At 40.2% G+C, this 144,179-nt stretch overlaps 1 protein-coding gene across 2 annotated transcripts; it reads right to left on the reverse strand.

The window, feature by feature from the left end:
- Nucleotides 1–2,364: 2,364 nt before the first annotated feature.
- On the reverse strand, nt 2,365–110,416 carry LOC126483851 (F-box only protein 28). 2 transcript variants are annotated; one of them, XM_050107066.1, is made up of 5 exons: nt 110,213–110,416; nt 70,558–70,806; nt 8,419–8,614; nt 8,240–8,337; nt 2,365–2,852 (listed from the first exon to the last, which is right to left on the reverse strand). In XM_050107066.1, the coding sequence occupies exons 1-5, from the start codon at nt 110,330–110,332 to the stop codon at nt 2,523–2,525; spliced, it is 993 nt and encodes a 330-aa protein (XP_049963023.1). In that variant the 5' UTR covers nt 110,333–110,416; the 3' UTR covers nt 2,365–2,522. The 2 variants fall into 2 exon arrangements, with proteins under 2 accessions (XP_049963023.1, XP_049963024.1); XM_050107067.1 differs by lacking the exon at nt 110,213–110,416 and adding an exon at nt 70,188–70,390 and having other exon boundaries at nt 70,558–70,697.
- Between the last annotated feature and the right edge of the window lie 33,763 nt (nt 110,417–144,179).

The raw sequence follows: 144,179 nt of genomic DNA on the forward strand, positions 1-144,179 counted from the left end.
CGAAGTTTTGGAAGTGGCCTGCAGAAGGGTAAGAAGATGTAATTACCTATGATTTTTCAGATATAACCCAGACAAATTACGAGAGAATAGTATTCTGTTTTGGAACTGGCTAACTTCATTCTTTTCTGATCTCATCAACATACTTGTGGTGTTAGTGTTACACTCTGAAGTTGCCCTAACCCAATTAATTTTGCACTCTGTGTTAAAACATACTCCGAAACCATCACTTTTATCATAAGGGTCTTTTTTTGAGGGCGGAGGGGTCAGGCGAACACAATAAACTTCTATCTTGAAAAACTAGAAAAAGTGGGCTAAGGTTGTCCCAGCTTACGATTTCTTGGTGAACCGTAGCGTAGGATTTCCTCCTTCCTGTTTTGCCACAAAGCTCTCTTAGTTGATGTCCACCACAAAAGCAGTGTCAGTGCCATTGGATTCTCTAGAAAGTGTGATTCTATATCCTGTGATATATAAATGATGAAGTGGAAAGCTATATTACATGAAATAATGTTTGTGGATGCCCTTGACATGTGTTTATTTACAAAATCACCATAATCTTATAATAAATTAAACAATATATTACTTATTAAGTCGAAACTATCAATGTCTTGAGAGCATTATCTTATGATAGAACTAGATTGAAAGACAGTCTATTGACGCGACTATGCTGTATAGTCTAGATCTCATTCTTACAATTGTGGAACATATCAGTTCAAACAACTTTGTTATCTTAGATATGGTTCATTTGTTTATTGAAATGTCTACTTTCTTGTGTTGTAATGTTGTTGTAATAAAATGTTTATGACCAATAGGCTTCTCCTAATATCTGAAGTGGAACAAGTGGCTTTTATTAGTAAATATTTATTTGACAAAATCACTTGCTTCCCGACAGAATAGCTGTGGTTTCTCTATTGTGCATTGGTGTAACTGTCTTTCTCACAGATAGTCTCGGCTCCTCATCCCACCATCTACTGGCAAAACCAGATAGTCCAATGACCACAACAGCCAGTGTGAGAACCATAATCTTACTCCTGTTATGCATTCTGCATTGCTGCCTGATCTTACTGATACCTGCAGACGTGATATAAAATGTAAATCTGGAAAATGAGGAAATAAAATGTAGTTTGAAAATAAAGGATACCTTACAAGCTGACATATTTAAGGCTAGTATGGTTACAGCTTTCACAGAAAAAAAAACGATGTTTCCTTCAGGAGTTGAAACATTTTTGACACGAATGATGGTACACTGTGTGGTGATCCGATGGCAGGGTATGGGCATGGTGAATGCCCAGTGAACGTCATCTGCCAGTGTGTGTAGGCCAATAATAAAATTCAGAGGTGGTGGTGTTATAGTGTAGTCATGTTTTTCATGGAGGGGGCTTGCACCCCTTGTCGTTTTGCGTGGCACTATCATAGCACAGGCCTACATTGATGTTTTAAGCACCTTCTTGCTTCCCACTGTTTGAGAGCAATTCAGGGATGGCGATTGCATCTTTCAACACAGTGGAGCACCTGTTCATAATGCACGGCCTGTGGCAGATTGGTTACACGATAATAACATCCCTGTAATTGACTGGCCTGCACAGAGTCCTGACCTGAATCCTGTAGAACACCTTTGGGATGTTTCGGAATGCCGACTTTGTGCCAGGCCTCACCAACTGACATTGATACCTCTCCCCCCATTCCATGAAGAATGGGCTGCCATTCCCCAAGAAACCTTCCAGCACTTGATTGAACGTATGCATGCGAGAGTGGAAGCTGTCATCAAGGCTAAGGGTGGGCCAACACCATATTGAATTCCAGTATTAGTCATGGAGGGCGCCACAAACTTGTAAGTCATTTTCAGCCAGGTGTCCAGATCCTTTAGATCACATAGTGTATGTGCTATAGCCCAATAGTTTGACATCTGCTTTGTCTGCTAGTTTCCAGCCATTTTTCTTCTCAAATTTTTCTGTACATTTAACCAGTGCCATTTCCCTCCCACAATATTTTAGAATTTCTGCTGTTGAATTATCTTCTCCAGTGCTTGAAAAGCATTCGTGGAATTCAGAGTAGTTCTTTTTTCTTCACTCCAGTTTGCACTTTGGTTCCACACAATTTAGTGACTAAATTTTTTCAGTGTCTCGTTGTTGAATAAGTTCACTGGTATGCTTATTGTAGGCAGCATTACACATATTATTCATGCTGATAATATGATGAAGTTATCAAAGAAAACACACTCTTCCATGAAAGTGGAAGATAAATATTACTTTTGGATCAATGAAAAAATTGAGAGCAGAGCTGCAATTTTTGTCAGGGCCTCTAATTATGTTTATAAACAGGTTTCTGATTATTTTAGTCTTAAATAGCTGTAAATAAATACATCTATAAGTTTATCCACAAATTTTATTAATAAACAGAAAAGGTAATACAACACTGTCAGTATTATAAGAGGGTATTAATAATGTTATTACTGTAGGGTTTTAGGCTGATGGACAATAAGTCTTTCAGGTGAGTATTTTCTTTTTAAGCAGAATATTTGCTCATTATTCACCAACTTCTTCAACTGTGCTGACAACTTTCTGCTTTTTGACAGGCAAGTTGTCTTCATTAGAGTAACTACCACTACATACAGTCTCACATTTCCGTTTGCAGCCAGAATCATTTGAAACAACTGTCTCTTCCGAGTGTTCCAGCAACAATGCATTGTCATCATTTACCCTGTTCACCTTTGCTTCAAGTTCTCGTAACTTATGATCCCACTCCTCCAGATGTTGCTTTAGTTCATTAATCTGGGCATCTTGTGCAATGAGTTTAGCATTTTGCTCTTGTAACATTCTGGCCTGTTTGGCAATTCGAATATTGCTTTTTTTCAGCTGAAACAATCATGTAAACAATGAATTAATACACACAATCACAATATACTAACAACTGTTACAGAGAAGTGGAAAGGAGATGGAAAGAAAACCAGCAAATTTGAAAAATTGACACAGATTTAAGTCTTGCTCTTCCCTAATAAGTGTCTTAACAATTCCTCCAACATTTTGTTTAGTGATAAAAGATTCTCTACAAACTGGAACAAATACATAGTCAGACAGCGATTGATGACAATAAGCCGAACACTTAAATCACTACCAAATGGTACTTATGCACTTGCTACAAAGCATATTTTATATCAAGTGACGACGCACACACACACACACACACACACACACACACACACACACACACACACACACTCTACATAATGAGTTTCTTCACAAGTAGTATGGGGATTTGAAATTTTGCTGCTAAACATACATACAGTAGTTGGACAAAAATTTGAAAACGCAACAAGAAATACATGCTTGAACATACAGGGTGTTAGGATATCCCTGTTACAAACTTCTAGGACTTGTATGAGGACTCAGTAGACAATATTTTGAATTGTAACCCATGTTCAGAAATGTACCATTTGAAAACATGTTACCGGATAGTCGTGGTAGGCAGTGCTTACGTCCATCCTACCTCTCCGACCTGGTTCGAGCCTCATTCACATGTCTGTGAGTGTTGAAGCAACATGGTTGAGTACACATTTGCATTATACACAGACATGATCCTTCTCAGTAACAAAGTTCATGTTAATAGAAGAGCTGCTCATTGCCTGTATCAAGATCATTAGCCACGACATCTGACTCACAGCATATCCTTTTTTTCCACAATTATTAAATGGCTTTGAGAAAGGCACCATCAGTAGGCATCACTGTGGTGCTGCAAGATGATTAACTGTAAACAACTGTGTTTGTGAAAACTGATTAAGTTTCCTTTTTGTTTCTTTGATTATTAATGACTGAACTGTGAAACGAGTGATGTACTGGGTCATGCCCAATAAATTACTTGTAAAAGTACCAACATGTTTTCAAATGGTTGTAGCACAGAAACAATGTAGCTCCACGCATAGGTTCCTATTCAAAATATTATGTACTCACTGCTCTCCAAATCCTTGAAGTTTGTAATGGGAACTTCCAAACACTGTTTAAATGCAGATGCTACCCAAGTTTGCAGGCTGCACTATTGTATTTGACAACAAACAGCACCTGTGCAGTGTCCTCAAAATGTTGCAAATGTTAGTCGTGATTAAGACAGCGTTCTGTGTAGTTGTGATTGTATCAAATTTGAGCTAAGTAAATTTGAGCATGGGCAAATTGTTGGTGCTCATATGGTGGCTGCTTTCATAACCATGACAGCTGAAGTATTTGGTATTTCAAGAGGCACTATATTAAACATTTGTACTGAATACAGGGAAAGATGAAAAACATCATTCACCAAGTCACAGCGTGGACGACAGTGTTTGTTGAGTGATCATGACAAACAGTCATTTAAGAGGATTATACTGAAAAATAAGAGGAGGACAGCTGCAGAAGTCACTGCAGAACCGAATGTCGCATTTCTGAATGCTGTGAGCACCAAAATAACACAAAGGGAGCTGCAAAGGCAGGGAATTGCAGGGCGAGCTGGAGTTCTACAACCAATCGTCAATTATTCAAATTCCTGAAACAGAAAAACATGATATTATACACACATCAAAAACTTTGGCATCACCAAGGTTCTGAGAGTTCCAGAACCTGTACAGAAAATTGGAACAGAGATCAACATAAATATCATTTCCACCCATTTTCTTGCTCATGAAAACCACACACTGCATGCTGTACCACCATACAGCGAGACTTTCAGCGGTGGTGATCCATATTGCTGTACACATTGGTACCTCTAATATCCAGTAGCATGTCCTCTTGCATTGATGCATGCCTGTATTCATCGTGGCATACTACCCAGAAGTTCATCGAGGCACTGTTGGTCCAGATTGTCCCACTCCTCAATGGCATAAATCCCTCAGAGTTTTTGGGGGGTCCATAAACAGCCTTTTCAATCCATCACAGGCATGTTCGATAGGGTTCCTGAAGGAAGTCACTCACAAGATGTGCATGATGGCGGCATGAATTGTCGTCCATGAAAATGAATGCCTCTCTGATATGCTGCCAAAATGGTTGCACTATCGGTCGGAGGATGACATACAAATACCTTACAGCTGTTACGGTGCTTTCTATGACCACCAGCGGTGTGCGTCGGCCACACATAATGCCAACCCAAAACAGCAGGGAACCTCCAGGCCGCTGCAATCACTGGACAGTGTGTCTAAGGCGTTCAGCCTGACCGGGTTGCCTCCAAACATGTCTCCGATGATTGGTTTAAAGCATATGTGACACTCGTCGGTGAAGAGAACGTGATGCCAATCTCGAGCAGTCCATTCAGTATGTTGTTGGCCCCATCTGTACCATGCTGCATGGTGTTGTGGTTGCAAAGATGGACCTCGCCGTGGACATTGGGAGTGAAGTTGCGCATCATGCATGCTATTGCGCGCACTCTGAGTCGTAACACAATGTCCTGTGGCTGCACGAAAAGAATTATTCAACATGGTGGCGTTGCTGTCAGAGTTCCTCCGAGCCACAATCTATAGGTAGTGGTCATCCACTGCAGCGGCCCTTGCGCGGCCTGAGCGAGGCATTTCGTCGACAGTTCCTGTTTCCCTGTATCTCCTTCATGTCGGAACAACATCGCTTTGGTTCACTCCGAGACACCTGGACACTTTGCTTGTTGAGAGCCCTTCCTGGCACAAAGCAACAACGCGGACATGATCGAACCACGGTATTGACTGTCTAAGCATGGTTGAACTACAGACAACACGACCTGTGTACCTCCTTCCTGGTGGAATGACTGAAACTGACTGGCTCTTGGACCCCCTCCGTCTAATAGGTGCTGATCACGCATGGTTGTTTAGATTTTTGGGCGGATTTAGTGACATCTCTGAACAGTCAAAGGGACTGCATCTTTGATACAATATGCACAGTCAATGACTATATTCAGGAGTTCTGGAAACTGGGGTGCTGCAAAACTTTTTTTGATGTGTGTAGCTACTGTTACCAACTTCTGACCAAGGGTGCAACATGGCAGAGATTTGGTGACGATTTGGGTAGCTGTATCATGGTATTCCATGGGCCGCATGGTTACTCTACAAGGCTGCATTAGTGCCAAGGATTATGTGACTATTTTGGCTGATCAAGTTGATCCCATGGTTCAATGTTTGTTCACCAGATGTTTATGTTCCAGGACAACAGGGCACCTGTCCAGACAGCTCTCATCATCCAGGACCGGTTTTGTGAGTACGAGAATGAATTGCTGCATCCCCTATGACCACTAGTCACCAGATCTCAATATTATTCAGCTTTTGTGGTCCATTTGGAGAGAAGGGTGCGTGATTGCTATCCACCTCCATCATTGTTACCTGAACTTACTACCATTTTGCAGGAAGAATTTTTTAAGATTTGCTTGAAAACCACACAGGACCTGTATTTATCTATTTCAAGATGACTGGAAGCTATTTTGATTGACAGCAGTGTTCCTACATCATATTAGACATGCTAATGTGTTGTGTTTTTGGTGTTTTCACATTTTTGTCCACCTACTGCATATGCATCCTCAGTGTACACTGCAACTTTTTGTTTTCTACGTTGGTTTATTGCTGTTGATCTTGAAATGATCCTGAGCCAGTGTTAATTACAGTTTCTTCAGTTCTGAATTTCATTGATTCTTTGATAGAATCCTAGAAGACTGATGCCTGTATCACCACTTCAACACTATTGGAGTTGGAGGAAGTACAATGTTAGCAGAGGGCATTACAAAATGACAAATTTACCTGGGCCTCACAAATGCATTATTAATATTCAGTGCAGCATTTCTCCACTGTTTTTGATATCTGCTTCAAATATATCAGCCTTCACCTTAAAGACACCTGGAATGTACCTTGAGTTTCCATATTTCCCACCAGTTATCTATATTTGGTTTCATGTATGAAGAATCATCCTAAATTATCAGCATCATTTAAAAATGTTCTACAAGGTTCCTTCATACAAACCAATACCTTATTTGATCTTGTGTTGCCTTCTGTTTAAAATAGTAAGCAAGCAAGCAAGTAATGTAAGAAGTAATTTGTCTCCTTATTTGAATCTTCTTAGGTACTGATTTTCTGGCACATTATTTAAATCATGCCTGTCAGAAGCAGCCTTCCAATATTCCATAATCATCACTTATCATAATCACTATTTTATAATAAGCTCCATAGAGGTCTAACAATTTAGGCTCCTGAAATTTCAACCATACTGTCTTCACATTTATCGAATAATTTGCACTTGGGAAATATGATCATCATGGTAGTATTTGTATCTTATCTATGTAGATGGTAATGGACATCAAACAAAGTAAACTTCTTGTTCCTATCTCTCCACATATTGTAATTTACTGAATAATGTAGTCCACTTCATTTATGGTCATGTGTCTATAGCTGTTTTCTTTAAATTATTTCATATTTGCTTTGTACACATTTCACTTATGTGGCTTCAAACATAAGGCTGACTTTATTTCTCAGCAAATGGATCTACTGACTCCTTTCAACAAATATTGTTTGGCTTACAATCCCTATTTCATTTTATTTCTTTTAACACATTCATTTTATTTCTAAATTATGCTCTTAGCCAATTAATGCCCTTCAATATTCTCTGTGGTCTAAACTGTACTTTTATACAGCTCTAGTTATAAGGCAATACACTGATATATTTCTGCATCTCAGTTGAACAGTGTTTACCTCTCACACTTAATGAGGCATTTGCAGCAACTAAAGGGCATTTACACTCAATTTGTGAAAGCTACTTTGTTATTGTTCTCTAGGCCAATGCTAAGATTCTCATCCATTTCCTCAAAGTAAGAGTGTAAGATCCTCTATAGTGTTCATTTCAATTACAACCAACGGGCATATATAAAACTACACACAACAGCACTCTTAGCTTTCAGAATTACATTCTTTCTTCAAGAGGTAAGGAGGAACTACTTTGGGAAGGCCAGGTATGGGGGTTCGTGTCACCTAGCAACCAGGTTAAGACGGACAGACGTGTGTCTGTCAGCTATACTAAGAGATGCACCTCTTGAGAGTAAGTACCAGCCAGCTACCCTTCTCAGTGAATTTAGCACTTTCTGAATGCAATTTTTCTTTTTATACAGTTAACCTCTTTAATGTTGTCATCACATTTATAAAGGTTGCATGCAGGACATATAGAAGAGAGTATAAAGTTTATCTGGCTTTGAAAATGATCATTTCTCCCTCAATGACAGGGGAATGTCATGCATTCCTGTTATGACAGCAATAGTTCCCATTAGATGTTACTGTACCTACCCTTTCATCCATTTTTGCCAATATATCCATGTTATATTTTTCATGACTTCTAATGGTCATGAACTGTCGCTGGAAATTTTCTATCCTCCTTGATGGACCTGTTTGAAAAAATTATGTTTTTTTAAATAGTTATTCTTTGGAATACAATCAAAATGTCATCAATATATTAAAAGTCATACCAGCTAAGGGATAATTTGGATAATTTTGACACTCCAGCCTGCTTTTCAATATGGGCACAATTTTTTCTTCAAAATGCTCCATTGCCATAGATGAGATATCTCTTAACTCTTGAAGAGTTTCAAGTGTCCTTGGAGGAGGAGCATCAATACCATAACTTTCCATGTATCTGAGGATTCTAAATATTTCATCGATAACCTATAACATAAGGCGGCAGAGTAATAATACTAGTAGTAGCAGTAGTAGTAGTAGTAGTAGTAGAAGTACAGAGTACATATAATGAAGCTGTTTCACAAAGTAGTAGTAGTACTAGCAGTATGGACTGGTTCTTGAAATCTCAGATTTCGGTAATTTTTTTGTAAATTTATATGAATAGTTGCCTGCATGAAAAACTCCAAATTAAAATTTTTTTGGACCTTTAATTTCTCAGTTATTAATTTTTAAAACTTGCAAAATTATGTCATTTTTGTTACATTTTGAAACCTTAAGATTACCATATCAAAAAACCATTCGACCTAAAACCCTAAAATTTGTACCACTTTATTCAGTTTTCTTAAAGCTTTAAAGATATGTGATAACTGATGATATTCATAATAACGCAGACCTTTCCCAGATCAAATTATTATTTAATTTTGAAAATTTCAAAATAGGAACATTTTTTGCTTTGAAAAAAGAATTTGTGTTCATCGTACATTGTTTGTTAATGTTTGTGCCAATTTCATAATGATGTTCCAAAGGGAACATATTGAAACAAATTTTATTTTACCGGTAAGTGCAGCACCCAATGGATAGTCTGTAGGGCTCTGGGCTTGTTAAGTGGTAATATGTCAAAAAGAAAATAAGGCTATCAAATCACTATTTTTTATTTAGTGACAATCAATGATTTACAGTATTAGAACTATAGACTTAAATTTAAAATCACGTTTGGCTTTCCCATGTCAACTGTGAGGATATTATAACAACAACTGCCCGTGAAAGGGCATGAATAATTTACTTAATTATATCTTCATTTTCCAAATACTGTATAGTAATATTAATCAATATTATTAATTTAACAATGATAAAGCTGTTTTTGTTTTACCAATGTGTTATTTGTGTGCCTTGCAATGAGAAACCTGTAGACTTTGGTTGATGGTGGTATGCTGGGGAAGGGCACCTATCTACAGACGAGATTGCTTACAAATCATTCGCAACCAGTTCTAGAATATTGCTCAAGTGTGTGAGACCTGTACCAAATAAGACTAACAGGGTATACTGAATGTATACAGAGAAGGGAAGCACAAATGGTCACAGGTTTATTTGACGCATGGGAGAGTGTCAGAGAGATACCGCAGGAACTGAACTGGAAGATTCTTGAAGGTAAACATAAACTACCTTGAGAAGGTCTCTTAACAAAGTTTCGAGACCTGGCTTTAAATGATGACTCTAGGAATATACTAAAACCCCTTATGTGTCACTCACATAGGTTTCGTGAGAATAAGATTAGAATAATTACTGCATGCACAGAGGCATTCAAGTCATTCTATACGTGAATGGTATGGAAAGAAACCCTTATAACTGGAATGGAATGGAAAGTATCTCCTATGATGCACCTCATGATGGTTTGCAGAATGTAGGTGTAGATATAGGATAAAGAAATTTTTTACTCATTTTCATGCTGTGGTGATCCACTAACAATCTTATTACAGTTTAAGATTATGTATTGCTCTTTTCTTTCAAAAGACATAACCTAGTTCTCCTAAGCAATGACAAAAAATGGCTCTGAGCACTATGGGACTTAACATCTATGGTCATCAGTCACAATAATGACAGATTATTGATGGAACAATGAATTCTTTTCCAATATACTCAGAGGGTTTTCTCTGTTCTACATCTGGTAGTCTATATGTTTTTCCAATGGCAGTAGTGAGATTCAATTTACAAAGTATGAAAATGCAATCAATTTATCTGGTCTTCTTGGTCAATAAAAACAAAGAGCTGGTTAACAAGGATGTGTAAACAAAGAATTACCTCTCCTCTTGATAACACACAAGCCATTCACCACTTGTTGTCAGAGACACAAGCAAGAAGTCCTTAATCTGTTCAAAAGCAGCAGTCTCTGAACCCATTTGAATTTTTGGAACATCAAAATCCTTAAAATCAGCAACAATTTTAGCTTTAGCTTTGGGTTTGCTCATAGGAATAAATGCACATCACTTCTGTGCCCCCGTGACTACTAAGGCTTTATAAAATATTTTTGCCAAGCTCCTTTTTTATGCTGCATGCTCATCATTTGTCCCCCACAGTAGTGACTGATGGCATATATGCTTTGCTCCACTCAAATAATTGGAAGCAAGTTAATATTTGATCATGTTGTGCTTCCACAATGGATTAATATGAATGTTAAGAAAACCACTTTGACTTTTATTTTATTTTCACTTATTAAGCCACTGGTTTCATTCTGTATGAACATCCTCAGGTGTAAAGTGGCATAAATGACGACAAGCACATTATTCCACTTCATTGACCGTGCTTGGTATTTGTCATATTCCCACATGCGCCTTTCAACATTTCATTGGGCTACTAAGCATTTTAAATCATGAACTAGCACATTTTCTGTCACTTTATCCCCTGAGCACATGTGCTTAATGAGTTACACATTCACACAGCAATCTGTTCCTCTTTCCCTCATCAGTGCTTTCCTAATTTTGTCCCAACAGTTCATCTCTACTGAAGTGAATTACTGTCACTAGAAATGAATTTTTTATTTAATGAAGAGGTGAATGTTTTATTTAATGACTGACACACACACACACACACACACACACACACACACACACACACACACACACACACTAACGTGCTGTTCTGTAAATGTGAACTACAACTACTGTAAATAAAAAGTTACATAAAATGAAAAATGCATACTCTCTCTTACATTATCTATGTTAATTGTTGTATGGCATGTTCTAATACAGTTTTAAAATGATAAAGTGAAATGTGCTTAATCAGTACTCAACAATTTCATTTTAACAATAGTTTCATAAAACAGTTTGTAAACTAAATGCAGCTGAGAAACAGTTGGCAATGCGAATAGCAGTAAAATAAAATTTATTTCCATATGTTCCCCTTGGAACCCCAATCATGAAATTTAGCATACAGATTAACAAATAGTGTATAACAACATTGTTTTCAGAACAAAAATTCTTATTTTGAAATTTTCAGAATTTAAAAAAGTTTTGGTATGGACAATGAATGTGAGCAATCAGAACGTATTTTTAAAGCTTACAATAAACTGAATAAAATGACATAAATTTCAAGTCTCAATGACAAATACTTTTTGAGATGTGGCCATTTTAAGGTTTCAAAATATGACACAAATCTCACAGTATTAAAAACCTTAAAAATTAATTACTCAGAAACAAAAGTCCAAAAGGCTTTAATTTTGGATTTTATCTTATTTTGATAGGTAGAATAAAATGACAAAAAATTACAAAATTTTAAGCCAGCAAGTTTCAATTTTTTTTTACTGGATGATTTCACATGGAATGAACCAACAAGAAGCCAGCAACTTCAAAATACTGATGATGTCAAATGCTGAGTGTTAAGATTTTACAGTCACAGCCATTGTAAATGTAATACTAACCTGCAACAGGCTTCAAAACTCATCTTACTCAATTTACAGCAAAGTTTTATAAAATAATAACTTCAGTTTGGAATCTAAAACTGACATGATGCAAGAATTGGTTCCAAACTTTCAGGTGGACTGTAGAGTAACAATACTGCAGGGAATATGAACATTCTATAACTAATTCATTTCTGTACATATGCAAACTGTATTTTGCTACAGAGAAGGAAAGTAATACAAAACGATAATGCTTGAAACTCTGACAGAAAGAGAACACATAGGTGACATTTTTAGCTGATTCACTGGAGAAATTAGGGCATCTTAGACTGTTTCATTTGCAAAAATGGCCTTATCAAAAAAGAATGTTTACTGCTCAGTGAAGATAACTACATCATCTACATGGGCTGTATGTTCCAAGACCATCAGGTGAAAGACAGGATGTGTTATTTTGAATTTCAAACACAGCATCCTGTTTATTCCTTTTCACATTATTTATATTCATTTATTAGCTTTCTTTCCATTTTCATCTATCTCATTGTTCTCTCTCTGTCTGCAGTTATAAAGTATTCCTGCTCTTGATGGCTTTCCACAAATCTCTTACAGTGTGTTATCACCTCCCACATTCTTTAATTTCCTATGTACCATGTCACTGTTTTTTAATTACTGTTTTATTATTCCATCTGCATTTTAAATTCTATAATGTTTGACACATTATTTATTCACTTCGGTAACACTATAATATGTGCTGTCAGAAACACTTCCCCAAAATTTGTATCTTGAGTACATCCCAAGTGATAAGTAACAGAAAACTAACTTTTTTTATCCCATTAGTTCACATTTCAGATCTATAGGCAGTAGAGCAGACATCAAACATCATAGGCTTCATGTACCTGCACAGCCACCAAGAAAATTTAAGTTGTTGGAAATGTTTCAGAAATACTTTGCTACAATGGTCATTAGAGAATAAGTTATGTTAGTAATTAGTTAATAATATAGTTAATAATAGTTTTTGAGAAAAACAGAGTAACTTATGTAGCCTAACACCCCAAGTATTTACTGTTTATGCTATATACAAATGATATGGTGGATAACACTGTTTGTGCTGCTGTTTGTGAATGCTGCTGTCGCATACAGAGAAGTCACCCTGCTATAAAATTGTAGTTATGTGCAAAAAGACCAGCAACAGAACTAACACTCGTTGCGGGAGTTGGTTGTAGACTCTGAACTTAAACACTATATTGCCGATAAATAGGAGCTAAGCCCAATCATTGTTTGATTGTATGACTGGCAATTTATCACTAAAATAGTAAAGACAGTAAAATATCTACAAATATGTGCCCAGAGAGATTTATGATTGAATAAACACACCAAACTTGTCAAAGGAGAGGAAGATGCTGGAAATATTCATGGGAAGAAACCTATGAAAATGTAATTCACCCACAAATAGGTTCTCAACAAAACACTCGGCTGATCAACTTGTGACTATTGCTTCTCAATCTGGAGCTATTACATGGTACGATTAGTACAAGAAAGACAGAAAATCTACAGAAAAGTACCCAAAACATTTTGTCACAGGTTTGTTTTGCAAGCACAAAAGTGTCCCAGGGATGCATCTCATTCTGTTCCAGAGATGTTCAAACAACACCTGCTTCAGAAACTACAAAAGTGGTGTGCTTCACAGACAGGTTTTTTATCAAAATTGTTTGAGTGTAACATTCCAAGAAGTAGAGGAGCATTACTTCTTGGAATATTTACTTACATATTTACACATAAGAAACCATACTATTTGTGGTGTCACCGCCAGACACCACACTTGCTAGGTGGTAGCTTTAAATCGGCCGCGGTCCATTAGTACATGTCGGACCCGCGTGTCTCCACTGTTAGTGATTGCAGACCGAGCGCCACCACAAGGCAGGTCCCGAGAGACGGACTAGCACTCGCCCCAGTTGTACGGACGACTTTGCTAGCGACTACACTGACGAAGCCTCGCTCATTTGCAGAGCAGATAGTTAGAATAGCTTTCAGCTAAGTCCATGGCTACGACCTAGCAAGGTGCCATTAGCAGGCTTGTCTGTGGTTACAATAGCAGTACCATAATCTCTGCTTCCAACAACACCAATCGAAAATGTTTTATAACAGATAATGTCCCTGTCATAGTAAGCCTCCAATCCTTCTAAAGGCTTTTCTCTTCCTCTCACCAAAGCAAGTCTCATCAAAACTGAAAACAGTTTTATACACTGGCATTCTGCTCCTCCTAGTATATCTCCTACGACGGTACGGCATGGCTGTGTGCTGCGTGCTGCTGCCTGCAGTCGACTGATGCAGAAACAGGAAGCGCGCCGAAAGCTCCATTCAGCGCTGCCTTATCGCTTGCGCAACTTCCGCTGATAAACTTGATTTTAGTGCAATGCGGCCCTAGTAATACTAGGGGCCGCGTTCCCTGGCTGCCTCGCTAAACGGCTAAGTCCCGCTCAAGGTCACCCGCCTATAAGGCGACGCACACAGCCCGCCTTATAGGCGGGTGACCTTGAGCGGGACTTAGCCGTTTAGCGAGGCAGCCAGGGAACGCGGCCCCTAGTATTACTAGGGCCGCGTTGCACTAAAATCAAGTTTATCAGCGGAAGTTGCGCAAGCGATAAGGCAGCGCTGAATGGAGCTTTCGGCGCGCTTCCTGTTTCTGCATCAGTCGACTGCAGGCAGCAGCACGCAGCACACAGCCATGCCGTACCGTCGTAGGAGATATACTAGGAGGAGCAGAATGCTAGTGTATAAAACTGTTTTCAGTTTTGATGAGACTCCAAACCCTGTCTCTCAACAGGAGATACTGTCTGGTCCAATAACATTTGTTGGTTGTAAGATTACCTTTTCTTGTACCACATGGATAGAGTCTCACTTGTATCGTCAATAGCGATGTACCAAGGAAGGATTAAAGTTAAGTATTCCAGAAGCTACGTACTTTTCTTTATAGCATTCATTACGTATCCTGTTTCAGACCTCACGCCATCCTTCGTGTGTTTATAGCGTGCATTGCGGTCCCCTCAAATCACACTGTGTCGGCACTTCTGTCGACACATCATATGGTGACGAGTCAAAAAAGGGTCTTGTTCTTTCTACTTGCTTACATTTACTTGTGTCATGGCTTCTCCAGATGTACTGTCCAAATTTTATCGCTTGCAGAATCAGCAGACGCAGGCGTTATTGGATGCCCTTGGACAGCTCGTCAAGGGTCAACGTGCAATGCAAAACGATGCGGCGGCCGCCGCTTCACTGCTATCGCAGCCACAACATGCAGTTGCACCCCCATTTCGTCCCTATGATGCGGCTCTGGAGACATGGACGGAGTGGTCACGCCAGTTTGGATTTCATCTCGCCGCCTACGGAATTCAAGGTAACGAGCGGCAGCCTCACTTATTGTCTTGTGTCGGCGTGCACACGTACCGTGTGATAGTGAAATTGTTTCCTCGACGCGACGTAGCAACTCTGTCCTACGAAGAAATTTTGTCTGCTTTAGATGCCTATTTCAAGGAATCAGTTAATGTAGTTGCAAAAAGGTATACTTTCTTTCGTACAAAACGTACGGCCGGTCAAACTAATCGGGAGTGGGTTGCAACTTTGCAAGGCCTTACAAGGGATTGTGCTTTTGAGTGTGAATGTGGACTCCCTTATTCAGATACTATGGTCCGTGATGCAATTGCACAGAACATTTCTGATGTTCGTATACGGGAGCAAATTTTGAAACTCGTCAATCCCTCCCTTCAACAAGTGATAGACATATTGGATAGGCAAGACACACTTGACTTTGCTCAGGAATCATTTGCAACTTCGCCAGCTGTGTGTCACATTAACCGGCCCGCCGGGCGAGCTGCACGGAACTGTAAACAGCCCTCGCGCACGTCCGCGCAGCCACGTGTGCCGCGCAAGCACGCAAATGCAGTGAAATCATGCCCGCGGTGTGCTACTAGACATTCGCGTGAGAATTGCCCGTCACACCAAGCTATTTGCTTTTTCTGTCATAAAAAAGGACATGTTCAGAGTGTTTGCCAGAAAAAGCTCAGATCGGACACTAAAAACAACGATTCCAGGCCCTTTGCTTCGCGCCGGAATCGAACCACGAATACTAAGGCTCGTGAACCTTCGCCCAGGGACATTCATGTAGTTAATTCCACTCCGTCCAGTGCCACTTTCTCTAACAGTGACTGTGTGCGTCCCACAAAAAGTGTGCATCGACGTCGCCGGAAATCTCGTCAGGTCGCAAGTGCTCATGTACCTATATCAGTTCAACTTGCACGAGAAAGTCGCTCTTGTCATCGGCAGGACAATAAACTTTTTGTAGACTTGGACTTTGAAGGCAAAGTGATACCATTCCAGCTCGATACCGGAGCTGCAGTTTCATTGATCAATCACGACACCTACAAACAACTGGGCAAACCTCCGTTGCGTGCCGCAACTGTTAAGTTACATAGTTATTCAGGACAGCAGATCCCTGTGTTAGGACAGTGCACTCTTCTTGCAACATACAAGGGACAAACAAAACTTGTGTCATTTTACGTTCTTCGTTCTTCTACTGCAGTGAACTTGTTTGGTTTAGATTTATTTCAGTTGTTTAACTTGTCAATAGTCAATCAGGTCCTCTCAGTGAACCAGACTGTGCCTTCCACCAGTGTTTCTCGTCTATGTGAAGAATTTGCAGACATTTTTGCACTGGGCCTTGGTTGCGCTAAGAACTATAAAGCACATTTGGAACTGAAAGTAAACGCGCAACCGAAATTTTTCAGAGCACGCAATGTTCCCCACGCATTGCGTGATGAGGTCGCGAGAACCTTACATGATTTGGAATCACAAGGTGTGAGTGAATGTGCGCAATGCCTCTTCCATTTCAGCTCCGCTTCATCGCTTACGCCGTACAGGTGTTCTGTTCGTCTGGACGACGGAATGCGAACGCGCTTTTCGCCAGTTGAAATCAGCGTTGCTTTCAAATACTTGCCTTACGCCATTCGATCCCCAGAAACCCCTTTTGTTGATGGTAGATGCATCGGATTTCGGGATCGGTGCTGTGCTTGCGCACAAAGATGGATCGCATGATCGCCCTATTGCCTTTGCGTCCAAATTGCTCTCGTCTGCGCAAAGAAATTATTCACAAATCGAGAAAGAAGCTTTGGCTCTCGTCTTTGGTGTTACTAAGTTCCATGATTTCTTGTATTGTCGCCACTTTACCATCATCACAGACCACAAACCTTTGACGTCGCTTTTTCATCCGAACAAGCCTGTACCTCCGCGTACAGCGCAGAAATTCATTCGCTGGTCTATTTTCCTCTCGCAGTACCGCTACGATATCTTGTATCGTTCCACTGCTAAGCACGGAAACGCCGATGCGTTGTCCCGTTTGCCTGTTGCTGAGGATAGAGCATTCAATTCTTCCGAACTTGCTTGCATGTTCATTGATTCGGAAACCGATGACGTGGTCGAATCGTTTCCGATTGATTTTCGTCATGTAGCTACAGCCACAGCTGCGGACCCTGTCCTTGCTACTGTTTTGCGGTTTGCTGCTACTCAATGGCCCTTGTCGAAGTCGCGGATTGAGGATCCGCTGGTTCGCCGATTTTTTGCTCACAAGGAGAGACTTTTTGTACGACGTGGTGTTTTGTTGTTGCGTTCTGATAATGATCAGTCCAGAGTCGTGGTCCCACGTTCGTTACAGTCCTCTGTGTTACGGCTTCTTCACCAAGGACATTGGGGTATAGTGCGAACGAAACAACTTGCTCGTCAGCACTGTACTTGGTTCGGAATCGATGCTGCGATTACGGATATGTGCTCTTCTTGCATGGCTTGTGCCGAACAACAATCTGCACCGCCGCGGAAATTCTTTGCATGGCCAAAAGCCACTTCCCCTTGGCAACGCTTGCACATAGATTTTGCTGGTCCATTCTGGAATGCTAGATGGTTGGTTGTGATGGATTCTTTCAGTACTTTTCCTTTTGTTGTCCGGATGTCTTCCACGACGTCAACTGCCACCATCCAAGCGTTGTCTGCTATTTTTTGCATTGAAGGTCTTCCGCAGACTATTGTTTCCGACAATGGCCCACAATTCATGTCTGCAGAATTTCAGTCTTTCTGCAAGGCCAATGGTATTCAACATCTGACATCTGCGCCGTTTTCGCCTCAGTCAAACGGTGCTGCTGAACGATTGGTCCGGACTTTCAAGTCACAGATGTTGAAGTTGAAAGAGTCGCATTCTCGGGACGACGCGTTGTTGCTCTTTTTGTCATCGTATCGCTCTCAGCCCCGAGATGGTCGCTCGCCGGCTGGGTTGCTCCACGGTCGTCCTCATCGAACTTTGATGTCTTTGCTGCATCCGCCACATCAGGTTCCTGTGCAGCGGCAGACTCCTGCTTTTGCTCCAGGCGACGTTGTATTCTATCGCAACTATCGAGGTTCATGACGTTGGCTCACAGGGCGCATTCTTCGCTGCCTCGGCCACGCGATGTATTTGGTTTTGGGGGCCTCTGGTGAGGTGCGTCGGCATCTCAATCAGCTGCGCCTCTGTCGTCGCCTGGGTTCTGCTTTCAGCGACGGTGCCGTCCGGTCAGCGCCCTGGGGACCCATCTACTAGCTCGCCTCATCCCCAGGTGTTACCGACGCTGCCTTCTATTTTGCCCCATGGCGACGCGTCGTCGCCGCCGCTTGGTCTCCCGCCAGCGCCGCCCGCAGTGGACGCTTCGCTGCAACCGCCAAGCGCCTCCCTGGGTCACGCGCCGCCGATCGCTTCCCGTGACCAGCTGTCCTCCGCCATGGAACTCTTGCCCGCTCCGGACCACATGGCGTCTTCGAGCATCGGGTACCCCGACGCAATGGAGGTCGACCCTTCGGCGCCTCCTGTCTCTTTACGGGCGCATACACCGCATTTTGACGTGCACCCTGGACTAGGTTTTCAGGCGTTTCCTAGCTCCCCTCGGACCGAATGGCAGGGTGCGGGTGGCACAGCCTCGCCTGTTCTTAGGCTCCCCACCTCATCGCATACGTCAACATGGGGTCCTCCCCACGGCGGGCAGAAGCCTTATAACACGACCATTCGCCGATTTGCGGGGGAGGAATGTGGTGTCACCGCCAGACACCACACGTGCTAGGTGGTAGCTTTAAATCGGCCGCGGTCCATTAGTACATGTCGGACCCGCGTGTCGCCACTGTTAGTGATCGCAGACCGAGCGCCACCACACGGCAGGTCTTGAGAGACGGACTAGCACTCGCCCCAGTTGTACGGACGACTTTGCTAGCGACTACACTGACGAAGTCTCGCTCATTTGCAGAGCAGATAGTTAGAATAGCCTTCAGCTAAGTCCATGGCTACGACCTAGCAAGGCGCCATTAGCAGTATATTGTCTGAAACTATAGAGTCTCACTTGTATCGTCAATAGCGATGTACCAAGGATGGATTAAAGTTAAGTATTCCAGAAGCTATGTACTTTTCTTTATAGCATTCATTACGTATCCTGTTTCAGACCTCACGCCATCCTTCGTGTGTTTATGGCGTGCATTGCGGTCCCCTCAAATCACACTGTGTCGGCACTTCTGTCGACACATCACTATTTACGTAGACTATTTAGTTATTTTGCACAGAGTCACAGTAACAATTTACAATTTTTTAAATATAACATTATTTTTTCTTTATTATGTAATTGATGCATTTATACCACATACATATAAATTAACTGAAATCAAATTTCAATCAATATTAGTTAAGGAGCTAGAAACATTCAAAATTTTACGGGTGGGTGCATCATGCAGTACATAACTGGCTGTGTTCAGATGGCTCTACTGGTGGCAGAATGTTCATTTAAGTGAAGTGTTCAAATGAGTGCCTATTTTCCTGAATGTACTACTCAGTGCACCTTCCAAATGACCTGCAGATGAGTTGTAACATTGCTGGTGTCACTTCTCTTGAATCTGTGATGAAGCTTTCTTTGCTTTCATTCCAACTTTCTTGCACTGCTATTAAACAACAATGGGCCTTTCCTATCCCTTAAAACCTTGCTTGGCGGATACTTGTCTAAGGAATATTGAACAATGGTTTTAAATTTTATTCATTTGTGCTCCACATCTTCGTCCTTACCTCTTGGTGAAGTATTCAGATTTCTTGCAAATATATTCTAGATTCTCAATAAACTGACTATACATTATGCTTACAGATGTTCTAACCTACACAGTTTGGTGTTTATTTATCTGCCTTGGCTGTGGACTGGATATCAGACATTACTTCCACATTATGGACTTGTGCAATGCTGCCAATTGTCAGACAGTTCACTGTGTTCTTCTTGTGTTAACCTTGTGAGCAACTCATGCAGTACATAAAGAGAAGTGTAATGCCTACACAACAATGATGATGAACAAATTTTGAGCTCCATGAGTAAATTCAATGTGGATCCAGAAGGTCTGAATTTATGGAAATGGCAACAAAAAGCACATTACCAGCAATGGGAAGCACATAATCAGAAACTTGAGAGACGAGTACCTACTACAGCTACAACAACTGAGAACAGTTTGACCGACCCAGGCACTGCCCTGATCACCCACGGAATTGCTTCCAAGGTTCCCATCACTCTGTGTCAAAAATGAAGATTGGGGCTTATGTTTGAAGCAATTACAGCAGTAGCTCATAGCATTCAAGTTAATGGATGTGTGTAGCAAAAGGGCATTTTTTTTTCTTCTGTGGTCCGGCCAAAAAACTTTTCAGTTTTTAATGTAAACTGCCCTCACCTGCAAACTCTGACTCTTATTTACACAAACATGTTATTGACTAATAATGAAAAGGATAGTTACTACTCACCATGATGAACAAATTTTGAGCTCCATGAGTAAACTATTCTATTTCAATATGGATCCAGAAGGTCTGAATGTATGGAAACGGCAACAAAAAGGTGGTGAGTCTGGCTCCAGGCACCAGAGACTGTGGTCGTGTGTGTGTGTGTGCATGCGCGCGCACGTGTGTGTGTGTGTGTGTGTGTGTGTGTGTGTGTGTGTGTGTGTGTGTGTGTGTCTAATTCTCACAAAGGCCATGCTGGCCAAAAGCTGACTGTGTTATGGTCTTTTTTCTGTGCCTTCTGTGACTCATCAGTCCACTATATGGTGAGAAGTAACTAAACTTTTTATTGCTAGTAACTATCCTTTTCGTTATATTGTTACGTTCCAGCCTGGATTTTCCATTGATTTACTAATAGTCTATTTTCATAAATAAATACATGTTTTAACATCTACACACACAAAAGAAAACAGACCAATCATATAACACATGGATTGTTGAGATCCTTGTGGTTTAAGTTCAAAATACATAGTTGTTACGTAAGAAATAATGGTGATTAATATTCCCTTTGGACTCAGTAAATACTTGTGTCTCCCATATGAAGTAGCAAGGCTATAAAACATGGGACAAGAGCACTTCCACCTCAGCAGGGGATTCAGGTGTGGGGTGAAGGCAGATACTCACTACCTGCACCAAAGCCTCAGATTGCCAAAATAGAAATTGTGTCCATTGTCATCAAATTCATTTATTCAGATCACACTTAATGGGCAACTTTTGATCCTCTTTGCTGAATCCTGTAGGGAGGGATTTAATGTCTGGCAGACATATGGGCCTACAGATGTCAATGCACCTCAGGGTGGTAATTAGCCTGAGGGCAGCACAGTGAAAGGTGAGAATAGGCTGGCACACACTTAGACCACACTTCCCCTTGCAATCTAGTTGTGGATAAATAATGATTTGGAGAAACAGCACTTCAATTGTTAGTCAGTCTCCTCACTAAGCTGCTACCTTTGAATGTTTACTGGGTGGACCACCTTGCAAGTACTAGCACACTGCCTGGATTCTGCAACTGGAGATACTTTGGATTATTTGTGGATGTGCTATTTACCTTCCTTGGCTGTGGACTGGATTTTTGATGTTACTGCAATGGTATGAACTCACATTTGCTGCCAGGTATCAGCCTTGCATTGTGTTCTTTCTGTATTGATGTTTTGCACAATTTCAACCACTTCAATAAATCTCAACTTAGTGTCAACACAACACAGTACTACATACGAGTAGCTGCAGAACCTTATCTCGAACAATGAAGATAATGGCATATGTGTATGGGACACTTGCTTGGCAAATGAATACAGTTTTATAGAATAAGACATCTTCTCTGTCCCTTTCAAGAATATTTTAAACATTCAAAATAATTTATTGCAAGGGCCACAAAAAGTATGTCAAAAAACATCAACTTTGATCCAATCAAACAAGTCTTCAAAATTACAAATGTCCACAATACCATCCAATAAAATATAAGAGGCAATCAAAAAGTTTCTGGTCGAAGGCCTTACAGTCCAGAATCAGTATGCCAATCACACAAAATTGCCATGCACACTGTGGCAATCATCCTACCGATGCACCAGGTTGAAGATACCCAGCTGCTAAAACACCATGTTCTGCTGCACAACATTGTCCAACAGCAACCATCGACCATGCAACGTTGTTTTTTTTTTTGGAACCATCGACCAGAGTGGGTGCTTGAGTGTCTCAAAACTTGCATCTTGTGTCAAATCACAACCAGCATGGAACTTGGCACACCTTCCCACAATGGTACTTTTCGACAGACATGCTGCTGTCCCACTCACATTCTTCATTTTCCAATGGATGTGCGCTGGTGATGTCCTTCCGCAGCCAAGAAAAGAATAACAGCATACTGATCCCATTTGGACGCATTTGTTAACAACACTACCATAGTTCACGTTGCAGCATACATGTTGTAAAGACACGAATGCGACACTAATCTCTTGTCTGTGTGCTTATATACCTACTTTGGAGTCACACTACGCTCCACATATACTGCAAGAATTCCCCTGAAATGGAAACTTTTTGATCGTCCCTTATACATTGTTACAGGACACAGTCATCACTCTCTCAAAGTGCTAATTATAAAGATAATTCATAAATAATGATTAACAATAATAAAGAAAATGATATTGAATAAAATAAGAAACTAATGTGTGTATTCCATAAAACAAATGCAGCTTGGTACCACCATACCTGCTCACACAACTACATACCCCACACAAAAAGGATTTCACCAGCCACCTTCTATAGATATTTGTAAGCTACTTGTATAGAGAAGGATGTGTAACAAATCATATGTAACCCAATTTTTCAGTAAAAATTAAGAATTTTTGAGGAAAGCAGGCTTTAAAACTCAGTAAATACACAGTTTGATCAAAATTTTTCAATCATTTGACTCAGAACTGACACATGTGACCTTAGTGAGACTTCATTTAGTTTACGAGTATGAAATAGGAACTACCACAGGGTCTGGATTTTTATAAAATATGATGTCTAGAAAATTATCACTAAAATGACCTGAAAATATTGATAAAATTATATAAAGCATATGTAAAGTGGTTAAAAATTAACCAAACTAATGAAAAACTATAGAAGTTTGGAGCTGAAATCACAAAAAGGTTAATTATCATAAAACCTCCGTTTTTCTTTAATAAATCTCATGCTTTGAAGGTGAGCTGTACAAAGACTGTTGTGTAAGCATCTTAGAGCTATTGTAGTGTATGGCAGTACGCATGCAGAGGTTCTTGATAGTGAGGGAACAACACATGCTTGTAGTTAGAAAATATCTGAACATTTGCTAAAACAACTGGAGCATGTGCTTTGATATTTTCCTTTAGTTTCAGAAATGAATCTAAAAAATTGACATATGAATACTGATATTGAACAAATGGACATTATGTATGATACAATATTAATAAAAATATCAATATTTTTGTTTCATTACCTATATGAGCCATAACCGGTACAAGTTAACAACAGTAATTGATGTGACAATGACAGTAACCAGATGACCCATTAATTTATTTTCAACATGTGTGAATACATTCTAGCACAATATTGTAGAGGCATATACACTGTGTGTTCTTCCCAACGTGAAAAGAATGGACTGTTTTATAGTAAATGGACATTAAACACCAACCACGCAAAAAACTAAGTAAAATCTTAAATATGACAACGTTCTTGAGAAATTAAATGCCATATGGCTCTTATATGATGAAACCAAAAAATTAAACTTACATCTGTATCGCCAAAATATTCGGGATTTTAGTCCTTGCCAACAACATATAAGGAAACAAAGATTACATGTCAGGGCATTGCTACTAAGCTATAATAAATTGAAAGAAAGCTGCCGATTGATTGACTGATGAAACGGCTATATGTGTATGTGGTCCCATTAGAAATGATACCTATGGTGAGAGTTAATCACCCTTCCAGTTTCCATATCACTAGTTATGCACTTTATAAATCTTCAATGGTCACTGGTGTGAAAAAACAATTGCATGGCAAAGCACTCTCAACAAAAACTTACTCTTTCAAAATTCAGGTAATGGTTAACAACTGTCAGGTCTAATTTACAGAATCATATAGTGTTATGTTCCCTTTCATTTGCAGAAAGTGTGTTCACTTGTACTATAGGGCTGCTGCTCTATACTTGTCGGCAGAAGTAAGAAGACGGTGTCATTGTAATTATTGCCAACCTTTGTGATCTAACAAAGGGTGGCGTTCACTGGGTAAGTGGTGTACAACAGCCTTCATTTAATTAATTTCATAAGCACTGCTGCAAATAAGCACCACATTTGATAATAAAAGTCTCTATAATGCACTTTTCTGAAATCTGGCTGATTGATGCAGTGCGATAATGTTGCCAGTAGTGAATGAAATTATCTCTCAATTTTTTCTTAGCCAACAATGAGTCAGTAAGCAGCATGAATGTGGTTTGCTTCGAATTCTGTGCATTATGAGGTGTAATAGCATAGTGAAAAAAGTGGAAAAGGACCAATATTATAAGTTTTTTGTACATAATAAATGAATGGAAACCTAAAATGAAAGTGTGGAAATCGAAAAATATACTATCTGTGATTTACTAAATTAAGAAAAGGGTGAGTCAAACTGAAATATCTGTTTTAAAAATCCCAGTAATTATACTAGTGGAGACTGGATCACTAATCTGAAACAAACAGTACAGTTTTACAATTTAATCTCTGTAGCAGCATCGTTCACCAGTTGTGACTGGGTAGACCGTGTCAATGTTACAAGGTTAAGATTACACAGGTATTATAATACAACAACATATTAGTATGAGTATAGCTTATCACACCACTTCAAGTACCTAGGAAGTCTTTTTCGTAATAACAACAGAACAGATATAGAAATAGATGCCTGTTTAGCAACAGCAAACAAGACGCTTTTTAGTTTCATTAAAATTCTAAGAAAAAGATCATTTAGCAGTAACTTCAAAATCCACTTATATTAACCAACCATTATACTTGTGATGTTATATGGACGTGAAACATTAATATTTAGAAATAAAGATGAAGGAAAACTGTTAATATTCGAAAGACGAGTACTAAGGAAAATTTTTGGACCTGTATACTGTGAAAATAACATGGAATGGAGAATAAGAAAAAATGAAGAATTAACAGGGCTGTACAAACACCGTAACATCATCGAAGTGCTCAAGAGGAGAAGGTTGAATTGGGCAGGCCCTGTAGCAAGAATGACAGAGAATAGACTACCTAGACTGGCATTCAGCAGAACAACACATGGAATGAGATGTAAAGGAAGACCCAGAATCAGATGGCGGGGTAACATTCGGGAGGACACAACTAGGATGAACATCGACGGCAACTGGACATACAGTGCATTGGACAGTAGAAGTGGGAGAAGCTCATGGAGCAGGCGTATGGTCAATAAGGCCCTTGCCACATGTAAAGTAAAGCTTAACACTTGATGGCATACAGAGTGAGAATTTTTTTAAAAGTACATATTGTTCATTTGATTTAATGTAGTAGTAGTAGTAGTAGCAGTAGTACACTTTTTAGACTGTCCAATTTGCTGTTTCACTGTACAGGGCTTTTGGCACAGATTCCTCGAAATTTCACCAATTCCAAGGACTGCGTTTTGGTACACTTCTGGAAAACTCACACGTGTCATAGGGAGCTGACAACTTGGCTTGTCTATGTTTTCCATATTTGCACATGTTGTTGTTGTGGATTTCACTCCTATTGCTGAATGCTTCAGTTTCCCCCCAATGCGACAAATGTAGACATACTGACTGAAAACTGTCATCAGTCTTAGTATTTTATTTTATTTTAATTTACACTTCAAGTACCATAGGACCAAATTAAATTACAACGTAAAAGTAATAATAGATAAAAATAAAATGTTTATGAACCCAAAAAAAGTCAATCCATAAGTTTAAGTAAACGCAATCAACAATACAACACGAATCAGCTTAATTTTTCAAGGAACTCCTTGACAGAATAGGAGTGACCCATGAGGTAACTCTTCAGTTTCGATTTGGAAGCGTGTGAATTACTGTTAAGATTTTTGAATTCGAGTGGTAGCTTATTGAAAATAGATGCAGCAATATACTGCATACCTTTCTGCACAAGAGTTAAGGAAGTCCGATCCAAATGCAGGTTTAATTTCTGCCGAGTATTAACTGAGTGAAAGCTGCTTAAATATCAAAATACCTAGACTTGTGAACAGGGGTCGACAAAATGTTTGTGAACGTACACCACTTATTGCCCGAAATGCCCGTTTCTGAGTCAAAAGTATCCTTTTAGAATGGGAAGAGTTACCCCAAAATATAATGCCACATGACATAAGCGAATGAAAATAAGCAAAGTAGACTAATTTTCATGTTGAACAATCACATACTTCAGATACCATTTGAGTAGCAAAAATGGCAGCATTAAGTCTTTCAATAAGATCTTGAACATGGGCTTTCCAAGATAGTTTACTATCTATGTGAACACGTAGAAATTTGAACTGTTCAGTTCCACTAATCAGATGTCCATTCTGTGAAATTAAAATGTCAGGTTTAGTTGAATTGTGTGTTAGAAACTGTTAAAACTAAGTCTTACTGTGATTTAGCGTAGTTTATTTTCTACACGCCATGAACTTAGGTCATGAACTGCACTGTATGAAACTGAGCCAATGTTGCACACAACGTCCTTTGCTACCAAGCTAGTGTCATCAGCAAACAGAAATATTTTAGTTACTGGTAATACCAGAGGGCATATCATTTATATAAATAAGGAATAGGAGTGGTCCCAACACTGATCCCTGGGGCACCCCCCCCCCCCCCCCCCACTTGACAGTACCCCACTCAGACACCACATCACAGCCATTCTTAACATTGTGAATAATGACCTTTTGCTGTATGTTAAAGTAAGAGATGGGCTATTCCCTGTATTCCGTAATGGTCCAACTTTGGAGCAATATTTTGTGATCAAGACAATCAAACGACCTAGTTAAATCAAAAAATATTCCCAGCATTTGAAACCTTTTAGTTAACCCATCCAGTACCTCACAGAGAAAAGAGAATATAGCATTTTCAGATGTGAAAAGACTTCTAAAGTCATACTGTACATTTGATAGCAAATCGTGTGATATAAAATGATCAATTATCCTGACATAGTGTCTTTTCAATAACTTTAGCAAACACTGATGGCATAGAAATATGTCTAGATGTATGAAGGTGTGTGTTTATAGTGGTCCAGCTTTGTGTTTAATGTTATGATCATTACTGTGCAGGCATAAGCTGTCGCCAGCACACCAGGCGACAAAGAGGCTGCGAGAACATTGATACAGGCCAAAGGCAGACTCGCAAGAAACACACCGCCAATGTCCTCTCGGCTGCCATTATTTACATTGTTACTGCAGCCAGTCAGTTCCAATATGTCATCCAGCGAGTCACTGAGACATCAGTCAGAGCCCACTCGCTTGCAGTCACAGTAGCAGTTAGCTCAGAGTCAGACAGTACTTGGTGACCAAAATAGTGCACATAGTGGACATGTACTTCACCAGCAGTGAGGCTAATGTCGACTATTACAGAGAGCTTGTATCACAACACCTGGACTACTTTGAGTTAAGTAGGTTTCTTATTCTCATTAATAAAGAACCCAGTTAAAACTTGTGTGCATTTTGTGTTATAGAATGAGGCTACTGGTCACCAAACAACATCCTCTTCTTGCATCCCATGGTACAAGCCTAAAGTGACAACGAGAATACATAAAAAACTGGCAGGCAAGTATAATTCAGTGCATATTTTGCTTGCTTCTCATGTGTTTCAGATTGCAGGGGTGATTCCTAATTTTTTGTTGTGTTCTTGCATATATTTCAGGATGGGAGCCACAGAACTAATCAAATTTCTCTTTGCACAGGCTTTATTTGCTTTTTGCTATAACGTATTTGTGTAAACCATGGCTATCCCATCCCCTGGCCCCATGCCTCATCCACAGTTGGCCAATGTGATGGATCTAACAGCTTTTCAGTTTCAGAACCAACAAATTGCTGCCTTGCTGATGACGGTACAACAACTTCTGGCTGTACATGTAGTGTCGGCCGCACAATAATGACTGACCGACCGACTAGCCCAACAAGTGCCGTCGACCAGTATGCCATCATTCTAGCAATTTAATGGTACTGAAGAGGAATGGCTCGAATACCTGACACAGTTCCAACCACATTGTGAAGTTCATCATGTACAAGGTACTTTGAAGCTATAATACTTTCTTTCGATTGCAGGGTCCCCAGCGTTCAGGTTAAAACTATTCCCAACTGCATCTCCTGATGAGCTCAGTTATGATGAAGTAATCGCTGCATTGACCATGTATTATGACCAGGAAGTTCAAGTAGCTGCAGCCAGATATGATAACATTCAATGTCCCAGAGTGTAGAATACAGGAATGGATCCGAAAGTACTCTGAGCCATCACTTCCTCAGGTGTTGCAAATCTTAGAGCAATATGATTCGGGTGCCATAGTGGCTGATAAGTTCGACTGGGACCCGATTTGTCAGGTTGAGTCACCCCTTGCTTGCAACCGCCCCAAGCAGCAACAAGCGCGTACACAGCTGTGCGGACAGCCATGTAGACTGGTAAACAGGCCTATGAATTTAGTGAAGTCTTGCCCTAGATGTTTTGCTCACCATAAAAGACTGGATTGCCCATCATGTAACGCAACATGTTACACATGTGGGGAAAGAAAGGTCATGTCCAAGCAGTTTGTTTGCAACGGCACATAAATGCCAATTTTGGCCACTTGCAGAAAAAATAGGCTCGTGCACATCCAGTGAACATTGTGTTTCCCAAACCTACAACAGCTTCTGACAAAAGTAAGATTAAGGTTATGGCTCCTTCTCACCCTAGTGCTGTGCAATGACATTCTAACAACTATTTGTCGCATTACACATTGCTGGCCATCGTGTGAACTTTCAGTTAGACACATGCCTCAGCAACTTCACTTAATCATGCCACGTATGAACAGTTAGGCTCACCAGCCTTTCTAAATCTAGCAAGCACCTCACTGCTTACAACAGACAGGAAATTCCAGTGCTTGGACAGTGTAGTTTGCCTGCCACTTACAAATCTCACAGTAGGACAGTGAATTTTACTGTGTTGGAATCAAGAGAGAGTGAGAGCATTTTCAGTTTAGATGCCTTTGATTTGTGTGGCCTTAGCATCCACAACAACATACTTTCCATATTGGCTTTTGCACCGAAAGCTCTCACGATTGTATATGGTGTGACAAAATTCTATCACTATTTGTATGGTCACAGGTTCTATTTAATGACAGATCTCACGCCTTTGCAGTCCTTGTTTCATCCATCAAAGCTGGTGCACTGCTCAAAAATTGCAACGATGGGCTTTTTTGCTTTCGCAGTATCAGTATGAAATTGTGTACAGACCTTCGGCAATGCAGACACCCTATCTTGCCTTTGATTGGCACAGACTTTGATTTTGATGCACGTGCCACATATTGTTGCCAAATCGATGTGCAGGACACTGAGTTGCTGGAATCTTTTCCCTTTCGCTACAGAAAAATTGCACAAGCCATGGAAGCAGACCCAGATCTCCAGATTTTGTTCCATTATATTTGCATGACGTGGCCTTTTTCATTGAACAGTATCCAGAACTCAGCTATGCACCGATACTTTGCTTGTCAGCATAACCTTTCAGTGCAACAAGGAATGATTCTAGTCCAAAATGACAGTGGACAATCACATATGCTTATTCCTAAAGTGTTGCAAAAAGGATGTGTTGCAGTTGCTCCATCAAAAACATTGGGGAATTGTTTGCACTTAACAGTTAGCACAATGGCACTGTACTTGGCAGGGTATGGGCACCCACATTGAACAGATGACGTCACAGTGCCACATATGCATGGAAAACCAATCAACTCCTCTACAGACATTCTCAGATTGGCCTAAGACTCAATCACCATGGCAACGAGTGCACATTGACTTTGCAGGACCATTTAGGAACACTTGTTGGCTCATAGTGGTAGACCCCTTTAGCCCAAGTTTCCATTAGTGATGCCTATGAACTTTACCATGCCAAGTAGCACTATTCAAACACTGTCCTCCGTATTTGGCACAGAAGGTTTGCCAGAAGTACTTGTCATGGACAATGGACTACAGTTCACTTCAGAGGACTCTGAACAGTTTTGAGAATGCACCAGCATTCGTCATCTAACAAGTTGTCTGTTTCACCCACAGTCCAACAGAGAAGCAGAATACTACATTCGCATTTTCAAGCAACAGATGGCCAAGCTCTGCATCACTCACACACGGGAACAGGTGCTGCAACTCTTTCTCGTCTCCTATTGCTCCCACCCATGAGATTGACCATCACTGGCAGAACTTCTCCATGGCCGCTGCCATCGTACAATACTACACTTGCTACACCAGCCACAGCATCTGGGGTGCCAGTGGTCTGCAATTATCGCTTTGTGCCATGCAGTCTTGTTCTTTTCAATGTTTATGGCAACTGTGGGTGCTGGGAAAGAAGCATGATCCAGGACACATTGGCTCATATATGTATTTGATTGCAGGTCCTGATGGTTTGCAGTGCCAGCTCCAGAACCAAATTCGTCATTTGCCCCGTGGTACTGCTACATTTCTTCCCCCAGGTTCACAGACTCACAGGATCATGTGGCTTTTACAGCTGGCCACTGGTGCCACCAGGGCAACCCAGGAGGAGTGGATGGACAATGTGCCCTCGTCCCCACTGTCCCTGCTCGCTGACCTGATGGACCTGGACTCGCCGTCACCGTTACCATCACCAGCATCGCCCCAGCACATGCCCTCAAGCCTGGACGTGTGCCTTGACAGCAGTTTTCCAGAGGATGTTCCTGTTGCCTCGCAAGCCAGATGGCAGGGTATGGTCGGGAGTACACCATACTCCACAGCTACAGCTCCCAGCTCATCTCTACATCCAGTGTCCTGTCTCCAATCCCATTGTCATTTGCAGCCTTACTACATGACAACGGAGCAGCATTTTGGGGAGGGGGGGGGGGAGGAATGTGTTGGCATAAGCTGTCGCCACCAGCACACTACGTGGCAAAGAGGTTGCGAGAAGATCGATTGAGGCCAAAGGCAGACTCGCAAGAAATGCGCCACCAATGTCCTCTCAGCCACCAGTATTTAGATCACCGCCACAGCCAGTCAGTTCCAGTCTGTCATCCAGTGAGTCACAGAGGCATCAGTTGCAGCCTACTCACTTGCAGTCACAGTAGCAGTTAGCTCAGCCTCTAGCTTGGAGTCAGGCAGTACCTAGTGACTAGAGTAGTGTACATAGTGGACTTGTACTTCACTAGCAGTGAGGCTAATGTGGATTATTACAGAGAGCTTGTACCACAGCACCTGGTCCATCTTGATTTAAGTAGATTTCTTATTCTTATTAATAAAGAACCCAGTTAATACTTGTGTGCAGTTTGTGTTATAGAAAGAGGTTACCAGTCACCAAACAACATCCTCTCCTTCCTTCCCATGGTACAAGCCTACAGTGACAACGAGATGATACAAAACTTACTGCCCCTCTCTCTCTCTCTTTCTCTCTCTCTTTCTAATGGTATTTTCTTGCAGCCTCTAAAGTGACTGTTATAACTTCAAGTTGAACAAATATATTTCAAGGACGACACAATACATGTAAGTCACAGATCAAGCAAACAGAGTAAGATGTGTGTACACTTTAACAGTCAAATCCGAACTGAGTCCGAGTCTAGCGGTTGCTGGCTGGCTGGCCGCTTAGGTGGCACTGCTGCTGCATGGCTGGCAGACGGCAACGCATGTACAGGACGCGCATAACTGCACGGCTGCACTTTGAAAGATCGGTGAGTCACAACACTTTTCCCCCCTTTGAAGTTTTTGCACATGTCTTGATGAAGGTGGCCTGTAGATTACTCACATCCATAGGTGTTGTTTGACTGGCCATAAAGTCTCGAGGAGGTGGCTTCCCGTACGGACGGAAGTGTCCCCGATGATAACGGGTCGAAATGACAGGAGACATGGGGGTCGCATCTGCTGGGGCCCCGTGCACCAATCTGCCCGTTGCGGCAAGTCCGGTTGTTATAACAGGAGACATGGACGATGTGTCCGCATCTGTAGGAGAAGGAGGCGAGTAGAGTTGTTCCGACACATGGTGGTCATCTGGTTGCTGCATGGGCACGTCTCCTGTTGGCGGAAGTTCTTGTGCTGGCACCGAGATGATGGTGAGAGTACTGCATTGTGAGTAATGAGAGATTCCAGGATCCCGAGCTTCAGGTAGAGCCGAAGGTGCTGCAGCGGCATCCGGAACAGGCGTTGCCATCTTAGATTGCTTGCAGATGATGCTGTCATTTACTGTCTTGTAAAGTCATCAGATAATCAAAATGACTTGAAAAACAATTTAGATAAGATATCTGTAAGGGTGCGAAAAGTGGCAATTAACCCTGAATAAAGGAAAGTGTGAAGCCATTCACATGAGTACTAAAAGAAATCAGCTAAATTTTGATTATGCGATAAGTCACACAAATCTGAAGGCTGTAAATTCAGCTAAATACTTAGGGATTACAATTACAAATAACCTAAATTGGAATGATCACATAGATAATATTGTGGGTAGAGCAAACCAAAGACTGTGACTCATTGGCAGAACACTTAGAAGCTGCAACAGGTCTACTAAAGAGACTGCTTACACCACACTTGACTGCCCTATTCTGGAGTATTGCTGTGCGGTGTGGGATCCGCATCAGGTGGGACTGACGGATGACATCGAAAAAGTACAAAGAAGGGCAGCTCATTTTGTATTATCGCGAAATGGGGGAGATAGTGTCACAGACATGATACGTGAATTGGTGTCACAATCATTAAAACAAAGGCGTTTTTCGTTGTGACGGGATCTTCTCATGAAATTTCAATTGCCAGTTTTCTCCTCAGATTGCGAAAACATTCTGTGGCCACCCACCTACATAGGGAGAAATGATCATCACAATAAAATAAGAGAAATCAGGGCTCACACAGAAAAATTTAAGTGCTCGTTTTTCCCACGTGCTGTTCGAGAGTGTAACGGTAGAGAGACAGCTTGAAGGTGGTTTATTGAACCCTCTGCCAGGCACTTTATTGTGAATAGCAGAGTAATCACGTAGATGTAGATGTAGAGACTACACATGCATTACATTCCAGCTAGATGCTGTCATGTGTACATCTCAAGTGAGACTCAGAACAATAGTACTATAAAATCTGAACATCAATGCCGTGATGATTTCTTTGGCATCAAGGAGGTCACATGCCTTTCCCTTGTGGCCCCATGGAGCAAACGACTTCACCTAGCAGACAGCAGTAGCCCACATCGCTGAAAGCACAGGACTAGTACAATTCCGATCTGCACAAACCATCTAAAAAGCTCCTAAAAGTGGGGTGCTTCCTACTTATTGCTGTAACCCACAAACATATTTTGTTGGCCAATGGATATCAAGGATGTGGAACATCTCATTCTATGAATGACACGTTACACTAAAAGTCACAGAATAAAATAATTTTTAATGAAAAATCCAATAATTATGGAAAAACCTTTAAATTGTCACTAGTGAAATTTTTTTTAGAGAAACAGCACCTCTGACAAATTTTAAGCCTGTAGATGCATGTGTGTTGATCACAAATACACATGAACTCACACACTGGCAGACTTGGACACACAACCTCAAAAGCTTCAAGAGTCTGTATGTGTCTATGTGTCAAAATATAAGATATTGAAAGTTGAACATTGAAATGAAATGATTAAAACCACGCTGATTTTCGAAAACTTTTATGGCTTGCTGATCTCTTGACTTGTGTGTGTGTGTGTGTGTGTGTGTGTGTGTGTGTGTGTGTGTGTGTGTGTAAAAGGGGGGGGGGGGGGGGGGGGGGGTTGCACACGTGTGTGTGTGTGTGTGTGTGTGTTTGTGTGTGTGAGAGAGAGATTTTTTTTTTTTGGCGGGGGGGGAGAAGTGGTGACTACCTCAATGACATTCAAAATATATGCCCTAATAATTCAGGAAATCATCCCAAACTTTAACCTATCCATTTTCCTTTTTAAATTTTGGGTAACCTACCTGCCCGATTAAGGGATCTGAAATTCCATACTCCAATCCGTAGAACGTCAGTTTTGTTTCTGCTGATAATGATGTACTCCTGAGTAGCCCCCCCCCTCCCCCCCCCCCCCCCCCGGAGGACCGAGAGATCCAAATGTGGGACTATCTTACCTCTGGAATATCTTATCCACAATCATTACCCCAGCTCCAGGAAGGTAGGGTCCCCTTCCCTATTCCTCCACTGAGGTAATTCCTGTCTGGCGCGTCCACGTCACGGGGATGGGCATTCTACACTTCAGTAGGCTGGAGTGATAGGATGGCTGAGTTCAGGCAAGGACCCAATCCTGTGGGGTATAACACGGAACCCATGCCCAGTGTTACGGGTGAAGACCTTAATGGCAGCAACGTTGGAGAAGAAAGACTTCGGAATGGCGTAGCTGGCAGATGAAGCAACCCTCCTTTCTGGGGATTAAATGAGAAGGGAACCACTGCCTTGTAGTGGAGGAGAAACTCCTAAGGCTAAGGGAGACAAACCCAACAGAAAATCCTTTCTTGCATTAGGCCTAGCAAGCCAGTAGGAAAGTTCATATATTGCTTTCAAAACACAGACGAGCTTCGGAATGGACAGGACTCATCAGCACCTAGACCCGGCAGTAGCTGGAGTGGGATCCCGATATAGATTGATAGTAGTTAGAATATTTTACTCAAGGGGAACGACATCATCATTTAACCATACCATACAGCTGCATGCCCTCAGGAAAAATTACGGCTGTAGTTTTCCCTTGCTTTCAGCCGTTCACAGCACCAGCACAGCAAGCCTGATTTGGTTGACGTTACAAGGCCAGATCAGTCAATCAGTCAGACTGTTGTCCTTGAACCTACTAGAAATGGTGCTGCACCTCTTCATGGACCACATGTTTGTCTGGCTTTTCAACAGATACCCCTCCATTGTCGTTGCACCAATGATACGGCTACCTGTATAGCTGAGGCATGCAACACGCAAGCCTCCTGGTTCATTGGACAGGGGTGGGGGGTGGGGGGGTGGGGGGGGGGGGGGGGGTGTTCCACACATTGGAGCAATATTCTATGATGGGTCCTATGAGTGATTCGTTAGCAATTCCTTTGTAAACTGATTGCATCTCCATAGTATTCTATCAATTAATCAAAGTCTGCTACCTGCTTTACCCACCACTGAGCCCACGTAATTGTTTCATTTCACATACCTACCAAGTGTTACACCCAGGTATTTGTATCAGCTTATCAATTCAAACTGTGACCCACTTATATCAGCATAGGATACTACTATTTTCACCTTCTGAAGTGCACAATTTTACATTTCTGAACATTTAAAGCAAGCTGCCAATCTCTGCTCCACTTCAAAACCTTATCAAAATCTGATCGAATGTTTGTGCAGCTTCTTTCAGACCATACTTCATAATGGATAACTGCATAATCTGCAGAGAGCCTGAGGCTACTACTAATATTATCCACATCATTAATATACAACAAATACAACATGACCACAAAGTCACCCTACACATTTCGATGGAGCACACTTAAAGCTATTTCTCCATCTGTCCCTGCCTCTCACTTCTATATAACTTGCTACAGACACCCTAACAAAAGATCCTCAATCCAATCACAAATTTCACTAAATGTGTGATGTGACCACACTTTGATAATAAGGATAGCTCTGGTGTTGAGTCAAGTTTGTTTTGGAAATTGAGAAATATGTTTTTGGAAGTCATGCTGGTTGGCACGGAGGAGGCCCTTCTGTTTGAGATATTTATTACATTTGAGCTAAGAATATGTTCTGAGATTCTACAAAAAATGGATTACACAGATATTGGAAGGTAGTTTTGTAGATAATTTCTGTTACTCTTCCTGTAGACAGGTGTGACCTGCACTTTCTTCGCACTACTGCACATGGTTTTTTGTTCATGGGATCTCTGACAGAATAGTTAACAGAAGGTCTAACTCAGCCACAAAATGGGTACAGAATACTCCTGGGTTTTCTCTGTTGTAAAGCAATATTTGTGAATAGCATTAAGCATTTATGCTTTTGCTTTGCTACTCTCAATTTCAGTTTGCCTCATCTGTGAATGACTTGACACTAACTTTGGTGCCACTAATAGCCTTTATGTTCAACTGTAATTTCTTCCGGTCTTGTGAATGATCTTTTGATAATATTCTGCTACGGTAGTCCTAAAGGCTTCACACATGGCCCTCTTCACAGTTGAACACATTTCACTTAGCATCTCTCCACTTATAGCCCTATGCTTTGTTTTACACCTATTTGCAGTAGCCTCTGTTTCTTTATGAGTTTCTTTATAGTGACTGTATACTGTTGAGGATTCCTATCATTACAAACTGTCCTACTGGGTACATATCTATCCAGTGTGTGGTCAACTATTCTTTTAAACTTTTGCCATAGTTCCTCTGCATGCTCCTGCCATGAGCTAAAAATGTCAAATTCCTCACTCAGATATGAAACTACTGTTTCTTTGCCTAGTTTATTGAATACACACATCTTTCTTCTTGTTTTAGTTGCACACTGTACTTTGGTACTCATAGTTACTACATATCCATCATGGGCAGTTTCAATGTGGACATCCTTAAAAAGGTCAAATCTATTTGTCGCCATTAGATCCAACATACTTCCATCATCAGTGGGATTCTGAAATATTTGTTCTCAGTAAGTTTTCAGAGGAGGCATTTAGTAATGTTTCGCAGAATGTCTTGTCAAGCCCACTACTAACAAAACTGTAATTATCCCAATTGATTGGTGGGTGACTGAAGTATCCCCTGCAGATTACAGTATGATTGGGGATCTTATGTTCTAGAAATCTGAGGTTTTTTCCTAAAGTTTATGGTTATATGACAAGGTGGGTCTGGTGCTCGATATAAAGGTTCAATTATAATTTTATGCCTACCCCCAATACTGAGTCGTGCCCTGAAAGTCTCGAATGCAGCATCAGTTTCTATCTTGATGGATTTGAATTTCTTGTCTTCTGCAACAAATACACTACCCCCATTTGCCATTAGCCTATCCTTTCAGTATATACTTAAATTTTTCCCAAAAATCACACTGCAGTCAATCCTAGGTTTTAACCAGCTATCTGTACCTAGTATTATGTGGCCTTCATTATTTTTTAGGAGCACTTCAAACTCTGGCACTCTGTTGCAAATGTTTTGGCAGTTAACAGGTAAGATTTTAATACTCTCACCCATGGGAGACGTTTCTTCAGATCTTACACTGATACCTAAGGGTTTCCTACAGCTGTCATTATCTGCACTGGATGGAGAGTCACCAAATCTAAAAAACCCTTGCATGCTCCCCAAACACAGTCAGCTACCTGGGTAGGTGTCTCTGATATGTAGGGCACAGCTGGTCCATTGAGGGGGGACCCTACAGTTCTCAACCCTAAGGTGCAAGTCTAGAAAATCACAGCCTAGCTTATCAGAGAACATTCACAGTCAGATTCAAGCCTTCCACTCAAGTCAGAATCGAGGGGCCATGATCTCTTTCTGGGGACAATGCTGATTATGAGGTTTATTGAGACCCCATAAGCAAGGCTGATATTCTCAACCTTCCGTGCTAATCACTGCACTGCCCCAGATATGACCCCAGAGTCCAGACATTATTTGTCCCAATGTGTTCCACAATCTGCAGTTGGTTGCACCATTCCCTAGATTTTGTACAAAGGGAAAGTGTGCTCAAAGTCCAAAAGTGCTTTTTATACTTGGTACACCGACTGCACTCAAGGACTCAGAGCTGAGAAGGTATTTTGTAGCTCTAATACATCTCACCTGTTCCAATGGCTTTGCAGTGTCTGTACCTCTGCATCATACATGGTGAATTCAGTATGAAATAGGACAGATTGATACTCACTATGGTAAGCAGCATTTATTGGCAGACAGGCACACTAAAAACAAGACTGCTAGATATTACCAGTTATTGAGCTAAGTGCTTTATCAGATGTAGACAACACTCACACCACTTCCCAGGGACCTATTCGCATCCGCACTACATGTGACAAGAAAATAGTATCACTAGCATTCTGCTGCCAGCAGCTATAAAGACCAGTGCCCATTCTTCCAGTTTCTAGAGCTTCTCCTGGCCTCCAGGCATATGCTGCTCATTTCATCATCTCAGGACACTCTCAAAGCCCATCGTAGGGACCAATACCGCTGTTCTATGCTTTCATCATTGCATCCTCTGTGCACTTAGACTGTATTAAGGACAGACTTCTGTGCCTCTGTTGGATCTAATCAGGATGACATTCTCGGGACTTGGATTATTCTCTGCAAGTCTATTTTCCTATGAAGCTCCTAGTGGTGTTACTACATACTAGAAACAGCCAGGGAGCCTTAGATGGCAGCTCTGTCAAGGCTCTGCACCAGTACCTAGTGAGAAACTGTATTTTGTACCTTTTGTTCTCACCGTCAAAGCATTGTTTTCCCCGTGTCCCCATGAGGGACATTTCAGATAGTCACGAGGTAAAGTAATGGACCTTTAAACACAAATGTGTCTTCCAATCAACTGCTCATATGCTCCAACAGAGTCACAAGTGCACCCCCATTATGGCAGGATGTGTAGATTTATCATATACTCTACTATTTGTCCTTCATCAGCTACAACAAAATGTGGAACTATTGTATGAATGTTTAACTGTCTGTGCATCCAGTTACGCTGGACTTCTTCAGTCACCTGGCAACTCTCTCATCCAGTCTCTGGACTTCGCCCGGCTCCTCTCGCTTTCCAATCATTTGACAAACAGGTGAACCCATAGGGAGACTAAATCGCCTGGCTGGAACAGTATTTCATTGTCCACAAAACAGTGTGGAATAACAATGGCAGGCCTATTTCCTCGCCTATGTCAGCCCCAATATTTTCCACCTCCTCAAGCAGTTAAACCCTGAAGCAGAGCCACTCTTAAATAATAGAACCCAGCATGTTGTCCTCGATGGCGAGTGTTCATCAGAGACAAGGGGATTGTCAGGAGTGCTCCAGGGAAGTGTGATAAGACTGCTGTTGTTCTCTATATACATAAATCATTTGGCAGATAGGGTGGGAAGCAGTCTGTAGTTGTTTGCTGATGATGTGATAATGTACACTCAGGTGTTGAAGTCAAGCGACTTTAAGAAGATACATGACGACCGACAAAATTTCCAATTGGTGTGATAATTGGCAGCTAGCCCAAATTGTGGAAAAATGTAAGTTGATGCAGATGGGTAGGAAGATAAAACCTGTAATGTTCAGAAACAGTACTACTGGTGTACAGCTTGATGCAGTCAAGTCGTTTAAATATCTGAGCATAACATTGCAAAGCAATATGAGATGGAATGAGGATGTGAAAATTGTGGTAGGGAAGGCAAATGGCCGACTTACGTTTATAGGAAAATTTTTATGAAAGAGTGGTTCACCTGTAAAGGAGACAACATATAGGACACTGGTGTCACCTATTCATAAGTACTGCTCCAATGTTTGGAATCCGCACCAGGTTGGATTGAAGGAAGACACGGAAGCAGTTCAGAGGAGGGCTGCTAGATTTGTTACTGATAGGTTCAAACAAAACTTAAGTGTTTTTGAGAACCAACATTTGAAGCTGATTGCCAAGCAGTTCTGATCCCGCCAACACACATCGTGCTTAAGGATGACAAAGATAAGAAACAAGAGATTGGGGCTCATACAGCGGCATACAGACAGTCATTCTTCGATTGCTCTATTTGTGAGTGGAACAGGAGGGGAAATGACAATCAGTGGTATAGGGTACTCTCTACCATACACCTTACCATAGCTTGCACAGTATCTATGCAAATGTAGATTCTCTCCTTTATAAATAACCGATGTCCAGCCTTCTGGAATACTTCAAAATGCAGGTCCATGTCACAGCAGCAAGACACAAATTGTTCAACTGTCATAAACAAGTCAATCACCCAACTTCAGGGTGTCTCCAGAGACTGCCCTTTTCAAAGTACCAACCCCAATTGTAAACTGTCTTATGCTGCATTGTTGGTCACAGTCATGACTCTTGCCCACACGCCAGACATCAGTCTTTGCACAGACTTACACAAGTAGAATGATCTTCCTCTGGAAACATGCCTCCCTATCGTCCATGCATTCGAACAATCACTTCATTCAACGGCAGCTATACAGGAGCCTCTGCCAGTGTTCATGACCAAACTGCAATGCCCATAGATTCAGAAACAAGATCCAATCCAGATGGAGCCTTGTAACCATGCCGGTCACTCATGCCACCAACACACACAGCAACTTTCCTCCTGTAGTCAAAACTTCATTCACCATCAGCAGCAACAATGCTGACTCAGCCAGGCAAAGTGTAGCAAATGTGACAAGATGGAACATCAAGCAGAGGTCTGCCTGTCGACTTCCAAAAAGGCAGCAGACTGTAACAATTGGGATGAAACCGATCATGAATCAGAAGGTGACATTACTTAGAGCAGTAGCCGCAACACAAGCAGCAACAGTGAAGTAACAGATTTTGGGACTTTTACGAGTTCCTAACCAGGAAGGAGTATATAGAAGGTTTATACAAGGGCGATGTACTTGAGAACAATATTATGGAAATGGAAGAGGATGTATATGAAGATGAAATGGGAGATAAGATACTGCGTGAAGAGTTTGACAGAGCACTGAAAGACCTGAGTCGAAACAAGGCCCCGGGAGTAGACAACATTCCATTAGAACTACTGATGGCCTTGGGAGAGCCAGTCATGACAAAACTCTACCATCTGGTGAGCAAGATGTATGAGACAGGCGAAATACCCACAGACTTCAAGAAGAATATAATAATTCCAATCCCAAAGAAAGCAGGTGTTGACAGATGTGAAAATTACCGAACTATCAGTTTAATAAGTCACAGCTGCAAAATACTAACGCGAATTCTTTACAGACGAATGGAAAAACTGGTAGAAGCGGACCTTGGGGAAGATCAGTTTGGATTCCGTAGAAATGTTGGAACACGTGAGGCAATACTAACCTTACGACTTATCTTAGAAGAAAGATTAAGAAAAGGCAAACCTACGTTTCTAGCATTTTTAGACTTAGAGAAAGCTTTTGACAACGTTAACTGGAATACTCTCTTTCAAATTCTGAAGGTGGCAGGGGTAAAATACAGGGAGCGAAAGGCTATTTACAATTTGTACAGAAACCAGATGGCAGTTATAAGAGTCGAGGGGCATGAAAGGAAAGCAGTGGTTGGGAAAGGAGTGAGACAGGGTTGTAGCCTCTCCCCGATGTTATTCAATCTGTATATTGAGCAAGCAGTAAAGGAAACAAAAGAAAAATTCGGAGTAGGTATTAAAATTCATGGAGAAGAAATAAAAACTTTGAGGTTCGCCGATGACATTGTAATTCTGTCAGAGACAGCAAACGACTTGGAAGAGCAGTTGAATGGAATGGACAGTGTCTTGAAAGGAGGATATAAGATGAACATCAACAAAAGCAAAACGAGGATAATGGAATGTAGTCAAATTAAATCGGGTGATGCTGAGGGTATTAGATTAGGAAATGAGACACTTAAAGTAGTAAAGGAGTTTTGCTATTTAGGGAGTAAAATAACTGATGATGGTCGAAGTAGAGAGGATATAAAATGTAGACTGGCAATGGCAAGGAAATCGTTTCTGAAGAAGAGAAATTTGTTAACATCGAGTATAGATTTAAGTGTCAGGAAGTCGTTTCTGAAAGTATTTGTATGGAGTGTAGCCATGTATGGAAGTGAAACATGGACGATAACCAGTTTGGACAAGAAGAGAATAGAAGCTTTCGAAATGTGGTGCTACAGAAGAATGCTGAAGATAAGGTGGGTAGATCACGTAACTAATGAGGAGGTATTGAATAGGATTGGGGAGAAGAGAAGTTTGTGGCACAACTTGACTAGAAGAAGGGATCGGTTGGTAGGACATGTTTTGAGGCATCAAGGGATCACAGATTTAGCATTGGAGGGCAGCGTGGAGGGTAAAAATCGTAGAGGGAGACCAAGAGATCAATACACCAAGCAGATTCAGAAGGATGTAGGTTGCAGTAGGTACTGCTTGCACAGGATAGAGTAGCATGGAGAGCTGCATCAAACCAGTCTCAGGACTGAAGACCACAACAACAACCAGGAGCAAATTACATAATATCATCTGTGTGCTTTAATAGTTTAGTTTCTTGGATTTCTGTGGGTTTATTTAATATCTAATAGCCACAGTTCTCACACATTTGTTTGCGTCAGGAAGTAAATCGATTTTGTGATATATTACAAGTTCCTAATTGACCACATTCTGACCGTTAGTGAAGTGATAAGCAGAGCGAATGAATACCAACTGCCTCTCTGCATTGCCTTTGTTGACTTTGAAAAGGCATTTGACTCCGTTAGCCATGTAGCTGTCCTCCAAGCTTTGAGTGAGCAAGGAGTGGGAGCAGCATACATTGAAGTGCTCAGGAAAATCTACGAGAATTCTTCAGCTTATGTTAACATCGGCGAATCAACTCAAGAATTCCGCATCATGAGGGGTGTCAAGCAAGGCGATCCCATCTCCCCAAAACTGTTCTCTGCTGTATTGGAAATGGCTATGTCAAAGCTGAGCTGGGAAGGTAAGGGAATTAGAATTAATGGAAGAAGGCTTACCGACTTGAGATTTGCTGATGATATTGCCTTACTGGCCAAAGACTTCGCAGAGCTCCAAAACTTAGTTACAGATCTTGCATCGGAATGTCAGCTGGTTGGCTTGAACATGAACCTTTCCAAAACAAAAGTAATATCCAACAAATGGGTCCCAGCTGGAGATGTGAAAGTCAAGGACAGTCTACTAGAAGAGGTCAGTGAATATGTCTACCTTGGCCAGATTATAAATATGAAGGGAGACATAAGACCAGAAATCTATCGACGCATCAAGCTTGGCTGGCAAGCATTTGGGAAGAATTCAAAAGTATTCAGATCAAAAATGCCAGTAAATCTGAAGAAAGCAGTATTTGATCAATGCATTCTTCCTGTGATGACGTACGGATGCGAGACATGGACACTGAACTCATTCACAAAAGGGAAACTTAGGACAGCACAGAGAGCCATGGAGAGATCAATGCTGGGCTATACAAGAAAGGACAGGAAAAGGGCAGATGACATCCGGTCTGTGACGAAGGTTAATGACATCTTAGAGAGAGTAGGTTCCTTGAAATGGCAGTGGGCTGGCCACGTCGCAAGAAGAAAAGACAACAGATGGACGAAGTTAGTACTGGAGTGGAGTCCGAGAGAGCACCGGAGGCCTAGAGGAAGACCACCAGACAGATGGGACAAAGACATCAAGAAGATCGCTGGTAACACCTGGCAGAGAACTGCCCAAGACCGTCCCACTTGGAGAAGACTGCTGAAAGCCTACCTGAATCCACGACTCGAAGAGGCCACATCATCTAATGATTGAATTGGCTGATGATGATGATGATGAATTGGGGGTGAATTATTTAGTTTCACCTGAGTGCTTCGGTAGTTAGGTTTTTGAATCTCTCCTTGTTAATCTAATTTATTGGACACAATTCCTGCATTTTCGCCAGGGTTTACAGTAGAGTTGTGCAGCATGTGCTGATAGTCCTTTTATCTGCATAGTTTAGTTTTCCACGGTCTTTAGTATGGACAGGGACTGCGATTGTTGGTGACACTTCGCTCTCAGCTTCAGGCTGTGATGGATTCAGTTACACAGTCTGAGGTTGTAGTGGATGGGCAACACTGTTGTGGGCTGACCGTGGGGATCCAACGGACGTCCAGCATGCCCAAGTCCTCCGATAGGTCCTCACTGCTGGACAGCCCAGTTACTGCTCGCACTGAGGTTGATCCCTCACCTGCGGTTGAGTGGGAGGTCGCCCCGGGGGCATAGCAGGCGGCAAAAGACTTCCCAGGCGGCCGCACGTAGGGCCTCCCTGGTTTTTCTGACAACAGGTTCCAGGTGCTGTCTGTGGCTGATGCTGCTGCTGAGCCAGATGCTGTCACCTGTCCTATTTCAGAGGAAACCTCTCAGCTTGCAAGATCCAGACAATCACAGAGGGTGGGATTATTAATAGTTGGGAGCTCCAATGTTAGGTGCATTATGGGGACCCTTAGGAACATGACTACCAAGAAGGGAAAGAAAACCAATGTGCACTCCCTGTGCATACTGGGTGGAGTCATTCCAGATGTGGAACAAGTACTTCCAGATGCCATGAGAAGCACAGAGTGCAGCCAACAGCAGGTGTTTGCTCGGAACCAATGATGTGTGTGTCACTTTGGATCAGAAGAGATTCTCTCTGGTTTCGAGCGGGTAACAGAAGTGGTAAAGGCTGCCAGTCTTGCTTGCAAGATGAAAGCAGAGCTGACTATTTGCAGCATAGTCGACAGGACCGATTGTGAACCTCTGGTACAGAGCCAAGTGGAGGGTCTGAATCAGGGGCTCATACGGTCCTGCGACCGTGTAGGCTGCAGATTCCTTGACTTTCGCCAAAGGGTGGTTGTGTTTCAGGTTCCGCTGAATAGATCAGATGTGCACTATACGGAGGAGGCGGCTACATGGGTAGCAGGGGCTATGTGGCATGGACTGGGCAATTTTTTAGTTTACAGGGTCTCAGGAAAACACAATAGGGCTTCAGCCACAAAGGGTGCAGGCCTAACACAGGAGGAACGTAGATACAGGAACCATCAGTATAACAGTTGTAAATTGTCGTAGCTTTGTTGGGAAAGTGCCAGAGCTCCAAGAGCTAATGTAAGCACTGATGCTCAAATCGTTATAGGCATTGAAAACTGGCTAAAGCCAGAGATAAGTTCAGCTGAAATTTTTGTGAAGAACCTAACGGTGTTCTAAAAGGATAGGCTAAACACGGTTGGCAGCGGCATGTTTGTTGCTGTTAGAAGTAGTTTATCTTGTCGCGAAATTGACACCTTCCTGAGAGACAATCTCCACTCCTTACAAATTAATGATATAAATGTAGACCAAATGTGGCTTGAATTCAGAGAAATAGTATTGGCAGCAATTAAGAGATTTATATCAAATAAATTAACAAACGACGGAGCTGATACTCCTTGGTACACAAAATGAGTCAGAACACTGTTGAAGAAACAATGAAACAAACATGCCACATTTAAACAGATTCAAAATACCCAAGATTGGCGATCTTTTACAGAAGCTTGAAATTTAGTGCGAACTTCAATGCGAGATGCTTATAACAGTTTCCACAAAGAAACTTTGTCTTGAAACCTGGTAGAAAATCCAAGGAGATTCTGGTCATATGTGAAGTATGTTAGCGGCAAGAAACAGTTAATGTCTTCTCTGCGCGATACCAATGGAGATACTATCGAAGACAGTGCTGCCAAAAAAGAGTTACTAAACACAACCTTCTGAAATTCCTTCACAAAAGAAGACGAAGTATATATTCGAGAATTCGAATCAAAAACAGCTGCCAACATGAGTAACGTAGAAGTTAATATCCTCAGAGTAGTGAAGCAACTTAAATCACTTAATAAAAGCATATCTTCTGGTTCAGACTGCATACCAATTAGGTTCCTTTCAGAGTATGCTGATGCATTAGCTCCATACTTGACAATCATATACAACCATTCGCTCGACGCAAGACCCTTACCCAAAGACTGGGAAGTTGTGCAGGTCACACCAATATTCAAGAAAGGTAGCAGGAGTAATCCACTTTATTACAGGCCCATATCATTAACGTCAATATGCAGTAGGATTCTGGAACATATATTGTGTTCTAACATTATGAATTATCTCGAAGATATCGGTCTATTGACACACAGTCAACGTTGGTTTAGAAAACATCATTCTTGTGAAACACAAGTAGCTCTTCGCTCACACGAAGTGTTGAGTGCTATCAACAAGGGATTTCAGATTGATTCCATATTTCTGTATTTCCAGAAGGCTTTTGACACTGTACCACACAAGTGGCTAATAGTGGAATTTCGTTCTTATGGAATATCATCTCAATTATGTGACTGGATTTGTGATTTCCTGTTAGAGAGGTCACAGTTCGTAGTAATTGATGGAAAGTCATAAAGTAAAACAGAAATGATTTCTGACATTTCCCAAGGTAGTATTATTGGCCATTTGCTGTTCCTTATCTATATGAATGATTTGGGAGACAATCTGAGCAGCTGTCTTTGGTTGTTTGCAGATGATGCTGTCATTTATCGACTAATAAAAGAAAATCGTTTCTCGTTGTGACAAAAACTTCTTACGAAATTCTAATCACCAACTTTCTCCTCCAAATGCGAAAATATTTTGTTGACACCAACCTACATAGGGAGAAACGATCACCACGATAAAATAAGGGAAATCAGAGCTTGCACAGAAAGATACAGGTGTTCATTCTTTCTGCACGCTATATAAGATTGGAATAATAGAGAACTGTGAATGGGGTTTGATGAACTCTCTGCCAGGCACTTAAATGTGATATGCAGAGTATTCATGTAGATACCTGACAACAGAGTTCGTTCAGCCTACATTACCGCATACCATAAGTTCCATGCACCTCTCCCTCCACAATAATCAATATCCAACCAGCTTTCAGATTGACACGGATCTTTGGCTACCATCATTGGTTGGATCGCATACTCCACTTTGGGATACCTACCTCTCCAGCGATTCAGTGAGCATCTGCGCAGCTACACTAATGATATCATTAACATCAAAGGACAGTTTCAGGTCACAATATCGTATCACTCTTACACCATTCAGAAATGGGTTCTGGTAGCAAATATACTGCACCATGTCAATCTTCTGGGGAAGGACTTGTTCTCTGTTCTCGGACTTGAAATCTATGATGCAGAACATGCCATCTATTCAGTGGACACAAACTCTTATGTGACACGATTACTAGATAAGTTCACTTCTGTTTCAAGTGCTACCCCTCCAGAGTTTAAAACTATGAAGTGCATATCAACCTTCTTCCCCCAGCCTGTCCACATTTCTACAAAGCCCACGATGTTCCATTTGCCCTTAAAAACAAGTTGTGGCTCCAAGACGTGGGCATCATCACTCTGATGGCCATCAGCCAATGAGCAACTCCCATAATTCTCATAGGAAAACCTAATGGTGCACTACAAGTTTGCAGAGATTGTAGTTCAATGGCCAATTCACAAGCCATTGTGAAAGTGTATCCAATCACTACGATGGAAGACTTGAAGGCCCCAGTGGCTGGGAGGAAAAAAAATCTACTCCAAAATCAATCTTAAAGACACCTGCATACAACTCGCTTTGGATGAGGCTTCCAAGCGAATTTGGCTATTTTAATACAATCATCTTCCATTCAGCACTGCTAGTGTTCCCGCCATACTTCAACGGTATCCTGAGCATTGTCCCATCACTTCCTGGCACAGTCAACTGTCTGGATGATATACTAGTCACCGAAAGGATGCCAAGGAGTTAGCACACAACCTAGAGGCCCTCTTCACAGTACTACAAGAGACCAATATCAAATGTCACAAAGAAAAGTGCATTTTTTTGCCTCCCAAGTCACATATCCAGGATACTTGTTCATGCCCCTGGGCATTCGTCCTACGCCGAAATATTCTGATGCCATTCAACAAATGCTCACTCCAACGAACACAACTCAGCTGAATCTGTCCTGGGACAGCTAAACTATTGCAGATGTTTTATCCACCATACAGGTGCCATTGCAGAACCACTATACCACCTACACTACTGGCCATTAAAATTGCTACTCCAAGAGGAAATGCAGATGATAAACGGGTATTCATTGGACAAATACATTGTACTAGAACTGACATGTGATTACATTTTCACACAGTTTTGGGTACATAGATCCTGAGAAATCAGTACCCAGAACAACCACCTCTGGCTGTAATAACGGTGTTGATACGCCTGGGCATTGAGCCAAAGAGAGCTTGGATGGCGTGTACAGGTACAGCTGCCCATGCAGCTTCAACACGATACCACAGTTCATCAAGAGCAGTGACTGGCATATTGTGACGAGCCAGTTGCTCGGCCACCAGTGAACAGACTCTTTTAGTTGGTGAGAGATCTGGAGCATGTGCTGGTCAGGGCAGCAGTCGAACATTTTCTGTATCCAGAAAGGACCATCAGGACTTGCAACATGCGGTGGTGCATTATACTGCTGAAATGTAGGGTTTCGCAGGGATCGAATGAAGGGTACAGCCACAGGTCATAACACATCTGAAATGTAACGCCCACTGTTCAAAGTGCCGTACATGCGAACACGAGGTGACCGAGACATGTAGCCAATGGCACCCCATACCATCACGCCGGGTGATACACCAGTATGGCGCAATGACGAATACACGCTTCCAATGCGGGTTTACCGCGATTTCGCCAAACACGGGTGCGACCATCATGATGCTGTAAACAGAACCTGGATTCATCCAAAAAAATGACGTTTTGCCATTCGTCATTGAGTACACCATTGCAGGCGCTCCTGTCTGTGATGCAGTGTCAAGGATAACCGCAGCCATGGTCTCCGAGCTGATAGTCCATGCTGCTGCAAATGTCGTCGAACTGTTCATGCAGATGGTTGTCGTCTTGCAAACGTCCCCATCTGTTGACTCAGGGATCGAGATGTGGCTGCACGATCCGTTACAGCCATGCGGATAAGATGCCTGTCATCTCGACTGCTAGTGATACGAGGCCGTTGGGATCCAGCACGGTGTTCCATATTACCCTCCTGAACCCACCAATTCCATATTCTGTTAACAGTCATTGGATCTCGACCAACGCGAGCAGCAATGTCGCGATACGATAAACCGCAATCGCGATAGGCTACAATCCGCCCTTTATCAAAGTCGGAAACGTGATGGTACGCATTTCTCCTTCTTACACCAGGCATCACAACAACATTTCACCAGGCAACACCGGTCAACTGCTGTTTATGAGAAATCGGTTGGAAACTTTCCTCATGTCAGCCCGTTGTAGGTGTAGCCACCAGCGCCAACCTTGCGTGAATGCTCTGAAAAGCTAATCATTTGCATATCACAGCATCTTCTTCCTGTCGGTTAAATTTTGCGTCTGTAGCATGTCATCTTCATTGTGTAACAACTTGAATGGCCAGTAGTGTATTAAGCAAAAGTGCCAAGTGTGAATGGACTTCAGAATGTAACATGACACTCTCGACTGTCAAACAGTTGCTCCTGCACCCAACATGCTTTATGGCTTACAATCCTCACTACCCAGTGATACTGGTGGTGGATGCCTCAGAGGTCTGAGGGTGGCTTTCTCCCACATTGTCAATAGCATCACATGACCAACTATGTTTGTGTCCAAAACTTTGTCCACATTACCTATGGGTAATGACCAGGAGTTCAATGATAACCCTGAGGTGTGTTTTCACTTCAACTTTGTGGCAGCTGAGGCCATCATTCGCCCATCATTCGAGGCAAAACTCATTGCACAACACACCAGCAAAGATCCCACTGTTAGGGCAGTCCTGCAGATGGTCCAGAACCAATGGCCCCCTACATCAGATGGGCATTAGGAACACTGACTTTCAATTCTTCTGGCATCACTGGCACCACCTCTCATAGCTGCATGGCATCGTCTTCATATAGGGTGCAGCAGGTTCAATATGAGTAGTTATCCAAACAACCATCCAGCAACGGATCCTACAGCTCCGTAACGCAGCTCACTAGGGCATCATCTTGACTGAGCCTCACGTGGCAGAATTTCTATTGTAAGAGCATGTAAACAGCCTTTACCACCTTAGTCTCCTCTTGTCCTACATGCCAAAGTAAACAGGCAGCTCCTTCTCACAATTACTACCCTGGGCCTGACGCCTCTGAGCCTTGGCTCCTCCTGACTTACTATGGTCAATATGGGGAGTGGATTTACCTATGACACAAAAATATCAAACATATCCTCTGACTGCATCATCAGTGCTCTTTCACACATTTTTCCATTGAAGCAGTTCCCAAAACGACTGTTTTGGACAATGACCTACAATTCACTTCCACTACATTCCCACAGTTTTGCAAGAAAGATGGCATCCAACTGATCCACACAGCACCTTTCCATTCAGCTTCCAATGGCATGGCCGAGAGGTTCATCAGGACTTTCAAAACCCAAATGACCAAATTCCAAAAGCACCATCCATTGGAAGATGCCCTCTTGTTATTCCTGGCATTCTATTGAGCGACTCCCCAGGAGGGCTCTCCCAAATGGAGAAGCTGCACTGATGTTATGATGTACCTTGCAGCGTAACTTGCTGTGACAGTGCGAGAGAGAGAGAGAGAGAGAGAGAGAGAGAGAGAGAGAGAGAGAGAGAGAGAGAGAGAGAGAGAGACAAAGATATTGTTTATTACTCTGTGGCGGTCAGTGCTCACATAATTATTCTTAGGAGATAGAGCTTTTGTTCTTCTTAAGAGTAAATTTTACTAAAAGAGAGCCATTCTTGTGATGTAAAAATCGACGCCATTGCGAGTTTTTGATTCACATTGTAAAATATATGTGTATATGGAAGGAAATCAGTTAATAGAACAATAAAATATTGTTCATTTCAAGAAGGTACATGTTATTATACACCCAGCATACACTTAATAATAAATAACAGCTTGAGAACAGTTCCAACGGGAGCGTTCAGTTCTAGTGAAATAGTTCGATGTTTTCTTCAGAAAAGAAGTCACTTCATGGATCATTCAAATCCACAATAGTACCTAGACATTTCTCAGAACTGAAAGCAATCTGATTGCTGTGCAACAGAGCCCCGAAGAATATTTCTCCATACTTTGGTTACCACTTTCAGCTCAACACGGTATCTGCAGCATCTGGAGCAGATTTCTACAACAGCGGAAGCGTGTAATCGCTATCAGTTTCACACATCACCCTGTGTACGCTGTATGTATTTACGCACAACAGTGAACATACAGTTACTCACACACATAGAAAGACAATAAAAGGTGGTGTGGGAAACATTTCAGTATAAAGGTCCTGTAGAGCTAAACAGTAATTAGCCTAGTAGTAGTAGTGGTACTGTGACAGAACACGATCCTGATACAACACTCATAGTGAACCTGCAATATAACTATGTTAGTAATTTAGTAATTAATGTTTCATTGTGTGTATATATGTCTAGTTTTATAGAGTAACTACATTATGGTCCTTTGTATGTTTCATGCTAACGGAACATGTGGAGTATCTTGTGAAGAGAACGAGTACGCCGTCCCAGCAGCCGAGCAGAAACTTCAAAAAGGCCAGAACATTTGAATTACTAACTTTCTTGAGCATTTATGCACTGTAGTGACCTTTCATGTATTGATTTTCTAAGTATAAATAGTGTTGCTACATTACTTTTACTAGAATTCCAGTATTTCAGTAGATATAGTAAGACAATATTTTATGTGTTATCTATGTACTGTGTGTGTGTCACATTGTAAAGTGTACATTAACAGCATTAGGACATTAACGTTTTTTTGCGTGTGTAAAATTTAATAGTCACTTTTGTAGGACTTATTTAGCGGAGAAACTGTCAATTGCTTATTTACATGGTGATAACTAGATCTATGTTCAAAGCCAATAAGCAAGCACACATCACAATGCCACAAAATGAATTAAATAGTGTGAAGGCATCGTCAACTAGTGCCACAGAATTTAAAATACCGCCGTAGTTAGCGATATGTCGATTACGGCTGAGCAACCAGCAGTAATTAATGCGATCACGCCGTCGACACAAACGGTTGCTAGTTCCGACATTCATATGTCGAATGAAGTCCAGAGAAATATGCAGCAACAAACAAACAACATGAATTTCATCTCTGACACAAACGCATGCGAAAACGAAATGACTGTACCGAAAAATGTGTCGGTACAATCCTCATTAAGGCCAGTGCAATCGTCAATTGCTGAGAATACCGATTTGTTATCCCAGCTGATATCAAGTTTGACTGTCATAACACAAGGGATTAAAGCATTGGAAATCACGCAGTCCACATTTGCAAATGACATGAATCGTAGGTTCCAGGCATTGGAAACCACGCAATCTAATCTTGCAATGGCACAATCCACGTTTGCAAATGACATGAATTGTAGATTCCAGGCATTGGAAACCACGCAATCCACGTTTGCAAATGACATGAATCATAGATTCCAAGTATTGGAGAGTGTGCAATTTAATTTGGCTCAGGAGCAATCTAATAAACTAAAAGAAATAAATGATAAGATTACTGAAAAATTCCAGTGTTTGGAAACAAAGCAGAGTCACTTGATTGCCAGTCAGGCACAACTCATAGTTACACAAGAACAACAGTATCAGGAATTAACAACCAAATACAAAGACATCTTATGTTGTCAAGATACACTAAATCATCAAGTGCAAGAAGTTATTCATGTACAGAACACTATTGCGCAGGACGTGAATACAATTAAGCACGATAACGAGCAAGCTGTCATTGAGCTTACTCGGAGGATAGATACTCTCAGTCTCGAAGGCGAGAAACACATAGAGAAACTTTTCAATGAACATAAGATCGCATTCTCTAAGGACATTGAAGATTGGGCGAAAGAGTAAACCGAGACAGTGCGAAACTACGTTGACCAAACCTTGAAAGAAATGGTTTCTAATGTCCAAGTTAACAACGAAACTGCACAAGAACAACCTAAAGCAGAAGTTAAAGAGATTAAGGAGAATATAGGAGGTGAATTTCCTGCTTGGAAAGCAAACATAGAAAATACATTAAAATCATGCCAGCAGGGTCTAGTTAATACTAGAGGGGCAGTTTATCAAAAGCAGACATTATTCCTGATGAAACCAGTGAAACCGAATCCATGTAACAATATCCAAGTATTGGTGCATATTCACATAATCAACCAGAAACAAATTATCAAGATTATCATTCACCGCGAAGCAGCCACCAGAATACACCTGTGACTATGAATGAAGAAAAAATGCTTAAATATCGTCAATTCCAGATATTTATTCCCGAAAGGAAGTCGATCAATCCCGTGGTACTTGTCAAGCAATTTAAAGGGATATTGCCGCGAATGTGGACTGAGCAATGAAAAATTATGTACATTGCAAGATTCATACATGGAGATGGATCAATGTGGGTGTCAGAAGCATCCGATTGGTGTCAAGATTATGACCAATTTGAACGCGCTTTCGTGCACAAATACTGGAATAAGGGAGTACAAGAAAGACTACGTAAGGAAGTTTTTGACCCACAACCTTTTTCTTTCAAAAATGGATCTTTAAGAAAGTATTTCGAGAAGTATATAAATAAAAGCAAATACTGGAATGAACCAATCCTGATGCAGGATATCAATCGAATATTAAAGGGCAAACTTCCACTTGAAGTTAAGGAAAAACTTCTACATGTGCCTGAACAACATGTGGAAGATTTTCTAGCCACATTGGATTCAACAGACATTCTGTTCGAAGAATCACGTGTGCGCTATAACCAACCAAGTTACCAACCTAACAAATACAATAGTAACAACAAACAGTATGGAAACAAACCTTTTTCACACAATTCACCAAATCCACAGGTGAATTATTTCCAGGAAAACGTGAAATTTGGTAACAAAAATTCCGACCAGTGTAATCATGACCAACAATGTGAACAAACATATAAACGGAAATGGAGGAAGAATAATAAGAAGAGGAAAGGATACTATCAAGAAGGGAATTATCAGCAAAAACGCCGATATCAGCAACCAACCCAAGAATATCACAACCAACCACAAACTTCAGGTTGAGTACCAAATGCTAATGCAAATGAATGGAGAAATGTACCACCAATAATAACTGACGCAACGGAGCAGACATCTACTAATAATGGACAATTGTCAAACTAAACTCGACTGTCAGAAGCCCCGACGGTGCAGTCGAGGAAGTTTTGAGGGGCGAAAATTCAAGCGTCAAATTTTTTCGGTACAATGATGGCAGATTATTAATAGAAGAACTTCAGCAGGATATGATGCCTTGTCAAGAGGAACATATCACTGAACCTGTTGCGAAAATTCAGGTGGCAATTGAAGGCATTACTGTGCAAGTTACTTTAGATACAGGAGCAGCAGTAAACGTCGTTTCTGAGAAATTATTTCAAAGAATACTTCAGAAAGCAAATCCACTGATTTTTCCTGTTCAATGTTGTAGAATTGTAGGTCCTACTGGTCATAAGTCTTCTCAGGTTAAAGTGCAGACTCAACTCCAGTTAGATATAGAAAATGTTGCTATAAATTGCACGTTCCTTGTAATATAAAAATTGGTTGAGGGCTCTATCCTGTGTATAGATGAATTTAGAGAGAGAAATTGGCATATCGATTTTTCTCTAGGCCGTGCCAGTTTTACAATAATGGATCAGAAACATCAAGTGAATCTTCTCAGGGAATATAGTACCAATGGAAAGTATTGTCAGGGACAAAAGCTGCAAATAAAGTGGATACATAGCAAACCTGCACAGTATTACCAAATTAATTACTTGCAACCAGTTTTAAACCCTGAAGATATGGTATATGAAAAGGTGCAAGAACCTGAATATGTGCAACAACACCAAAGAAAGCAATTATACGATCTTCTACAGGAATATCATGAAGTCTTTCAAGAAAGACCTGGTGTAATCAAGGGATACACATGCCATTTAGATGTGATACCACACCAAGTTTTCTGCCATATTTTTTATCCAGTACTGTGGCACCAGCAAAAGGCAGTTGATGCGGAAATCCAACAGATGCTTGAATTGGATCTGATCGAACCTTCGACGAGTCCATACTGTAGTCCGCTTCATGTTGTCCCGAAAAAGGGAGGAAAAGTTCGTCTCATGCTAGACGCACGGCAGATAAATAAGATTATCATGCCCGTGCGAACTCATCTGGAAAATATCGATGAGTTAATTCAAAAGTTCGAGGGGATAAAATACTTAACAAATATTGATCTGAGAAGTTCATTTTGGCAGGTGGCTCTAGCTGAACCATCAAAAAAGTACACCACGTTTGTACATGCAGGTAGAAGCTATCAATTTAAGGTTTTACCTTTCGGGCTAAACGTGAGCTCAGGAGTTTTTATAAATGCTCTAGATTACACATTGGGACCTGCACTTCGAAGCAATTTAACTTTGTTTGTGGATGACATGCTCATAGCTACGACCACATGGAAGGAGCACATTGATCTATTGAGAAGCGTGTTAGAACGTTTCAAGGAAGCAGGCATAACCGCAAATCTGCAAAAGTCCCATTTTGCTCGAGATAAAATCAAATTTCTGGGTCATCTTATAAATGGAAAAGGCATCTTACCGAACTCCGAGAAACTAAAGGCAATCAAAAACTTTGCAGTTCCAACAACAAAAAGACAATTAAAGGTCTTCCTCAGAGTTGTCTCTTTTTTCAGGCGTTTCATTCACGACCACTCTATTAATGCAGAACTGTTGTACAGCTTCTTGTGCAAAAATACTCCGTGGGTGTGGACGCAACAATGCCAGAATGCATTTGAAGCAATAAAACATGCCTTAGTCAATTCACAAATATTTTATCATCCAGATATGAGCCAAGAATTCGGTTTAATGGCAGATGCTTCAGAAATTGGAATAGGTTCATGCCTCTTCCAAGTGAAGATGATAGATAGAAAATCAACTTTCTGTCCAATAGCTTTTGCTAGCCGACTCTTAACTGCTTGCGAAAGAACATATACGACTACCGTAAAGGAAGCATTGGCCGTAGTCTGGTCATTTAAGAAATTTTACTATTACTTACACGGAGCGAAGACAACGGTATACTGTGACCACAAAGCGTTAAGTTTTTTGCAAACGTGTAAATTGTTACATCCAAGATTAGTAAGATGGACGCTCTCACTCCCAGAGTTTCAGTTTGCAATTAAATACATAAGCGGACAGGATAATTTCATCGCCGATGCACTGTCTAGAATGCCAGATGGAGATTTGTCAACTATCAACGTCACGGACAATCCGTCCGAATTTAATGTTCTTATAATGACTGATAGAATATATAGGAAACATTTTCTTGACATGTGTAAGAACATGGGAAAACTACAGAATGAAGATCCTTGTTGGCATTCAATAAAGGAAACTTTAGCAAAGCTTGGAAACGATGATCTGAAGAGACTGTACAAAGTTGAGGACGACATCTTATTTTTCAAAGGGCATCTTGATTCAGATAATTGGAAGGTGTGTATTCCCGAGAAGAATGAGAATGACTTAATTTTGCACACGCACATCACCTGGGGACATTTTGGAGTATTAAAGTGTGCTCGGAAGATTCAAGCATATTGCTACTTCCCAAATATTCGCAGGAAAGTACACAGCCAGTTAAGGAAATGTAAAATTTGTCAGCTAGCCAAACCAGGAAATTTTTGTGTGAAAGATTTCCTACATCCTATTATACCCACTAAACCGCTGTCAATCATTTCGGTCGACGTCTGTGGTCCTCTACCATCATCAAGGGGAGGATGCAAATATATTGTAGCTTTTCTTGATATATTCACTAAGTATGTCAAACTTTATCCGTAAAATCAGCTATTGCTGCATCCGTAGCCAAGAAGCTGGTCAAGGATTATATAGTCAAGGTAGGCAAACCAGAGGCTATTCTTTCTGACAATGGGTCAATGTTCACTGGATTTCGTTGGAAGCAAACATTAACCAGTTGTGGTATAAAACAAATTCTAACATCAGTGTACCACCCTTTGGCGAATCCTGTGGAACGAATTTTTCGTGAATTAAACTGGTTCATGAGAACATATTGCCACAACCAGCAACCCAAATGGATCGATTATCTTGATTATTTTCAGGAAATTGTAAACAATATGCCACATACTACGACAGAATACACCCCATACGAACTGATGTTTGGAAAACAGGAACAGAATGACTGGATTCGACCAATTCCTAAAGTAGCTATTAACAAAATAGACCTACAAAATAAAGTACGACAATCCTTACTCAATATAAGGGACAAGGCAAGGAAAAGGAAAATATATTTTGACAATCGACTTGGAAAAATAAAAACATATAAAGTGAAAGACCAAGTTTTAGCAAAAACTCATCCTAAGGCTTCACTTATACAGAGGAAGAACACAAAATGGCAATTATTGTATCATGGACCATTTGTGATTACCAAAATATCCCATCCAGGAACTTATGTTTTGAAGGATGTGAAGAATGGAAAGGTGAAAGGAATGTATCCTCATCACCTGTTAAAGGAATTTCATGATAACTGAAGATTGAAGATACTATTCTTATCAAATAATATTGATCAGACAATTTTCATTAAACCTATGAATCATACTTAGGATAGTTCCTTTCTTTTTGCAATTTAGTAGTTAGTTTTTCTTTTCAGGCATAATGTACGAGAGATATGCAGACATTATGTATTTGCTTTCCTCTGTAAAGATGAGTTTTCTTTTCAGTATGCAGAGAATTTAGCTATAGTATGAATGATTTCTTTTAACACTTTTTTAATTTAGTTGATAGTAATTTCAATCAGGTTTCACAATGCATAATGACCATGGGTTAGTGACTCAAATGAATCTGGTCTATGGCAAGATATTTTTTTCTTATGTCAATTTGACAATGTCAGTGTATGTTTGTATTTTTTTTACTCGCTGAGCTGAAGTCATGCTGTTTGGAAGGGGTAACCCGTTCTCAGTTTAAAAAAAAAAAAAAAAAAAACGCCTATTTCTTTGTTTCAATCTTTTGTGATGGACATTGTCTTTATAATTGTACTATTGTTGTAACATACCTGTGTATGTAAATTATGTTATGTCAATTGTTGCTCGCGAAGTTAGCAACCGAGCGAATGCCTTTCAGTTACAAGCACATCAACAAGTGTTAAAAGTCCATCTGAAAGATGACGAGCATAAGTTGACACGGCATCACCAGTATGATTTGTGTATAGTGCATTCTATGGTTGTTGATAGAAATGAAGAACACCTTACAACTTCCGAATATTTCGAATTCAGGACAGAGAATTAGAAAACTTTAGATTAGATTCTATTTCAGCTCAGCATAGATCAAACACCTTTTCCACAGAACTTACACTGGCTCTTATTTTCATGTTAACCATATGCGGAAAACCGTAATACCCACGAGGAAACAGTGAAATGGGAATAGAGTTCAATCAGTTACCCGGAGATGACAGATAGAAGGCAATCGTAGATAGACGTAAACCAACGCGTTGACGGTTCACCTCAACGCCTCTTTTGTGAACAGTGTTTAAATTCATTCAAAAAAATATCCATATTGTAAATATATTTTTTCCATTGTAATTCAATTAATTTTCTTCGCAAATGAGAAATACGAGGATGGTAAATCTACACTGAGGTTTTCCTTGTTTTTCCTTTGTCGGGCTTGGCTGAATGGCTAGATTACCCGTTTGAGACATCCCAAGGCGAGTGACAGAAGCTTTGAGTGATGATGAAAAAGGTTTCTGATCATATCTCATGCCATCCTCGACAAATGAATAGAAGCAAGCAAGTAAGCTATGCATATAAGCTGCATCAGAAAATTTCAAGCAGCACAGGCTTTGTCAGCAGTATATGCACCCAAATCTATAATTTCCATTTAGATAGTCATTCACTAATACTCTAGTGGACATTAATACAGCGTCATAAACAATCACCAATATAGTAATGTGTGAACGCTCGTGTTTGTTTTTGCCAAAAAACGTTCGTCCACAAGAGGGGCATATATGATGTATCATGCAGCGTAACTTGCTGTGACAGTGCGAGAGAGAGAGAGAGAGAGAGAGAGAGAGAGAGAGAGAGAGAGATTGTTTATTACTCTGTGGTGGTCAGCACTCACATAATTATTCTTAGGAGATAGAGCTTTTGTTCTTCTTAAGAGTAAATTTTACTAAAAGAGAGCCATTCTTGTGAGGTAAAAATCGACGCCATTGCGAGTTTTTGATTCACATTGTAAAATATATGTGTATATGGAAGGAAATCAGTTAATAGAACAATAAAATATTGTTCATTTCAAGAAGGTACGTGTTATTATACACCCAGCATACACTTAATAATAAATAACAGCTTGAGAACAGTTCCAACGGGAGCGTTCAGTTCTAGTGAAATACACTCCTGGAAATGGAAAAAAGAACACATTGACACCGGTGTGTCAGACCCACCATACTTGCTCCGGACACTGCGAGAGGGCTGTACAAGCAATGATCACACGCACGGCACAGCGGACACACCAGGAACCGCGGTGTTGGCCGTCGAATGGGGCTAGCTGCGCAGCATTTGTGCACCGCCGCCATCAGTGTCAGCCAGTTTGCCGCGGCATACGGAGCTCCATCGCAGTCTTTAACACTGCTAGCATGCCGCGACAGCGTGGATGTGAACCGTATGTGCAGTTGACGGACTTTGAGCGAGGGCGTATAGCGGGCATGCGGGAGGCCGGGTGGACGTACCGCCGAATTGCTCAACACGTGGGGTGTGAGGTCTCCACAGTACATCGATGTTGTCGCCAGTGGTCGGTGGAAGGTGCATGTGCCCGTCGACCTGGGACCGGACCGCAGCGACGCACGGATGCACGCCAAGACCGTAGGATCCTACGCAGTGCCGTAGGGGACAGCACCGCCACTTCCCAGCAAATTAGGGACACTGTTGCTCCTGGGGTATCGGCGAGGACCATTCGCAACCATCTCCATGAAGCTGGGCTACGGTCCCGCACACCGTTAGGCCGTCTTCCGCTCACGCCCCAACATCGTGCAGCCCGCCTCCAGTGGTGTCGCGACAGGCGTGAATGGAGGGACGAATGGAGACGTGTCGTCTTCAGCGATGAGAGTCGCTTCTGCCTTGGTGCCAATGATGGTCGTATGCGTGTTTGGCGCCGTGCAGGTGAGCGCCACAATCAGGACTGCATACGACCGAGGCACACAGGGCCAACACCCGGCATCATGGTGTGGGGAGCGATCTCCTACACTGGCCGTACACCACTGGTGATCGTCGAGGGGACACTGAATAGTGCACGGTACATCCAAACCGTCATCGAACCCATCGTTCTACCATTCCTAGACCGGCAAGGGAACTTGCTGTTCAAACAGGACAATGCACGTCCGCATGTATCCCGTGCCACCCAACGTGCTCTAGAAGGTGTAAGTCAACTACCCTGGCCAGCAAGATCTCCGGATCTGTCCCCCATTGAGCATGTTTGGGACTGGATGAAGCGTCGTCTCACGCGGTCTGCACGTCCAGCACGAACGCTGGTCCAACTGAGGTGCCAGGTGGAAATGGCATGGCAAGCCGTTCCACAGGACTACATCCAGCATCTCTACGATCGTCTCCATGGGAGAATAGCAGCCTGCATTGCTGCGAAAGGTGGATATACACTGTACTAGTGCCGACATTGTGCATGCTCTGTTGCCTGTGTCTATGTGCCTGTGGTTCTGTCAGTGTGATCATGTGATGTATCTGACCCCAGGAATGTGTCAATAAAGTTTCCCCTTCCTGGGACAATGAATTCACGGTGTTCTTATTTCAATTTCCAGGAGTGTAGTTCGATGTTTTCTTCAGAAAAGAAGTCACTTCATGGATCATTCAAATCCACAATAGTACCTGGACATTTCTCAGAACTGAAAGCAATCTGATTTCTATGCAACAGAGCCCCGAAGAATATTTCTCTGTACTTTGGTTACCACTTTCAGCTCAACACGGTATCTGCAGCATCTGGAGCAGATTTCTACAACAGCGGAAGCGTGTTATCGCTATCAGTTTCACACATCGCCCTGTGTACGCTGTATGTATTTACCCACAAAAGTGAACTTACAGTTACTCACACACATAGAAAGACACTAAAAGGTGGTGTGGGAAACATTTCAGTATAAAGGTTCTGTAGAGCTAAACAGTAATTAGCCTAGTAGTAGTAGTGGTAAACAAAAAAATTTTTCTTTTTTTTTTTCAAAGGAGCCTTTATACGCCTCTGAGCCTTGGCTCCTCCTGACTTACTATGGTCAATATGGGGAGTGGATTTACCTATGACACAAAAATATCAAACATATCCTCTGACTGCATCATCAGTGCTCTTTCACACATTTTTCCATTGACTATGGTCAATATGGGGAGTGGATTTACCTATGACACAAAAATATCAAACATATCCTCTGACTGCATCATCAGTGCTCTTTCACACATTTTTCCATTGAAGCAGTCCCAAAACGACTGTTTTGGACAATGACCTGCAATTCACTTCCACTACATTCCCACAGTTTTGCAAGAAAAATGGCATCCAAATGATCCTCATAGCACCTTTCCATTCACCTTCCAATGGCATGGCTGAGAGGTTCATCAGGACTTTCAAAACCCGAATGACCAAATTCCAAAAGCACCATCCATTGGAAGATGCCCTCTTGTTATTCCTGGCATTCTATCGAGCGACTCCCCAGGAGGGCTCTCCCAAATAGAGAAGCTGCACTGATGTCCTCACCAGTCCCAACTCTCTCTGTTACACTCTCAATCTGCCCCCGTCGCTGCTCGGCACCTTCGCCACCACTGCTCTGCCAGTTGAGAACCCATGTAGGTCCTGACATTTTCTCGCAGCTGTGAACAATGGTTCCCTGTCACCATTTCCCATCACCTTGGCTGAGCTATAGTGGAGGTTACTTTGGCTAATGGTGTCACCTGCTGGAGGCACATAAGCCAGCTTCAAAAATGTCTGGACCCTGATATGCTCAACAGGCCTGGTAACGAGAGTACCGGTAAGAACAAAATGTGAAACTACTTCCTAAGATAAAATTTTTTGCTTGTAGTATACATAATAGGCTTCTGATATTGGAAACTCATCAATTATACTGTGTTGTGTTATTAATGTAAATGAGATAGATAAAAATGACCATTTGTGCCAAAACAGTCTCACTTATTTGGTGTAGATTACTGATGCTGCAATATTAGAAAGGCCTATTTCATTTTATCTTGCGACACTGACAAAACGGACGTAGTCAAATCGAGACACCACACCAGTCTTTGACACTATTTGTATTAACAGCTCTTTCAGTACTAGACAACCACATTTTGATTTTTCATGTAGCAAAACCTTTGTCCCACTTCTTTAGCAGGAAGGAAAGCATGAGAGTATAAAACTCTAACATGATTAGAGAGAAAAAATGCTGGGACCTAAGGATTGAAGAAATATGTACTGTCTTGCTTGTCTCTTGCCTTTATTGGTTTTATGTTTCTTATATGTAATTTTATGTCACACAAGAGAGTAAGTTTTTAACTAACAAGCAATAATGAGTGCAAATTTTCTAAACAGTTCTTATTCTCCTGGTCACAAATAATTCCTCCCAGTATTAACTGTAAGGGTTTTAAAAAAAAAGGGGGGGAGGGGTAGGATTTCAAACCGACCAACTGGGACCAAGGGATATTTTAATTTCCACTGTCCTGAACACAGGTTTGATGGCTTCCATTACAAAGTATACACCGTTGAATTCCACAGAGTGAGGAACAAAGATGTGCGATAGAAGAATGCTGTGTGAAGAGATGTGGCACTCCACTTTGGCACACATAAGACCACATTACATGTTTTATATTTCCTCAAACATATATGTTTTATAAACCAACCCCTTCAGAAAGATGTGCACTGCAAAATGAACATATTTTTGAAAAATTGATTTTTTTTTTTTTTCAAATTTTTTATGTCCTATCTCAAATGCCCAAATGGGGGTAGGGAGCACCACTAACAAGTTTTTGCCCCGGTTCAGAAATATCATAGATCTGGGGCTGGTATCTAATGTAACCACATTTCAACCACTTCCCTTCTAAACTGTCATGTTAAAGTGTCCACACAATAACAATCTTTCGTGGCTGCCCAGGTTGGATGTCAGTATTTTCTATTTCATCCACTGTCATTTTTACACTTAGCTGCCTAGGATACATATCGTTTTGCACATGCACTTCTCCATTACATTTTATAAAAACGAAAAGAATCAATTTTTCACAAAATAATTTAATTGGATGGATTAAAAAATCTATCCACCAATCGGTGGCAGAACACATACACAAAAGAGGGTTGTAATTAGGCAAGCTTTCGGAGCCAGTGCTCCTTCTTCAGCAGAAGGGTTGGAGGGGAAGAAAGAGGGGTGAAGGAAAAGGACTGGAGAGGTCTAGGAAAAGGGACAGGTTTCAGGAAAGTCGCCCAGAACTGTGGGTCAGGGGAGACTTTCCGCACAGGATGAGAAGGAAAGACTGATTGATGGAAACTGCTTCGGACAAAATTTGAAAACCTCAGAGCTTAAAGGTGGAAGCCAAGGTAATACACAAATTTGATATGCAGGTGGACTGGTCCCTATTGTAGTATCAGTTTACTGTAGGCCAGAAGAAGAAAAAGGTGCACATCATTTCAGTCTGTAAGCACTGTCAACAACCTATACACAGAGCTACTGACCTACCTCACTGACACCCAACCATTGTTGTTGTTCTTATATTAGAAATTTATTCACCCAGATAGCACAAAAATACACAATAGTTATTACTTTCAGTGGAATAAAATCATCATCTTTAGATTATTTGCAGAGAAAAAGTTTTTACACGCCAATCCATTTCATTGACCCTATAAAAATTGTTTTTATACAAATGATATGAAGATGGCAATTTAATTTTGCTGTAGTAATCATTGCACATTTTTATGTGATCTGGGCAAATAAACTTCTGTAACAAGAGCAACAACTGTGTTTAGATTCTGAGATCGCCTCCAATACAGCTGACAATGTTAGGTATCATCATTTATTGACACCCATTTTGGTAAAAATATGGAAAATATATCATTCTCATGTATGACGACTCTCCTGAATAGCTCTCATGTGGAAACCAACATGTTATCTGCAAGCTACGATCAAATGAATTTGTGAGGGTATGGAAATTATGCTGAATGAAAGTTGGGAATTTTTTCCGTTAAGTGTGCGAGGTGTGAAGTTTTCTGTACCTTGTCGTCAATAAATGACCAAGAGTACTGAGAATTTTATTATAAAGGTTACATTATTTAGATACTATGCAAGCATATCATTTCTATACAGGGTGAAGAAAAAAATGCCACACTTGGCGGTCGGTATGCGATTCCTCATCCTCATTACTTGTGGACAAAGATTACCAGTTTCCAATAGGTCTTGCTCCAGGTGACAAAAAACATTCTTACCAGTATGGCACCTTTGAGCATACTGTGCAGCATATGCATGAGCAGCAGCAGCAGCTTGTTTATTGGATGCACCCAGCACCAAATGTACATTGAAGTATTCATCATTTGTGTACTCCTTCGGGAACCCCCCCCCCCCCCCCCCTAAGTGAACTTGACAGAACCAGTTATGATTGAGCACTGTGCAATTAGTACACACACGAATGCAGTTTAACGGTCACACTATCATGTGACAGGCTATTGCCATGTGACATAATGATGTTCTGCTTATAAATGATGAGAACAAGGGAATGGACATCTAAAAGATAAAAAAGGAACCAGACAAGGATTCAAACCATAGCTCCATGGTGGGTTTGGGTTTGATGTCCCACCAGTCCACTGAGTGATCTATGATGGCTGAAACGGTAGTGGAGGGTGATACACATTCCTTAATACATTCCAATGCACTGTATGATATGATGGTGTTGCTAGATACTCTTCAGACATGTATTTTCAAAAAGCACCCTATCTGATTTTGCTTCATAAGCTTTTGTTGTGAATCTGGACGAAGAATCACATGCTGACTGCCATGAGAGGCATTTCTTTCTTCACCCTGTATATAGGATATTCTGTATTGGTTCAGTAACATTTTGCATCTTATTATTTGTTTTAGGTATGTCTTGGAAAATGTGAGATTGGAGTTTGTCAGCAAATATTTCTACATCACAGCAGGTGCTGCATGGAGTATCTTGCTCTACAAGAATTGCCCGTGAAAACTCGGACAATAATGTATACACATTTGATGCTGAAAATTTTGAAAGGTCCAAAGTTAGTGTGAGCTAAGCATATCCACTCAATATACAACTCTGTGTATAAGCATACAATAAATGTTTATTATTGTACATAATTATGAAAAGCCATTTTGGAGAAGTTTAATACAGAAAGATTACCAATTAATTTCAATTTGATGAAGACATCCATGTCAGGTATTTGATATGTTTATGCCACCCAGAACCCTTTCAAAGTACAACTCGCTACAGCCATCGCTACATCAACTAGATAAACAAAATATCCAAACAGATATGTGACAGGACTGAATACTTTCTATTAAACAGACCTCAGTCAGTCATTCTTAAGGAGGAATCATTTTAAAAGCAAAGGTAATATCCCATGTACCTCAAGGTAGTGTGATGGGGTCGCTGCTGTTCACAATATATTTAAGTGGAGTTGGAATGCCCTATCCCGACAATGTTAAATTTAATGACTTGGCTTCCCTGTATTTCAAGAACAACAGTAGCCATTGACATGAAACTTTTACAGGACATTAAACTGTATGTTCTGAGTCTACTGAAGTACAATAATTGAATTTTAGCCACTGCTTTCAGAAATAAAAATTTTTAACTATACAGTTAAAATTTTGTGTACTTTTTTTGTATGTTATCCTAAATAATTTTAATTATACATAACATTATGTTCTTATTTTAGTTCAGTACACTCAGGATATGTATGTTATTATTCCCTGAAACTTGAATACTCTACTCGAAGTGGTTTCAGACATTTAGGGAAAAATGCAACAGAAAATGTAAATTTTCAGGAACGACTTCTAAAATTTCAAAAGACTGTAACTCACTTAATATATGCTTAATTTTTTATTACTCAAAGGCACCCTGCACCATACAATAAATCATCCTCTTGATCTTTTTCCAAGTTTTTTCTTCTTTTCTTCTTTCTGGAGTCCTTAGTGGCCAACTGGTGCTGCATACTCTGCTTTATCAATGCAAACCTTGTCCATCCATTCAAGTTCTCTGATGCAGTTTGCTCCAGAAATTATTCCCATATGCTATATTACTTTCAAGCAGTAACATCATCACTGACCCCCAACTTTAGTGTCTTCATTCCAAAAAAACATATTTTGGTAAGTGAGTCCATATAACATTATTGAACAACTCATTGTGATTTTGAGTCTGACCATGCAGACACTTCTTCAATAACTCAGGATTTTCCAGGTCTCTGTAAGTAGGTTTTATGATACCCATGACTGCTGCTGGGATGGAATGTTTATGGTTGTATGAACTGTTTGAGTACTGGGCATTGCAGTAATTGCGCCATGAATCAGGTCCAGGAGGACAAAGGTGGTGTACTGGTTATTCATCAGTTCACAGTTTGTGGAAGAAGGTAGCCCATAGTGCCTGCTTCATTTTCAACAAATCCTTAGTATTATTTCTAATGGCCAACCCACAATACTGCTGTAGTTCATCAATCATTTTGTCTGTCAGCCAGCCTCATATGGTTTTGCCATCAGAAAGTTTCTTGTCTCTCAAACTTTGTTTCAACTTCCTCAACCTGGTGCCCATCCACTTCTGGACATGATCGACACATTCCAGTTTTGTGATAATCTTCTCACCATAAGGCTGAGCGGCTAATACACTGTTGTATGCTTTTGAGTCTCCATCACCTAAGAATGGTTCAAATGGCTCTGAGCACTATGGGACTTAACTGCAGTGGTCATCAGTTCCCTAGAACTTAGAACTACTTAAACCTAACCAACCTAAGGACATCACACACATCCATGCCCGACGCAGGATTCGAACCTGGGACCGTAGCTGTCGCGCGGTTCCAAACTGTAGCACCTAGAACTGCTCGGCCACTCCATCCGGCTCCATCACCTAAGAACTTAGTGTAACACACTCCCCTTTCGTTCACAGATCGACTTAAAATTTTAATAGCAGCACCACTTGTTCTTTTATAATTTCTGTCATAGATATGCCCTTACACTTATAACAATATTTGGTTAAAATCTGGAAATCTATTATCTTTCCAGTATCCACACTGGTCACCATAGCAACAGAATTCTTAGAACTGTAGTTGCACTTCTGCCAAGTGCCATCAAAAGCTGCTGGTATGTCAGTCATATCATCATTTATTTCAACAGCTTCATTTGCAGCACCCTTCATTGACTAACATGCAACAGATACCACAGCAGCCCCGATAAACCCTGCATACTTGTCGATTTTACAAGGTGGGCATGGCATATTCATCATGGCATACATTGTTTCTGCTGCAGTGTGTCCTTTGCCAATAGCTCTCAATACATAAAAACACCTAACATTTACTTCAAAATAATTATCTTTACACTTACCAGAATTCCAAAATGAATAGTTACAACTGGCACACTTAATGATAAGTTTCCTGGCTAGTCCATTTGATACCTAACTGGCCCTCCACATATTTCACAATACACACATTCACCTAACACCCTTGTTAGGATGTTTAAATCTATCAGAATATAACCTAACCTACCATTTACATCACTTTAATGTTGAGAAAACTGTGTATCACAACATTTTATTTTAATCTTCAAAGCACTAATGGGTCTTTCTCTAGATACTGATAAGGTGCATTGTCTGTAACTTCACACGCCACATGTTGAACACAATGTTTCCCATTATTCGAAAATCTACTAGCATGAAACCCATGTTTCTTAAAAACATTTCGTTTTGGCATCATACTTACCTTTTGAGAGATTTGCCAATCTATTAATCACTTTTTCTTGGAAAAACATTAGCACTTCGACATGCAACGCATGTTTATATTACAAAACAATACGATACTGTTTCTGACAGTGCTACCATTACAAACACATAATTTAACCTGAATGAGATTTTCACTCTGCAGGCGCTGATATGAAACTTCGTGGCAGATTGAAGCCGTGTGTCGGACCAAGGCTCAGACTCGGGACCTTTGCCTTTCACGGGGAAGTGCTCTACCATCTGAGCTACCCAAGCACGACTCTGGTCCGTCCTCACAGCTTTACTTCTGCCAGTACCTTGTCTCCTACCTTCCAAACTTTACAGAAGCTCTCCTGCGAACCGTGCACAACCATGGGTAGCAAAGGTCCCGAGTTCGAGTCTCGGTCCGGCACACACTTTTAATCTGCCAGGAAGTTTCATATCTGTGCACATACCGTTGCACAGTGAAAGTCTCATTGTAGAAACATCCTCCAGACTGTGGCTAAGCCATGTCTCCGCTATATCCTTTCTTTCAGGAGTGCCAGTTCTGCACGGTTCGCAGGAGAGCTTCTGTAAGGTTTGGAAGGTAGGAGACGAGGTATTGGCAGAAGTAAAGCTGTGAGGACGAGGCAGGAATCGTGCTTGGGTAGCTCAGATGGTAGAGCACTTGCCCGCGAAAGGCAAAGGTCCCGAGTTCGAGTCTCGGTCTGGCACACAGTTTTAATCTGCTAGGAAGTTTCACATAATTTAACCTTTATAACACAGCAATCCACAGCCTTCTATATAAAAAATTACCGATTTTATTAGATCTTGAAGTAATTCACGTAAAAATTTTAACTTTTTCTACCGGTGAAGATTATATTAAAAATAAATAAAATACTTCCCATGTGAGTTTATAAGTGATATATATATATCATTTTATTTGGAAAATTGCAAATTTTATAATGAGATAAAAATCTGAAAATGTGAAAAAAAAATTTCTGTTCTAACTCCCCTTAAATGAGTTGGCATATAGTTTCCATAGCTCAATGAGGCCATTCACAGATGGTGGAGTTGTGTACAGGGAGATGACGTTAGAAATGCACAGAGAGACTTGCAGATGATTAATGCTTGGTGTAGAAGTTGCCAGCTGAATCTAAATATAAATGAATGAAATGTGATGCTTTTAAATAGACGAAATGCTCTCGTATCATTTCCCTACGTGACTTGCAGTCAGTCATTGGAATCAGTCACAACCTCCAAGTGTCCAAGGTCTCTGTACAGAGCAATTTAAGGTAGAATGACAACATAAGTCTGACCATTAGTAAAGTATATGTCAGACTGAGATATATTGGAAGACTGCAAAGTAAGTGTAGTTCATATGGGAAAGAGGTCACTACAAAACCCTCATTCAATCATTTCTTTGTTTGTTGGTCAGGGACCATTATGAAGCTGCATTTTCAGGAGTGATAAAAGCAGATTCAAAGAGGAGTTGCACAAGACATCAGCAGTTTGTGCAGTCAGTGCAAGAGTGCCACAGAAAAGCTTGACATAATGCAGTTGGAAACATTATTAAGAAATACGATGGACACCACAAAATGTCTTAGCCACAATATTTTGAGTGTTCACCGTCCAAAATGAGCCGAGAAACATACTGCTTCCTCCAACATACATCTCACACACTGGCCACAATGCTCAATTTAAAGAAATTCTGAGAGAGCTGTTCCAGCAGTCTCTTTCTACATACTATCTGCAGGTGGAATAGCAAGTGCGGAAATTAATACTGAGGCACACTGCACCCTCTGTCACACACAGCATGGTGGCTTGCAGAGTACAAATGTAGATGCAGATGACTGTAAATGCTGACATTTCATAGCAACACCTATTTTCTCTATGCTCTAAAATTACTGTCCTTTTCAATTTATTTATTTGCTCATTAATTTTTTTATTACATTTAGAGACTAACAACATTTTGCATCAGCACTCTGTGTGGGAACCAGCAGACATCTAATAATTAGACTTAACAAAACAATAAAATTTCTTGTTTCCACTGAGGAGCCCACATTGGAAAGCAACCAGATAACCAAAGGGAAACATAGTATAAGAATAATGTACTGGCAAAGGGCCCATTTTCTCTGAATTTGCAAATATACATTTCTATGAGACACATCTTACATATCATTCTAATATTTATACTGTACCTCTAGGAGACAGTACAGATTTGAATACCCAATGGCATGCATGCATGCACACACATCAGTCAAGAAAAGTGACAAAAATTCACTACCAATTTCACTATGACCACTGCGTCTGCCTTTCACACCAATTATTTGCTATGTACATGGCACTAATTTTTATCCTAGCACCAGGTGAAGTACAACCTCGCTGAAAGTAACCTGTGGGGCTGAAAAGTAATTATGAACAGACTGGTGTCTTACATATGCAGAAGTGGCTGAATTCAGCAAAGTTAACTGATTTGGTGATTATGAAATTAGCTAGCAGATCAAGAAAATCCTCTCCATATACCATAGGTTTCTAACGAATCAAAAATTATATGCAAAATGTACCTACCTTTCCTGGTATGAAGCAACACATTCCATTAGAAATGAACTTCATAAAGGTCATTGAAAGCATAGACATTCGTGTCTCTATACCACTCAAAATGTCACAGTGTTTTGAGAGAGGATGATTTCTTCTCTCAGACTCACGTCTTGGAAGCTGTGACTTTATCGACTTCATACATCTTGAATGATATTTTTCAGCTTTCAAAAACCCACTGGTCAGTAATTTTCCACAAATTCTATTAAACCGCTGACACACCTATAAAATACATTCATTTAACAAATTATGTAATACATCATTAAAACGAAAATCATACCATTTTAAAAGAGGAAAAAAATCTGAGCATGCAGTATGTAAACTATAGAAACAAAAAGCAATAATGATCAACCTGTCAAAGTACAATCCTACAACACACACATGTAGGCAACATAGTCATTAATGAACTACACACTAGATGTATTACAAGAACACAGAAACAGGTATAATTTGCAGGATAAATTACTGTATCAATAACTGTGTTTGTGTTCTCTTTTATTATTCTAAAGTCATTAACTTTGAATCCGCATAACTGAAAAACTCCTGGTGGATCTGAATGCCTACAAACAACAACATTTATTGGCACACTGTACTCTGTCAATCCCATCATGAAGGAGACCTTTCATGGATGTGGAAAGTGTCTAGTTACATATTAACTTCTGTAAAATATACTAACAAAAACTTATGACTAGCTCCAATCTGCTCAAACTGATAATTACAGTAATTACTTCTAGACAGCTTCATACGCATACCTTAGAAGAAAAAGGGTTACTTTAAAAAATGTCACTGCTACTCTTTTTACACTACTCGATTGCTGTTATGATACAACACTTCAAACGAAGCATTTTAACTTCACAGACCACTATTAGCTGTTTATACAAGGTCTGTTCAAAAAACTCCTGAACATTCGTAATTTCACGCTAATGGTGTGTCAGAGAGAAATGTGGTTGGGATCCCTGCACACGCCTGTGTTTAATGTGTAACCACGAGAAGTTGCATTGTTGTATGTCTGTTAGTTATTGTTCAGTGCTGTATTGAGTAGAACATTGTGCCACACAGTTTGTGAATTTGAGATGGCAGAGTTAGATGAATAATATGTCTGCATTAAATTTTGTGTCAAACTCACGAAAACTTTTACAGAGGCACACCAAATGATGCAGCAAGCCTACGGTGATGAGTGCTTAAGCCATACACGGTCTTATGAATGGTTCACATGGTTTATAAATGGTGGCATGGAAGTTAAAGATGACCCTCATTCAGGATGCCCTTTGTCATTTATCAACAACACTCACATCAGGAACATCAAGGAAATTGTGTGTGCCAATCAAAGACTGACTGTCCAAGACATTGCAGAAGAATGTAACATTTCAGCTGGATTATGTCACAAAATCTTTACACAGCATCTTGGAGCACATCATGTCGCCGTCCAGTTCATCCCACGACTCATGAGTCAAGACCAGGAAGACCTTCATCTCGCAATCTGTGAACAGCTTTTGGATCACGCAAATGGGAACGAGATGTTCCTTAAGAGAATCATAGCTGGTGATGAGATATGAGTTCACAGTTATGATGTTGAGACCAAGGTCCACTCTTCACAATGCATTGGGGAAAGAGTCTCCAAGACCAAGGTCTAATGTCAAAGCCATACCGATAGTTTTGCTTGACTTCGAAGGATTAGTTCAACAGGAATTCATGCCACAGGGACAAATTGTTAATCAATGGTACTATCAGGACATGTTGCAAAGCCAGTGGGAAAATGTGAGAAGCAAATGGTCTGCAATGTGGTAAGATAATTCATAGCCCTTGCATTACAATAATGCACCTGCACATTCATCCCTGCTGGTGTGTGACAACTGCACAAAAAACAAAATCACTGTGCTGCCTCATTCTCCATACTTTCCTGATCTGGCCCCTAAGGACTTTTTTTTTATTTCCACAGTTGAAAACCCTGTTGAAAGGACGAAGATTTGCAACAACAGACGAGACAAAATAAAATTTGCAGACGGCGCTTCATGCAATCCAGCAAAAGGCATACCAAGACTACTTCCAAAAGTGGAAACGGCATTGGGAGTGGTGGTATCAATTGTGGAGGAGAGCATTTCGAAAGATGCCGAGCACAATAAGTGAAATGTAAGGGTAGAAAAATTTTGTGGACAAAGTTCCAGTTGTAATTTAACTGCACTTTTTAAACTGCTGTAATACATATGGACTAATAGTCAAATAATTAACCCACTTTGAAATAGTAAATATTTAAAAACCTGTGAGTTACACGGCTCAATAAAATTAAATTCCAATGTTAGGTTAAAACCACAAAATTCCCTGATATTTTAGAAAATTCCTGAAATTCCAAGATATTTCCCTGATTTTTCCAGGTTAAATGTAATCCCCAGAGAATCCCAGGTTTTCCAGAAAAATCATCACCCTGGTAATATACACTGAATAATCCTTACACCCATGGACATATAATGACAGTGAAACTATAATGTGTACTTAAAACATACTTAGGCAAGTTTCATGCTGTAAACATTACTTTGTATGCAACGTGGAACATCACTAATATTCAATCAGTTTTAAGTTAGCACAATGTCTTGTACACAAATCATAAAATAATTAATTTTCTTAAAAGAAAAAGTGCAACATAAAATATTTTGAGCAAAATATTAAGTACTTGTTCTCCTCTGACATGTTGCTCAGACCCAATGACAATAAATTTTTCTAGATAGACTGAAATGTTATTGTTACAACCTACTATATGATATTAATAATCATCAATGTTTTGCACTGACAATGGAATTATTCATACAACTGGTTAATGATAATGGCCGGAAGTGTATTGTGTACATAGCGTTCACAATAGTATAGCACATCCATACATCTGCATCTTCATCTACATCTACATAGGTACTCCGCAAGCCACTGTATGGCTCATGGCGGAGGGCACCCTGTATCACTACCTGTCCTGTTCCACTCACAAACAGAGCAAAGGAAAAACAACCATCTATATGCCTCCATAAGAGCCCTAATTTCTCATATCTTATCTTCATGGTCCTCATGTGCAATGTATGTTGGCGGCAGTAGAATTATTCAACATCAGCTTCAAATACCAGTTCTTTAAGTTTTCTCAATAGTGCTTCTCAAAAAGAATGTCACCTTCCCTCCAGGGATTCCCATTTGAGTTCCCGAAGCATCTCCATAACACTTACACATAGTTCACACCTACCAGTAACAAATCTAGCAGTCCGCCTCCAAATTGCTTCAATGTCTTCCTTCAATCCAAGCTGGTACAGATCCCAAACACTCAAGCAGTACTCAAGAACAGGTCGCACCAACGTCCTATATGTGGTCTCCTTTACAGGTGAACCATCCTTTCCTAAAATTCTCCCAATAAACTGAAGTCAACCATTCACCTTCCCTACCACAGTTCTCACACACTCATTCCACTTCATATCGCTTTGCAACATTATGCCCAGGTATTTAAATGACCTGACTGTGCCAAGCAGGACATTAGTAACACTGTATCTGAACATTACAAGTGCTCTAGAGCACTTGCCCGTGAAAGGCAAAGATCTCAAGTTTGAGTCTAGGTCTGGCACACAGTTTTAATTCTGCCAGGAAGTTTCATATCAGCGCACACTCCGCTGTAGAGTGAAAATCTCATTCTGGAAACATCCCTCAGGCTGTGGCTATGCCATGTCTCCGCAATATCCTTTCTTCCAGGAGTGCTAGTTCTGCAAGGTTCAGAAGAGCTTCTGTGAAGTTTGGAAGGTAGGAGATGACATACTACAAAATTGAAGCTGTGAGGACAGGTCATGAGTCGTGCACGAGTAGCTCAGTCAGTAGACCACTTGCCCGTGAAAGGCAAAGGTCCAGAGTTCAAGTCTCGCTCCAGCATATAGTTTTAATTCTGCCAGGAAGTTTCAGAAATGACACTTTTATGCAAAGACAATAATTACACTGAAGTCACCACAATTCTAGGAGATCTACTGGACATTACAAAAGACAGGACAAGGTTCTTATTATGAAACACGTTCACCACAGATGGCGATGCATGCTCTGAAAGATGCTCCCATACTGGCTACAAAATTGGTAACGAGTTCTTGTGGTAAGGCATTCCATTCTTCTATCAGTGTGGTTGAAAACTGTCAGATAGTCATTAGTGCATGTGAACATGCTGTAATATATCTCCCCAAACCATCCGATATAGGCTCAATGAGATGTAAGTCTGGGAAATACGCAGGCCAGTAATTTGCTGAATATCCTCTCATTCCAAGAGCTCCTCCACCTACGCTGCTCAATGTGGCTGCTCATTGTCATCCACGAAAATGAACTCAGGGCCAAATATACCCCTGAAAAGACACATATTAGGGGAAGGAGTACAGTGTCACAATAAAATTGACCAGCAAGTGTACTGTGTTTGAAGATTGGAGGTCAGTAGGCCAATGCAACATTAAGCCTCCCCACACCATAAAATCCAAAGCATCAAAACAACCTTGTTTGACAATGTTCCTGGTTTCACTGTGTGTTTCTACCTCTCATAATTTGATGGTACGTCCAGCATTAACTAACATGATTGTTTTGGTGACATCATATTCCATGGGTGCACTTGTCCCCATATCTTTGAACAGAGTACACTCAAAGGTCAATGTTATTGAGACAATGCACCCCTTCCTTGTGTGTGCCTCTTCAGGGAAGCATTCAGCACTGACTTCATTTTATGGATGACAATGTGTGACTGCATCAAATTGCAAAAGTGGTGGAACGAAAGGATATTCAGCAAATGGATTGACCTGCCTGATCCCCCAACTTAAATCGCATTGAGGACATGAGAGATGTTTTGAGGAGGCACACTGTAGCACGTACACATGCACCAGTGACCCCCCAGGAGTTGTCAACTGCACTGTTGTAGGATTGGAACATTTTACCACATGAACCCCTTACCAATCTTGTGGCCAGCATGGAAGCACATTGCAAATCATTCACTGCTATCGGTGGCGATCACACACCCTATTAAGAACCATGTCCTGCCTTTTGTAATGTGCACGAGATCATCATAAATGGTGGTGATTTCAATGTAATAATTGTCTCTGAATAAAAGTGTCACTTCTATTCATCTCATCACATATTTCTTTTGGTTACCTTTTGCACTTTACAGTAGCAGTTCTTTCTAATGTATGGTTCAAGTTTCACCAAGCTGTTACTTGACAGTGACACCACGTGCAAAAGTTACTTTCGTACTTAAGTTTTGGACACCAGTGCATTTTACTGAAAACAAAAAGGTAGCATCTTGGCAAGTGTCCCTTCTTCCCTGTTAAACATAAAAAAATTAGTTTGGCACAGATGAATGTCCTCGCCATGACCACGGAAATGGTTTTCCCTAAAGCCGATATCCTTCCACAACACACAGATGGTTTAAGAAATTTGTGCATAATTGATTTACTGGCAGAGATTTGCATATTAACTTTATGTACTTGATTAACATACAGGCAATCAACCCGTGATTGCTATCATTCGATTTACAATTTCATCAGCTACAAGAATCTATGATTTGAAGTTAATTGTCTGTATTTATAGCATCCTCTTTCTTTCTATGGGCTGATGTGATGGTTGTCTTGGCTTTGCCAGTGTGAGTGTGAATAGGGTATAGGGCAATTTTTTGAGAGTGGAGGACCAATAACAAGTTACATGTAGCTTGTGCAGGCAGACCTCTGCCACAGATGAAGAAACTTACATAAAATTTCATATGCTGGGAAGAAATTGCGTAGTAAAAATTATGGTTTCATAATGTTATTGTGGTGGGTTAAACATGCAGCAATGAGGGTTTCTTTTTTTTTTTTTTTCAACAAATTGCTTTGTGGAAATAGAAAGTAATCTATTAATTTTGTATTGGTGTTTGGAAGATTTTAATGATATACAGTGCTGTCAAAGTCTGTGTAGATCAGGCCTATTGAGTTATACACTAACATTCTTTTAATCTATTCTGCTCATACAATATTTTGTGCCTCTGTGTTTGCAAATATTTTTTAGATCTATAATTACATTTAGTAGTGAAAAATTAGCTACCTGTGACTAACTTACAGAGCATGCATAAAGACCAGCAGATTTTATCAAGAACTTCTGTTCTGTAATCAAAAAATCACATAGTTCCATTTGATACCTGCATCTCGGTTCTTATTGTTATGATAATATCCCTAAAAGAGCATTATCAGCATCTTTAGCATGCCAAGAAGCACACAAAATGAAGTACCTGCCTCATCCCACATGTGTGACTTTATCAAAGAGCCCAGTTGTCTGAAATTTCCTTGTTATCAAATGAAGCAACTTGGAGGCCCGCATTGAAATGGTGCCAAAGCTCTGCCTCCAGAAAAACCACCCTGTTATCAATACTAGCTATAGCAAAACTATCCACAAGCACTGTCATGTTGGGCATTGTAAAAACCAAAAGACAACCTCAGCCCCGGGTGACCAACATGTGTCTCCCAATAAATCAAAATGACTCTGCTTGTAGAAGGTGCACATGGATAACTGTTCCCCAAAGCCAAAACATTTATAGTTGTTTACACAGTGTGTTAAGTTGGCAGTGCAGTATTACAAGCTCGAGCTTGTTTGCCATGATATATCCACCAATATTAGACTAACATTTTATGGAAAAAAGGGAATATAGCATTGAAACAGGAATGTCATTCCCCGAAGGATAAAACCAAATTTCTGTTGAAAAACTGAATTGTATGTCCACTCCCAGTGACAGTAACAAACATGTTGAGAATGATGCAGTGTCTTCCAACAACGCAAGTGGAATCACTAGCCATAACAAAACATTTCATTGCTAATTCAGTGAAAGAACAGCTAACGTGATTCAAGTTATCTGTGGCAGGTTTGAATGCTATTACCATTTGCACAATTACTGTCTGAAAACACTCAGATAATTTTCCTTCTTGATTTTGACAGTTTTCAACATTTATTAGTCACGTTTTTGAAAACACTGCAGTGCTGCAGATCCCTGTTCAAAGAAACAGTTGTTAATTCCTGACTAAGTTTTGAAAAGAGGCAGCTGTAATCATCCCTTTTGATAATTTTAGAGAGTAATCCACTCCTACAATGTTAATCATCTTAAAATTTTAATCATTTTAAAAACTGACACAGTTCAGAAGAACAAATTCCCATCCTCACACACACACACACAAAATCACAACTGCCCTTTTGCTGTTCACAGTTTAATGTTTGTCATTAATTTCTCTGGCGAACTGGCCTGTCAAGCTCTCTTCGGAGTTGGGCGATAGACATAACCAGCAGTCCACCTTAAGATTGTTGTCAAAGCTCCAGTGATGTTGTAGAAGCCAGAAAACATTACGGTACCTGAAGTTTTCTATGTGCTATATATAATGCTTCTGAGTCCAGGTCCTCGATCTTTTAAATAAGCATCATAAATATACAATGGCATTCACTGCATGATATGAGAAATGCACATTTTTGGTTATTCACTTACTTTTTCTGATCATATTCTCAGCATTAAATTATTATTAATAAATCATGGTGGAGAAACACACTCATTTATATTAATTTTTGACTGGTCAGAGTCACCTGATTATTTAAAGGTTGGGCATATATCAACTGAAGGAGGGGCATGTGTTAGAGACTAGCTGCAGCATATACAATGCCTGAAGTTTAATGAAGACCGTTTGGTTGTAATCACACAGTGGACACACGCACACAACTCAGACACACTACACAGAAAGAACTTTTTTGATAACTTAAAAATATCCAACAGTTTTCTTTTCAATGGGCTTGCCTGCCATTCAACACCTCCTCTATGTGATTTACCCTAATTCAAGTTGTTATTCCACTTGGCTGTCACAAACAGAGCATGGAAATGTTACAAGACTGAGAGATCTGTTTTGTCAGCTATGTGTTACAATGTAAATAGACTGCCCCCTTGAAGGAGGTGAGGAAAAAAAAAGAAAAAAAAAAGTCTGTAGATTCAGGCTACAAAACTGATATATTCTCCTTGCACTGTTGGTAGAATTCTATTAGATGTAATGTGTCACCAAAGAAAAAGAGGTCATGAAAGAGGTCTTCAGTACACATGTATGTATATGTGCTTGTGGAATACACCTTCTACTTCTGCCATAAACCCTAAACTGCCTGGCAAACTGAGAAGCACACATTTCAAAATTGATGCAATGTGACAGCAAACACTCAGCCATCACAGATGACCAAAAGAGGGTGGAACTGTTTAAGCTTAACACTCAGATCCAGGCCATCAACAGCAGGCAGAAAAGCTGATTCAGCTGTGCCAAATAAAGTATGCTGCTGTTCCTTTACTTTTGACCTTGCAGAAAGGAAAAAAAGGGTGCAGAGACAAACATCACTAATAACTAATAAATGGCTTTCATTATGCTGTGAAACATAAATGAACTTGAGAACATATATACTTCATGTAGAGACAATACATTTTACACCTTAAGGCAATCCACACGGAAAAGATGATTACAGTGAGAATATACTGAACGCAGAGTTTTCTGTCCTTATGATTGCCAATATACTACCCCTTCCGCTCATTTCACTACAGATTTTCAAGTAATTGCTGTAAGCATGGGTCTATCATTAACCTTAAGAGAATATTCTGTTTATTTCAATCAATGCGAAGTGCAGATCCACATTTGCCTCCATATACATCACCCTTTCCTGTATCTTCTGTCGCTGAATAAGCATAACATTATGTTGACATATTTGAGCCAAATCTGCCCATACAAGCCACAGTTATCATAGCAGTACATTATCTATCTCAGCAGAGAAGACTTTGGAGCATGTGATGAAGTGCTCATTTGCCTGGGTTACATAGAGCAGGGGTCTTAGGTTAACCAACTGGATTGCCTGGCTTGTACAAAGCTGTGCCAAGGGCTGGATGGATGTTGAGGTGAAACAGTCATCAGTGAATAAAGATTCTGATAATCTGTCACACCTCAGTTGTATAGGGCTTATCCAGTCAAAGAGGGTCCTAATTCACTTTTAGAGCAGTTATAGAAGGGTCCATTGATAACACAACTCTAGATGCTGATTCATGCAGCAGCTTTCCCTGTGGAAACAACTACTCATAGACTTGTTTTTGCCCACATAAGACTTGTATTACAGCCACAGCTGTAACCGTACACTCAGTGCATGTTTCAGCAATGAACATCTGGTGTAATATTGTGTGTCACAGAGCAGGGATCTTAAATTACTCACCTGGATTGTCTCACTAGTACAAACCTACAACAAGAGCTGGGTGGCTGTGAGATGAAACGGTCATCATTGGAAAACATTTCAGTAACCTACCACACTTCAGCTGTATAGGACTTACCCAGTCAAACAGGGCCCTTATTTCCCTAAGTGAGAGAACCCGCCTGCTGTGAGGATATCTTCATAACTCTCTTTCATCCTAGTGTCTGACTGACCTGCCACCTTTTTCTAGCTTCCACAAACTATCCCTCTTTTCACCTTGAGGAAGGAACAAACAGCTGCTAAAACAAGGAATAATTTCTTGTGCTTTCACATTTGACTATAAGCAATAGTAAGAATTTTACCATCTTAACGGCAAGTTTGGCCAGTCATTTTCTCTCAAAATTTCATTATTTTTCATTAAATTCAGTACTTGCTGAGCTACTTGTGTGTGTGTGTGTGTGTGTGTGTTTTTATAAAAAAATAAAAATAAAATAAAATAAAATAAAAAAAGAGCAGAGTGCCACACAAAGCCTCTAAACCTTTGGATGCAATTATGTTGTTGTGGCCTTCAGTCTGAAGAATGATTTGATGTGAGCTCTCCACAACTGTCTATCCTGTGCAAGACTCTTCATCTCTGCACAACTATTGCTACCTATTTCCGTTTGAATTTTGGTACTGTAGCCAAATCTTCTCTCCCTCTACACTTTTTACCTCCAACACTTGCCTCCATTACTAAAGTGACTATTCCTGGATGCCTCAGGATAAGTTCTATCAGCAGATTCCTTCTTTAATTAAGTTTGCCATATATTTATTTTCTCCCCAATTCAATTCAGTACTTCTTGACTTGCTATTTGTACTACGCATCTAACATTCAGCAATCTTCTATAGCATTGCACTTCGAAACTTTCTATTCTCTTCTTGTCTGAACTGTTTAACATTTATGTTTCACTAGTGTACTAGGTTACACTATAGACAAATACCTTCAGAAAATATTTCCTAGCACTTGAATTGATATTAGATGAAAACAAATTTATCTTCTTCATTAGCACTTTTCTTGCCATTGCCAGTCCACATTTCATATCCTTTCTACTTCAGCCATCATCAGTTTTTTGCTGCCTAAATAGCAAAACTCATCTACTACTTTCACATCTTGTTTCCCTCAGCATCACTTGATTTAATTCAACAACATTCCATTATCCTTGTTTTGTTTTTGTTGATGTTCATCTTATATCCTCCTTTCAAGATGCTGACCATTCCATTCAACTACTGTTCCAAGTCACTTGCTGTCTCGAACAGAGTTACAGTGTCACTGGCAAAACTGGAAGTATTTTTTTCCCCTTGAACTTTAATTCCTCCTCCAATTGTTTCTTTTGTCTCCTTTACTGCTCACTCAATAAACAGACTGAAGACCACTGGGGTTAGGCTACAACCCTGCCCCATTCCCTTCTCAGCTACAGCTTCTCTTCATTGTCCTTCAGCTCTTACAATTGCAGTCTGGTTTCTATAACACATTTGTTTTCCCTTACATAAATGTATAGCCAAGGTCTAAAGGAAGATGCCAACTTTAACTTTTCGAAACCAGTGAAGTGAAATAAAAATATATTTGCAGCTGACAATTGAATTTCATTCTGAAATTCACATTTTTCTTCTAAGGAATTAGAATTTTTACATTCTTCTTGAAGTGTGGGAATTTGTCTCATAAACTTGGTTACCAGGTGGAAAAGATTTTTAACGGTACATTCCTCCAAGGATCTCAATAATTCTGAAGGAATATTGTTTGCTTCAGGGAATGTCATCTGCTTTTGAATTAGGCATTTCAGTGCTCTGCAGCATTCTTCTTGCAGTACTGTATCTTCCATCTCATCTTCATCTACTTCCTCTTCCCTTTCAATATATTGTTTTCAAGTTTGTGTCCTTCGTATAGCCTTTCTATACACAAACTGATCACATCTTTCAGCCCTCCCTTCCTTGCTATGTACTGGTTGGCACCAGAGCTCTTTAAGTTCATATGGTTGTTTCTCTATTCACTGCAGGTTTCTTTGGTTTTCCTATACGTAGCATCTATCTACCCTATAGACACATATACTTCAAGAAATTTGCATTTCTCCACTACCCATTTTTTTATATTTCTTCTATGTCTATTAAATTGAATATTTCATATTTTATCCAGTTTTCTACTGCCATTCTATTTTTACCTGTACGTGTGTCTGGTGGCATCACTGTTTCACCTCTCACAATCACCCATTCATTTCTTTCCCCTGTTTCAGTCAACTGAGGCTTAACGCTGCCTTTGTAAGTCTCAACTACCAGCGATTCTTTCACTTTAGTCCCATATGCTTCATCTGCTACCTTTTACAATTTCTTCATTTTTAATCCGCAGTTCATAACCCATTAATTATGGTGGGAATCCTAATTATGGTTGGAATCCACATCTGCCATTTGAAATATTACGCCTTTTGAAATCTACTTTAGAAATGCCTTACTTAGGATTATGTAACCTTCCAATGTTTCAGATATTTTTTACGCACAGAATCTTTTTGTATGATTTTTAAACAAAATGCTATAAATGACTGAATTGCAATCTGAGCAAAATTCTACCATACAGCTTCCCCTTTCATCCCTTTCTCCCAATCCACTTTCTCCTACTAATTTTCCTTTACTTTTTTCCTAATTCCAAATTCCAGCCACCCACCACAATTAAATTTTCACCCTCCTTACCAATAGGAATAACTTCTTTTTTAAAATCATAGATTCTTTTAATCACATCTTAATCTGTGGAACTAGTTAATATATAAACTTGCACTAGTGACCAGTGTGGTGGGTGTCGGCTTTGTCTCTGTTGTGTGTGTGTGTGTTTGTTTGTTTTTGTAAGGGGGGGATGCGGGTGCTCGATAGTGTGCTCACTTTGTGTCTACCTTGGCAATCATAGTGCATTCGTTAAGGTGTTCATAGTTGTTAATCAGTATTCTTGTTTCCTTCTTCATTATCATACCTCCTCTTGCATCCACCCCCCCCCCCCCCCCCCCCATTTGATTTACTGTTAATAACCTTGTACTCATCCAACAGTTAACTAAGTTCCATTATATCTCATTTTAATGTAACCATTTCTCTTTTTAAATTATCTAATCTATCTGATTAAGGAGTCTTATATGGTATACACTGACCCACAGAATGCCAGATTTTTTTCCCAATTGCTCATACACAACAGTAATAATTTATCAAACCAATTTTCTTCATGTGTTTTTACTGCAAGCATGTTCTGTATTATGGAATATGTCCTGTTAATATCCATAACCAAGCACAGTTCTCTTACACATAAATGAAAATCAAGTTGCTCCCATTAACAGCTAGGGATCTATGGAATTCAATTAAGTGTGGCATCCAATGGTGGTTATTGACTCACATTCATACATTTGGCATCAGAAGGCTGCTGGCAGTAGCAAGGCCTAAGCTATGGGACTACAGTACCCCAAAGTTCACACCCAGCTATTGCTAGTTGGTCCCCTGAGAAGAGCAAAAGGACGGTAAGGGAGGATGATAGTAACGCAAAGGCTCAAGAGTGAATGTTTGCCAATCAAAAGAGGTACATTAAATTGACTCTTTTCATGTCTCTAGTGAAAGCATACATGTGTTTTTGGAAGACATGAAGAAATTAAGATCCCTATTGACACACTCCAAGGTTAAGTGTCCACACAGTATTAAACCAACTTCACTAACTTAGGAAGTAAAATGGAATTCTTCATTGTGCATAATATGTGGAAGTGTGAACTGGTCCTGTCTGCAGTGAGCTATGCCTTGGTATTTGGTTGATTTGAACTATCTCACTTTTCCACTCTGTTCCAAAAGAGTTGGAGATTTTGATTACAGGAGCTTATGAAGGATGACAATTACAGTGAAAGTGGAAGAAAATAAATTTTCAACAAAAATAACAATAATGAGAATAATATACAGAACTAAGAGCACTGATTCATGTTTGAGTGGTACCTCATGTTACGCTTCTCATAGCATTTTTGGCGTTCTATTAATTGTGCGCTGTTAGCGACCTGTTAAGGTACGATTCTGAACTTTTCTGTACTGTGGCAGAATGATGACTTTCTTATGTAACAGCACAAGCAATGTGTGCAAATACAGGATGGCAAACACTTTAACAAAAACAAAAAAGTTTTTAATTTTACCTAGTGCTTGATGAACCAACAGATGCGCACACACAGTGTAAGTATCACCCCAGTGCATCAGATGAGTAGGCAAATAAGCTGATGGAAGCCATGACAAATGTTACTGACCTAGGACTCTGCACAGGTGAACACACTGAATGGTCACAGAGGAGACTGTGACAGACAAGAAGACAGCCAAGGAAAGTAACCAAAGACAACTTTGTCTGAAAGCTTTACAATTTGTTTTAGTTAACTGATGTGTACTTTGGCGCACAAAGGTGGAAGTTTGTTCTTAGGAGCTGCATCAGCTGTAATGTGATTAAAATTTTGAGATGACTAGTGTTATGAGAGTGTTTGAGATGAATTTTTCTCTTAAATTATCAAAGGAATCAATATAGCTGTCTGTTTTTGAAGTTTAGTCACGATTATTATATCAAAGGAATCAATATAGCTGTCTGTTTTTGAAGTTTAGTCACGATTATTATATTTACAATATGTTCCTTTATTTATCAGTTCTGAGAACCTCCTGACTCTTTACTTTATCGGTCCACCTAATTTAGCAATGCATCTCAATGCTTCGCTTCTCTTCTGTTCCTATTTTCCCTCAGTCCATGATTCACTACCGTACAATGCTGCACTCCAAAAGTATATTCTCAGAAATTTTGTTCTCAAATTACGGTCTATTTTTTTATACTAGTGATTTCTTTGGCCAGGAATTCCCTCTTTGTCTGTGCTAGTCTGTTTTTTATGTTCTCCTTGCTTTGTCTGTAATGGGTTATTTTGCTTCCAATGTAGCATAATTTCTTAATCATCTTGAGGTTGAAGCTCTTCTCTCCATGTTTTTGGAGAGGGTCTGCCTCGAACAAAACACAATTTTATATTTTTTATTTTTATTCCTACACACGTCTTGCTGAAGTTTCAGCCTCATCAGTTTTTTTTCCTTCTATACAACAGGTAAAATGCTGTTTTGCTTGTACACATATAAATTTGATTTTTAAAGACAGTATTCACATATCTGAAAAAGGACAAAATTTTATATATGCTTTGTATTTGCTGGATTTTATGTAATTTAATGCAGTTGTTCCCCCCAAGAACCATGGAGGAGGGGGAGGAGGAGAGTAGTGTTTAACGTCCCATCGACAACGAGGTCATTAGAGATGGAGCGCAAGCTCGGGTGAGGGAAGGATGGGGAAGGAAATCGGCCATGCCCTTTCAAAGGAACCATCTCGGCATTTGCCTGAAGCGATTTAGGGAAATCACGGAAAACCTAAATCAGGATGGCCGGAGACGGGATTGAACCGTCGTCCTCCCGCATAAAGAACCGTGGACCTTACCGTTGGTGGGGAAGCTTGCGTGCCTCAGCGATACAGACAGCCGTACCGTAGATGCAACCACAACGGAGGAGTATCTGTTGAGAGGCCAGACAAACGTGCGGTTCCTGAAGAGGGGCATCAGCCTTTTCAGTAGTTGCAACGTCAACAGCCTGGATGATTGACTGATCTGGCCTTGTAACACTAACCGAAATGGCCTTGCTGTGCTGGTACTGCGAACGGTTGAAAGCAAGGGGAAACTACAGCTGTAATATTTCCCGAGGGCATGCAGCTTTCTGTATGGTCACATGATAATGGCGTCCTCTTGGGTAAAATATTCCGGAGGTGAAATAGTCCCCCATTCGGATCTCCGGGCGGGGACTACTCAGGAGGACGTCGTTATCAGGAGAAAGAAAACTGGCGTTCTACGGATCGGAGCGTGGAATGTCAGATCCCTTAATCGAGCAGGTAGGTTAGAAAATTTAAAAAGGGAAATGGATAGGTTAAAGTTAGATATAGTAGGAATTAGTGAAGTTTGCTGGCAGGAGGAACAAGACTTTTGGTCAGGCGAATACAGGGTCATAAGTACAAAATCAAATAGGGGTAATGCAGGAGTCGGTTTAATAATGAATAAAAAAATAGGAGTGCGGGTAAGCTACTACAAACAGCATAGTGAACGCATTACTATGGCCGAGATAGACACGAAGCCCAGGCCTACTACAGTAGTACAAGCTTATATGCCAACTAGCTCTGCAGATGACTAAGAAATTGAAGAAATGTATGATGAAGTAAAAGAAATTATTCAGATAGTGAAGGGAGACGAAAATTTAATAGTCATGAATGACTGGAATTCGGTAGTAGGAAAAGAGAGAGAAGGAGACGTAGTTGGTGAATATGGATTGGGGTTAAGAAATGACAGAGGAAGCCGCCTTATAGAATTTTGCACAGAGCACAACTTAATCATAGCTAACACTTGGTTCAAGAATCATAAAAGAAGGTTGTATACATGGAAGAAGCCTGCAGATACTGACAGGTTTCAGATAGATTATATAATGGTAAGACAGATTTAGGAACCAGGTTTTAAATTGTAAGACATTTCCAGGTGCAGATGTGGACTCTGACCACAATCTATTGGTTATGAACTGCAGATTGAAACTGAAGAAACTGCAAAAAGGTGGGAATTTAAGGAGATGGGACCCGGATAAGCTGACTAAACCAGAGGTTGTACAGAGTTTCAGGGAGAGCATAAGGGAACAATTGACAGGAATGGGGGAAAGAAATACAGTAGACGAAGAATGGGTAGCTTTGAGAGATGAATTAGTGAAGGCAGCAGAGGATCTAGTAGGTAAAAAGACGAGGGCTAGTAGAAATCCTTGGGTAACAGAAGAAATATTGAATTTAACTGATGAAAGAAGAAAATATAAAAACTCAGTAAATGAAGCAGGCAAAAAGGAATACAAACGTCTCAAAAATGAGATCGACAGGAAGTGCAAAATGGCTAAGCAGGGATGGCTAGAGGACAAATGTAAGGATGTAGAGGCTTATCTCACTAGGGGTAAGACAGATACTGCCTACAGGAAAATTAAAGATACCTTTGGAGAAAAGAGAACCACTTGTATGAATATCAAGACCCAGTTCTAAGCAAAGAAGGGAAAGCAGAAAGGTGGAAGGAGTATATAGAGGGTCTATACAAGGGCGATGTACTTGAGGACAATACTATGGAACTGGAAGAGGATGTGGATGAAGATGAAATGGGAGATACGATACTGTGTGAAGAGTTTGACAGAGCACTGAAAGACCTGAGTCAAAACAAGGCCCTGGGAGTAGACAACATTCCATTAGAACTACTACCGGCCTTGGGAGAGCCAGTGCTGACAAAACTCTATCATCTGGTGAGCAAGATGTATGAGACAGGTAAAATACCCTCAGACTTCAAGAAGAATATAATAATTCCAATCCCAAAGAGGGCAGGTGCTGACAGATGTGAAAATTACCGAACTATCAGTTTAATAAGTCGCAGATTCAAAATACTAACGAGAATACTTTACAGACAAATGGAAAAACTGGGGGATCAGTTTGGATTCCGTAGAAATGTTGGAACACGTGAGGCAATACTGACCCTACGACTTGTCTTGGAAGCTAGATTAAGGAAAGGCAAACATACGTTTCTAGCATTTGTAGACTTGGAGAAAGCTTTTGACAATGTTGACTGGAATACTCTCTTTCAAATTCTGAAGGTGGCAGGGGTAAAATACAGGGAGCAAAAGGCTATTTACAATTTGTACAGAAACCAGATGGCAGTTATAAGAGTTGAGGGTCATGAAAGGGAAGCAGTGGTTGGGAAGGGAGTGAGACAGGGTTGTAGCCTATCCCCGGTGTTATTCAATCTGTATATTGAGCAAGCAGTGAAGGAAACAAAAGAAAGGTAGGTATTAAAATCCATGGAAAAGAAATAAGAACTTTGAGGTTCGCCGATGACATTGTAGTTCTGTCAGAGACAGCAAAGGACTTGGAAGAGCAGTTGAACGGAATGGATAGTGTCTTGAAAGGAGGATATAAGATGAACATCAACAAAAGCAAAACAAGGATAATGGAATGTAGTCGAATTAAGTCTGGTGATGCTGAGGGGATTAGATTAAGAAATGAGACACTTAAAATAGTAAAGGAGTTTTGCTATTTGGGGAGAAAAATAACTGACGATGGTCGAAGTAGAGAGGATATAAAATGTAGACTGGCAATGGCAAGGAAAGCGTTTCTGAAGAAGAGAAATTTGTTAACATCGAGTATAGATTTAAGTGTCAGGAAGTCGTTTCTGAAAGTATTTGTATGGAGCGTAGCCATGTATGGAAGTGAAACATGGACGATAACTAGTTTGGACAAGAAGAGAATAGAAGCTTTCGAAATGTGGTGCTACAGAAGAATGCTGAAGATTAGATGGGTAGATCACATAACTAATGAGGAGGTATTGAATAGGATTGGGGAGAAGAGAAGTTTGTGGCACAACTTGATTAGAAGAAGGGATCGGTTGGTAGGGCATGTTCTGAGGCACCAAGGAATCACCAATTTAGTATTGGAGGGCAGTGTGGAGGGTAAAAATCATAGAGGGAGACCAAGAGATGAATACACTAAACAGATTCAGAAGGATGTAGGTTGCAGTAAGTACTGGGAGATGAAGAAGCTTGCACAGGATAGAGTAGCATGGAGAGCTGCACCAAACCAGTCTCAGGACTGAAGATCACAACAACAACAATGCAGTTGTTTTGTTTCAGAGTTTGTCATTGCAACCATATCAACTTAAAATAGAACAGTTATTTAAACTGAAAATTTATGACTAGGCATGTTATGGTTATGCCTACCATTTACTAATACTATGTGGAAAATTTGTGTGTGTGTGTGTGTGAAATATATTTTGCCATAACATGCACAGTCATATATTTTTGAAGTAAATAACAGTTCTACATTACATTATACAGGGTGTTACAAGAAGATACGGCCAAACTTTCAGGAAACATTCCTCACACACAAATAAAGAAAAGATGTTATGTGGACATGTGTCTGGAAACGCTTAATTTCCATGTTAGAGCTCATTTTAGTTTTTTCCACCTACGATCAATGGAGCACGTTATCATGATTTCATACGGGATACTCTACCTGTGCTGCTAGAACATGTGCCTTTAAAAGTACGACACAACATGTGGTTCATGCATGATGGAGCTCTTGCACATTTCAGTCGAAGTGTTCGTACGCTTCTCAACAACAGATTCGGTAACCGATGGATTGGTAGAGACGGACCAATTCCATGGCCTCCACGCTCTCCTGACCTCAACCCTCTTGACTTTCATTTATGGGGGCATTTGAAAGGTCTTGTCTATGCAACCCCGCTACCAAATGTAGAGACTCTTCGTGCTCGTATTGTGGACAGCTGTGATACAATGCGCCATTCTCCAGGGCTGCATCAGCACATCAGAGATTCCATGCGACGGAGGGTGGATGCATGTATCCTCGCTAACAGAGGACATTTTGAACATTTCCTGTAACAAAGTGTTTGAAGTCATGTTGGTACGTTCTGTTGCTGTGTGTTTCCATTTCATGATTAATGTGATTTGAAGAGAAGTAATAAAATGAGTTCTAACATGGAAAGTAAGCGTTTCCGGACACATGTCCACATAACATATTTTCTTTCTTTGTGTGCGAGGAATGTTTCCTGAAAGTTTGGCCATACCTTTTTGTAACACCCTGTATATGGCTGCAGATGACAAACTGTGAAACAAAATAACTGCATCAAATTACATGAAATCCAGCAACTCCAAAGAATGTAGTAACACGGTATACATACAAAATTTTATCTGTTTATCAAATATGTAAACACTGTCTTTAAAAACTCAAATTTATATGTGAACCAGCAGTAAAAAGCATTTTTCCTATTTTATAGAAGATAAAAAACATTGATGAGTATGAAACTTCAGCAAAACACATCTGGGGGAATAAAACTAAAAAATTGTGTTTTACCCAAGGTAGACCCTCTCCAAAAACAAATCTAGAATTCCTTAACTTCATCTGGTTTGTCACCACCAATTTTGATGTTAAGTTTCTCACTATTCTAATTTGTGCTACTTATCCTTACTTTTTGTCTTTTTCTGATTTAGTCTCAATCTATTACTCTGTGCTCAAGAAACTGTTCACTCTGTTCAACAGATCTTGTAATTCTTCCTCCCTTCACTGAGGATAGCAATGTTACCAGTGAATCTCATCACTGATGTCCTTTGATACTCAATTTTAATCGCACTTTGAACCTTTCTTTTATTTCTGGCATTGCTTCTTCAATGTGCAGATTGAACAGCTGGGGTGAAAGACTGCATCCTTGTCTTAACTCTTTTTAATCTGAGTGCTTTGTTTTTGGTCTTCCAATCTTATTTCTCCTTCTTGGTTCTTGGACATATTGCATATTACTCAACTTTCCCTATAGCTTACTCCTATTTTTCTCAAAATTTTGAACATCTTGCATCATTTTACACTTTTTAGGCTGACAAATCCTACGAAGTGTGTCTTGATTCTTCGTAAGTCTTGCTTCCATTATCACGCATAACATCAGAACCAATTCTCTGGTGCCTTTATCTTTCCTAAAACCAAACTGATCATCATGTAACAGATACTAAATTTTCTATTTCATTCTTCTGTATATTATTCTTGTCAGCAGCTTGGAAGCATGAGGTTTTGAGCTGATTATGTGATAGTTTTCGCACCTACCTGCCCTTGCTCTGTTCAGAATTGAATATATTATATTTGTCCGACAGTCTGGTGGTATGTCACCACTCTCATAGATTCTACACACTAACTTGAACAGCCATTTGGTTGCCACTTCCAACAACGATTTAAGAAACTCCAATGGAATGTTATCTACCCTTCTGCCTTATAGCATATCAAGTGTTCCAAACCTATCTTAAAGTCTAACTCTAATACTGTATCTCCTACCTCTTCCATATTGACTCCCATTTCTTCTTCTATCATGTTGTCAAACCATTCCTCCTCTTCGTAATTTCACCATAGGTTGTTTTGAACTTTTCTATATGTAGTCCTCCTTTCCAATTATCATCTCTTTTTCAATTGTTTCACTTTTTCCTGTATGCATACTGACTTGGCTTCCCTGTACTTCGTATTTATTTCATTTCGGAGTGATTTACATTGCTGTACTTCTGTCTTTCCCTGAAAATATTTGTACTTCCTTCTCTTGTCTATCAATTCAAGGATTTAATGTTACCCATAGTTTCTTTGCAGTACTTTCCTAGTACCTATGTTTGTCTCTCCAACATCTGCTATTGCCCTTTTTAGAGGTGTTGACTTCTCTTCAACTGTACTGCCTACTGGGATGTTTCTTATCAAAGCACAGCATCTTTATCGAATTTCAAATGCATCTCACCATTCTTCAGTACTTCAGTATCCCACTTTTTATGACACTGATTCTTCCGTGCAAATCTCTTAAACTTCAGTCTACTCTTCATCATTATTAAATTGTGATCTGAGTCTATATCTGCTACTGGGTATGCCTTACAATCCAGTATTGGATTTTGAAATAACTGTTTGACCATGATATAATCCAATTGGAATCTTCCCATATCTCCAGGCCACTCCCAAGAATATGCCCTCCTCTTGTGGTTCTTGAACAGTGTATTTCCTTTACTAACTAAGATTTATTGCAGAACTCTGTTCGTATTTCTCCTCTCTCATTCCTACTGCCAAGCCCATTTTCCTACTTAATTCTTTCGTCTATTCCTTCCTCTACAACCATATTCCAATTGCCCATGATTACTGATTTCATCTCCTTTACATACTGAATTATCCATTCAGACAAAAGTTCGATAGCAATGTGCAGGTTCACATAAGCAAGATATAAAGGATAGCTTTGTTTGTACTCCAATGATTCATGTGGAAAGGTGTCGAATGTGATTATGGCCACACGATAGCAATTAACAGCCTCTGAAGGCAAAACAGTAGTTGGAGCCATATGCATGGGACATTCCATTTTGGAAACTGTCAATTCAATATTCCAAGATCCACAGTGTCAAGAGTGTGCTGAGAACCAAATTTCGTGCATTACCTCTCACAACAGACAACACAGTGGCCAATGGCCTTCACTTAATGACCAAGAGCTGCAGCCTTTGCGTAAAGTTGTCGGTGCTATCAGATCAGCAACACTGTGTGAAGAAACTGCAGAAATCAATGTGGGTTGTATGATAAACATATCTGTTAGGAATGTGTGCCAAAATTTGGTGTTAATGGGCTATGGTAGCAAAAGACTGATGTCAGTGCCTTTGCTAACAACACATCACCTGCAGTACCTCTCCTGGGCTCGTGACCATACTGGTTGGACCTTAGACAGCTGGAAAAAAGTGGCCTGGGCAAATGAGTCTTCATTTCACTTGGTAAAAACTGATGGTACGATTCAAGTGTGGCGCAGACCCCAGGAAACCTTGGACCCACATTGTCAATAAGTCACTGTGCAAGCTGTTCGTGGCTTCGTAATGGTGCAGGCTGTGTTTACAAGGAATGGATTGGGTCCCCTGGTCCAACTGAACTGATCCTTGACTGGATATGGTTATTTACAACTTCTAGAAGATCATTTGCATACATTCAATGATGGAATTTTTATGGATGACAATGTGCCATGTCACTGGGCCACCACTGTTCCACTGATCACAACTGGCTTGAAGAACATTCTGGACAATCTGAGCGAATGACATGGTCAGCCAGGTCACCCATCGTGAATCCTATTGAACATTTATGGGACATAACTGAGAAGTCTGTTCTTGCACAACAACCTTCACCGGCAACACTTTGACAATTATGGGTCACTATAAATGCAGCATGGCTCAATATTTCTGCAGGAGACTTCCAATGACTTGTTGGGTAAACGTCGCATTTTGTTGCAGCAATATGCTGTGCAAAAGGAGGTCCCACATGATGTTAGGAGGTATCCCATGTACACAGAAGTGTACGCTATTGTTATCAGCATTGGTTTGCTATCAAACCCGATGAGAAAAAACTTATCACTGAACTGTCCATGTAACTCACTCTTTGCCGTACTTTCCTACTGATAATGAATCCTAGTCCCACTATAGCATTTTCTGCTGCTGCTGACTTTACTCTGTATTCATCTGACCAGAAAACCTTATCTTCTTTCTCTTTTGCTTTGCAGACTACACTGTATCAAGATTGCGCCTTTGCATTTCCGTCTTCTGATTTTCTGGCTTGCCTACCACATTCAAACTTCTGACATTCCACATGCCAACTCTTAGAATATTACCCTTTTATTGCGTATTCCATTTTTTTATTTTTTTTATTTTTTGCAATCTCCTCACAGATATCCAAACGGGGGACTAATGTGGAATCTTCTGCCAATAGAGAGATCATCATGACACTTTTTCAATTACTGGCCACATCCTGTGTATACACCTTACATGTCTTTAATGTAGTGATCTCCTCTGCCCTGTGCATTCTCATGCCTTTGATCATTGCCGATTCTACCGCCTTTTAGGGGTGTTTACCCACCTTAAGGACAAGAGAAGGCCTAGATCCTCTATCTGCTCCTCCCTCTGTGACAAGGCCTTGGCAGGACAGAGGTGAATTCCTACGCTGGAAATCCTTTGCTGGCATTGCCAATGATTTTTATTCAAAATTTAACCAGTGGCTAGGTTTGAACCCAAGACCCACGATTTTTCATTACTACTGAAAGACACTTCAATTGACCATGGGACATTAACATGGTTATAAAACTGCCGAAGGCAGCGCACTCCGACTTGTTTCATCTAATACTTCCTCATTCTTTTACTATGGCTTATTCACTGTCAACATTGGTGCAACAATCTGCTACTACGCAAGATAGCAGCATGCTCTGACCTCCATTACCTTGGTGTCAGACTTGCAGTGCCCATGCTTGCTACTAATTCCATTACATCACAAAAATAGGCCATTGACAAGATGCCCATGGTCTGTGCTGCCCCTTCCAACAACTCTCTAGAACTCTCGTGGCTAATTAACAACTTCCATTCTATTTCTGTATTCTCTGTGGTGCCCATCATGGACAGATTGCTGCAGCTTTCATTTGTATTGAAGGATATTTTGTAATTAGATTAAAATTCTACAAACTGTTTTTTGTACCTAACCATCCCACCCATCCCAATGTAATCTTATTGTAACTTTCAGCAGAAACATCTGCACTATGACAAGAAGTCCAATGCTAAGAATATATAAAAATTACACTAAAATTCTACTATCTGTTTCTTGTATCTAACGGCCCATGTGTCCGAACATGGAGAAAGTTTTAGCAGAAACATCTGCACTATGACAAGACATCAAATGTTGACATGGTCATAGTGACAGGAGAATTTCTGTGAAGGTATGAAATTATAAGTGCTTGAAAAGAAATCCTAAGCAACTGGAGAGGGTTGTTTCATGTCCAGTCGTCCCGGCCTGACCCTTTCCAAACTTAATGAAATTTCGCACAGATATTACCCACGGAAATATGAAGGTTGACTGAAAAGTAATGCCTCCACCTTCATAACTCTTCAACAGTTGGCAGTGTTGGTATGCGGCAGGTACTGGCCTGTTCCACAGCCTCTTCTCTACAGCTCCAGATGGCGGGAAGCCTTAGCACTGAACGGTTGTGTTGTTACAGTGTAAAGTATGGAACCCTGCATAGACAGTCGGTCAAAGCGATTTAAGCAAAGTGCAGTCATTGAATTCTTGACAGCAAAAGGTGTCACCCCAAAGGAGATTCATCAGAGAATGAAAGCAGTTTATGGTGATTGTGATGATGTGAGTACTGTGCGTCATTGGGCGAGTAAGTTTAAAGATGCTGAGGTGGGAACATCTGACCTGCATGACAAACAAAGAGTTGGATGTCCTGTAACAGCAACCACCGAGTTTCACAAGAAAAATATTGACAGAGTGAATCAGGACAATCATTGTATCACTCAAGAGAGAAATTGCAAGCACAATTGGCATTTCACAAGAACGTGTGGGTCACATTATTGCAATGCTTGGCTATTGGAAGATCTGTGCACGATTGGTACTCCGGATGCTGACTCCTGAAATGAAAGTGCACAGAGTTGAAATTTGCCAGGAACTCCTCTTGCATTACAAGAATGAAGGTGATGCCTTCCTACATTCAATTGTGACAGGAGACGAAATGTGGGTACACCATTACGACCTGGAGACAAAATGTCAGTCTATGGAATATCGACACAAAGACTTGCTTCAGAAAAAGAAATTCAAGACGCAGTCCTCAGTTTGAAAAATCATGGCCACAGTGTTCTGGGGCACAGATGGTGTTATCCGTGTTAATTTCCTTGGTCACGGAACAACAATAAATTCAGAGTGTTACATCACAATGCTGTGAACTCTGAAATGGCGGCTAACAAGGGTCTGAAAGGAAAAGGAAAATGTTTTCCTGCAGCATGACAATGCAAAACCACACACTTCACATACCACCACAGCAGAACTTCAGAGACTGAATCTCACCAACTGTACGGCATCGTCCTTACAGTACAGATTTAGCACCGTCTGACTTCCATCTGTTCCCGATAATGAAAGACGATCTGCGAGGACATCATTATGCTTATGAAGACACCGAGAGAACTGTGAGACTGTGGTTGCGAAAACAGTGTCGACTTCTTCCGTGACAGCTTTAGAAAACTTGTTCAAATTGTGTTTATTGGTAATTAAAGATCACATCCTAGGGATTATTTCTGCATTTGATTTATTAAAATATTCCCATCCAAACCCAATTAACGAGGGTGGAGGCATTACTTTTTATTCAACCCTCATAATTACATTGTGCAAAATTTGAGCCCAATGCTTCAGAAGGATTTCAGTAGAGGACTGCTGTGTGAGATACACAAGCGTTAAGACAGCTTAAAAGTGAAACTAGTAGTAATGCATGGAAGATGCTTGTCATAAATTCAATACTTTGTGTGCTCAGTACTCTGTTACAATTGCAACGCTCTTATCATCCACCGGTTTTGTGCTACATGACATCAAAGTTGGTGGAAAACTAAGCATGATAATTTTTGAACTGTTTTCAATCATAATAATTTTTTGAAAGAATTCAGTATATTGACTGCTCTTTAGTACGCTCATAGAGAAGTTATTTGTTATCAATTCTACAAGTAGCAGCAGCTACTTGTGAGTATTGTAGAAGTTATTAATATGTAAAAATGTCACACAATTTTTGTATAAATTTTTTAACTAATGTGTACCACAATATTTTTTGATAAATGATACTGACCAATCTTTAATAATGGCTTAGAGAAAATACTTGTTATCAACTGCTATCACATTGAAAAATTTGTGCATACATTGATATGTTGTTAAATACTCGTTCTATAACCTGCAATTGTCCTTACTTACATTTTATTAGGAAAAGCAGATTTTATTGTATTAGAAAAGCTTTATTTTGTTAGGAGACCATCTGGATATGTTCAGAAATGAGCTTGAAATACTAACGTCAAATATTCACAAACAATCTTTTTAACAAGTGCATTCTGTATAACAAACTTTACATGTTTTTATTGCAGTTACATTCATTAATCTAATTATCTAGCACAATATTTTTTTAAAATTCTGTTAAAGTATAACATACCATTTAAAGCATTCTGATTCTAACTAAATTTGTTGTCTTCAAAGAAAGCTAAAACCATATTTCATGTAACCACAAAGGACTTTTGTTCTTGCCAGGCTTTGGATAAGGCAATCAGCTGCTGATTAAGCTTCCATACCAAATAGGACTAATGGGCAATATTTAACATGTACAGATAAGGGCAGCATGAATGGTCACAAGTCTGTCTGACCTGTGTGAGAATGTTGCAGTGATGCTGAAAAACTGAACCGGGAGACTCTTGAAGATAGATGTAAACTATCTCAAGAAATTCTACTAACGAAGTTTCAAGAACTGGCTTTAAACGATGATTCTAAGAATATACTACAACCCCCTATGTCTCACTCACACAGGGATTGTGATGACAAGATCAGAATAATTACTGCATGCATAGAGGCATTCAAACAATCAATCTTCCTTCGCTCCATATGTGAATGGAATGGGAAGAAACTCTAATAACTGGTACAATCAGACATACCCTCTATCATGCACTTTGCAGTGGCTTGGAGAGTATGGATGTAGATGTAGAAACTGGAGTGGATGGAGCATAATCTACAGATGCGCCATTTCCATGATGTCATCATGACGTAATCGATTCTGTCATTTCGCCCCGTCAGTTTCATGACAGTCAGTCGTAGCCCCCAACGACAACACCGTCAAAAACTTTGAATTTAATGCAAATTTGATGTGGCAACTTAACAGAGAACTTTTTATTCACTATCGATGCGTTTTTGCAAGAGTTACAACCGAGTTACTTCATTGAATAGATCTCAACAAGAAGAACTATTATGGATGCAGAATGAGTCACGGTACATATTAACGTAAAGCAAAGATACAGGAACTTAATCTGCATGAGTATACTGCTTAATGCTACTCACACTTATGCCATCTAAGATGGATCAAGTAAATTAATAAGAAAGCTGTTGCCTCATCAGTTTTACTACATATAGTTGCCATTTAGCTGTATTCATAGCTTAACATTTAATTGATTCCAAAAGTATTTTTCAAATAATATATTTCTACATCTATAAATAGAGAGTCCTATTTACAGCACATTACTGTCATATAGCTTTATAACAAAACTGCTACTTCCCATCTAGCTAATAGATCACTGAATCCAGACACTCAGATATTTTTTAATTTTTATTTTATTTTATTTTATTTCTCTTCTTTTTTTTTTTAACTGGTAGTGATTCCCAGTTTCTTGCCGTATGTTAGACAGGAGTTTAATCAACATGTTACCACCAGAGTACATAACTCTGTTCTGGAACCTGGAGTTTATATGAAAATTATTTTTGTGTACTTACTGTGACTAAGTGTATCAAATTTCAGCTGGAACCAATTTTTATTATCAGCAACCAAAAAACTTTAAGGGGTGAGAATATTGGGAAGTGAGTGTAAGAATTCAAAGATCCTTAAAAATGCTTCTGCAAGATGTACTGTTATTCACTTTACACAACACTCTTATTGCTCAACCCTGCTGTACAGACACCATGTTTAAGGTGTACTACTCCAGAAAATAATTCCATAACACAACAGAGAATGATAAAACGTAAAATAAGGCCGTACTCTTATCTTTAAGCCAATACAATGAAAGGTGATTCTAAGAGCATAATAAATTGAACTATGCTTCTTGACGACTTTATCCATGTGCTAACTCAATTTATAGTTGTTATCCAGCTGATCCAAAGAAGTTTTATATCATGTGTTAAATTCAGTGACTGACCATTAATGTCTGCTTTCCATATTAAATGGTAAAATTGCTTGTTTGAAACACCACAATAGAAGTCTTTGTGAGATTATGATCTACACTGTTAGCTGTGTACCATTTGTAACCCTGCTGGGCTATCATCTGAGTATCCTTTAGGGTTGAGTTTGAATCGTTGGTTAGTATGCTTGCATCATTAGCAAACATTAATTTTTTTGAGCCATTCTTTAAAGACAATGGAGGATCATTTGTGCAGGTTAGAAAGAAACAGTACTGATCCCTGTGGCACTACACGTTATGTTCCTCCATTCTTACGTTATTTTCATGCCTGTGATAGAGTCTGTTAATGAGACCCTCTGCTGAATGTAAGGGAGTTAAGATTCAATCCGTGCAAGAGGGATGCAACCAATGCCATAAAACATTAGTGTGTTAAATAGAATTTTATGATTCACACAATGAAAGGCTAGCAAGGTCACTGAGTGAGAAATAGGCTTCACTATGAAATCAGATCATGAATTTGATTCGTGGCTATGACCACAACATATCAGCAGTCTTTGTTGATCAGACTGGAATGCATTAAGTTAAAGGGTCCATTTTTTACAATTATTGAAAAAGGTTAAATGACATTCTGACTTTTCCAAACAACCAATTTTACAAGTGGTGAGTCAGGACCTAAATCTAGATCCACTTACCCTCACCCCAAATAAATTCTAATTAGACACACTTGTGTTTAGAACACACTGAAACTGCCTTGTAAATAGAATGATGCTATTTTCATTGTTTGCTTTACAACAAACTGCTTACAATTAAAAAAGGAGATGAAGTTACCTGCCTCCCCCTCCCCCGATGCATGCGCGTGCACCCACACACACACACACACACACACACACACACACACACACACCCATACACACACACAAACACTGGCTAAAGTGCTCTGTGCACTAATTGTCAGTGATAAGACACCAAAAACTACTGCCTTGAACACTAGTCTGCCATTAACAATTAAAATGCAGCATGCATAGTACTTGAAGTCCATCTGTACAATCATGTATAGGAAACTGACAACATGGTCTTTTTTTTTTTTTTCCTGAATTGCTACAGATGTAAACATTTCTTCATTATAATCAAATAGAGATCAATATTAAAAATTAGTACATCTAAAAAATACAGCATCTGAATGTAACTAAAACCTATCAAATACTGGATGGATTAAAAAACTGGATGGATTAAAAAAAAATCTACTCACCAAGTGTCAGCAGGAGAAGACACACTATATATAACGATTTGCAAATATTTGACAGCATTTTCAAGCTCATTTTTTAACCTTAACCTCACGATCTCCAGCACAAACAAACCTTTTCTCATAAAAGAATAGCTTCTTCTTCTTCTCATGCAACGTAAATATAGGCAATGTTTAACAGTATAATATTGAAATCTGTATTTATTACCAGCAAAAATTTTAGACGGCACATTTCTAGACAGTAACTTCTAGAATATTCATGTAAGACTGTCACAGCTTGATACAAATGATAACAAATAACTTTCTTGTGCAATTGCTAGAGGGCACTCAATATTCATGTTTCCAAAAAAGTCACTGCGCTAACAAAATAACTGAAAAATTGTCACAGTTAATTTCTTGTCACACTTCCTTATCATGTAGCATGAAGCCTGTGAACAGAGCTTGAAATTTAAACAGTGTGCTGAGTGATACTTGAGTTTGATGCACTTCATCACTATTAGTTTCAATTTAAGTCTATAGTAGTCCTCACAGGACTTTTCAATAACCCAACCCCCTGGCCCCCTAAATCATGAATTTCTGGTATCCTGAATTCAAATTTTTCACTAGTTAGTTTTATTGTACTGGGAACATCTGTGCAAAAACTCATTCAAATTCAAGATGGGAAAGAGTCCTAAAATCGATCTGCTTGTTGTGAAATTACTCGAGATCAAACACTACACTTTTAAGAGCTGTTGTTGCACATACATCTGCACAGTCAGCAAGTCACATTTAGAATTTACTTAAACATTTTTGTAATTTTAAAGTCTAGCCCATGATAAAAATATGTATGTATGATTTTTTTTTTGGTCAAGAATCAATCGTAGTATAAAAATAACGTCAACATTCATGCAACTAAAATCAAAAGAAGGAATCATATAAACTGTTAATCATTTAGCCTTTGTGTGGCACAGAGAGGAGTGAGGAACTCAGATACAAAAGAATTTCATCATTTACCCACCCAATAAGGTGAAGACTCTAATAGATGATAAAATGAACATCAAACACAAGCTGGAATCATATCTACCTGACTACTACTCCAAAGAATATATACACATTTGTAAACTAACAGGCCTGTTCCACATCACAGTCTGAGATCATAATTATGATCCACAGAACAAACAAATAACTAGCTTAGGGCCTAGTGTAAAATCTTTTCAATTCATAGGTTCCAAACAAAGCTTCAGTTTAAGTCCGCACAGATTCCAGTCAATTGAATGAACAGTCTTCTCACACCCAAACCTCCAGATGTCAGACACTCAGATCGGTACCAAATGATGTATGTCACTAGGGGATCAACCAAAACACTGATTTAGCTCGTGCCGTATGCTGTCTTCCAGTAGAAGATGCATAAATGGTAATTAAAAGTGACACCAGAACTACTTAGTATAGGGAAAACTATCTGTGAGCTGTGAAGTTGAAGATATCAATTAGGCGAGTTGGTAGAATAACAGATCATCGTACTGAAGGTGCCTTTTTTTTTTTAACGGTTTACATGTGAAATTGTTATATGGGAGAATGCTTCAGAGTTTGTAGCAATTTTCTTTTGGCAGTCTGCTTTTGCTTGGTTAGTTGAAAGTAGCAAATATATAGAGTACATATGTATAGATAGGAGTGGTGTTACCTTTGCAAATATATGCTATAGGTTTGCTACTTTCAACTAACTAAGCAAAAGCAGACTGCCAAAAGAACATTGTTACAAATTCCGAAATGTCATTTTACATATCATAAAAATGTTCTGCCATATAACAATTTCATGAGTAAACTTTTTGAAAAAACACCATCAGTGGGTTTCAAACTTGGAACCCATCTGATGTTCTACCAACTCACCTACCAGAGACATTCCCACTCAAAGATATGCTTTTCCTATACTCCACAGTTCTGGTGTTACTTTTAATTACCAATTGCACATGTTCTACTGGACAACAGCACACAGCACAAACTATATTGGTATTTTGGTTGATACTCTATCGACACGACACACAACGTTTGCAACCGAATTGAGTGTCTGACATCTGGAGGTTTGAGTGTAGGTCTAAATGGGAAAGGTTAGGGCTATTAGGCTCAAATTAATCCTTTTCTTTAATTTTATTTATTTACCATATCCTGAGAAACCAAGCAAACTGAAGTTACTCGATCATAGAAGGAGTCAGTACAATGGCTTAATTTACAAAATGCTAATTAGAACTTTTACACACAAAAGAAAATAAATAATTACGAAATACACAATAAAATTGTTACAAAAGTATACAAATAAATAACACATTATACAGAAAACTTCATAACTACTGCAAGGACCTCTTGTACAGAACAGGAATGAGTCACAAGAAAGCTTTCAGCTCAAGTTTAAGTTTTGAAGATGTGGGTCTTTCTCACTCTTTTTTTCTGCTGGAATCCTGTTGACATCTGCTGAATAGTGCTCACATTTTTGCACAATGCTTTATGTCGTACTGTGGTCTCAAGTTTGAAGACTGGTTTAATGCATCTCTCCTCATCTGTCTATCCTGTGCAGGCCTCTTCATCTCTGCATTACTACTACAACCTAAATCCATTTGAACATGCTTACTGTATGCAAGTGCTCATCACCCTTTACTATTCTTACACCCCACATACAACACCAATAAACAAATTGATTATTCCTCGATGCCTCACCTGTGTCCTATTACCTGTACTTTCTTTTACTCAACTTCTGCAATAAATTTCCTTTTTTTCCCAGTTTAATTCATTACATTCTCACTGTTTATTTGATCCAATGCAGCCATAGCCAGTTCAATCTGGTTGAGAAAGAGGGGAGGGGAGTAACATCTAGTTAAAAAACCATAGTTCACCTGGCCCTGGTAACAATACCTTGTGGGGCCCCCTTGACACAGTACAGTGAAGACTTCAATGGCAGCAAAGGGGAGATAGGGAGATAGAGACATAAGAACAGTGGAGTTGACAGATGAAGCAACCCTGTGTTTTTGGTCAAACAGGTGCAGTCATAGACGTAGATGGGGTCATACCAGATGGACTGGGTGTTAAGGTGCAAGTCAATTGCATTTCAAGTCTGCAGCAGTCCCAATACAAGAACCTGTATGTCTCATTTCTTTTGAGCTGCAGAGTATAGTTCTCAGATCATAGTGTGTGGATCACTTCCTTGCAAGCTGAGATCCACATTTAACAAAACCCACTTGTGGCAATTTTTTCTGCTGTCAAAACTTCAACTAAAGTCAAATGGCAATGAGATAAGGATGGTGGAAGCAGGTTTTCAGGTAAAACTGGAAAACTCCAGCTCATCAGACAGGCAGCAGATGTGTGACGGTCATCTTTCTGAGTCCCAATGACTACTCAGGAATTTGGTCCTGAATTTGTGTTTGGGCAGGCCTATCTAGGATCACCACTCCCCACTCTGAATGGGGAAGGCAATAGAAAATGTGGACTAAACATAGGGAGTCACACTCTCAGCCGGCTGAGAGGCTGCACCACACTCAGCGGGTCTCCCCGCATGCACTCGAAAAAATGAAGATTACCAAAGCTCTAAAGACTCTCATAAAGGATCAGACTTGTTTTTTCAAATTTGCTTCTACCTAGCCGTGGATTTGTCGAACAAGCCCATACACATTCCAACAAAATTTGTCAATTTAACCTCACATTTCAAGTAGAGGCTGTTCATGTATGCTGTATTTTGACAATAGTGGGAATGGCTACAAATGCAGATAAAGGGTTTCTAATATTAACTCTGGCACTGTGTGTGGAGGAGAAGGAGGAGAAAACAAAATGCTGTTCCAGGGAATGGTTTAAAATGAGAGAAATGTGCACATGAAAACCTGTTAAAGGAAATATAACACTCGATACCTGATGAATACGTCAACTTTCTGTGAGTTAAAATATCACAATGTGGAAACATTTAGCCTACATTGTTCATGGAGGAACCAGAGTTTTATTACAGCACTCCTCCTATTATTGGACTCCTCCTTGCATGTTAAAGGACAGATGTGAAAGCTCTACCATTTTAGTAATTGCCAATGTTGTTTTGTTTTTATCCTTGATCATAGTTTCAATAGGTGTGAAAACTTTTGATACAGTGAGAAAAATTATAATATAACTATTTTCCATCAAACATAAGTGGTGAAATATCAACACAAACAACTTTCACCACCTTGACAAATTTTCCATCCAACAAAATTCATGGTAAATATGTCGAACACACTTTATCTTTGACAAACATGTGCAATGGGGCTGTACACAATCAAATATTTGGCAAGGCTGTACACAATCAAATATTTGGCAAACATAATAAAATTTGACAAATTGTTTGATCATTTACAGAGCCCTTACTAATAGGAACCTGAAATGATTGAACCTTATTTGGTTTCAAATCAAATTTTTATTACCACATAACATGCCTCATACAATCAAAGACTGTGACATAGGTGACATCAATTTTGAGACTAAGATACAGACTAATAAACTATTACTTTACATTTGAAATAAAATAACATGCCTGAGAGCAGAACAGCACTTTTCATACATGAGCCTGGTTGAATGAACATTGATATTGCTGCCAGGTTGTCAAGTGAAAGTAAAATTACAGAGCTGAGTTCAGTTTATGCCATCTTCTGGATGGGAAAAGATGAAGGAGAATGCCACATGCATGGTCTTCGGTTTGCTGTGGAGACTAACTTGTGAATGATCATCACCTAACTCCAACTGCTGTCAGCATAAGAATAGTCTTTGCAAATCCCACTCTCTGGAGGTGAATTTTTGACGTATCTCTGCATACATTCCCACCTTCAATGCTGATGTAGACACTAAAGACAAATTCTACAACCTGCTGAGCACAACCATCACCAAAGTACCGCCTAGAGACAAGCTCTTAGTATTTGGTGATTTCAATGCCAGAATTGGTAAGAATCATCAGTTGGGGAGCAATGTGATAAGGAAGAAAGGATCTGGCAACTGCAATACCAATGGTCTATTGCTCCTTGTTCTGTATGCTAAACATGAACTCCCTATCCCTAACACTCAGCTGCTCCTGCCTACGTGCTACAAGAGTACTTGGATGCATCCCTGCTGGCAGCACTGGCACATCCTTCTACATCTACATCCAAAAACTGTATAGGCACTCTGCAAATCACACTTCAGTGCCTGACACAGGGTTTGTTGAATCATCTTCACACCAGCTCCCTATTATTCCATTCTTGAAGAGTGTGTGGAAAAAATGAGCGCTTATATCTTTCTGTGTGAGTTCTGATTTCCCCTATTTATTCTATGATGATCATTTCTTCTTACGTGAGTCAGTGTCAAAATATTTTCGAATTCTGAAGAGAAAGTTGCTGATTTGAAATTTTGTAGGAAGATCCAGCAACAATGAGAAATGCCTGTGTTTTCATTATGTCCATCTAAAATCCTGTATCTTGTCCATTATATCCTCTCCCTATTTCTCAGCAGTACAAAATGTGCTGCCCTTCTTCGAATTTTCTCAATGTACTCCATCCCCGCATGGTAATGATCCCACACAGCACAGGTACTCTAAAAGATGATGGATAAGCATAGTGTAGGCAGTCTCTTTAGTAGATCTGTTGTACCTTCAAAGAGTTCTGTCAATAAAATGCAGTCTTTGGTTCACCTTCTCCACAACATTTTCTACGTCTTACTTCCAATTTAAGTTGCTTGCAACTGTAAATCCTTGGTATTTAGTTGAATTTAGAGCCTTTAGATTTGATTGATTTATAATGTAACTGAAGTTTAATGGATTCCTTTTAGCATTTATGTGGATGACCTCGCCCTTTTCATTATTTGGGATCAATTGCTAATTTTTCCACCATATAGATACCTTATCTAAATGGTTTTGCAATTGGTTTTGATCTTCTGATGACATGTATTCTAAATCATTTATACATAAGGAACAGCAGAGGGCCTATGACACTACCATGGGGAATGCCGAAAGTCACTTCTGTTTTACTCGATGACTTTCTGTCGATTACTATAAACTGTGATCTCTCTGGCAGGAAGTCACAGTCGCATAACTAAAACAATATTCAGTAAATGCGCAATTTGATTACAGCCACTTGTGATGTATGGTGTCAAAAGCCTTATGGAAAACTAGAAATACCAAATCAATCTCAAATCCATCGTCGATACCACTCAACACTTTGTGAGAGTAAAGAGCTAGTACTGTTTCACAAGAATGTTGTTTTCTAAATTCGTGTTGACTATGTGTCTTTGAGGTAATTCATAACATGTTAGAAAATCCTGCTGCATATCAATGTTAATGATATGGAGCCGTTATTTAGCGGATTACTCCTATCGTATTTCTTGGATATTGGTGTGACCTGTGTAACTTTCCAGTTTGTGGGTATGGATCTTGTGTTATGCGAGTTGTTGTATATGACTGTTAAGTATGGAGCTACTGCATCAGCAGGCAGTGGAAAAAAATGATGTCCTTGTCATTAGAACCACAAGAAATTTCAATGATCATATGTTCCTTTTAGCCCAAAAAGATCAATCAACAACCTGCCAGATGGAAATACACTTCAAATTAAATGCACTACTAGAGATTACTGGAATGCAGCCTCAAATAAGCTAGCTAGTCATCCAGCCAGCACTAATAATGCAAATCACGAGTGGCCACACTTCAGGTGGTCATTGCTGAGTCACCTGAGGAAACAATTGGTTCTGCACAGAAAAAAAGGCACTACTGGTCTGATGAAAAATAATGAAAAAATTGTGTGTCTGATCAATGCCAAATACGAAACCCATCTATCCTTTCTTCAAGATCCACTTTCTAGCATGAAACAATAATACTTAATGGAACTTAAAAGTAAATGTGACACACAAATTAAAGAAATCAAGAATAACTGGAGGCATTAAAAAGCTGAAGAACTGCAAAACTTCTATACAGGCAGAAAGGAGATATAAGAGCCAATATGAGCCTCATCAGGGACACTGAAGCCTACTGACAACTCTATCACTTAAACTGATTGCGAAAAAAATCTTAGAGCATTGGAAAGAACATTTCTCCGCACTTCTGAATCATGCCTCCAATGTTGCTTATGACTTTCTTTGTAATGTCCCTCAGTAACTGCAACAATTATTGATGGCAGTTCCACCGACATACATGAACTTTACCACAGCATTCAATCGACTAAGACCAAGAAAGGTTCCTGGTCCTATAGATAACACTTCTCTGGAACTGATACAAAATTGAGGTATATCTTTGAAGACTAAGCTTCTTACACTGATCCTCTTAATTAGGGAAATTTTAAAAGTACTTGAAGCATGTTACTGTTATCACTAGCTTTAAGAATGGCAATTGTGGTGCATGTAGGAACTACTATGGTATATTGCTAGTGACGATTGCAGGTAAAATTCTTGCAATAATTTTATTAATTCGGCTCCAAATTATTTCAGAGAGGTTTTTGCCTGAATCTCAATGTGGTTTCTGAATCTCCAGAGGCATGACAAATATGACCTTCTGTGTGAGACATCATGAAAAATGCAGATAACAACAGAAGACTCTAAACTTAGTTTTTATATGACCTGGAAAAAGCCTTTGACTCAGTACCTAGATCTGCTATGTGCAAAGTACTGAGACACTTTGGATGTCCTGAATGCTACGTGGAATTGCTTCAAGCTCTTCATGATGGCTTGTCTCGGCAGGTTCTTCACGGTAACTCTGCACTGGATTCATTCTCAACCACTCAGACTTTGAAACACGGCTGTGTGCTTGTTCCAACATTTTTTGCTCTGTACATGGCTATCGAGCTATACGAATAGCTATACGAATTACCTACAAACAATCAAAGCATGGAGATGAAGTTTTGTTTAGGTGGAGGTCTCTTCACTCTGGCAAGACTTCGTTCAAAAAGATGCTCGCAGGTTACCTGGATGACAGAATCACAGTATTACCATTAATGTATAAAAGAAAGAAAGAATGAAAGGGAGAAAAAATACCGAAGGTACTCGCACAACCTGCCCCGAGATGAACTCTTGCTGAGTTCAATGCCTCCATCTTAAGACACAACACTGAAGCTGGTTGATCAATTTTCATATCTTGAACACATCTTGCCTGACGGCATATCTATGAACAGGATGTTAATAAAAGAATTGGAGCTGCCTATGCAACATTTGGACAGTTGATGCAGAGTCTTCATGAATAAAAATGTAAAGCTGCATACTAAACTCACAGTGTTCACAGCTGTTGACATTTCCACACTCCTGAATGGCTGTGACTTTGGACACAATATCGCTGTGATATCAAGAAACCTGAGTGCTTCCATCAACAAAAAATGAGATGAATCTTGAACATTAAGTGGGAGGACTATGTGACCAACACAGTGTTTCTTGAAAAAGGGCATCTAAACAGCACTGAGTCAACCATCATCTCTCATCACCTGAAATGGTCAGGTCATGTTCACCGTACGAGTACTACCAGGCACCCACGCCAAGTCGTTTACGGCAAACTCTGCTCTAGTAGTAGACCTCATGGAGCTCCACTTAAGTGCTTTAAGGACCAGCTGAAACACATCATGAAAATGAATGCTGTAAATATACAAACATGGGAAGACTGTGTTGTTGACCGTTTACTGTGGAGGAACACTACATCCACCACTGTCAATTTGTTTGAAGAAGAAACCAAGGGAGAAGCAAGCCCTCCTCTAACCACTCAGTGTGATTTGTGTGGGTGCAAGTTTTATGCCAGGATTGGTCTATCCAATCATCAGAAACACATCATGAGTTGAACAACATGAGTTGAAACGCTCATTCTACACAGGAAGAAGTCCTGCATATTTGGAATCAAGTTGCAGCTGACAATGGCGACGAGTCATTTGATCTAACTTCAGCATCATTCTGCAGTTTCACACTTCAAAAGCTTCTATTCCCTTCTTGTCTCATTTGTTTAATATCACTTCTGTACAAGGCTATGGTCCAGCAAAATACATTCAGAAAGCATTCACAGCACTTACTTCTTTTTAGTTTATTTATGATACTTATTCACCCAGAACCATCTGCAGGCATGTCATACTTCCCAGAAAACTTTCCTTTCACCCTCACTCCTAAGAGTTTAAATGTTTGATTTATATGACTGACCACCTCGCGACTGTAAAATTTCCCTTATGTAAAAGTACCAGGTCAGAAACGATATGTATAGTGTTTTGTTGCACTTAGGTGTTAATCTGTTCTCTGAAACCTAATTCCGGTGTTACCAATTACCTTTTAGCTAGACCACTGACATTCCATTTCACATATTTCATGATAATGCTTGTGAGATTGAAAACGAGAAAAATTTCTGAATCATCTGTCATGTTTAGTGGCATATTCATCTCTACCAATAAACTTTTTTAATGGCTGACTAGCAGCAAGAGGTGATTATGAACTATGCTGCACAACTCTCATAGATCATTAACAGATTTGTTCTCATACAATATGTTGAGCACCATCACATTCTGCGCTGATACTTCTTTCACAATTTAACATGTAGTTTTATTTTTGTTCTGAAAGACTTTTATTCTCTAGGTGCAATGCATTGATTTAGCCTTTCTGGCGACTCTCTTCACAATTTGCAGTACTGTCAGTTGTGCAAATATTTAACTGGGCTAGGACTGTCCCTCATATCATCATAAAGTTCCCATTTTCTTCTACATGATATCCTAATGCAATCAATTGTAGACTGGTTGCTTATTAGTACTGCATATCTCAATGCAATTTTTTTAATGAGAAGCAGTTATCCAAGAAAAACATTAAAGTCTGCAGAAATGTATTATATTTGTCACTAAGCTTGTCTATATTGTTACCAAATTTGTCCTTCAGGAGTGGGTTTAAATGTCTTCATTGACAATGGACTATATCTAAATATTTTGTTAAGCACTTGGAGATATTACTCTGCCTTGATTCCTTTCAGTATTATCTACTACCTTTGTGTCACAATGACGTAAGCCATTACTAATTTATCTCAAACTGTGCCCATAATATTTGGTAATAAATGGTAATAGTAATCAATGACAGAACAATTAACATAATGATATGGTTTCTAACTGTGCAGTTTTTTCTCTGAACTATAGTTGGAAAATACATTGCCTGTATCAGGCTGAACATTTTTTTTTTTTTTTTAAATTGATGTTGGTTTTCAAATCCTCACTTACCTAAGCAACTTCTATTACTGAAAATGGTACTAAACATAACATATGTGTGTTAGTCTAGTTCAAGATAGATTTAAGGAAAAAAGGTTTATTGTTTTTGTCTGTGTGTGTGTGTGGGGTTAAGATTTTTGCTCAAGGGCTAGGCAGTTAGTGGGGAGTACGTACGGAAATAGGTTATGTTTCACACCTTAGAATAACAGTTTTTTAAATATTAGGCCCGAGGCAGATAGGTTAAAGTCCAAATCGTAATACACAGTGCATGCATCTACTCGATTTAAAAAAAAAAAAAGATATTAGCATGCAATTTTGGTCCACTGCACTCCTGTTTAACTGACATCCTTCACAAACGCCTTGTTACACTTTGAACTGAATATCCAATAAAAGTTGCAGTTTTTGTAGGACACTGGTATACTGTAGGAAACACCAGCATAAACAAAACAGGTCGCTATGCGCAGAATCTAAATATTTATTAATTATTAATAGTTTTGGAATTCTTGATGGTGAACCGTACTTGACATGATCAATTTAAACACAACTGCGTCATGCTTCTGGGTAATATAATTAAATCCTTCGGATTTTTGTCTAAACGCGCGTCACTGTTCTATATTAAATTCACGTTAACTCTTTATTCAGTGACGGCCAGATTATCTGAAATGTCTTCATAATCAACATTTAGTAAAAATCAATAATTGCTGGAAGGACTCACTTGTCTCTTTTTTGCGATCTCATCATAACTCAGATATAAAAAAATCTTTTCCAATACTATGTCAGGCAAATCATGTAACGCCCTTATTTCTTCAGCACACACTTCTTTACGTTCGTTCATAATGATCAAAACGTCAACATCTAACAAAACATCAACTTTTATTTCTTTTGTGTATGTGTCGCAGATGCATCGTCCCTTTAACACACGGACAAAGATATTATTTGTTATAAGCTTGGTGAGCGCATGCGTACATTGTACCGTGGGGCGTGGTCAGTATTTTAGTTTCTTTAGGAGAGCTGAGGGGGCCTATTACATTTCTGTGTGAGATTTGATAATTCAGACACCGTTTCTCAGCAACAGTTTTATTTTGCAACTTACTTGCAATTACCTTTTTCGTAACACAAAATGTAGACGAACCAAAAGCGCTGGAAATAGCTGAAGAGAGGTGTACATCTACAGTAGAGGATGTGGCTCAGTGCTGTACCGTTTAGTGAAGTAGAGAGATTGAACTTTGTATTTTCTGTTCCCTCCTACTGTGACACCTAGTTTTGTTTTCTGTGAAACCACTCTTCTACAAGCATGCATTCATTGTTTCTGCTTTGTGCTTGGACTGTACTATTTATAGTATCCAAGTTATAGTACATGAAGTGCACCTTTCTCTTAAGGCTTTCGTGTTCTATTCTTGCTACAAAAATATGCTCAGTTCACCACAAGAGGTTAAGGGCTCAAATTTGACCACTTCAAATTGCGAGAATTGGAGCATTCGTTCACTGGATTATTTCTTGTTTACAAAGGATCTTGGTGAAACGGTTAATTTGATGGAATGTGGTAGGCGCGACACTTCAGTATGATGACAGCAGTCGTACAAACGTTTCCAAGTTGTCAAGTGAAGATTAGTGGGGAACTTGGAAATGGCAGAGTCAGCTTTGTTTAAAGGAACATTTCTTTCTCCGACTGTATCAGTCAGTGTCCATCACTTGCGGGAGGAGAAGAATCGTCTGATGTATATCAATATTACTCCCTCAACCAAAGTTGAGCTCTGGCGCTGTAGGTGGCGGGGGAGCAGAATCGACCAGTGGATCTCCATATAGTATAGAGATCACTGGAATCGACCAAAGTCGAAAGACAGTGTACGACTTTAATCCGATCTTCATTTGTTTCGGATGTCTGCCAACCTTTGTCTAATATAGGTGCTGGGCAATACTGGAATTGTTGTTGTCAATCTGTGTTGCCTTCGGTCTGTTGAGTTTTATGCTGTGGGTAAACACTGTTTTTAAACTTGTTTCGTAATGAGTGATGCTGGTCCTTCTGGGGAGTTGTTAACTCCTTCCACTCCTAAATGCAAAGGGGGTAAAGATGTTGCGTAGCCAAGCACGTAAAATAGTGCTGAATGTCATAAAGTGCCGCAAGGATGAAAAACAGCAGAAGAAATTGTTCTACCCGCTTTCACAGGTGGGGAAGAGAGCTGCTAAATACACAGGAAGTGTGTCGAGTATGAAGAGAATGGTAAAATTTACGAAAACTAATCCTGGCAAGTCTCCAAGAAAGCCAAAAAAGAAAAGATTAGTGTAATTTAGTAGTCTGCTGTTCCACTGTCCTTCGGTACAACCCTCTATTGGATGTTATTTTTTCTTTTCATGTGTCGTTGATTACACTTGAATGACTTTGTGTATAAATACTGTATTGTATTTCGATATAGTCACTGTACAATATGATCAAAGTTTTGAAGAGTTTCTTTCCTTAATATGAGACGTAGCAACATTCAAGAGGAGCTGGATGAATTTAACAAGCGTGTCATTTGTGACATGATAGGAGACTTTTATACTATGCAGAAAGTTGCTCCCAGCGTAACAAAACTGTTGCCAGCTGTGAGATTCAAGATAGGATGGAACTGTTGTGGTACTTCGCTTAGAACAATTTTGAAGTCAATGGGTTTCATGTGGAAAACGTCTCAAAACAAGCCGACATTGTTACTCGAATGTGAGGACATTGTGGAGTGGATATCTCATTTTCTTGTTGAGATGAAAGCCTTTAGGAAGGCAGGAAGCGAAATTTTCTACCTAGACGAATCTTGGCTCGATAACAATCTTACTTGCGGCAAATGTTGGTAAAGCGAAGACATGGTTGGTGTGACAGCTTGGGGAAGAGCTTCTAAGAGATTAATAGTAGCATATGTTGGTTCTAAGAATGGTTTTGTGAGGCCAGAACCAGCCAAGGAGATTACCATGGGCAGATGAACTCCAATAACTTTGAAAAGTTTTTTGAAGAAATGGTTTTACGCAATATTCCCCATAACTCAGTTATTGTGTTAGACAATGTGCCCTATCAAAATAGGCAGCTGGACAAACCTCCCACATACGACGATTCCAAGGCAGAAATGCTCGAGTGGCTAAGGGAAAAAAAAAAAAACCATCGAGCGCAGCGCGAGCATGAGAAAGGTGGCTCTCTTCTCGTTAATTAGGCTGCAAAAGCCTGCGGATAAATGCTGTGCTGTCGACACGTTGGCCGCAAGCAAAGGTCACAGAGTGATACGCTTGCCACCCTGTAACTGTGACCTAAGCGCAATCAAACTTGCGTGGGCGAAAGTAAAGAGTGTGTTTAGGGGAAAAAATGTCACTGGGGACATGTCTGCGGAAGATCTCCTTAAACTTGCGGACGATTCCCTTATGTCAGTCACTGAGGATCACTGGGCAGGCTACTGTCGTAAGATGGAGCATTTGGAGAGGGAGTACTGGACAAACGATGGTATTATGGAAGTTGTCATTGGTAACAACCGGCCGCGGCGGCCGAGTGGTTCTAGGCGCTTCAGTCTGGGGCCGCGCGACTGCTACGGTCGCAGGTTCGAATCCTGCCTCGGGAATGGATGTGTGTGATGTCCTTAGGTTAGTTAGGTTTAAGTAGTTCTAAGTTCTAGGGGACTGATGACCTCAGATGTTAAGTCCCATAGTGCTCATTTGAACTATTGATAACATCAATTTTATTGTTGGCACAGGTGACTCCCGTGATTCGTCAGAATCCAGTTCAGATAGAGCTGAAGATGTTAGTGGGGTGTCTGACCTTGAATGACTTTGCACAGAGTTCATATTGTTTCTTCTTCATTGTTTCATTTTCATACTGTAAATTGTGTATATAAGAATATAAGTAAAAATCAGTAGTGAACTTCTAATCCATTTATCACATCTACCTAAATACCTTCATACAGAGATTTCGTAGCTATAGCATTACGCAAATTGTAGCAGTGGATATGTTAATAAGCATGATGTTCAATAAGTTAAGACTTCTTCAACCATAATCACTGAAGGAATACATATAACACTGACGCTATCGCTAACTCTCTCACGTCTGCTACCATTAACAAACACATGACGCTCTAACATTGTAATGCTTTCTACCAGTGCGATCGGGTTAGGTTGGCAGCGAGGGAAAACTGTCACTGACGGTCGGATGCATTCAATTTGTATCAAATCAACCACCTCCCATAAGTGAGCTCGCTGGGCGTCAACTTTGTTTGCGCAATTAATACAGGCAACGGGCCAATACACTGGCAGGTCATATCATTAGAACGGCACTTGAAGTGGAATCTGGCATTCTTCTAAGAAATTAGATGAAACAGAAATCTGGGACATCCTTGTATTAGTATCTGAATACCCTTCGTTGCAACGATTATGCACGCTGTTCGACTGTTTTTCTTAAATGACAAAAGATGACTTCACGTCTGTAACAGAACACACGTCGCTGCTTGCGGACATTTTCTATGACTTAACGCAGTGAACTGAGAAAAGAGTGATCCAAATGCAAGCTTGCCTCTTTCGCTACTTCATCATCGTATTCTCAAAACATTGTGTCTTAAATACCACTTTCCTGAATTTTAGCAGATGACAAAGCTTCTTATTGAGAATCTGCGTTTGACTAAGACGCTAGCTACACATGGAAATACTCGGGCAGCTGGCACTTTCAAAATCAAAATTGGATGAGCAAAAGCGAAAACAGGAGAAAACAACAACACAGTGGAGTCAGTCGAAGAAGAAAGAAGCTCGTACCTGTCTCTGTTGCAAGAAAAGTTGGACATATTATTGCAAACTGCTGAAAACACATGGCCACAGAAGAAATAAAGGCGACTGCTAGCATTAAAAGTTATAGTTTCAGCTGAAAAGGGCACAGCAGACCAAATACATTTTTCACCACTGGCTTTTTACTGCACTCTGATTTTTATAGTGGTTATTCTTAGATTTCTGACTATGGCACGACACCCACATTTCACCAAATAAATGGTACTCCGCTAAGCTAGAAAAATATCTTCCATACTGAATACAGACAGCTGGCAACCTTTTTTTTTTCACATGGGGCTGGTAATGTGAATAATGAAATAATACACAATGATGAGTCGAAACATCATGACCATTGCCCACAGCGACGCTGGATGGCGTCGCGGGCACATGTCACGGTAACAAGAGTATGTAAGCGTAACAGACACGGATGGTGATCACCCCAGCGAAGATATGGGCTGCTAATGAGGAAATCCATTGAAATAAGCGACTTTGACAAAGGGTAGATTATATTACGCAGAGCCTGTGAACGAGTACCTCGAAAACGGAAAAGCTGGTCGAATGTTCACGTGCTACTGTCATGAACACCTACAGAAAAAGGCAGAAGGACTATGAATCTACCACTAGGCGCTAAAAGGTTGATCGTCCACAAATCTTCACAGAACATGGGGTTTGGTAGCTTGTCTGCTTCGTAAAATAGGATAAATTGTGATCTGTGGCATCTCTGCAGAAAGAGCAGAGTGCTGGTGCACGCACAAGTGCTTTGCAGCACACTGTTCATCGTACGTTGTTGAACAGGGGGCTCTGCAGCATACCACCCCTAGGTGTTCATAAGTTGACCCAACGACTTGGTCAGTTACGATTGCACTCGTCTTGGGACCATTTGGATTCGACCATCGATCAATGGTAACGTTTTTTGTTACTCTAGGTCAACGGCCGTCTCCTAAAATGCCGTAATCGAAGTGAACGCCTGCTCGAAACGTGCAGTTCGCCACGGACACAGACTGGTGGGAGCAGTATTATACTATGGGAGACATTCTCCTGCTCTTGCGTGGCATCCGTCGCAGTAATAGAAGACACTCTGATAGTTGTAAACCACCTATATCCCTTCATGCTTGATGTCTTCCGCGACGGCAATGGCATCTTTCAGCAGTATAATTGTCAGTGTCTTGGAGCCAGAACCGTGCTACAGTAGTTTGAGAAGCATTATGGTGAACTGGTGCTGATGTCTCGGCGACCAAATTCGCCTGATGTTAATCCTATGGAACCCACCTGAGCCACACCATTACCGGCTACGCAAATCGGCGGCCCGTTATTTACGCAAATTACATGACCTGTGCGTGGGCATCTAGTGCCATATACCGCCACAAACCTACCAACGAACTGTCGGACCCTTGGTACACAGAATCAGTTATGTAATTCGTTCCAGAGACGAGCAAACAAGATATTAAGCAGGTGGTCATAATGTTTTTTTCATCAGTGTTCATAAACAGCAAGTGGATACCTATTTTGCTTGAAAATGTTTGGTATGTACCTGATGCCAGATACCAGCGTTTATCTGTTCAACAAGTTGCTCAGCCTGGATACAATATGACATATGATGATAAAAATTTTATCATTCCGTAACACAACGAAACAGTCGCAACTGGAAAACTTGTTGATTCAGTGTACATTATGAACATGCGTATTTGTTATCCAGATTCACAAATAAAGATTGACTTGGCAACGTCAGAAGAACAATTAGAAGGGTGGCATGAGAGACATGATCTTCAGCATCATGTACGAGATATATTCTCTCACTTTGGTACATCAGATAAATGTTCTGATATTAACTAGTTTTTTGGTGAATGTGAGTAGAGTACCAAGGCGAGTTTAGTGACAAAATTTCCATCGGTTTCTTATTTAAAGAAACTGGCCACTTGTCCTAGCATCCTTATGTAAACAAACCATTCACTTGGGCCCTTGTTTTCTTTGTTTAGGAAATAATTAATAGATTATAACTGTCATAATAATTACAATTAATAGACTGTACCTATCATTATAATTATCATAATTTATAGCCAACATGGCAGATGAGTATTGCACTTGTGTTTATGTTTATGCAGGTCTTAGTTAACAGTCAAATGCTTTTAGCCTCAATTGATAACTTACACCATAAAAATGGTAATTTGTGAGCCCTCCCCCACTGGTGCAGCCTGCTCCTATTGGTCCAGCCCCTTCTAGTGCCATAGCATCCGCAGAGGGAACTTGGCGCTTGTATTCTGCACCTTGCATTAGCAACAGCAGCAAATACCTTTGATATTTGGAAATTTCAAGTGTAGTCTTCGCAAATTTTTGGCAGAGTGTCACACTGAATGCCATTTTCTGCAACATACGATGCAATTTACAGTTTCATTGCCTTTTACCGATTTTTTTAAGAAGATGCATGTAATATGGGTTTCATCATTACTTTACTGATTTTTTAAGATGGAACATGTAAATATAGGATTCGCTGCTATTTTGTAGATTTTCTCCCTACTTTTCAAGAAGATACATGTTAATATGGGTTTTGATGCATTGTTACCAATTTTTTAAGAAGATGCACATAAATATGGTGTATGGGACAATTTTAACGATTTTTGAAGAATACGAACGTAAATATTGGACTGTGAATGTTTAAAACTTTCCACACTGTATTATTTAGCAACAAATAAGCTCCTGCTATGTACCTTCTGTTACCACACCACGGCTAGATATAGTTTTACCGAATTTTTCCCAGTGTTATACAAACAGCCACTTTTTTCAGGAAGTCACACATAAAAAATATAGGTTAAACAATCATCATAGCATGATAATTTAACAAATATGCATAGATGTTCACCATTAAACAATTTTTATTTAACAATAAATAAGCATCAGTTCTACATTTCACCTAAACGAACCTATCTCTCACAGTATTAGTGTGTGACGTCACTACCAGGTCCCCAAACACTATGAATCAGAGCTATGACAAGATTTGGGTTTGTATGTCTTGCATCAGCATTGTGCAAAAATCGATCTTTGGCAACACATGATAGAGATTTATGGAAATATGTTTCAGTTGGGTGGAACTACTGCCAGTGTAGAAGTCTCACGAGGTGAGTTTATTGAGTATGATAAACTGTTTAAACCATCCACGTCTGACTTCCTATTCTTCTCTCCTTTACTCTCCTGTTCCTAGACCTACATTCCCCATGACCTGCTAACATGTGATTGTGTGTCTCATGTAATACTCTATTTCTTGGTTTTGGCAGCACCGCCACCCATAGTCCCAACTCATCCTGTATTCAAAACTGTGACTGCTTACTAAACTGTTTATATTCACTCTCCACCTTCTCTGCTGTATGCCATTTCTTAAGCTCATCGCGCCGTTTTTGTAACACTGCTACTTTCCTACTTAATTGTCTGTGTTCCCAGTCTCTTCCCAGGTTTATGTACGACCTCAACATAAAACTCACTCAATCATACTGCCCATTGTGTCAACCTACTATATGGATCCCTCAACGCAAACGAACATTTCAATGCTGCATGATCTGTTATCACTCGAAGCTTTTTCCCACAGAGTGGAGTTAAAGCTCAATATTTCTTTTTACATCGTAGAGTAATACTTCTCTGCTGAGTTCATTTGCCTTGGTGCGTAGCCAACTGGGTGCTCTACTCACCTATTTCTTGATGCAACATACAACCAAGTGTATGGCTGGATGCATCACATAACAGAATGGATTCCGTATTGAAATTTGTAGGCACCAAAATCGAACTAGATGTAAAAGATTCCTTCAGTTTCTCAAAAGTTTGTTGACAATCTTCTGACAAAGCAAATTTTCAACTTTATTTAGTAATTGTGTCAATTATCTGGCAACATCCACAAATCCTTTTACAAATCTCTTACAATAATTTGCGACTCCAAGAAATGATTTTAGTTCCTTCATGAATCAGGTTCAGAAAATTCATGTATCGCTTTAACCAAAATTGAGTCTGTCCTAACCGTATCCACATAAAGCATGTGACCAAAGTATGCCACCTCAACCATCACATAGTTACACTACTCTGTTCTCAACCTTAAATTAGCGGCTCTCAGTCTCAAGAATACCTCCCTTAGCCTTTTTATTTGCTGCTCCACGTCACTCGCAAAGACTGTTATATCATCAAGATACATCATGCATTGATATGCTTGAGTCCTCTGAGAACTCTGTCCGACAACCTCTGAAACATCACACATGCATTCTTTAACACAAAAGGCATCCTGAATAGATAGTGTCCCCACAGCGAAGGAAATGCTGTTTTGCGTCTATCCTCCTGAGCGACTTCTAGCTGATGATAGCTAACTGTTATGCCCATTGTTGAAAAATACTTTCACTGTGCTAAATAATCTATTGTTTCCATAATGTGTGGCATTCGTTATACTTTTGGCATTAGGTGTCGATAATCGCAACAAAACCTATATTTTCGTGATCCATCCGTTGATTTCTTGAGCACAACGACAATTCCGGCCCCTCATGGGCTGCAAGCGCCTTGGGACTCAGTGTGGTATGTGGAAACAAGTGATTTATTTCCTGTTGGTACTCGGTGCTGTGTAATATGCGTAGCTGGCATTGGTCATTTTGGAAAAAAACAAAGCTCTAAATTCCAACAGTAACTCTTCCATTCATTCCATATTACTTCCCATTAGGTGCTTCACTTTCACTCATAACGCAGTTTCAGTGACTTTTGGCGTTTTTACATGGCCAATACCGCTTTTGTCCCACTCTTACTCCTTCAGGATATACACATTAATGAACAACAACCCCTTAAGTAATCTTGAATCCTCGGTCCTAAAATTATCCACAAACACAGGTACCTTTTCATTACCATTTATCTCTTGTATGCACACATAACCTGCCTGATCCAATACTTCATATTCTTCCAAATATTCCTCCATGCACGACACCCCTAACTTTAAGTTAGACTCAACATTAACCAAAAGTGATTTCCCAGAACCTTTAGGTACACAATAGTGTGAATCAAGTTTTAGTGTGATTGTTTATGGTTCGAACGGCTTATCATACTCGACAAACTCACTTCCTGACATTGCTACAATGGCAGTGGTTTCACCCAACTCTAACTGAAACATTTTTCCATCAAGCTCAGCCATGTGTTGCATAAGATCAATTTTCGCACAATAATGATGCAAGAAATCCAAACCCAGAATCATGTCACAGCCCCCACTCATGTGTGACACAGTCTCTACACAACATCTGAACCGAGCTTCACCCAGGCAAAAATTCAAAAATTTATGTCTATTGATCCCTATGGTGTGGTATCTCTACCTCCCCCCCTCCCTCCCCCCCACCCCGCTTCCCCTCCAGCCACTGTATACTGTGGGGTTTTCCATTCCTTATGTTCCACCAGATGTCCACTGGAAACCGATACATGCACCCCTATGTTTTCTCCCAGAAGAAGCTAAAGAACCCATCACTGCACCAACGAGTATTTTCACCTGGTACAACAATTATTATTATTATTAGGTTAGATTGGTCAGACAGATTTTGTAGAATATAAATTGCATATTGCAAATTTGTGCAATGCTCGAATTAGATCCATGATTAAATGAGGTTTTGTTACACATATCGCCATCTCGCTGTGCGTTTAAGGACATGAGGCAGCTTGATACATCTCTGGTCGCTGCAGCTGGCTTCTGCAACACGTCTATGACTGGGTGGGTGGGGTGGGTGGGCGCCACTTATACACAGAGGATCATTCGCCCTTTTAGGATCAGACAGAGATAACTACATTTTTGCTACTTTTGAGTCGTTAGTACCATAAGGTACACAGAATGAAGACCCACGTTATGATGAAACAAGCGTAACTCTATTTTATGTGGTTTCCGGTTTAGTTGTCAATGTATCTACATTTTTAGAAAAATAGTAGGGATCAGTCAGACGGAAGAGCTGATCCGTTTTTAGATCACAGGACCCAGTGTTAATTTGTGAAACGGAACAGCTCTTGCCTTTCTCTGATCCTAACAGAACTGTTAGAAGTTGCTTTTCCCACTACTTCTCTTTAGATGCATTGTCACCAACGCTCTGTGACAACAATGAAATGCGACTTCCTGACAAGGAAGATAAATATTATTTCAGTTGTGAATGGGTTTACAAGCAAGTAGGAGCGCTATAGAGTCCAGAGGAAGAAGGATGGTGAAAATCTGCCTAGAGAAAGAACAGAATTTAATGGAATCTTGTAAGTATTAGGACATGTTTCTTACTGTATATATTTCGGTAGTAAGTACTATGATAATAATAATTATTATTATTGCTATTACTACTATTGTCATTATTATTATTATAATAATTATTTATATTCAAAGCTGAGGAAGGATGTTATGTGGAGATGCTCAGGATATTCATTGGTTCAGATACAGATGATGATCCTTCCTATCAACAAGACAACAGTACAGATTCTGGTGAGTAGCGAAACAATTACTAGACACTATAGCAGTTCCAGTTAATTTTCTTTTCCCTTCCTCTGAACATTTGTCATGTTATTGTTACAGACAGCAGTGTTGAACAAGGAATGTCCCTTGTAAAGAATGTCACAAAAACTGCTGAGGATGCAACTAGTGCACAAGTAAATCATCACAATCAGGATGCGGAAATCACAGATGAGAATGCTGGTATTGAGAATAGTAACAAACAAGAAAACGAAAAAGGATAGCGGTTAAAATGGAATGGAAAAGACATCAAAGAAAAATCAATCGACAGCAAGGTAGGGCATATATTTCTATGAAGAAATCCTAAGTTTCTGCAATAAATGTGAAGCCAAAATATTGCTTTAAATGTCCATGACAGTGCAGTAGTAAGTTTGCTGAGCAAGGCATACAAAATATGCATAGAGCCTACTGGGATCTTGGATCAGTTGAGCTACAAAGGCACTATCTAAATAAGTTAGTGTAAGAAGAAGAGAAACAAAATGTGAGGACCAAATCAGATAACTCACGAAGGAAGAGGACCAGGAAATTCTATCTAATAAAGGGATTTGATAAGATTCAAGTATGTATGTAGTTTTTTCTCAAGACATTTGACATTTCTGAAACCTTCGTAAGAAGTACCATTAAAAAAGAGATGAACATCATGTAATTGAGAAGGAGTGAAGAGGATGCCATGAGCCAGGTATAAAGAGACCAGAAGAAAGTGAAGAGGCTGTAATGAAACTCATTAAGAGCTTTTTATCCATTTTTCCCATTACAAGAGGAAAGAATGTACAGCAGATTATTTACCTGCCAATATGAGTATTAAGATAATGTATAAATTATATTGGGAACAATGCTATGAGGAAGGAAAGACAGTCGAGAAATTAGGGCTTTACAGGGCGATATTCACAAAGAAATTTAATCTGAAATTCTACAGGCCACGAAAAGATATGTGTGATTAATGTTTAAAATTTTCACACCTTTCGGCTGCGGAAAAGGAAGACAAAGATTTTAAAAGGGAACAAGAAGAGCATTTGAAAAGGAAAGAAATGGCAAGGGAATTTAAGAACATTAAGAAAGAAAGCGCAAGAAAAATGCGAATTTGACGTAAATGCTGTGCTTTATTGCCCTAAAGTGAATAAAAAGGCAGTATTCTATAAAAGAATGCTCTCTGTGTACAATCTCACAGTTCTTAATGTAGGAGAAAACATAACTGATTGCTACATGTTGAACAAGTCAACAGCATAAAGGCGGTTCATAGAGGTGGCTTCATGGCTGCGGGATTTTTTGAAAAATTATGCGCAAGGAAAACCGATAATCTTGTTTTCTGATACATTTTGGGGCCAGAACAGGAATGACAACATGAGCATTATATGTTTGCATGCAGTGAATACACTGGACAGTCCAACTATTAGCCAATGCTTTTTTGAGATTCGACATTCATAAGCAGAAGTAGACTCAGTGCAAGAAAAAGTAAACAGGTGGATGTTTTTGATCCCATTGGTTGGATACAATTGCGAGAATGACCTCCAAAAAGTACAGAGTGACAGAAACGGATAACACTCAAATTTTAGATTTCAACCAGCTTCAGAAGAAAATAACTTGGAACAGATAAACTGCTGAGAATGGAGAATCTGTGAAATGGCTAAAGCTTGTTTGGATGCAATATATGAAGGATCAGCCTGACGTAATGTTTTTAAAGTATTCCTACGATGATCGTGACTTTCAAGTTTTGCTCACGAAGAAAAGACCTGGCCTACGAAATTCTTCAGAATCAGCACCTAAAGATAATACCCTGCACCCACCTTATGACAGTCCTCTCTGTATAAGTAAAGAAAAGGAAAAACATCTTATAGATTTATGTAATAAGGATATTATACCTTCTAGGTATCACACATTATATCAAGTACTCAATACTGCTAACGATTTAGAAAATGAGGAAAACATGGAAGAATCACAGGAATAGACTTCATGTTTATTTTTTGTTTTTTGTCTTCTTTATTATTGTTAGGATGTAGGTTGCAGTAGGTACTGGGAGATGAAAAAGCTTGCACAGGATAGAGTAGTATGGAGAGCTGCATCAAACCAGTCTCAGGACTGAAGACCACAACAACAACATTATTGTTACTAGTTCATCACCTTAGTTATTTCATGTAAACCACTAATTTGGCTCGTTTAAATGTCTATGATGCATTATTTTTGAAACAGGAATTAAAAAAAAAACAGGTATGAAGGAGCACTGTGTTTCGTTACAATAATTTTTCCTATGTTTGTTATGTGAAGACTAAAAAACAAGAATATTATTTCTGTTACTGTAAATTATTTATTGTAAATTCAATGTTACTGTAGACAAATAATGCAAAGTGAAAATAATAATGGCTTTTATGTATTCTCCATCATATACTGATAATAAACTTCCTGAGAAACAGTTCTCTGGCTTATAGTACTCACTGAATAGCACTGACACACATTCCCATAGCTTGTACCGTGTAATTTGTATTTATAGAGACATTATTAATACACCTGTAGTAATCTTTAATATGATAATATTGCTTAAAGATGCATATTAGTTGAATGACATTCATATGTTACACAGCAGCAACCATTAAGTTAATAATCAGACAAATGTAACTACTTGCATAATTTAATAAAATATTTCATTAGTGTCCACCAAGTGACTAGAATGTATAACACCTAGAAGAAAACAACAGTCAATGAAATATACTTTTTATTTACCATAGAAAGGTCTGTGAAAAACTATTAAAAAGTACTCAGTTTTTTGAACAAAATTTTTAAATCGAATCATTTCAAAGCACTATTTCTGGAGTGACGTTTCTTTGATCATAAATGGCGCATTGTTCCAAATGCAACAAAGGGAAGTATATAGAAATATTGGACTGTCCAGATGCATAGCAGAAGCTAAAACGAGCACATTGCAGCAGTACTCATTGACGTGTTTGGAGAGCGCTACATTCTGTGGCTTTTGTATAAATAGACACATTGCAATTGTTTGTAAACTATCCCGGCAATTTTCATTGTATCATATATCAATACTATCCTACGGGCGTCATTAAGTTGGTAACAGAATTGCAACAGTCGTGCACGATCCGGTGGACTCAATGGAGCATATCCACTGAGCAACGCCTCCAGCAACTGTGGACTATGAGCGCCCTCCGCTGCCGCGATGTAGGATGGCCGATGACAGCTGCTCAGCCCACTTGTGCTCTAAACCACTTCGCCTTGCAGACACTAATAGTCCTGTCTCTGATTACATTGTTCGTGCCTTACTACAGTGAGCCTCATCCTTGTTGAGATTGTGATAGCTGGAATCGGTTTCTCGCTGCATTATTTGTATTTAGTCATCGTTGCTTGGAGAAATACGTATGGAATTGAATACAAAGTGCCCAGAGAGTGGTTTTGTGTTGGATGGGAGTACCTTTTCAGAGGTTACCTGAAATATTAGCACCGTTTCAATTGCTCGTGTTTTATGTTTCAGGTCATTTCTACGAAACACCTGCGGGGAATAAATATGCACTCACAATTATAGAAAATTTATTGAGGTATGTGAAAATCATCGCAGTACCAGCCAACAGCCAGAAACGTGCCACAAGCGCTAGTAAACAACTGGATACTGACGTTTGGGGTACCTGAGACGATACTGATGCATCAGTGAACCAACTTTATGTCGGATTTGTTCAATGAATTGTGTAAGATTTTGTGTGTGCAGTACTTGAGGACGAGTTCCTTGCATCCTCAAGCTAATGGAAGAACAGAAAGACTGCACAGAACTATAGGATAGATGCTAATGTACTACGTGGACGCACACCATTCCAACTGGGATGTTTATTTGAGGAATGTGGTCTCAGCATACAACTTAAAACAACACATCAATACAGTATGTCCAGCATGTCACCTTATGAGGCAGTATATGGTTGTAAGATGCTAGCGCCATTCGACTTGTTAAAAAACAAGAAGGGTAAGACACGAGAGGCTGTTAAAGAGTTCATGGGAGTAACAAGGGAAATGTCGAACAGGGAGTGCAAAGCTAATACCAGGGCGCTAGAAGAGCAAAATGAAGCAGTGGGCTGTACAGCAGGAATGCTGAAATACAAGACTCGCAAATGGGTAATGTTATCAGCTTCTTGTACTCCAAAGGGGAAGTCGAAATTTTTTTTGCAAAGTATCAACAACCATGTGAAGTTGTAGTATCTACATCGCCAATGAACGTCAAGATTCAGTTGCTGCCAAGTACGACACGTGGGACGTTTGAAACCATTTCGAGGCAGTGTGGCAGTTATGCCAGGCATTACAGTTTTGGACTGGAAGGGAAAAGTTAAAATTAAAGTGCAGGAGAGCGAGCGAGTAGTTTCGGATGAACCAACGATAAAAAGTCCGTACACATTAGGGCCTAGGAGATAAAAGCAGACTAGCTTTTGTGTCTGTCTGCATAAGTATAGCATAAGGGATAGTGAAGGCGAGATGAGCTGCTGTGGGGCAGCAGGGGACTTCAGGGGGAGGCAAGGGTAATGTGTATACCTGCCGTCAGGTTAGGTACGTCATGGGATGGCGTGGGCCATTACCCTACTTCTGATCATCGTCAGAGTAGAAGCACTGTGGGACCTGTGCCCGAAAGGGGAAGTGCTGTTCGTGAAGCAAGAAGATGTGGTTATCACTAGTCAATGCTGGGTGGTATAGGTGATATTTAGTGCATGTAAGATGTGGAACGAGGTGAGACGACTAGCGAAAGTTCAAAAATGGTTCAAATGGCTCTGAGCACTATGGGACTCAACATCTGAGGTCATCAGTCTCCTAGAACTTAGAACTACTTAAACCTAACTAACCTAAGGACATCACACACATCCATGCCTGCGGCAGGCTCCGAACCTGCGACTGTAACAGTCACGCGGTTCTGGACTGAAGTGCCTAGAACCGCACGGCCACCGCGGCCGGCGACTAGGGAAAGTACTTGATAGTTTTCAGCAGGGTTCTGAGAAGCTGAAAGGTGCTGAAAGGAGTTGTGAGGATATGCAGGACTTATAAGAGGCTGAGAGATGAGATGGCACACGTTCTGGGGATTATACCGCTTTTTATTTATTTATTTATTTTTTTTATTTATTTATCACTCTAGTTTTGCATAAGGATAATGTAGTTCAAGGCGGTCCAAAGGGCCAGTACCTGTCAAAGAGAAATGTAATGTAGTGCACCGACCATAGTTTGTCAAAAAAATGGCCGCCGTGTGAGCTCACAGGTATTTTCTTCGTTTGCTAAAAGAACTTATTTAAGAGGAAATAGTGTCAAATTTAAATTTTCTTTGTTTTGTATACTTGCTGTAGTGTCCGTTCTTGGACAAAAATGAGTAATTAGCGTCCCACCAGCGCTTGTTCTCGAAAAAACCTGTTCTTGTGCTGAAGTTCCCATAATCGCGACATAACCCAAAATTTTGCGTGACATAAACACTAAAAATTCTATTCAAGTTTTCTTGATAGTGCAAAATTCGTTTGAAAAGGCTGCTACTAGTTTCATCAGTGTCTATTGTTGCAATAAAAGTGTAATTAAACGTTTCTAAATCGTATTTAACTAACACATTTCTTATTGTTTGCTAGTTAGATAGACGTGATCTAGGCCTAAATTTTCCGTGCCATAAACGTTTAAAAACCTGACAAAAAACACACCTGAAAACGTAAATTCTCTAAAAGCAAATCAATTACAAATTCATTCTTCTGTCATTGTATCTCTAAATCAGTACAAAAAACCCACCGCACTAAGACCTTTGTGTCATTGTTTGTTTACACACAGCCAACCTCGTGTCCTGGACAAATTTAAAACATTCTTTAAACTTAATTATTCTTTCGAAACTGACCATGAGTGAGACATGTGGGAGCTATTATAGGGTAGTGAGTAGCGGGATTTGTTGCCAATCTTGTACGAAATATTTTCACTGGGGGGAATGCAGTGGGGAGAATGTTGGCAGAACAGAAGAGGCTATCTCCTGGAACTGCAGAGTATGCAGTAGGAACATTTTGATTGGGGAACAGGAAAGGAAAATCTGTGCCCTTCAGGCACAGTTGGAGGAAGCAAGGAAGGAACTCATAAGGATCAAGGAAGATAGGGAGGAGGTGGGTGGTTGGGAACTGGCAGCTGGTAGGAGGGTAGGAAGAAAGAGAACGCGATCTGACAGTTTTATCATCAACACCGCAAACAGGTATCTGCCACTGCCAGAGTTAAGTGGAGAAGAGCCTCAGGTAGAGCGAGGAGCAGGAAATGGGCAGCACACTTCAACCAAGGCCAAGAAGCCTTAAAATGTACAAAGTGTTAGGAAGAAGAAAGTGCTGCTGTTAGATAGCCATGGGCGAGGTGTATGCCCATAGTTACAGGACACTTTAGGGGCAGCGTACCAGGCCACCAGTATCTTCAAGCCAGATGCAGGGCTAAGTCATGTGATAGAGGACCTAGGATCTTTATGTAAGGACTTTACAAATAAGGACCATGTAGTGATAGTGGGTGGGGTGGGAAACTGTTTGGACAGAGACGGGGCATATGACATAGGTGGTGACCTGGACAATATAGCTTCCCTGACTCATGGCACCAATGTACACTTTGTTGAGCTGTTCCAATGTCATGCTCGACCACATCTTGATGGAGCTGTGAGGGGAATCAATGTGGGGTTAGAGATGGCTCTGATGACAGCCAACTTTGCTCATGTTTCTCTGGTGCCCGTCAGGGCTATCAACAGATGGGGTTCCACTAGGCATGGCCTACAACTAAACAGGAATGGGAAGGAAAGATTGGTACAGTTGATACATGAAAGTATAGGGGGTGGATTTCGGGCCACACATGGTCAAATACTTGTTGTCATAGGTAGGAAAAGTAGGTCTTTTTTAGGATAAATCCAGACAACATATTCCCCTGCCTAAAGAGTATCTCCAGCACTTTAAAAGATACTGAAACAATCACTCACAAGACAGATGTGAACATCCCAAATACCACATATACCAGATGTCACAAAGAAAAACAAACCATTGAAAAGGGTAACATGGGGCATTTCACAGACTTAAAAATCCTCCATCAAAACATGCAATCAATAAAAAATAAAATACAAGTATTAGAAGTTGAGCTCCAGTCTTTGAACTGCACAGTGGTTTGTATTACTGAATACTGGTGCAGAGACACAGAAATCCAACATGTAGTATTATCATTGTATGAAAAGGCAAACTCTTACTGCAGACCTATTTCAAGGGGTGGAGGATCATGCAATTATATCAGATAAGAAACACAGTTCAAATCAAGACATGACCTCTGTACTGTAAGTGAAGACAAACACTTCGAAATATCAGCTATTGAATTAACAAGGCGTGATATCACCAAGAATTAATCATCTTGTGTGTGTATAGATCTCCCAGTGGCAGTGTGGACACTTTTTTCAGTAAGTTAACAGAAGTTCTAGATAAAGTCTCTAGTACAAAAGTCAACATAATTCTGCATTGGGACATTAACGTCAACACCAACATCATAAATGAATGCAGCAGTACCTTCATAAACATCCATCAAAGTTTTGGCATGTCCCTATTGGTCAATAGTGCAACAAGGGTTACCACAATGACTTCATCAGTAATTGACCATATGGCCACAAATAAGGACAGGGAATAATGTGATGTAGCTGTAAAAGATCTCGGCCTATCAGACCATCTCTGTCAAATAACAAGAGTAAAGTCAGGCATTGAATCATTCCCTAAGGTATAAGCCTACAAACGACATCAAAATAAAAGATTTTTCAAAAGAACTAAAAAAACAAAGCTGGGATGAAGTGTATAAGAAACCAATATGAATATGAAATTCTCTAAATTCTCCACGTTGTTTAAACTGAACTTTGAAATGGCATTTCCAAAAGTATGCATGTCTGTATCAACATCTCACAAAAGCAGATGGATAACAGCAGGTATTAAGAAGTCCTCGCAAACACTTAAACACGTCAGTTCAATGAAAAAGATTCGCAATGATCCCAAATCCTTAAATTTCTATCATAGATAGAAAAAGATCTATAGGAAGGTCCTGATAGCTGCAAAAAAGTCATTTCATGACAAAATAATATATAATGCAGAGAATAAAAGCAAAGCAGTCTGGGATGTTATAAAAAAGGAAACAGAGAGATGCAAATAAATGCATAATAACATACTGCTAAGGGAGGGGGATAAAGTAATAAATGATCCACAGCACTTAGCAAACTATGTAAACGAGCATTTTGCAAGTATTGCAGAGAAGTTACAGCAAAAATTCCCCCAAACAAATACAACACCTGGAAATAATGTTGCACTAAATACAATGGTGTTTCTTCCAACCAAAGAGAATGAAGTCAGTAAAACAATTCAAAAAATAAAAAATAAAAAGTCAGTAGCCTTAGATGAAGTACCAATGTGTGCACAGAAACAATGAATACGGATTATATAAGGCCCCTTAACAAATATAATAAAGGAATCCTTCACATCAGGGACATTTCCAGACCAGTTAAAACAGGCAAGAGTTGTACCTTTGCTTAAGAAAGGTAATGCAAAAAACATAGAATACTACTGGCCCATTTCCCTGCTGTCAGCATCCTCAAAAATAATAGAAGCAATTATGAAAGACAGATTAACGAATAACCTGAATAAATACAATCTTTTAATCGAATCACATTTTAGTTTCTGAAGTGGCAAAAATATGGAGTCAGCCACAGTAGAACTCACAAAAGTTGTAGTTGATGCTCTTGATAAAGATGAGTGTGTCACAGTCATGTTTTCAGATCTTTCTAAGGCGCTTGGTAGAGTCGACCACATGATTCTATCAAATACATTAGAAGCATTAGGAATGAGAGGGGTTGCTAATGACTGGTTTCGATCATACCTAACACATAGGGTACAAAGAGTAGAGATAACACATACTTCAAATAGATCCAAACATTTAGTAAAAGACTTATCAGAAGCAAAATACATTAATACAGGGGTTCCACAAGGTAGTATATTAGGACCAATACTGTTCCTTATATACATCAATGACTGTCCCAGTAGTGTTACTCATGGTGAAAAAGTCCTCTTCGCTGATGACAGCAATAATATAGTCACTGAGAAAACAAGAGAACTCCTTGCTAAGAAAGCAAATGAAACTCTCAAGGAAGTTTATGATTGGTCAATAAGTAATAAAGTGACATTGAACATAAAGAAAACTAATGCCATAAATTTCAGTTTGAAGAAGAAAAATGACAACGTTAAATTAAATGTAGATGGCACCTCTATAGACTGTGTAACAAATGCAAAGTTTCTAGGAATGAATATTGATTCTTAGTTGAAGTGGTGTGAACACAAAAAGGTGCTTGCAAACAGAATGTCATCAGCATGTTATGCCCTTGGAATCCTATCATCAGTGTGTAACATGCAGTGTCTTTTAGTTACATATTGTTCATTTGTACACTCAATTCTTAGCTATGGCATTCTTTTTTGGGGAACAAATGCACAAAATATGAACACAATTTCCATACTCCAGAAAAGAGCCATAAGAATAATAACCAAAAATACTAGTCGAGCTCATTGTAAAGATCTGCTCAAAACACTGCGGATTTTAACTGCTCCATGTGAATACATTTACCAGTCAGTTGTACACATCAAAAATAACATTGGTAATAACTGCAAAAACAGTTCTGTCCAACACCATGCAACAAGAGATAGACCTAACTTACATTTACTAAGAAAAAATAAACATAAAATTCAAAACAGAATTTTCTACCAAGGAATAAAACTGTACAATAAATTACCAAAAGAGATTAAAGAAATTGAAAAAATACGCTATACACCTATCGCATACAGTGTTCCCTACTTCGATTGACGAAAAATATGGCTGGGTGGTACCCTATGGTCAGATCCGACATCACCGCAAACACTATCTCCTATCTTCGACAGTAAGTCTCTTTGTAACATGGTGAAAGTCTTGGGTGGCGCAAAGGTGTACCTGTGAGTGTGTATTTGTGTTTCTTCGAATTGTTTCTTTGTTATGATAATTGTAAACTGCACATAATGGAGGTACATCTACATTGACCATCTGAATCGGCATCATTGTGCAGTTCAGTGGTTGATGTGTGGGATATTGGGTCAGCTCACCCTAAATATTAAAGGTACAATGCAAGGAAGCATCTTTGATGACAGGTCGTTCGCTGTTAAGCAAACTCCTAACCAACTAAGTGAAGCTGGATTCTTTCATATCAGTAACGAAGATCACACTGTGTGTTTCTGTTGAAGTGGTGAGTTGAGATGTTGGGCAGAAACGCATGACCTATAGCTTGAACATACTTTGAGGGAGTGTGTAGTGATCCATACAAACGGTAAGAATTTTGTGGATAATATTTTTCAGAACAGAGATGCGATAATTACTGAAAGGATGCAGCAAATATTAAACCTCTATCAAATCATCTGAACGCAGTTATCAGAATGCTATGTGACTACGAGAACTTCCAATAATGCTCGCCTGTGTAAAATCTGCTTCCATGAAGAAATGGGAGTGCTATTCCTTTCATGCAGACATATTGATGCTTTTATTAAATGTGGACCTTCCCTTCCTTTGCATTTTTGATGAAAACAACGATTTTAAAGGAAACACTATTATTTCATTATATATATTTTTTACACATTGTTAATATGTATCGTGGAAAATAAAGTGCTATCGTTAAAATACATTCTTTTTCTGCATACAACAACCACACTTGGCTCTTCTCTTAATATGATAGCTGTAATTACTGTATGATCTTAACACTTCCTTTTTCAAAAAGTACTGACCAGCATGAAAGAATCGTGATTTTAGTGTCGAAACGTAGAACTGCCGAGACACTACCACTGTTTACTAATGTGTGCAATGTTCTACGGGGTTAAAAAAACATCATTTTATCCCCAACAGAGTGCTATTGTTAAGACCTGTGGTACACACTTCACTGTCATCTGATAAGAAGTGCTTTGAAATATGAGAAGTACAGCATTCAGACAGGCTTTCATCTCGGTAGCAATTCTACCACTCCTGACTGACACGGGCTATCATGAGTCATAGACATCAGACAGGGTAGGGAGCAACTGCATGTATACAAACACTTGAATAGTTTGTGGGGAGAAAAATGAACAATTCAGTCATTAAACCATGAATGTTTCTGTAGTCTTACTGTACCTCTGAATTGTGTATGGTCGGTGAAACAGCTGCACAACGTAAGAATGATCTGATGGATAGTCCTGAAAACTCTGGCACTGTCAGGATCGTGTAATGTAAGTATAACCCATTAGGAAAAAAACAGACACTCAATTTCACACAAAATGCTGTGGCATCAACTAAGACTCTGCTTCTGTTATGGCTTCACCATCTTATATCTAGCAAAGCATTTTCAGTGTAGTCATCATAGGAATACAATAAAGGGGATTAGGATATATACAGACACATACATAAACAATCATTTGAAAGTGGTTAACTGCAGGTGTATTCATCAGGTTTTCTTGGTACAACCCTTGTTATTGAAAGGTGCAGCAGTGATGCTTCTACGGTCATTGCTTAGGGAACTATCCCTCTCGGACGTATCTGGTGTATAGATCATAAAGTAGAAGTGTGTACACACGGAGGCATACAGACAGTCAATTTGTTTCTCGATAAATATGTTAGATGGAGTAGGAAAGAAAAGCGATAATACAGCTGCGTTGTACAGCGACTCATGGGGTACTTGTTTGGTCAGTGGTGTGCGTAACTGTCTCCATATACTCTTGTAGTTAAAAAAAACTATATCTGGTGAAGCGATCATAAAGAAAGTTGGTGTACGTGCAGAGGCATGTACACAATCAATTTGTTTTTCGATAAGTATGTTAGAGTGGATTAGGAAAGAAAGGTTGATAATATTGCTGTGTTGTGCAGCTATATATCGATGGCTGAAGTTTCAGTGGAGGAATTGTTGAAAGCGAGAATATGGGGAAAAGTGGTATCATCCACAAAGGAACAGCTTACAAAACATCTTTTCGGCTGATCAAAATACATCAGACTTGAATCAAGAGCCATGCTGGATTAGCCGAACGATGTAAGGCGCTGCAGCCATGGGCTGTGCAGCTGCTCCCGGCAGAGGTTCGAGTCCTCCCTTGGGCATGGGTGTGTGTGTTTGTCCTTAGGATAATTTAGGTTAAGTAGTGTGTAAGCTTAGGGACTGATGACCTTAGCAGTTAAGTCCCATAAGATTTCACATACATTTTGAACTTGTCTCAAGAAATGATTACAGTGAGAAAGACAATCCTTCACTTGCCATTCTCAAATGGAGCAGGCAGGGACAGCAGCAGCAGAAGTTCAGTTTTCAGTGCAAAATCGACATTGCATCGGCAATTGCGTTATACAGCATATTAAATGCGATGTACCTCCCAGCATGCAGTACACAGTGGCTTGTGGTGTATGTGTGTTTAGATACATGAGGGCTATAAAAGCACAGGGTGTAGCGAATTGCAGAGACTTTAACACTTAATTTTTTCCTCACCATGCTATCAGTCGTACATAGTCAGTGATGGCTTGCAGGTCGAGATGGCACTGTATCTAATGGAATGGTGGCGCTGTTTATGATAGAAATCATACAGAATGATATAGAAATCGATCAGAATATCACTTAAAACGCATACAGTAGCATTCATAATTCAGAGACAGGAGAAACCAACCTGTGATTTCCATATATGGAGGTTCTGACAACGCTCAAGTGGACTGAGTGTATTCCGGCAAATACAGTACACATCCTAACTACAATTCGTTAAATAGCACCGGAAAATATTGCTATCACGTAGCTCCACTGTGCACTTTAAGCAGCTTGTGGAATGTGTGTTTAGATGTAGGCTCTTATCTATACAGGAGAGCTGCAGCACCAGAAGGCCATAGCGATTTACAGTGTACGGTGAAGCGGTGTGAAGCCAGAGGGGTGCAGGGGGACCTCATTCAGTATCGGACAAGCAGCCAGAAGTTCCAAAGTATCTTTATCACAGCTCCCTGCCATGGTTCAATACAAGAAACAGCAACATGGCTGAGGCGTACTGCAGCTTCCTGTGCATGTCATCCAGAATTGTTGACAGAGTGCAGCGTTGGCTGAGCAGTGGTGTGTAACACAACTGCCTCTGTCAGTGATGACAGATCCCAGCAGCTAACTATGGCCACAGGTGTGTTGGTGCGACTCTCTTCCCCAGAGCTGTCCACCAGGCAGCACACAGGTGATCTAACAGCTGTGACCCACTGCCACGCATTGATGATCGTAAGCTGCTTCCAAGGGCCAGTGTAGGTCTGGTGAGGTGGCAGCTCCGGTTCCCACGGTTTCATGGCGGATTGCCCTGTCGCAGAGTCGACCTGTGGTCCACAACAGCATTTAACATGCCGCCCGAGTGTCACAACCCCATGGTTATAGAGTTGCGATATTTCAAGTGACTTTATTACAAAATGTATTGTATTTAAACACTTCTGGGCTGTGCTTGCTTGAAATTGGCTGTGTCTTGTAGCTTGTGTGGTAAGCACTTCCATGGCAGATGGTCTGGAAAGGCTTCCACCTTCTTCTGCTTAGGTAAAGCTATGTCAACTGTGTCCACAATTCACCAGGCCAGCCAACGCCACCTAGGTGGCGTTGGGCCAGCTCGCCTTGCAACGCCGGAACGTCTGTGTTGTATTTTGTAAGGTATGACATCCGTGGTTCCCTGCGGCTGGTGCTGTTGCAGTCTACTGCATCCTCTGCTCGTTTTCGACAAACTATGGTCAGTGCACTACATTACATTTCTCTTTAACAGGTACTGGCCCCTTGGAACGCCTTGAACTACATTATCCTTACGCAAATCTAGAGTGATAAATTCTGTGGCGGCTTGGCCCAATTGGCTCTGGTCCACTTCTACCCAAGATTACTTTTAACTTTATGTTCTCTTACGCGCTGTTTATTCTAAGCTCCGTCAGTTCCTTTTAGCCTAACTTACAGTTATAATTCATTCTATTGCCTCCTGGACTCTGAGAATCCAGTCCACCAGAACTTCGTCTTGTATTTCGCTTTTTGTGCATGTGAACAAGGGGTAAGCTTAGCATTGTCACTGCGGTACCTGGTGTAATTATGGTTAATGTTGTTTCTCTTTGGTACAGGTTCCCTCTGTATTGATAAATATGCTGCATCAACGTCTCCACGGAGCTTCATACCTTTTGCTTGTTAACGAATCTGCCAAGAACTGAATTAACTCAGGTCCTAAAGTCTGATTCGTCATAGTAAGATTCGCAGATGGTAGCACTTTCATAGGTTTCTCTGGCCAATACAATCGAGGTTGCGAAATGCTCAGCTAGGTCATTCCTGAAACTGTGGAAGGTAGACAGTGTCCCGCTTATAAATAGTCCACTTCCATTTAGTTCTAACCTTTTTGCTATCATAAGCTTCCCCTGTTCAAAACAACTGTCTACTACTATCACTTTATCGAAGTAGATTACAACCAACGTGTCTCAACACGTTGGAAGTACAATTCATGCCTAGTCTTCTCTTTCTGCAATTTTTCTCTAGTTTCTGACCCAGCAGTAACCTCATTCCACAGGAGTTCTGACCTTCTCTCAGTACCCTGTTCGGACAAACAGCAACCTTACTCTGCTCTTGTCCTCTGCTATTAATAACAACCACTGCTTACTTACCCTGACAAACTTCTTCAGCATCCCTCACTTAATGGGACAAGTGACAACAATGTAACATTTGTACTGTGACTGTTTCCCTGCTTTTGGAAAGGAAACTAAAATGTACACCTTTGCTCCCCTTTGTCCTTGCTTCTGCTCTGAGTAGGTTAAAATACAAATGCAAGCTATTATCGCTAGGTTCCAAAACTAACTTAAATTCTGGTGGTAGCTATTTCTGCTCTTTCCATAGACACTCCAGGTCCTCCAGTCGTCCTCGCACGGCTTGCTACTTGGCTTCTCACAATTCCGACACCTCTCTGCGTGCCTCCCATACACTGTTCTCCAAGGACTGCAGCCAATTAGATACCACTACTTCCCTACCCAATACTTCTGCTTCAACTTGTAACCTCTTCATGTTCGGCGTCACTGATTCTTCCACAGTTTCCGCGTCGTTCATTACTTCCCCAGTCAACTGCCGTAATAGCTGAGTAATGATTAAGACATATTTCGCCGGCCGAAGTGGCCGTGCGGTTAAAGGCACTGCAGTCTGGAACCGCAACACCGCTACGGTCGCAGGTTCGAATCCTGACTCGGGCATGGATGTTTGCGATGTCCTTAGGTTAGTTAGGTTTAACTAGTTCTAAGTTCTAGGGGACTAATGACCTCAGCAGTTGAGTCCCATAGTGCTCAGAGCCATTTGAACCAATTGAACCAAGACATATTTCTCCAAAGAAGCGATCTGTGTTGAGTGCCATTTATTTGCCGCCTTGTTTCCAGTTACCCACTGTTTCATTTCTCCCACCGTGCCGTTCATCCTCCAGATGTCTTCCTTGCCAGCTGTTCCAAACATAGTTTTCAGAAATCGGTCTCCTGATTCTATCCAACCTCTCTTCCTTCTCGTAAGCGTGTGCAATCTCGTCTCTCAGCCTCTTATAAGTCCTGCATATCCTCACAACTCCTTTCAGCACCTTTCAGCTTCTCAGCACCCTGCTGAAAACTATCAAGTACTTTCCCTAGTCGTCTCACCTCGTTCCACATCTTACATGCATTAAATACCACCTATACCACCCAGCATTGACTAGTGATAACCACATCTTCTTGCTTCACGAACAGCACTTCCCCTTTCGGGCACACGTCGCACAATGCTTCTACTCTGACGATGATCAGTAGTAGGGCAATGGCCCACACCATCTCATGACGTACCTAACATGATGGCAGGTATACACATTACCCTTGCCTCCCACTGAAGTCTCCTGCTGCCCCAGAGCAGCTCATCTCGCCTTCAGTATCCCTTATGCTATACTTATGCCTAACAGACACAAAAGCTAGTCTGCTTTTATCTCCTAGGCCCTAATGTGTACGGACTTTTTATCGTTGGTTCATCCGACACTACTGGCTCGCTCTCCTGCACTTACATTTTAACTTTTCCCTTCCAATCCAAAACTGTAGTGCCTGGCATAACTGCCACACTGCCTCGAAATGGTTTCAAACGTCCCACGTGCCAGCAACTAATCTTGACTTTCATTGGCGACGTAGTTACTACAACTTCATATGGTTGTTGATAATTTCCCCTTTGGAGTGCAAGAAGCTGATAACATTACCCATTTGTCTTGTATTTCAGTATTCTTGCTGTACAGCCCACTGTTTTATTTTGCGTTTCTAGCGCCCTGGTAATAGCTTTGTACTCCCTGTTCCACAGTTTCCTTGTTACTCTCATGAACTGTTTTACATGCTCTCTTCTCTTACCCTTCTTGTTTTTTAACACGTCGAATGGCGCTGGCATCTTACAACCATATACTACCTCATAAGGTGACATGCTGGACATACTGTATTGATGTGTTGTTTTAAGTTGTATGCTGAGACCAAATACCTCAAATAAACATCCCAATTGGAATGGTGTGCGTCCACGTAGTACATTAGCATCTATCCTATAGTTCTGTGCACTCTTTCTGTTCTTCCAATAGCTTGAGGATGCAAGGAACTCGTTCTCAAGTACTGCACACACAAAATCTTACACAATTCATTGAACAAATCCGACATAAAGTTGGTTCACTGATGCATCAGTATCGTCTCAGTTACCCCAAACGTCAGTATCCAGTTGTTTACTAGCGCTTGTGGCACGTTTGTGGCTGTTGGCTGGCACTGCGATGATTTTCACGTACCTCAATAAATTTTCTATAATTGTGAGTGCTTATTTATTCCCTGCAGGTGTTTCGTAGAAATGACCTGAAACATAAAACACGAGCAATTGAAACGGTGCTAATATTTCAGGTAACCTCTGCAATGGTACTCCCATGCAACACAAAACCACTCTCTGGGCACTTTGTATTCAATTCCATACGTATTTCTCCAAGCACCGATGACTAAATACAAATAATGCAGCGAGAAACCGATTCCAGCTATCACAATCTCAACAAGGATGAGGATCACTATAGTAAAGCACGAACGAGGTAATCAGACACAGGACTATCAGTGTCTGCACAGCGAAGTGGTTTAGAGCACAAGTGGGCTGAGCAGGTGTCATCGGCCATCCTACATCGCGGCAGCGGAGGGCGCTCGTAGTCCACAGTTGCTGGAGGCGTTGCTCAGTGGGCGTGCTCCATTGAGTCCACCGGATCGTGCACGACTGTTACAATTCTGTTACCAACGTAATGACGCCCATAGGATAGTATCGATATATGATACAACGAAAATTGCCGGGATAGTTTAAAAACAATTGCAATGTGTCTATTTATACAAACGCCACAAAATGTAGGGTTCTCCAAGGAGGCCAATGAGTACTGCTGCAATGTGCTCGTTTTAGCTTCTGCCATGCATCCGGACGGTCCAATATTTCTATATACCCCCCTCTGCTACATCTGGAACAATGCACCATCTAGGATGAAAGAAACGTCTCTCCAAAAACAGTGCTTTGAAATGATTCGATTTAAAAATTTTGTTCAATAAACTGAGTACTTTAACAGTTTTTCTCAAACCTTTCTATGGTAAATAAAAAGTATATTTCATTGACTGTTGTTTTCTTCTAGGTGTTATACATTCTAGTCACTTGGTGGACACTAATGAAATATTATATAAAATTATGCAAGTAGTTACGTTTGTCTGATTATTAACTTAATGGCTGCTTTTGTGTAACATATGAATGTCATTCAACTAATATGCATCTTTAAGCAATATTATCATATTAAAGATTACTCCAGGTGTATTAATAATGTCTTTATAAATACAAATTACATGGTACAAGCTATGGGAATGTGTGTCAGTGCTATTCAGTGAGTACTATAAGCAAGAGAACTGTTTCTCAGGAAGTTTATCAGTGTATGTTGGAGAATACATAAAAGCCATTATTATTTTCACTTTGCATTATTTGTCTACAGTAACACTGAACTTACAATAAATAATTTACAGTAACAGAAATAATATTCTTGTTTTTTAATCTCCACATCTTTCCCCTCAAGAGCCTCGACCTTTTCAGTTAAGTCAGTTACTTTCTTACCAATTTCATTAACTAACTCATTTAACGCATTGACCATTCTCTGAAGAATCAGATAATAGGTCTCTAGAACCCTGCAGATAGCTCCAACTTTATGCACAATAACCTGAATTTTCGCATCCATGTACAGGCGAATGTTCTGTCTATGTACATCCATTCTCTCGGGTTGAGAGCTAGAGATGCACGCGAATTTGTCCATACTGATGTACGAAACTCTCTTACCCGTAACTACCATCACTCAGGTTTCTTGTTTTGTCAATAACGAGAAACCCATACTGTGAGTGATTCCAACAATCAGTACATATCTTTACAAAATAATTGAACGACATGTCAGTCTCAATATGTGCCTGGTAAACGTGTTTTAAATTCAGATTGTTGCTACAATGAGGTTTGCATTATTCCTAACCAACAGTTTCGGGATTCTGGAGCATGTATGGCTTAGGTAAAATACTTTAGCACCCATATCACGACCATAACAAAAATATTTTCGAATATGGTCTTTGTTTTCCACAGCAACATCGTCCAGTATGAAGACAGTGCTTGGCTTGGCTTTTTCAGGTGGGAGGAATATCACCACTTTCACTGAATGTTGTGTATGTAACACCCTTTACACCGCGCTATATCTCCTGTAATAGCTGATACTTGGGCTGAAACAGTGTTTTTGAGAATACACAAACACGTTCAAATCGGACTCCATCTACATGTGTTAGCAGCGTGATGAGAATATTCATTAGTCTTGCCACAATTGGATTGACCTACACTAATTGCTTGTATATTATCAGGAAGAGAAATTCCGTTCTTCTTCTTCTTCTGATCTTCTTTTGCATCTTCACAGGACCAGTCACCGACAACAAAGTCCTTGTGATGAGGATGTTTCATCCACCCTGTCATGTCGCTAACTACGCCAGATACTGACAAGTAGTTGGCACACAAACAGTGATACACTTGAAGGGACGGTAATAGAAGGTGTAGCCACTACTGCTCCATCACTTAACCAACTGAACTATACTAGCTACACAGAGAAATCAGCCACATATATTTCACCCATGAAGAGTAACTTGTTCATCCATTTTGTCAATAAATGGCGAGGCAATGTTTGGGGTAATTGTCTGCTGCTGCTGCATCGTTATAGGTGTAGCATTGAAAAATAATGATATTAATAAGCATAATGCTTGGACTATAATGAGAGAGGTATGAATTAAAACACAAACACAGTTTGGGATTATATATGCATACATTATTTATTTAAATATCGTACATAGGATGCAGTATTTCCAAAAATGTCATCAGACTTTTTCTTTATCTTCTTCTTCACACCTGAACAGTACTTCCTAAACAAAGCTTTTTGATATGCAATAAATTCCGCGCATATCTCCCTCAAGCCAATGGATACCTCACACTACTTGAGTTTTTCACACACTCATTTAATCTGTTTCTCTTTTGATTCAGCGTTCATGTACAAACAAAGTTACTGCTCCAAATCCTCAACATGTACTCTATGCACACATCGGAAGTTCACAACATCATTGTATGCGGAGTCTAAGGTCGGCAACCAACGATTCAATTTCTCCAATGCAAGGCATTGCTTAATATCCAGATCGTATAAGTTCATAACTGAGGCATGCCATAGATAAACAAGCTTGTCACCCAATTTCACACATAGTGCACAGTCATCATACACTACTGTAATATGTAGTGCCACACCAGTAAGGCGAATGTCTGGAGAGGTACGAGTTGGATAATGTTCTGGAGTCACATGCTCTGTGATGTAGTGCTCTGCACGACATATTTCATCCCAGTCGAACTCAGAAATTGGCACTTTAGCGCCCATCGATGCATTTTCAATTTCCATTCTCACATGCAAGCCCCATTTATGATGTGCTTCTTTACCAACGTTTACTTGTTTTGTTGCACTGGGAGTTAAATTTTTGTACAACTGAAAAGCATGGGTACACTCGATGCCTGCTTATTCACTGTATCTGCACTCTGTGCCTGCACTAGCACAGAGATGTTCTGTTGGGATGGGTCGTATGTTGGTGACTAGTACTGTTCTCCATCTTGCTGTTGTTTAGGACCACCAGCAGTGTTCAATGTGTTGGGAGCAGACCGTGTGTCCTCATTGAACAAATTGATGAGTGGGACGGACAATAACAGCTCCTTGTCCTGCTCCAGCAAGTGGGCTCTGTGCGCTGCTGGATCCCATGTGGTCGCTACAGGTTCAGACGTGCTGGAGTTGTTGCTGCCACAGGTCCGGAAGTCAGTGTAGGTCTCGACAAGATGGCAGCTGAGGTTACTGTAGGTCTGGGGCCAGCAGAGGTCGAACCTGCAGGCTTGTACATGTCGAGGGCTACTGCTGAACAAAGAGGAGGAAGCGTTACATACGATCCAAGATGCAGAAACAACCAATAACGATGATAATGCTAACCACAGACAGAGACATGATATGGGATACTTACTTTCCCACTTCTTCCTGTTCTGCAGGGCCATGCTGGATTGTGACTGCTGTTGACACTTCATGGTTCTTCTTCTTCTTCTTCTTCTTCTTCTTCTCTTGCTGCTGCTGCTGTTTGTTGCCTAAGCAAGACTGAGATCCCAGAGCTACCGAGCCTGCTCTATACCCCCTCCAATGACGTTACCAGATACCCCCATCCTAATGGCTGATGTCTAACACACGACTGGATTAAGGATTCCTATTGGTTCCCAGCATTTTTTCCACAGACCGCCATCTTGGATTACTTCACAGAAGGGACAACAGAACACTTTAGTGGCTGTACTGTGTAATAGGTCAGTTGGACTCTGGACCTCATGGTGAACACACTGGATGGAGCTACTGCCTATGAGAACTCAAATTGTTTTAGTAAACACTGAAAATAAATAAAGTACACTCCTTCCTCCCGCATCAGCTGGACACAGGCTGAGTCCTTTTCCTACCAATTCCAAGGAATAGCTGTCGGTTGGATGACTTAGGTTAGTGGAGGTAGCCCAAGTGACCTATTTTTCTGCCATTTTCTTAGGTTAGTGAAGGTAGCCCAAGTGACCTGTTCCCACCGAAATTTAAACTTCCTGCCATTTTCGGGGGGATGGGAGGGGAGGGGTTAGGTTAGTGGAGATAGCCCAGTTGACCAATTTTCCCGCTAAAATTTGAACTTCCCGCCATGATGTCATTACGATGTTGCCATATCTACCGCCGCCATCTTGGATCCGCCATCTTGAATAAATTTGGCTACAGTGCAGAGTGGGCTGACACGAACTTTGCCCCACTACTATACCTTTCCAATCTTAAGATAGAGTTTTGTGACATTTCTGCTTTCCATTGTCAGGACAAGAAAGTAACATAACTCAAATTTAAATTTATTCATGCAATGTGCGATTCTTCCTTTTCAACACACGTCAGAACTTTCTGTTTTGCCTGGACTCTGAACTGATAAGCATCGTAAGACGGTGTTGACGATTATACAGCGCTTTTTGTGATGTTTCTTTTTTGTCTGCACTTAATGTGTTGTGGTAAATTTGGGATTGAATTAGGCATTGATAGTGGTTTGAGCCATATCACCTCTAGGTGTTTAGTAGTAAAGGTTAACAATGATTGTAGCCACACGATCGCGAGTGTAAAGCTCTGTGAGCTCAGTCTCTGGGGAGGCCGACGCACCCCAAGAAGTGATGCCAACTGAGAGTGTCATGGATGTAGGAACGGCAGGCACCGATCAGATCGGTTTTGTGTGAGCAGGCGGAGTAAGTGAGCTAGCCGATGCATAAATGACATACGCAAGAAATGAGGGTCGATGCACAAATGACAGCCTCGAGAAATGAGGGTCCAGAGGGTTGCTTACCACCTGCAGCATGCGAATAAATTACAGACCATTTCCAAGAACAAATAGTGGGAGAGGAGAGGTCAGAAGTGGCACACATTCCATCATCTGTCTTTGATCTGCTTAGTTTGAAAGCCTTACTGCCAAATATAAAATTGTAAGGAGAAAATATGACAAATAAATAAATTTATAAAAGTTCTCGAAAAAAAAAAACCGTAGGAAATTCCAAGAAAGTAGAAGATCAGAGAAATAGTACTAACCAGAGGAATAACTGAAAACCTTCGGCAGGAAGCACAAAGTGTTGAATTGGGGTTATACGTAACAAACCAGTGGCAAGACGAAATGAGGAAAGACAATGCAAAGGTAGCTGAAAATCTAGAAACCGTATTTTAGCGATGAAAGTAATGAGGAAAGCTGTGTGGTTAATGTTGCCTTTGATCCAGCCATTGTACACTAAATACTGGAAGAAGTCAACAAAGAACATGTCACATGTTGTCAGTCAGGAAGTATTGACTTATGAACAGGTCTTAAGCCAATGTGATGATGTGATGTTTGAGGTAACCAATCAAACTGAAGTCCTTACAGCGGCAGTTGAGCAATTAGCTGATCGTGAGGAGAATGATTCTGACAGGACTCATCCGGTAGGCATAGCAGAAACGCAAAAAGGACAATCTGTGTTTCATTTTAAGAAAAATCAGGTTGAAATTAATAGGAGACACCTTGAAGCTCCAGACGAATTGAGTAAATTAGCCATTCACCGACAAGGAAGTGCGGAAATCGTAGGGAGTAGTGCACTCCGAAAATGTTGATATGATGAAGAGAAAACATCATCCATATGAGCTCAGAGACTTTGAGGAGAGAGCAGAGTTTGGCTATAATTCAGAGCTCCAAACGGACTGATGGATGAATTTGAAGACATAGAAAATAGGAGACATTTCCTTATTGTTGAAAGATTTGTCAGCTTCCTGGTCCTATGAACAGCTTACACATCCGTATGTTTATCGATCAATTTGAGAACTCGTGTCTATTAACGTGGAGCCCATTATTAAAGATGAACTTCATGTGCGCACACCCGACAAATGCAGTAGTGGCACAGATGCGCCTCGCATACGAGATTGTAAATCATATGCGTTCTTGGCCGAATATTGGTCGAAGAGTACGCAGGATCAAGTCAAACTTGGCGTTCTGATGATTCACGCGTATCACGATGTGAGACACCAGAATCCGACACTATATTACAATGATTTGGTGCCATGTAACCAATATCTCGTCACGCCACTCGACTTTCTGGAATTAATTAGAATCTGTTATACCAAGCTGCCACACAGAGTGGAAGGAGAAATCATGACTGCTGACAGAAATATGAGCGATATCCAAGGTTTCCAGTCTCTAGTACAAGAATTGGAGTATGACCGAAATGCAACACCACGTTCCCCCTTACCGGAGGAGAGGGGGAGGAGATTCGTGTTTAACATCCCGTCGACAACGAGGTCATTAGAGACGGAGCACCAGCTCGGATTAG

Source organism: Schistocerca serialis, chromosome 6 (genome assembly GCF_023864345.2).
Source record: "Schistocerca serialis cubense isolate TAMUIC-IGC-003099 chromosome 6, iqSchSeri2.2, whole genome shotgun sequence".
NCBI classification, from domain to species: domain Eukaryota; kingdom Metazoa; phylum Arthropoda; class Insecta; order Orthoptera; family Acrididae; genus Schistocerca; species Schistocerca serialis.

Excerpts from the sequence above, each read along its gene's own strand:
- LOC126483851 (XM_050107066.1), bottom strand. The coding sequence starts at position 110,332 with ATGAACGAACGTAAAGAAGTGTGTGCTGAAGAAATAAGGGCGTTACAT. Across the intron at positions 70,807-110,212 it reads AGATCGCAAAAAAGAGACAA|GTGTGTCAGCGGTTTAATAG; the intron begins GTGAGTCCTTCC and ends TGTATTTTATAG. Across the intron at positions 2,853-8,239 it reads TGGCAAAAATGGATGAAAGG|CTGAAAAAAAGCAATATTCG; the intron begins GTAGGTACAGTA and ends TGATTGTTTCAG.